At 44.9% G+C, this 144,179-nt stretch overlaps 1 protein-coding gene across 1 annotated transcript; it reads right to left on the bottom strand.

Annotated features, from left to right (window-relative positions):
* Positions 1–28,180: 28,180 nt before the first annotated feature.
* Positions 28,181–92,416, bottom strand: OGN (osteoglycin). The gene is made up of 7 exons (XM_085624884.1): positions 92,278–92,416; positions 91,375–91,641; positions 65,142–65,211; positions 43,739–43,897; positions 41,419–41,621; positions 37,868–37,963; positions 28,181–28,668 (listed from the first exon to the last, which is right to left on the bottom strand). Exons 2-7 carry the CDS (start codon positions 91,546–91,548, stop codon positions 28,498–28,500), a joined length of 873 nt encoding a protein of 290 aa, XP_085481010.1. The 5' UTR covers positions 91,549–91,641; positions 92,278–92,416; the 3' UTR covers positions 28,181–28,497.
* Positions 92,417–144,179: the final 51,763 nt, after the last annotated feature.

Here is a 144,179-nt window from a genome sequence, read left to right on the forward strand (position 1 = left end):
AAAGAACTATTGATGGACAGAATGCAGAACAATGTCATACATTCACCCCAGTAGAGAGATCTGGGCCTAAATCCATCGTTTTTTTGCTCACCATGCCATTCCAGTTTGGACCCAGCCATATGCAAATCAGTCTTGACCCTGTGCCCTATGGGAACAGTCCAGCCCGAACTACCAGGCCAGGTCCTCCCTGGACTGGAAACAAGCATCCTAGGACCGGTTTCGGGGTTTCACCCCTCTTCAGCCAGGATAGCTTGATTCCAGTGGCATGGAGAGCACGGGACTGACGTCTGAGCATACCCGTCCCACTTTTGGTGACTAATTCAAAAAGATCTATTGATGGACAGAATGCAGAACAATGTCATACATTTACCCCAGTACAGAGATCTGGGCCTAAATCCATCGTTTTTTTGCTCACCATGCCATTCCAGTTTGGACCCAGCCATATGCAAATCAGTCTTGACCCTGTGCCCTAGGGGAACAGTCCAGCCCGAACTGCCAGGCCAGGTCCTCCCTGGACTGGAAACAAGCATCCTAGGACCGGTTTCAAGGTTTCACCCCTCTTCAGCCAGGATAGCTTGATTCCAGTGGCATGGGGAGCACGGGACTCACGTCTGAGCATACCCGTCCCACTCGGGGTGACAAATGCAAAAAGAACTATTGATGGACAGAATGCAGAACAATGTCATACATTCACCCCAGTACAGAGATCTGGGCCTAAATCCATTGTTTTTTTGCTCACCATGCCATTCCAGTTTGGACCCAGCCATATGCAAATCAGTCTTGACCCTGTGCCCTATGGGAACAGTCCAGCCCGAACTGCCAGGCCGGGTCCTCCCTGGACTGGAAACAAGCATCCTAGGACCGGTTTCGGGGTGTCACCCCTCTTCAGCCAGGATAGCTTGATTCCAGTGGCATGGAGAGCCTTTGGTATCGGTCTCATGTAAACTTGCCATGATTGGTCTACACCGGTTTGGCATATCTAATTAACCTGTAAGTCCCTTGTACAATGGTATTCCATATACCCAAGGCCTGTACATTATAAAGCTAATACTGGGCCTACTTGCGCCTCCTACAGAAGTAGCCTTTCAAACCTGTCTCAGGCCTCTGCCCCTGCAGGGCCTGCGTGCACAGTTTACTGCCACAGTGACTTACCATTTAAAGTTACTTGCCAAGTCTGGAACTCCCCTTTTACTCCCCTTTTACTATATATAGGTCACCCCTAAGGTAGGCTCTACGTAGCCCTCTGGGCAGGGTGCTGTGTAGGTCAAAGGTACGACATGTGCCTTTGTTGTGTGTCATATCCTGGTAGTGACAAGCAGCCTATTTAGGGTCTCACTGGTGTGAGGCTGCCCTCTTATAGGTTTGCATTGGGAATTCCCTGATATGTGTTTCAGTGATAATTTTTGATCTGAAAGGAGTAGCTTTGTCATGTGTGTTATATTTGGAATAGTGGTGATGAATCCTGCTTATTGGGGAAAGCAACTTTTTTATTACTATATCTGAAATGCCATTTTTTGAAGTGGGCATTTCAGTGAGCTTTGTCTTTTTGTGCTTTGCAGCCTGACTCCAATCAAAGTCTGGTTTAGACTGACAGTGGCCTGTTTTGTGCATTCACTCTAGACGGTCACAAAGGGAGCTGAGGTGTACCCCACATATCCTGATGTGTCTTCCTGGGCTAGAGTGGTGGGGCAAGTTCTCACCTGCACCGGGATAGGGCTGTGGCCGCCTTTAACAATGCTGTCTCCACCCCCTGTAGTGTGTCTGGAACCAAGGCAGGGATTGAATGGAGGTGTTGTGCACTCCTAAAGATTGTATTGAAGTTACCTCCGCATCAAAGACATTATGAGCATAAGCACAGGGGCTCTGGCAACTTGATTTTAGACTTATAACCAGACACTGCTGGCTGCACAGACTGCACATTGCCAGAAGGAACTGTTATGCTGCCAGGTAGAACCGCCATTGGATGGCCTTGCTTGTTGTGCTGACCTGTGGCCTATTGGGCTACAAGACGGACTGCCACTTTGCCACGAGGACTCTGATGTGCTGGCCTTCTGCTTGTTCTCTGCTTTAATGCACCCCAGTTGTTCTCCAGAGGCTGGTTTGTTGCTTCCCTCACCCCTGTTCATTGGGAAGCCTGGGGACTCCCCCCTCTTGTTTCAACTTAGCGCTAGTGAACTCTTAAGTTTGTACCCCGCACAAGCAACTAGCGCATGGAGAGTACTTGATACTTTTCCTTCTGGGCTGAAACCAAGCGCATGAAGAGTGTTCACTTTGCTGTACATTCGAAGTATGAATGCTTTTGGATGCAGACAGCACTCCGTTTTCATCAGCATTCATGTCGCAAGCTGCGTGGCTGGGAAATTGCCTTCTAAGTTGTGCCCCGAGGTGCTGCTGCACCGTTACCATCCCAGGGGGAATCACCGCATTGTCAAGGAGCCTTGCAGATACTGACGCCACAGCAGCCCTCATCACGTGGTTCAGTTCTGGGCTGACATCATTGAAGCTTCCCCCGCGTTGATTAGGCCATCGTGGGAGACCTCAGGGTGGAGTGAGCCTCCCCGTCACTTGACCCTGCACTGGTCCGATGTCTGCGTCCTGCTGTCCCGCAAGGCCTGGCCGGCTGAGAAGTCACCGATGTCAACTCAGTGCAGGTGCATCTCCGGATGAGGTGACAGCGACGCCATTGTGATCAGTGGAGCCGGCACCTAAATAGTCAGAGGAGTGCAGCTGTCGGGCAGGAGGTACTGACTGTAGGCGGCCGCCCTTTAGTTGTCTAGCTGCCATGCCCTGGTTGGGGCAGAGGGCCCAGCGAAGTCCCCCTGCCGAAGTAGGCCTTGGGTCTCTGTTCCCAACCCCTTCCCCCCAGCTTGGAAACATACCTGAGGGCTTTGATTTTCATATCATGGCGGTCCTGGTCTTACCACATCCCTGTTAGGAGCCCAGATGCTTCTGGCCCTATCCGTTGTTTTCAGTGCCACATTACCATAAAGTGTTTATTAGGGGCACAGGAGAGCTGTGCTATATTTTGTTAGGGTGATATGTATGGTATTGATATGTTCTTGGGGATGCTTGGGTAACTCTAAATGTTTTGCATTTCTGGGCCCTGATGTGAGGAATTATGTCATGTTTATGCCTTGCTCTGTTGGGATTACAAGTACTAATGCAGTTTGCCTAGTAAGCACAGTATGTATGATTCTATGTGATTTCCGTAACCTAACTGCTGCATTGTATGCTCTGATGTTATGATGTATGTTGTTTCATGCCTTGCAACAATAGGATAACGAGTATCAATTCAGGATCTGCATATTATGTACAGTGATGATATTTTTATGATGTGTACATGATTTCTGTGGTTTGGTCTCTGTGTTATCTAAAACATATGATATATGTTTATATAATATTTTGTGAAGTCTCTTTTGTGTTGTATTTATTGTGTCACTGGTGTGTGTGTGTGTTTTGCTCAAATGCTTTCACATTGCCTCTGGGAAAAGCCTGACTGCTCTGCCAAACTACCAAAGGGGTGAGCACAAATGATGCACCGAAACCAGTCCCAGGATGCTTGTTTGCAGTCCAGGGAGGACCTGGCTTGGCAGTTCGGGCTGGATTGTTCCCATGAGACACAGGGTCAAGACTAATTTGTACATGGCTGGATCTAAACTGGGGTGGCATGGTAAGTAAAAGAATAATGGAATTAACCCAGATCTATCTACTGTGAATGTTTGATTTACTCTGCATTCCGTCTCTCATCTGTGTGTCTTTTGCCTCCAGATGGGGTAGCACAAAAAGAATGAAGTGGGGTTATGTATAAGATTACTTCTTAGAGGCTGGTGCAAGGGTTTCCTTGTGGAGAGTTGTGTACATCTCAATGAATTAGGAGTTAAAACAAGGAAGGAGAATAGAGCTATGAAAACTGCCAGAACGTAGACAGGGAATTCCCATTGTTTTTAAGTAGTTACTGACTGGACATTGATTTTCAAGAGGTCGGCTCTATTATGTGGGTTTTTTCAGACTACTTTTTTTTTTTTTGATAGGGAATAGACATTTATTCATACGTATAGAATTCAAATTTTAAAACTTGTAAATTGTTCAGTGGAGTTACGATTACAAAAACAAATGGCCTTTTTATATTACAATGTGAATGCTTCGTTTTTCACAGAGTGGCCGCTTCCTTTCAGAAAGTTTTTTTATTTTTTTATTAACCTTTTCGAAATGCAGCCAAAGAACAATTAGGTCACGATACAGCAGCGCCCATCCTCTTGGTCAGCATCAGCATTTAGTTTCCAATGATACATAAAAAATAAACATTATTTCCATACAAAATTTACAATGCACAGTCACTCAATCGGGTATAGTCGTAAATAGTCAATTAAGTACTTCCAATAATCTCTAGGCCTCGACCCTCTAGGAAGCTCCTCCTCATATTTTTTCAGAGTGTCTTTGCAAAATGTTAAATCCTGAATCCATTGCTTAATCGTAGGAGCTTGCCTACTATTCCAACAGAGCGATATTCGTCTTTTGGCCAACAACAGTGCAATCACAGCAAATTTACGCTTTATAGATCTCAATTCAGGCATAATCCCCAGCAAGCATGTCCTTTCTGAACATTCCAGTTCCAAACCCACCATTTCGCCCATCATCTTCGCCACCTTTTCCCAGTAGTCCGCCACTGCAGCACATCTCCAGGCCAGGTGACCAAACTCCGCCCCCTCCGCCCCACAGCGGCAGCAACGTGAATCTTCCCTTAGTCCATACTTGTAAAGTCTGGCCGGTGTGTAATAGGTCTGATGCAAATATGTATAATGCAACATTCTGAGATTACCATTTGGTGTTAACAACTCAGTCAAGGAGCAAGCTTTCTCCCATTCTTCCAACGTCAGTGGGTCAACCAACACATTATTCCATTTTCCCAGAGATTTATGCGTATTTCCCGCTATGTCCTCTTGTAATTTACCGTATAGTCTCGACACCAATTTAGTGGCTTTGGGTGTTGTGATCAAGAGCTGTAAAGCAAGCAATGATGTTGGTTCCTCAGGGAACGAAGGGTAAAGTTTCCTCAGTGCCCCCTGCAATCTGTGATATGTGAATTGAAATAATAACGTTTGGTTACTAATAAATGTAAGCTCGCTCAGTGTCCGAAATGACCCATTGTCAAACAGATCTCCCATTTTGGTTATGCCTACCCTTTTCAGAAGTCCCATCCCCACCTTCTCCTGCGTTACCGACAATTCTGGATGGTATAATAACGGTAATGCTGGCGCATATAACGGCAGCTTGTTTGCTTTTTTCCCCATTACTCGCCACGCCCTGTTCGTAGTATCTATTGTGTTTATATCTCGCTTATGTAACGGAGCTCTAACATGCGTAACAATTGCCTGCAGTGGAATTGGCGCTGCATCCCCCTCCTCTATGGCAGTGTGTGTCAGGAACGGGATTGGGTGGTACCAATAGTGCGCAAATTGCGCTTGCGCGCACAAATAATATAACAGGAAATCCGGCACTCTGAAACCTCCCTGAGCATACGGTAGTGTCAGAGCTCTCAGCTCAATCCTGGCCTGCTTACCTGCCCAAATCAACCGAAGGACCAGTGCCGATATTCTACGAAACACCTCAGCCGGAGGTTGTATCGGAATATTATTAAACAGATACAGTAACTTGGGTAAAACGACCATTTTCACTATAGCCAATCTATCTGCCAGTGATAGTGGCAACTGTATCCATCTGTCTCTTTTGCCCTCCAAAGCTCCAATAGTTCTGCCATAATTAGTGCGGATCACCAGCTCCGGGTTTCTATGATACCAAACTCCCAGATAACGTACCGGGTCCGTTTGCCATTCAATTGGATAGTCCAACTGGTGTCGATGGGTGGCATCCGACAGTGGCACAACCACCGATTTTGCCCAATTAATTTTAATCCCTGAGTTCTGTTCAAACCTAACATACTCCCGCAGTAATGCATTTAAGTTAGTTTCTGGATCCCGCACATACAGCATCATATCATCGGCAAATAACGATATATGCAGCGGTCTCTGTGGAAACTGCAGCGCGTAGTGATGTCTTTGCCGTATTTTACATGCCAATGGCTCCATTGCGAGCGCGAATAGTAAAGGGGACAGCGGGCATCCCTGCCTCGTTCCCCTTTGTATAGTCATCGGTGCAGAGATATATTTGTTAACTCTTATACGTGCCGTCGGAGCCGTGTACAGTAGTTGTATCCATTGCAGAAACCGCAACGGAAACCCCATTCTGCGCAGTACCGTGTGGAGATACGGCCATTCTAGCGAATCAAATGCTTTTGCCGCATCTAGAAGGACCGCGGCTGCCTTAGTCGATGGCTTTAAGTAGTGCGACAGAGCAAACAGTGTTCTTGTGTTGTGTGTTGTGGATCTGGTGGGTATAAAGCCCGACTGGTCCGGTAGTATCAACCGGGTTATTAGCGGCTGAAGCCTCTTAGCCAAGAGTTTGGCAATAACCGTTGCGTAAACATTGATGAGGTACAGAGGTCTGTAGGACTCACAATACTCTGGGTCTTTGTTTGATTTCAATAGCGCAATTATAAGCGCTTCACGTAGCGTGGGTGGCAACAACATTTTGGCATGAGCGTGTCCATACATCTCAACTAAGTGAGGTGCCAATGGGGCAATGAACTCTTTGTAAAATTCGCACGTGAACCCATCCGGGCCTGGCGCTTTCTCATTTGGCAGAGCTTTAACCACCTCCGTCACCTCCTCCACCATGATAGGTTCCGCCAAGTACGCTCTATGTGCGTCAGATAGCCATGCTATCGCTACATCCTCCAGATAGTCCCCAATCTCTTCTACTGATGCTGTCTGTTGTGATTCATACAGTTTCCCATACGTATAACTAAATTCCCTGAGTATATCTTGTGCTCCACATTGCATGTACCCCTTTTCATTGCGCACCCCTCTCACTTTCTGCGGCGCCCTCCCCGTGCAGATTTTAGCTGCTAGATTTTTACCCGGCCTCCCACCTTCACCATAGGCCTTGGCTTCCTGGCGTTTTGATATGTACTTGAGCTCATCTTCTGCAAACGTTTGGTATTCAGATATTATAGTTCTGATGTCTCCCAATATTTTGGCATTTTGTGTACGTTCGTATTCTCGCTCTAACGCGCTAATTTTCTCCTCCCGTCTCACCATCTGCTGTCGTATATCTCTCAGTATGCCTGCACTAGTTCCTATACAAATCCCCCTAATGTTCGCTTTAAACGCTTCCCACAGTAACCTGGGGTCTTCCGTTATGGGCTCGTTTAATTAAAAATACTCCTTAATGGCCGTACTTATTGCTTCTGAATATAATGGGTCAACCAGCGCTCTCGCATTGAATCTCCAACTAAACTGGGGTGGTACATAATGCGGCATTGCAACTGTTAGCTTGACCGGATTATGATCTGATAGCGTCCTGGGCAAATGGCTTACTGACTGTGCCCATAGTAGCACTTCCGCAGATCCTAACCAATAATCTATCCTGGACCAACTATTACTGGCCGCTGGCGTGTGCGTTGCCTCTGTACTCTCTGGGTGTTTCATTCTCCATATATCCGCAAGACCTCTATCAGCCATAATAGTCTGCAATTTCCCCCGGGCCCTTTTATGGGGTTCAGTCGTGATACCCGATCTGTCTAATCTATCCTGCAGCGCTATTTTGAAGTCTACTCCCCATATCAACGGAATATCAGGCAGTTCACTAATTTTACTCCACAATGTATGATAGAGGTCCGGATCATCTACATTTGGACCATATGTGTTAAGCAATGCTACCCTATGCCCCCTCAACCTTCCCTTTATTAGAACAAATCGCCCCACCTCATCCTTTAGTGTATCTTCAACATCAAACTGTACCCCCTTCTTAATCAAAATCATGACCCCTCTTGAATACGAGGAGTACGACGAGCATTGTACTGTCTCCGCCCATTTGCTCCCAATAGACATAGTTGTTGCGGGCTTGAGGTGCGTCTCCTGTAAGAATGCAATATCAATGTGATGACGGTCTAAGTATGCCAATACATGCCTGATTTTCTGTGGGTTGTTCAGCCCTCGTACGTTCCATGTCAATAATGTCAGCTGCTTATTACTAAGTTTACTTTCGCCCATCTTGTATCTGCTGTCCCATACGTCTACGTCAACTAGCTGGCAGCGACTACCGCTGCGTGTGACCTGGATAGTACCCTTCTGAGTATGTTCCCCAATACCACCCTGGGTGTCGTTAACGCATCTTCTGTACCATGACCCACTTAACAATTCCCAACGCCCCCTCATCCCCCCCTCCCACTTCAGCAACCCAACTCTGCCAAAGACAATCCCCATTACAATCCAACATCACAACCTAACTTGGTTTGGGGAGCATCCGCGTGGGGGATCCACCAAGAGCGCACCACTCCATCCAATCTAATGGATGTGGTCGGTTACACATTCGGTATGCATGCGAAATCCAATTTCATAACAGTTTAGTCAGAACAGCAAGCACATAAACCATTACTTGATTCTCTTATGGTGTCTTGTTATACATTGTGCCATATTGGCGCCTTTTCCACCAATCACAACATTTCTCCCTTCATCCAACCTACAGTTCCGCGTGTCCTGAATCTTGCGGGATATCAATCTTGTCTTACCAGGGGAGAGGCACAGGCTACCCGCACCACCCATTCATGTGCTACAGTTCAGTGCTCGTTCTGTCATTGCCATCCTCCCTCAACCTTTACGCCTTTCACATTAATGGCAGTAGCTAGCGCAACCTCCACTACATTTGCATCCGTCCATTTCAGCAGTCCCATACATGTTACCTTCCCTCACTGCATCTTTCAGTCCGAGTCTCTGCCTTGATCCATGCTTTTTTGCTCCTTATGCCTATTAGTTATCCTCTTGACAAAGTCTTGTGCATCCTTAGGCGTTTGGAGAAGCGTCGCTTTTCCTTCATACGTTACCTTCAATCGCGCTGGATAAAGCATGGCGTACTCAATCGCCAACTCTCGTAACTTCTTTTTGACTGGATTGAATTCTTTACGCGCTAGCTGCACTGATACCGTGAAGTCCGGATAGAACTCCAGCTCGTTTCCCTGGTAGCTGACCGTGCGTTTTTCACGTTCCATGCGGAGGATGGTATCACGGTCCCGATAATTCATGACCCGAGCCACTACAGGTCGCGGAGGCATGCCAGGCTTTGGCCTCGGGGCCAGAGTTCTGTGCGCGCGTTCCACCAAGAAGATGGTTGAGAGGGTCTCTGTTCCAAACACGTTCCTGATCAGCTCTTCTACATATGTTTCCATCTTCATTATGTTCGTAGATTCCGGAATACCCGCAATTCGTACGTTATTTCGGCGGGAGCGCGCCTCTAAATCCTCCACCTTGTTTTTAATGACATCCAGCAGCCGTTCCATGTCTGTACATTTTCGGGCCGTGGCATGCGATTCGTCTTCCACCGCTGATATGCGAGTCTCAGCTTCCACCAGTCGCTCCCTGTGTCCATCCAGCTTAGCAGCCATATTGTCAACCCTCAATGTAATGAAGTCCAGCTTACCATGAATATCCTGCAAGCTTTGCTGTATGGCCTGCAGGGCTCCTTCCATACCTACTGGTGTCTCCTGCGCGTCTCCCGACCCCGCCTCAGAAGCTTCCAACACTCCTTTCACGGATTTTTTTGCCTCAAAGTGCAGTTTTGATTGGACTCTATCTTGTTTTCCCATTACGACGTTCTGTGTCACACTCCCGCTTTTACACCCTTCACGTGTATTTCACCTTTTCAGAGTGCGATAACGGACCCCTCACCACCAACGTGCTGCAATACTCAGCGCCGGATCAACGCCACCACGCCCTTCACGCTTCCTCTTCGCTTTACCTCGGCTCCACCAGTGCCCCCAATGTAGTCGTTCTTCACGCTCTTGTCGTCTTCTTACACTCTCATTACAGCGTGCGCATATTCTGCCAACCAGCTTCGCCATTCAGCATGATCAGTTCTTCCCAGATCTGCCCGATACACAAGCCCAGCAGCCCGGCATCCTCAGTATGCAGCTCGTTGCTATGGTCGACCTTTCTCTGGCCGCGCCCCTCCCCCATCGGCGATAACACTGTCGATTGTCGCCCACTCTCGTGTCTATTAGTATCCACGCTCCGAGTGTGCAACTGATCCCATAGCCGGCACAGATCTCAATCACCACTCCAGCCGAGCACATTCGCGCTCACGCTCCCGTTCTTTGTTCACCTTTTGCCGCAATGGCGGGCGTCATTTTGCTTCCGACGCTACCCCCACTGCAGCGCTCTCAGCCTCGATCTTTCTTGGGGCCTCTGTCAGCCATCTGCGCCAGCCATAGGCACCTCACCCAAGGGGCTACCGCTTCAAGTACTCCCAGTAATTCCGCCCTGTCGGTTCGCGCTCGAGGGGCTTATCTCGGAGTGGGAGCCGCGGCGGGCGCCGCTATCTTGCCTTACTCAGATCCAGTACAGCGGGCTGACCGTTCAATTCACTTTCCGACACCTTTCCTCCGTCTCTTCAGTTCACCACAACGTTGCAAAAGCATGCCCAGTCGTTCCGACTGCTTATGATCGCTTTTTCGTTCCGCAAGGATTCCCGCATGCCGCTCATTTGCGCTGTTTCATGGTCCCGACCGGCGGAGCTGTCTTAGCAGGCAGCCATACCGCCGTGCGCCCTCTAGTGCCCCCCTCCTGTCAGCCCTGTTTTTTCAGACTACTTAGTTACATTTATCTGTTTCTGTGGAAGCTGCAAAATAGACAAAGTTACTTGGCTTGCCTATTAGAGGATTGTGCAGGTGTGCACATTTATTTGTCCTACAATGGTAGTATCTTCAGATAATTGTACTATTATTTAGAACACTAACATTCTGGGTTTAATTTTAAGTCTGGCGGTCCTCAGACCAGCAGACTCATTGTGAGGTGGTGGTGGGGGCCTTACAACCGTCACATTATGACCCTAGTGGTCTTGCCGTCCTGGGACCTCTGACACTGCCAGGGAACCACCGTTCCCATCCACAGGCATCAATATGCTGTCCAGCCAAGCATATTACGAGTTTCCTCTCTGCCAGAGTTTTCATGGCAGCAGTGGTCAAAGTGGGGAAAAAAAAGTAGGGGAACTGTGGGTGGGAAATCAGAGGGCAGGAATAACCCGAGGATTGGTCAGTGGGCGGAGTTAGAGGTGTGTCAGAAAGCAAAATATCCCAATTTTTAGTATTTGTTTCCCATTTCACTAATCGGTTACAGCTTATTACCCTATTTAATTTAACCAATGGATACACATGTTTATTTAAGGTTTAATATGTGTTATTGACATTCAAATAGATTCACAAAGTTGAATATGTTTTCAATCACAAAACATACCAAATACACTTAAAAGTGGAATCACAAGCCATTTGTCTCCGAGCCATGGAGTTTCTGTCATCAGCACTTCTCCTCCGTTTTTGAAGGAGAGCATTTCCAACATGAATGGCAAAATATCCTAGTTTGCAAATGTTTTCCACATAATTATGGCTCTGCCATATTTGCCACATAATACGTCATCTGCTGCATAATCTGACGATTTCAACCAATAAATTGCTGCATTTGTATGTTACACTGGAACTACTAAGGAAAAATCTTTGCAGAGACTGTTAGCATTTGTAAACATTTCATAATAATAAAATATCAGAAAATTGACAGTGCCACTAATACCAGTGTAGGTTGTCAGAGCACTTTGTATCATACATATTGATTTCTATCCAAATAAACCCTTTTTTTGCAACAATAGGATAATCAAAGATTTGGGATAAAAACATAAGTCTCTAATTTATACCTTGCAGTTTGCATTCAGCTCTTAGATGACAGTTAATAGCTCACTGTTCTATGTTAAGATTTTGACTTATAAACTATCTCTGACAAAAGCAGTAACCTACTGACCTATTTACATTATGTGCACTTTGTGATCTGCGTGGAACATGTTCTTAGCAGCAGGCATATTAACCCTCTGCACTTTCTTTCCATGAGTCAAAACTTCCCCTAGACAAAACACCATCCCTCTCTACTAAGAACATTAATCACCTGAGTTATCATGAATTTTTTATTGTTGCTGAAAATTGCTGGGGGCCTGGAAGAAGGCAGTAACTGCTTTTAAAACCATGTTATACTTGCAAACTCAACGCCCCCACCCGAAGTCAGCGCCCGGTTCGGTCGCACTGCCCTAGAGCCATCCTACTCAAGGGTCCTGTGACCTCAGTGACAGAGTCACTGTCACACTATGGTGTACTGCTTCATAGGCCTGCCTGCAAGACTGAAGGTGAACTTCAGTATGGATTGGGGTGGACAGGTCTTCAAGGTTAACCCACACTTGCCACCGCTTGGGTCCACCTGCTGGTGCGAAGACACAGGGCTTCCAAGGTCTTGAGGGGCCTTCTAAGGTCTAGCATGAGAATACGCTCCCTCAGGAAAGTGGTCTGGGGGATTGGTCAAGAAGGCTGAGCCTGGTTCCCCAGTTCCAAATTACCATGGTGCTACATCCTCTCCCCCACTGAACACCATACTGCCCCACTGGGGGAAACTTGCACTGCCTTCAACTACAACCCAATTGTGCCCCGCTATAAACACCTGGATACTAAATTTGAAATGCACACTAGACAAGAGCAATATGCTGCCTAAAAAAAATGTAACAACATCCTGGAAAAAGCAAACACTTGTAGGGAGCTAGATTAAGTAAAGCAGGAGAAATGTAAGCAGGAACAACATGGTTACCTTAACGCTTTTACAATCATTATTCAGAAATCAGAGAGTGCTTTTGCCTGAAACATTAAGGCCATGATTACAGGCCCCAGAAGGGACCCGTTTCAATGCCCATCGCTTATATCTTTACAATACGTAAGCAGTATGGTAAAAAGACCACATTCGTGAACACACAGCCGCCATTTTGTTTTCCCATTCACCCATCAAGCAGGTATTTCAGTACCTCCAGGAATGGTGCACTTTCCCACCCAGGGACAACAATGTTGTTCAAAAAGAGACAAGAACATAAAAGTAGTGCTTCACTGGCAAACACTGTAAAGTGGCGCTAATATTTTTGGGTGTGAATAAAACCAATCTGGCCACTTTGCAGCCACTCTGTCTTGCTTTAGTTATTTTTCATATTTTGAATGTTTAATTTCTCTCCATCCCGAGGCTGCACTTCGAAATTGAAAAATGTCAGAAAAAGATGACGTTTCCAGCAAAAATGTTTTTCTTTTTTGGATCCATTTCACAGGGGAACAAATGAACGAAAGGAGGAAAGACAGGGTAATGCCAGTTTCTTGAAGTCATGGTTTTCAGTGAGTGAGGAAGAGCGAGACAGTGAGGAATAAGAGGAATTAAGGGGGAGCGGCAGGGCCGGACTGGCCGTAGCGGGCACCGGGCAATCCCCCGGTGCACCGCACAGGTGGGGGCCGGTTTTGGGCCCCTGGGAGCCGTTTTTGTTACAGGGCCGTTTTTGCAGAATAGCTGCAAAATCGGCCCTGTAACAAAATCGGCCGAAAACCGGCCCTAGCAAAGAGCTAGACGAACACTTTGCCAGGGACGGTTTTGGTTCCCAGTCCGGCCCTGGTGAGCGGCAGAGCAGAAGTGGACACTGTCCTAGTCTTCTCTGGACAAGAAGGAAAAGACAGAGTCCATTTCCTTCTTTGCCTGCCCGCCTGCCCGCCCATCCCCAAACGCTGAGCCTTATCTATAGGCCTTGATGATTTCTGGCGTCCTGGGATGCATGTTTAAAATAAAAAAGTAGGGGAGCTGAACCTAATAATTTAAAGGAGTAGGGGCACGCCGTGCCCTGCCGAACCCGCCCACTTCGACCACTGCATGGTGGTTCCTCTTCAATGATAATCCTGGCGAGAGGAAACAAAGGGGGCCCTACAAGGTCCCCTTGTGTCTTACGCCTTGTGTGCATGCACAGAAGTTCCAAAACGGCATGGACTTTTCAGTCCATGCCATGCTGGAACAGTTTTTGACGTTTCCATTGTCGTGCCTATTTTATAGGTACCACTGTGGAAACGCCAAAGGAATTGCCCGCAAATGACTAAAAAAGTAATTATACGGCGGGCAGTTCTCACGCTGGTTTGGCGGTGCAGTGATGGGGTGGTCCCGCAGCTGCAACATCACACTTGTAATCAGACCCTCTGTGTACACTCATGGGCAAGTATATGTTTATCACTCAAAATAAATTTAGAATTATGAGTTTGTGTTAGACCATAAAAAAAACGTGTTTGCGGATCCTACCTTAGTGTTTTTGCAACCTTTTAACAAGCAACCCCCAACCTGAATGCACATGCACAGATTCACCTCTAACGCAATCTCAATGGATTCTCTTTAAATAGCGTTGGTCTTTAAACAATAAGTATGTAGAAGAAAATCAAATGCATGTGGGATGTTAACTGTATTTTGATTATAATAACAAAATAACATTATTTTCGTTTAATGATGAATGTGTACTCTTTCAATTCGACTGCATCTGAAACGTTTTTGCAAAGTGCTCAGTACTTCCTTTAAAATGCCTGTAGGCTGGGAAGTCTGTTAAAACACATCTGTCCCTTATTAAATATTTTTTACAAGGAATGTTTGGAAATGAAAAAGAGGGCGAACACATGCATCAGCCTTTCTTTCCGCAGCAGCAGAAGTCAAAACTGTACTCTGTGACATTTATTTTGCCAGTTTATATAAGGAAATCCAACATTCTCTGCTAAATAGTGCCTTTCTTTATTTAAATTGGGCTTCTTACACTTCTAAATTGCATAAGAAAAATAATATTATAGTAAAGGCAGTTTTTCACAGCATTTCAAGACGCCTTCGCGTTATAGAGACCTTTCCAAGGGAATAATTAAGTGCTTGACATGAAATTGGCGTTTTGCTTTCATGTTCTTTCCAAAAAGAACATTACAACTTTGGCTTGAACTTTCTCTTCATATTCGGTCAGCAAATCTACTTGCTTGGAACATTCCCGTGAGACCTCGAACCTTTATGTTTCTTTATTCAAGAGGCCATCCAGTGAAGAGAAACAAGAATATTGCTATGTTTGATGAGGTCTGCTGAGTTTTTTAGATCTGCTGTGACATCATTCACCTTATGGTCCCTTTAATGCCTTAGACATCGCCATTCAAATGTAAAACTTCCTGTGTCCTTGCAAGATTGAGCGAAACCGCATGGACGTTTAGTTTTGGGGGCTGTAGTTTGCACTGGTTCTAAAACTGTGGTGCAAATGCATTTTGCCCACTTTTACTGGTTCCCTTTTATGCAAGAAAGCAAACATATCTCCATGTTACATCGAATTTTATGCACCAGGGAAAAATTGGAGAAATTACGTTCTAAAAGCATTTAATGTGGTCTAGGCTGGACCTGAAGAAAACTTTATTGCTCTCTTCCGTGTGAAACCGAATTTGCAAAAAGCATACTCCTAGGCAAATCGTCCAGAAAGACTTTGAAACAACTACTATTCAGTCTTCTCAAAATCAAACTATTTTTTAAACTAACCCAAGCCCGTCTTGTCAATCTGATCTTTACAGTTATGCAGTCTTTAAAATACAGTAAGCTGGCCAGACAATTCCACCATCACGATCGTTATCTTCCTGCCACAAAACACCCACCACTGTCAACTAAACCCATCAAATTACAGAGAAGCACTTTCATGGATTTGGATTTAATAACTCTCACTCAAGAACACATTACTCTGGCAATCACAACTGACTCCAAAGCCAATGTCAACCCCCTTCTGCATTTAGTCATCTCATCCGAAAACCTGCATCTACATTCATAACCCCTGAGGGTGTGCTTCATAAAATCAAAACTCTTTGCATCGTGGTGCATCCAATAACTCATAAACTGCAAAAGAGCTACAGCAAGGAAGAAAAGAAAACAGCTCAAAACTCAAATGTCACACAGGAATGTCTCCACTTCTCTATAGTTAAAAGCAGCTATGAGGAGTGAGCCAACATTCTACGTTTTCAAAGCCATCACGGTCATCATGAAAGCCATTGGCCATTATCTCTGTTCTATCCCAGACACACAAGATACTGCACTCAAACACTTATTTAACAAAGCAAGACTAGATCTGTCACTATCTCTGAAGCATAACGCCAGCTGCTTCTGCCTCCCTCATCCTTCTCTGCAGTATGCTGAAGTGAACCTCCTTAAAACTGCTTCCTCATACTGATCTTTCTAACCACTACATTCACCATATTTCGGAATTCCATGCACCCATCTATGATCAGTAAACCCTTTTATAGTGAAGCACTCTCAGGCATCACTAATTCAATGAATCCCTTGCACAAAGCATCTTTACCAATGCAATAACAACAGAAAAGATCCCCCTGGCATTAAAGAAAAAACAAAGCTCAACCCTGAAGAACTTGCCAGCCACCAACCTATCACAAGCATACTTTGAGAAATGGTCCCATTTGATGTTGTGGTCCCCCCATTGTTTCCTGTCTGATTTTCCTGGGTGTAGGACTCTGTGCAATTTAACACTACTAAACAGTAGTAAAGTACCTGTGTTTTACCCTAAAACATATGCTGTACATTGGAAATCCCACATTTGCCTCTTTAGCTTCCCTACAGGTCCACTGTGCCTAAAACGCACCGAAGGCTTGGAAAGTTGAAACTCATATGAAACCTGTAATAAGTATTTACACCATCAAAATATATGACAAAAATACATCTGCCAGAAGCACCACTGTGCTGTCACTGAGCTGCATTTTAAACGCACTGCAACAATGCAGAGAATAGTACCTTTGCATGTAGGAAAAGTCTCTTTTATATATCCATAAGTAACTACTAAAGTGTGCCTTATAAGCCCACAGGGCAGGGTGCTTATATAAAAGGAAAGGGTACACTATATATTGGGGTTAGTGTGCGCTTACAGGGAAATAAAACATGGGCAACATCAGGCTCATCCAGCTTGCTCAGAACCAACACACACCGCAGGACACACTGGATACCATCTTCACCACCAGCGACAGCATCAACTACAACTGAACTACACCCCTCACATGGACTCACAATTCCCTCCAAATTAACACATCTCAAGTCAATACCACAAGCAGCATCAGCATTCCAAACCACACTGGGGCAAAATAACAGAAGGGGACTGGCTCAGTGCCCATAGCACAGATCAACCCAGACCCACAGACAACCTCAATAAGGACACCAACAACTTTAATAAGTGGATCAAGGACTGCACAAACTATCTGCACCCATGAAACCCAAAAAGCTGAATAAATCAAACAAGCAGGCCAGCGGGTACACAGAAGTATTCCAAGACACCAAACAACACTGTAAACAACTAGATAGGAAATGGAGAGCCAGCCACAACACTTCCAATATAGCCAGCCACAAGGCCACACTCAGACTCTATCTATCCCCAGCAAATAAGAGACACCAGGAAAAAGCGCTAATGGGGCACATCAAAGGAAGCTCCAACAGCTGCAAGCAGATTTTCTTGATTGTCAAGAATCTCACCTCACCATCAGCTTTGTGACAATCTATCCAACTACTTCCAAAGCAAAATTGCAAAGATCTACAGCAACTTCACACATGTACCCTACCCCAGAGAACTCATCGCCAATCTACCCACCACCAACCGAGACACCGACCTGACTGAATCAACAACCCTCGCCAGAAACGACACATCAGCAATCATGTACACAAAGAACTGTCACAGTGGAAACAAATTTGGAAATGTAAGAGAACATTCATCTGTTAGCATTACAAACAAATTTTGCGACAACACCTGTTACTTGCATGTATGCTCATCATTTAATTGATTATCCAAGTTTTCAGTCAAACAGAGGATCAGTAATTCAAATTAAAGCCAAAAACATCACAGTATCAACATTTTCAAATGTATATAGGTGTAAGGTACGTGATAGGTGCGGGATTTTGGGATTAGTGCAGGGCGTTGTGAGGGAGGGAGGTTGTGAAAGATTTAGGAACATCCACAATTCATTGAAGAACCTAACCTGCCAGATAAATGGCCACAAAACTTAAATCAAATAACACAGACTAAGACAGCAGTTGTACATTCACTGACAATCTCCTGTGTTGATTGAAGATAGGAAAAAGTCGACGTTTCGACCCCTGTTAGAGCCAGCAAATTGGTTTGCTTGGGGTTGGGGTCTTCATCAGGACCAGGGAAAGGGCTTACACCTAGGGGCAAGGGTCAGAGATGAAAAAACGTAAGGTGTGTCTATGGAGAACCATTGTAATTAAGAGAGAAACAATTATAAAAATTACCAGCATCAGCAGCAAGCATCAAGCTGGAAAATTGGGAAGGGGCCAGTCAGTGCTCCTGGGAAAAAGGAAAAAGAGACGAGGAATACTAAAACCATACTTAAAAACAACGGGTGTCGATAAAACCTAAGTTACCAGAAATACTCACCCAGGGTGTAGTATTCCAATGTTCGAAAAATGAGACAAGGGAAGGCTTAATGAATCAGCACAGACACTCATCCATTGGTGTCCAAAGCTGGAAAGGAAGGGGGAGGGGGGTTAATAATCTCCCACACTCTGATCCTGTCCGAGAACAAAGCGCATATAAGGTTAATTAACCTGAATATATTACGCGGGAAAAGGGTAACTGCGCGAAACATAATTACATCGCAGCGCATTTCAGGTACGTCAGTATCCTTTAACAAAGCATACAGAAGTGTAGGGAAGGCCATCTGTACAGAATGTGTGGCAAAACTCACTTGTATAATAACAGTACGGAGAAAGCTACTGAGTGCGTAGACTGCAACATACCTCGAGGGCCGCGCCGTGTGAACTGACAGCTAACCCTGGGCATCGTCACATGACTAAACAAATACGGGCCAGTCGCGCGCACAACCAGAATGATTGCGCCTTGATTGGTAGACTTAGGGGTGTGTCCGGTCACGTGTTCGTATGCGAACCGGGCCAGAAGTCTAGTAGCTGCAGGGTTGAAGAGAGAAAGAGGGAGGCGAAACCACAGACGCTGCAGGCAATAACATACCTCGAGGGCCGCGTAAGTCGGTCTGACAGCTAGCCCTGAGCCGCGTCACATGATCATTTATATATCCAACAGACGCGTCCTGATTGGTGGAAGTTAAGGGGTGTGTGATGTTAACTGAGCTGATGTCAGCTCGTCTAAAGCAGGGACCATTTGCTGGTTCTAGGTCCATGACCACAGTATTTAAAAGCAATACATTAAATTATACAGTAGTATGGTAACAGCAATAGATGATACGAAAACAACCAAAACATTGGGTATGATTGATACATCCCTTGTTGACGCTCAAGGAACATACGGAATAACACAGGTGAATGGTATCACTAAAAGGCACAGCAGTTGAGGTGTACACATAAAACCACGGCAAATACCTAATGTAGTGGGGTTCACCATGAATTATACCAGTCAATTGGAACGAGTATATCCCATAATGGCGTAGATGTTTAACCATTATTTATTAAAGATAGTTGGGTGAAGGTTGCGTCAAGTTCATTCAGGCCACAAAGGACAGAGTCAAAACGGTCCATCCACTTACACTCCCTGATGTTAAGGATTGAGCCGAGGTCCCCACCCCTAACACCCAGTGTTATGGCTTCAATTACCAGCCATCTTAACGATTCGGGGGAATGGTTACATGTATTGAAATGGTCAACCATGGGTGCTCCAAGAGTGTTGCATCTAATCCTGCTACAGTGTTGTAGTATCCTGCATTTCACTTTCTGGGTAGTCTGGCCTATATAGATCTTGTTACAGGGGCAGACTATTGCGTAGATGACATTCTTAGTATTACAATTGGTGAGCGTCTTTAAATCCACCGTGCAGTTGTTATGTTGGAACGTCTTTGTTTCAAGGGTCAAATTGCAGGCTTTGCACTGTCCACATTTAACATGGCCCGTGGGGGCCGGAAGATGCCAGAGCGATTCAATTGTTGGTCTAGGCTGTGTTTCCAGGAGTGATTTGACCACATGATCGCGGACATTTTTGCCTTTCTTGAAGGCATGCATTGGGGGTTCGGTGAGCTGGAGTTCTGCTGACACCAAGTGCCAATGTTTATTGACAATTTTGCGGATATCATTGCTCATGGTGTTAAAGGTCGTGACACATATAAGTCTGTTAGGATCATCCATCCGTGCTTTAGGGGTAAGGAGGAGGTCTCTATGATTGTACCAGGCTCTCTTGCGGGCCCTCTTGACAAGCCTCCGAGGGTAGCCGCGTTCAATCAGTCTGAGGATGAGGTCATCGGATTCCGTGAAAAAATCATCTTTTCTGGAACAGTTCCTCCTGATCCTCAGGAACTGTCCGAAAGGAAGGTTATCACGTAGTCCTCTCGGGTGGTGACTTCCGTACCTCAATAAGGTGTTTCTTTCCGTGGTTTTTCGGAACAGGGTTGTGTACAAACAGTCGTCCATAGCCTTGATAGTAATATCAAGGAAATCGATACTGGACTTGTCCTTGGTCATGGTAAACCGAATATCAGCCGATCTATCATTCAACCAAAGGAAAAACTCATCAAGTTCCTGGTCGTTGCCTGTCCAAATCATCAGGACGTCGTCGATGTATCGTTTCCAATACTTGACTCTTTGCCTGAATGGGTTGGTGATATTATTGACAAAGGTCTGTTCAAAGTAGTCCATATACAGAATGGCCAGGTCTGGGGCAAAGCTGGCACCCATCGCCACGCCTTTCGTTTGCATGAAGAACTTTACTCTCAATTGAATGATGGCAATCTACACCTTACCTAAGGTACATTAATCTGGTTGATGGGGTGCCCTTCGATCCGACCACCCAGATTCTTGTGACAATGGACATTGTGTCTTTATACACAAGTATCCCTCAACAACATGCTTTGGAGGTGATTTTGAAATATCTGGAGACAAGAAGCCAACCGGTGCAAGTCCCCTCGGATTTCATCATCAAATTGCTCAACATAGCAATGACGCAGAATTTATTTTTCTTTCAAAATGACTTCTTCATGCAAACGAAAGGCGTGGCGATGGGTGCCAGCTTTGACCAGGATGACTTGCTTAAAGTATCTGTCCTTTATTCCAGTGTGATCAGCCTGATATCACTCCTGGGTCAGTTCAGCCCCCAACAGTGACCTTTGATTCACACTTTACTTCTCTTGGCTTTTTCTGCCTTAACATTTTAGTTCATATCTTTGGTTCCCCTTAAACTATTTTAATTATTTTCATGTGTTTTTGTTCATTGCTTTTTTATCTATATTTCTAAAATTGGTTGGGAATGTTACTGTGCTGTGTTCTTTACTTTAGAACTGTTGGTAGTGCTTGCACCTAGCACGCTCTTCTCTGAGGGTTGATTGGTGCTTGTCCCATAGTTACCAGGAATTGAACAGTTATTCCTGACACTTACCGTTCATCAACAACATCATTAAGTGAACAATCACTATCGAATCAAAATACCAACTTAATGATCCCACAACTATTAAAGAAAATGATGCAACACTGATACAGTAAGTGTCTAAATCATGTATGTCTACCTGTCAGTGGCTCCTTGTCCTGTTTTACCCCTCAACCACCTTAGATATCAAACCCCATCAATTCCGGAACTATGGGCCTGATGTAAAAAGGTATTTTGTGGTTGCAAACTCTCAGATGTCAAAAACAATTATAGGTTTTGCGTCTGCAAAATGCTCTTTGTAATGTCAAAAGCCCTTTACAACTCCTAAATGGGCATTGCAACCCATATTGAATCGCAATTTGAAATTGAGATTTGGTATGAAATTTCAATGTATTTATTTTATGGTTAGTTACTAAAAACCAATGCAGAAAATGCACCAATAAATGTTCTCATATATATTACATATTAAAATAAAAATATTTATAAAAGTCACTGTGAATTGATGTGCTCGTTCTTGCTGGCAAGAGGGTCACTCTAGACATAAAGTACATAATTTGTTTTAAAATTAATCTGGGAAATGCATAATTAAGAACTATAGTGTTACAGGTAGAAGCCAGCTGTTTTACTATATGTGAGTTAGCTTTGTCATCTGAGTTTCTCAACCCAAGTCAAAAACACCTAGACTTCTGTTTCCCCCATCAAAGCATGCAATTACTGATTGCCTGCATGTTCACACTCCTAGTGTTTTAAAACAAGGGTGCAAAAGATGTCAATGCACATTCAGGAATGCTGAACAGATGCAAACGATCTGCGTGACAGGGAGCTTGATTGCAACCTCTGGAGAGGTTATTATTTCCAGCTACAAGCCATTTCGGGCACAGGTCAAGTGTTGGAAAATCTCCCAAACACAAGCTCTGTTTTCATGTTGAAAACTAGCCAGAACCTAAGAAGGTCTGTTGTGCCAGAGTTTTGTGGGAATAAATGGTGATCCATGAGTGTGAGAAAGCATTTTTGTCTTCCAATAGAGACAGATCATGCACGCTTTTATTAAAGTGTTTCTTGAAGACATAAAAAGGCATTGGAAGCCGCCACAGCCCCGTGATGTGTAGGCTCTCTAAGGACGACTGTAGGTAGTCCCAATATGAACTACATCCTAAGTTGTTTGATAGTTCATTCCATAAGGTTTGGCAGAGTGTGTTCTCTGTGGCGTTTCTCAGTTTCTGGCGGAATTTACCAAAAGCTCCTTGTTGGGCATACTTTTGCTTTCCCATTTGGACATTTTATTGGCAACCTCTGGGAAAGTAGGCAGTAGTCTAAGCGACTAGTGTCTGCTCGCTCACCCCGAGGTTTTCCCAAATGCACTTGTTCATTTAAGGAACATTGGCAGATTTAGAATATAAGGTTTATATTTGGAAATGTAAACATAGGGATAGTAATCTGCTGTCCCTTGAGTCACCTCATTCTGTTGCAGCAATTGCAGGGGTTCGAAAATTGCAACGGGAGGTCATTCGGCGACACTCTGCGAATGGTAATTTTGTGACGCAATCTATTACTACAGAGGCCCCTTCACAATATTAGAGTCTGTTTGCAAAAAGTGTGCAACATCCAACAACATTTGTAAATGGAGTCTTAGTACATTAGTCCCAATAATCATCCATCAAACAGATTTGGGTGACAGACCACACTGGTTTTCCTTCTACTTCTACAGCTAACACTAACTCGTTCCAATAAACCCCTTCAAATCCTACTGACTAGTGTTAACTTGAGGAGTTCTAAAATGGTGCTAGCAGTCCTAGTGTGGATCACACACTCAACAGACTGAGCAAAGGTGTAGTATCAGTGCATCTTTTCTTCAGACTTACAGAAGAAGCAAAGCATAGATATAAGGGTGTCATAAACCCCCTACCCCAGCAGCCTCGGTAGGGGCACCCCTGGATTAGCTGTTTCAGAGTTGTGCCATTTTAATCCATTGACATGAGATGCAGATCTCCAAATAGGTAATAAATAAAGCTGCAATAGAACAGCATGAAGGGTGAGGGCTGCTGGACAGCAAAGAAGCGAACCGCAAGAACAGAGAAAGGGAAATAAAAATTATGAAAATAGAAAAGAAAATGAGTTGAAAGAAATACATGGGGTGAGTAAATGCAAGAGAATAAACGTGATTATTAAAAAATAAGACAAAGGATGAAATAAAGAAAAATAAACAATACAATAATGAATTAAATAAATGGAAGGAATGATACAAGAAAGGGAGGATACATGAAAGAAAGATTGGATGAAAGAAAGAACAAAAATCTTCAAGATCAAAAAAGTTCAAAGAAATAAAATTGTTGAAAGCCAGTGATAAAAGAAAGGAAAGATAAAAGAAACAATACAGAGAGTTTAGAGAAAATGAGTAAGGAAAGAAAGGATAAATGTAAGGAATAAATAGAAGTAGTAGGAACTACAAGTGCTGTTCCCGAGGTCCTGTAAGTCTTGGCTTTGTCTGGCTGGACTTCTTCTCACATCTCTGAGAACCTTGTACTTAGATTTTTTGGGATCCAAAGACCTTTGAAGAACGGGACAAACCTGCCAAGCCGATCTGACCAGGGTGTGTTGCCCTGTCAGATTCAGGGTTTTTCCATTCTGGGCTTTTCCGCAGCAGCAACTCTAATTCAGTGGGACCTGGCAGAAAACGTATACTTTCTTCTAGAGCACCTCTTCGGCTACTACCTGCAACTCTCCCAACTGGAAAAATCGGTGTTCCTAAAAAGTAACTAAGTGCAAACAAAGAAATCTTCTATATCCTGTTGGTGATGGACCTTCTTTGGGCTCAAATTTTTAACTTCTCCTGCTCGGACCTTTTCAACCAAAAACCAATAGCTTCACCAGGACCGCATCCACCGGTTATCTGATCTTGTGGAGCCTTCCTGATGTACAGCCTGCTGCCTCACCCTACTGAAGATTTTGGACATCTATTTTTCGCCCCAAGGTAAATCTTCCAACCAAGTCGAACCTGATTTCTGTTTTCGAGCGGGTCTCCATTGCTATTGACTTTAATTTGCGTTTTTGGCACTTAAAGCTTTTTTTGCTATTTTTATTGAAAACTTTACAAATTCATATCTTTCATCATATTACAATTTACTTTATTTTTCTAAATTGGTTTCAGATTTTTCTTGTGTTGTGTTTCGATTTTAATACTGTTTTGGTACTGCATAAATACTTTTTACAATGCCTCTAAATTAGGCTTATCTGCCCTGTGCCATAGGTACCACGGGGTTAAGCACAGGTTAAATTAGAGACTTTAGTGGTTCACCCTGAAAAGGACTGTGTTTGTTGCTCAGGGTGGATAGTTACCCCCCTTGTCTAACAACCTAGGGGCATATTTACAAGGAGTTAATGTCACCAGAATGTCACCTTATCTGACTTTCTGATGGCTTTAACTCCTTCTCCTTATTTACAAGGCAGCGTTAAGTCACTTAACATGGCTTAACGCCACCTTGTAAATAATGCCCCTATTCATGCAGCACTTAGCGTGAAAGGGAGGTGCAATGGGTGTTGCAGTGGGCATTTCACTGCAACGCCCATTGTTTTTTAACTCTGACCCATATTTACAAGGTATGGGGCAGTGCCAAAAATCTTGCAAGGGAATACCCCGTCTTAAGCAGGTGATCTGAAGAGAAATGTTTTATTTCTCCCCGTATTTTGCTCTTTCCACATGTGCTGCATTCTGCAAACTTAGATAGAGCAAATCGCCTGAAAAGATTTTCACCTTTCTGCACATAAACAATTGCCCCGGTAGCACAGGCACTCTAGCAAAATGGCGCTAGAGTGCCTGCGCTGGCGCTAGGCAGATTTTAGTGTCAGAGCTATGGGTAACGCAGGGGTGCGCCGCATTCTTGTGAATACGGCGCATCCCTGCATTTTTAAGCTGTCGGTGCGTGGCATTACCAATTTTGGCGTAACACCACGCTCCGCCAGTTTCTTGTAAATATGCCTCCTAATTTCTTGCATCTAACTTATGTCTACAAAAAACAGTAACTATTACAGAAAGGGGGGGAAGTGCACCACTACTTGCAGTTGTAACAGCCGTCATGTAGAAAGACATGTTTATTTAGGATGAAAAGGCAAACTACAATTCAATCATTTTCCCAAATCCTGCACAAGCTTAATATATGCAATGCCACTGCAAGTCAGCAATCAAGGTAATGCTACACATTTAAGCACGTAACTCACGACATTGTGATTAAAACATACAATGGATAAAAAAAATTGTGAATCATCCAAAAGCTGATGAAAGCTCAATTTGTGCGTTTATGTCCCTACCCCTAAATGTGTCTGTCTATTTTGAAATGATTAAGGCAAACAGCGCATTTCCAGTTGTTTTATTGAAATGTGGAATACTTTAGAAAGATTCATCGAAAACATTCCTTACTGAAGGGCCAATAAACATTCACAGTGAATATGAACGACCAGTCAGAGTTCGTCTATAAGAAAGAAAATATTGGTCTTTTCAATGTCCTTTGGAATTTTGAAATGTGTGAATTACTTTGTCTTATCAGCTTTAAAGCCATGTTCAAATAAGTGATGCAAATTTGTTTTTTACGCACAATACATTTATTTTACAAATCCCCCCTGAGCAGTCAGAGACAACAAACAAGAAAACGCAAAAACAGTCACCAAAGGTAGCAGCTCACCCAGTTTGTGGCCACTACAGCCTGTTGTTACTTGCTTGCCAAACATTCACAGATCTTTACAAGCAAAGGAATGTGTCAATACTGAAAAACTAAATGCTAAGGTTGTGCAAAAATGAATATTTTTACTATCAGTTAATATGAAAATGATGCATAGACCATACACAAAAAGTAATCTGCTATTTTTCTTGCAGTTACTATAAAGATTGATTTATCTGCCCAGCAATAACTTTTGTTTCCATGTTCCGACTTGGGCAATGCTGAATGTCTTTAACATTCCATTTCAGCATACTGTGGGCCACCTCATACACATCTTCGCTGGGTCTGACAATTTTCTTGATTTTTTAGGTAATCCTGCATCTGTAGCAAGTACTTTTGTCAGTGACACTTGCAGCGATGACCAGAGCAAAAATGAAATTTTTACTGGTGACCAATACAAATATAACATTTCAGACTAGTCAGTTGGGAAGCATGATGGTGCATGAATGATGCTAAATTACATGGCACCAGCGAAAAACTTTCGTGATCCAAACCATCCAATCTCACAATAAGCGTTTATATTCTCAGCCATTTCTATGGTGAATTTTTGGCTTTCTTTGAATATTGTGTTTGCGATCTGTGTTGTGACTAATGAGCTCCTATATTTTAGCTTAATCAGATCTTTTCCTAGTCCTTATGTTTAGGACTTTGCTGTGCTATTCCATTCACCCATTGTCAATTTCCTTTGTCGCCTGTAGCGTCTAGAATCAGCATAGAAGAGGCATTGCTTTAAATTATAATAGCTAGAATCTGGTTTAGAGTAATACATTTAAAGTAATTAGATGTCTTTGGTCCTCCTTATATACTTTCTGTGATAGGAGGCAGTAGGAAGTCCACGGAACTGGGCCTGACATGTATTGGGTAGGTGATAGATCCAGCTCTGCCATGTTTTCCTCACACCCACCCCTAAATTTAAGAGCATAGCTGCTCTTAACTGAGGAGATAAGCTGGATTTGCTCCTTTCTGAGTGACTGCACCTAGTCGTCAGCCTGGCCCCCTTCACCTCGGATGCATTCAACCTCATCTTCAGAGTTCCACAAAGATCATCACTCTGCCCCACTCTTTTAACACCTACAGGACCCAACTCACCAGCATCATCCGCACCCATGGAATCAATATCATATCCTATGCCGATGACTCCCAGTTCATACTCTCCCTTTCCAACAGGACGCCAAACACAGTGCCAATTTCTCCACCTACATGACCAAAGTCACCAGATGGATGAAAACCACAAGACTCAGAGACACCTTGCTCTGGGACTCCATCTGGTGCCCTGCCAAACTCAGACCGACATCCTGAAAACCCATGCAATGAACTTCAGAATAGTAATCGACAACCAACTCACTATGACTAAGTGAACGTAGTCTCTGTCTCCTGCTTCCACACACTTAAGGTGTTCAAGAAGGCTCCTCACCAACACTCACAGTACCCATGCAAACCCCTCCTCACCAGAAAGCCATAAATCAATGCTAAGCTGACCAGAACACACCACACTATACAAACTCGGTGGCAAGGCTTGCCCTCAACCTCACATTCCTCACTCAAATCACGCCCCACCTAAAAATACTCCACTGGCTCCCAGTCCACAGATGACCACTCTTCAAACTCCTCATTCACACATACAAAGCCTTGCACAACATTAGCCCCACGTACCTTAACAAAGGCATAAACTTTCACAAACCTACCAGAAATGTCCGCTCTCAGACAGACTCATATTTACCCATACCCACTGTATAAGAAGAACCAGACCCTGCGATTGTGCCTTCTGCTTCACTTCTGGAATGACCTAGCCCTGCACATTAGAGCCTCCTCCTCAATTCTTGAATTCTGCAAGAAACCGAAGACATGACTCTTCACCTATCCCGACCCTGGCTTGGCCCATTCAGCTCCTGTTTCCACACCAAGATACCCTCCTGATGAGTTGTGCACTATACAAATACACATAAGGTTCGAGTGAGATGGTGAGACAGCTACTATCAGACCAGCTGAAGGTGGCTTATTTCACCCTGCCTTTATGCCAAGCTTAAATTGTCAGGACTTGAGGTGAGTGTAAAGTCTAGGAGGGGAGTGGATAATTTGGATAGCCAGGTTCAGGATCCAATAATGAGTAACAAAAAGTAAACATTTAACACTAGAAGTTACATAAAATGTTTAATCTGTGACAATAAAGCACAGCTTTAATACAGATTTGCATAGAGAACTTCATGAAGTCATACAATAAGGTGACAACATAAAAACAGAAATATTTCTTTTTGCTGCTGTTTAGCTTTAAGAAAATAGCATACTGGCTAATTCAGCTCAACTAAATGTGGAAAACTTTGCAGAACATCCATGCAGTTCTTTTTTTCAGAAAAGCTTAATTGTAAAGAATTTTCATTGAAGAGATCATTTCAGGCCTCCTTCATCAAAGGCGCACCTGACTTTTGAAAGGCTATGGTGTTACCTTTCCTATTTATTAAAAGTAGGATCCAGTTGGAAGCATTTTCAAGCAGGTGAAACTGTTAGGATACTTTCCCAAAATGACTGGGTTGCCTTCCATTCTTATCTCATCCATTTTTGTTCTAACGTAGCGTGTATTGTTGGATTTGCAGAATGTGTCATCAGTGATGGATGTGATGTTGTTGAACTGTAAAACAGAAAAATTGATTGTTTAGTCATGCTTGAATTAGTAAGAAAACCACTCACTTGCTGCAATTTAGATGAAGAATTGTACCCCCCACATTTTCAGAAATCACCATCTGGCACTGAAATGCACACCTATGGATTTACGAGAGGGGCGACAGAGTAGACACCTCATTGGCATGAGCTTAGTTGAATTTACTATCAGATTCATATTCTCTGCCTAGTTTATTTGAATGGTTTTCATTGGCCACGTCTCAAAATGCCAGTTAAGAAGCAGTGTAATAGTCATTTTATCATTACAATATGACATACGCCCTGAGTTTAAGTTATCAATCAATCAGGGAATTGTAAGCATGCTACTCACCCTTGAGGGTCTCAAGGCGCTGAGGGGGGGGGGGGGTCCGCAGATCTGTTTAGCCGAAGAGCCAGGTCTTGAGGGTCTTCCTGAAGATGTTCAGGGATTGGGCGCGTCTGATGTCGGCCGGTAGCTCGTTTGAGGTCTTGGCTGCTTCTGCCTGCTGTGGCTCTGTGGATGCGCGGGGTTTCGGCCAGTGTGAGGTTGGAAGATTGGAGGTTTCTTTTGGGTATGTGGAAGTTGATTCTGGCGTTCAGTTATTTGGGTCCGTTGTTGTGTAGGCATTTGTAGGCGGGAGTGAGGATTTTGAAAGTGACTCTTTTCTCCACGGGGAGCCAGTGGAGACTTCGTAGGTATTGGTTGATGTGTTCGTGACGGGGGATGCGGAGGACGAGTATGGCGGCGGTGTTCTGTATTGCCTGGAGTTTGCGGAGTAGGGATTTGTTGATGCCGGCATAGAGTGCGTTTCCATAGTCCAGTCTGCTGGTGATGAGTGCGTGGGTGACTAATTTCCTTGACTCAGGGGGGATCCACTTGAAGGTCTTGCGGAGGATGCGGAGGGTGTTGAAGCAGCTGGAGGTGACGGCGTTGACCTGTCTGTTCATGGTGAGTGATGAGTCGAGTACGATGCCAAGGTTCTTGGTGTGGTCTGAGAAGGTAGGTTGGCTTCCGAGGGCAGTTGGCCACCAGGTGCTGTCCCATGCAGAAGGGGTGGTACAGAGGACGAGGACTTCTGTCTTCTCGGCGTTGAGCTTCAGGCAGCAGTTGGTCATTCAGACTGTGACATCTTGCATTCCTTTCTGGAAGTTGAGTTTGGCAGTGATGGGGGTCTTTGTTGAGGGAGAGGATGAGCTGGGTGTCGTCGGCGTAGGATACGATGTTGAGGCCGTGTTGTCGCACGATTGCTGCGAGGGGGGCCATGTAGATGTTGAAGAGAGTGGGGCTCAGTGATGAATCCTGTGGGAATTCGCAGGTGATTTTTGTGGGGTCGCAGAGGAAGGGGGGGAGTCTGATCCTTTGGCTTCTTCCGGTGAGGAATGATCTAATCCATTCCAGGGCTGTTCCTTGTATGCCTGCGTCATGTAGTCTGGTGACTAGTGTGCAGTGGGAGACGGTGTCGAAGGCCGCTCATAGGTCGAGTAGGATGCGGGCTGCGGAGGGGCCTTGGTCCAGGAGGTTGAGGATGTCATCTGTGGTGGCGAGTAGGGCGGTCTCTGTACTGTGGTTGCTTCGGAATCCGGATTGGGACGGGTCGAGGACGGCGTTCTCTTCAATGAATCATGTCCGTTTCCTGTTGACTATTTTCTCTGCAACTTTGGCTGCGTAGGGGAGGAGTGAGATCGGACAATAGTACTTGAGGTTAGTGGGGTCAGCTGTGGGCTTCTTGAGCAGGGATCTGACTTCTGCTTATGTAGAAAAGGGTTGGATATTTACCACACTGGTAAATACCATTACTCCGGGTCAGGGATTTCTCAAATATGATATGAATGAATGGTATTGTACTGTATTGTACTTTTCAGCGAGTAGCACGCACTCTGGAACCAAAAAAAGGATTAGTGGTGAACTAGTATTGGGAAATATGAGATAAATTTGAGCGGTGGACATGTGAGTCTGTTATTTGGATTGAAAAGGATAGTGGAGTGAACGGATGGATGAATGAATGAACATTCTGTCCTACTTTATTAGTCACGAGAACAGTGTCTTGGCGCTATTGGGAAGTGAACTCCTTTCCAAGTTTTTGACTTGGAAATTAGTCACAGCGTGAAAAAATGAACAAATTCATCATGTGTTTCCTGTTTTCCAGACATTTTACTCCATTCAATTTTCACAGGGTTGACTTGCTAGAATCTAATATGGTAAAATTGTGAGGGTGCGATAACTGTCACACAACATGTAATTACGTTCACTGTGCAAACTCCTCTTTGCACAGGGATCAGAATTTAGCCCTGAACCTGTAATCCAGGCCTATGCTGTGCTCATCCCCTGAGCAGTCTATCTGAAGAAACACATTTAGGAAAGCATCAGATTGATAGGAAATGTATTGTAAGAAGGAAGGAAAGGTACAAGACAAAGGTGGTAAAAGGTTACATAAACAGAACACTTCAGGAATAATCTAGAATAATTAATATTGAAAGGTGTGTTTCTTTACAGAAAGAGGACCTGGCAAATGTATGTCACTGCAGAACCTTTAAAGAAAATATGTTTTTTAAGCAAATAAACACAGCATCTAACAAGTTGAGAAATCTACTAATCTTTGAAAGTGGTAGATGCAAGTTGAACAAACACTGCCAAGTGGCCTGGCCTTTTATTAGTCATAGTGCATACTAAATAAAGTGCGAGCTTGTGTGAGTTTCAAATGCATGGACAAGCGGCAAATGCAGTAGGCGAATGTAGGTGTTTATAGATGCATCAGTGAGGGAGTGCATGGCTGCATTGAAGTATGAATGACTATCTATGTCCATGCAGTCTCCTATTTATTTCTACATTTATTGATTTTCTGACTTTTAGCATTACTTCACTAAATAATCCAGACAACCACACACACACACACAAAATCGCCCTTCAAGAAGCACTTTCATTAAAAAAGCACAACAGGCCTACAATCCTACCAAGCGCAATCTCTATGCCGACAATGGAAATCATACTGAAGAAAGAGAATCTCGGCCATCATTAGATAACCGACTGTGTACTGTTAACCAATAAAAATGATCAGTCAACCTCAGAGACAAGAAAAAAACATTCCAGAATTTGTGTCTTTAAAAGTGACATTTTGTGCCATTATCTGGAATGTAACTTGGTGGCAGACGGTCTAGAATTTCTCCTGAGATTTGACTAGAGTCTCATATGTTTTATTTTTAATATTCTGTTTTTGCATGCCATTTTATTTTCTGTGTGAAATGACACACATTGCATTTAAAATAAAATTCACAAAATGGTATGGAATGGGCCGTACATGAGTAATGAGCCATGCTAAGTCATTAAAACTATGGAAAATGTCAACATAAAAACATGGGATGTTACACCTGGTGAGTAGCTAAGTACGGTAGAATAATGATGATTCAGTTGTGCATGCAACCTGAGACTGCAACAACCTCTGAGTGCAGTAAAAAGATGGATGCTGTGTGGCAAACCTCAGCAAAGTAGAAAAGAGCGAGAGGCAACAGCAACTACCAGGCCTCTACATTAGGGGATACAGCTCAGGTGGGTGGTGTGGGTCTTGTCTGGGATTACACTGACAGTAACTATCATGATGCATCTGCGGCTCATCCTCCCCACACAGACTCCCTGTTTACATGACATTTAGCACCTCTGCCCACACACTGTTTATTTCTTTATATGTGCTATATGGCCTTTGTTTGTTTGTAGAAGGCAAGTGGGTGCCATTTCTCCAGCATCCAGGGATGGACTGATAACAATTTTTATTTTTTTTAATTTATTTAAGTGATCGGTCTGTTAAAAACAAAAACCATTACACCAATGACTTTTAAATAGTACTACTGCATACTTATATAAACACGTAAAATCGTTAGTAAAATTTTTACACGGTTGGTCTACACAACATACTTCTATACATCAATTATTTAAAATTTTGTTTAAAATGTAGATTTAGGAGTTCTTGTCTTTGTAACAGTCTATTGCGATCTACACGGAGTTTCAGACAATTTCCTTTAAATACACATTTAGGGATGGACTGCTTCTTTGGCATTCACATCTCCAAAATGTAAATCTGGGCAATACTCCCGTCGAATGAACGAAAAATGTAAAATACTCTTTAAATAAGCAATGACTGGAAGGGGCTGACCTCAAGCAACCCAATGCTTACTCAAAGCCCCCTGCATTCATATTCATGACAACAAGTGCAGGTTATCTCCAGATCCAAGAAGATGTATATTCATTCATAATTAATTTGAAGTGCAACCAATTCACAGCATGGCATAAAATATAGTACAATGGCCTGATTGCCCCTTTGGATGCCAATGGCCTGATTTAGAGTTTGGTGGGTGGCTACTCTCTCACAAATGAGAAGGATATCCCTTCCGTCTTATCACAAGTGCCATAGGATGTAATGCACGTATAATAAGGTGGACGGGAAACCTGTTATCTTTGTGATGTAGTAACCCATCTGCCAAACTCTACAACAGCCCCAAAGTACCTAAGTTAGAGTTTGGTGGTAATAGAAAATCATTCTGTTTTTAGAGATCATGGTAAATCTATTTAAGAATCCATTAGTAGAATTTTCTTCACCACCCTATTCTTATAGGTCTACCACTGGATTCTCTTCTGGATTTTGTAATTCCCTCAGAAATTGGAAGATTTTCCATTACTGCCCAACTCTAAATCAGATGTGTGCTCACTTCCCTTTAAAACTTTGTATCTATTGTGATCCGTTCTCTGTTTCTATATGCATTGTCTCTTAAGTCTGAATACATAGTGGGGGAACTAGTGGAAATTAGATGTTGGCATGAAACTAAGCTGTTGCTGGTGTTTAGAATTGGTCAAGGTGTACTCTTTTTCCTTTTTGACTGGCTACATCTCTGTCTATGTATTGTGCCAACTACATGGCTCAATTGCAATCCCTGCCACGTAGTGCTTAAATTGTGCCAATGTTTGCTGGTGGAGAGCACTGGCCCTTAGTCAGTCAATAAACTCTTTATTCGATTTAGCAAAGTATATCATAAAAGTATGTACAAATTACACTAGAGGGCACTTACGAGTGCCATACATTACAATTTAAAAAATGGAATGATTCACCCCTGCTAAAATCCACAATACATAAAATCAAACACTATGACTAGATACAAGTTGAAAATATAATAAAGCAGGCCTTACTTGAGTAAAATTCAAAGATAAAAACAGAGGACTTATATACTTAAATCATAAACTACTACATTTGGAGCAAAAAAATCAATATGTAAAGTGTCCAATGCATCAGCCTTTTCATATGTGAAAACTTGAGGTTCTGATGGGTTATGCCAGCCAGCTATAAGCTGGGGAAAAAATTGTAACGAAAATATGACAACAAATATTTGTGAAAAACAGGGATATCAAGTGTTAAATACAGCTCTGAATTACAAGAAGACTTCACCATCGAATATGAGTACTCCGGTGCTCCAGTGGGTGTTGGACCTAGAACCATCTAAGTCCAAAAGGGTTTGTTCCTTGTCCACTCCTAAGTGTCCTTAAACTTTAAAATTCTAACTGTGACTTTCCCCATAGATGCTAACGGGAGCTCGTGGCTGTGTTCTCACACTGCACACGTCCCCCGTGAATCCCCTGTGTCACTACCTTGGGTGGTTCCTTGGGGTCCCAGCAATTCTACAGGCTCTAGGCCTTGTGTCTAGTCAAGTCGTGGTTCTTATACCACTTTCTTAGTATGTGGTTTGGTCCGCCCCTAGGGCCTAACGTGTATTGTGCTAATTTACTGTAATATTTGAAGTGTAACTTATGTGCTTTTGCCTCTAGCCTCATAAAGAGACTAGAGGGGTGTGTTTAGTAATAAATACATATATATTTTTATATATATATATATATATATATATATATATATATCACTTAAAAAACCATAGGTTTCACACATGTTATAGTTAGGTGGACATTTCACTCGTAAAAAAACAATGAAATTCCCCCGTTATAGTTAGTTCAGATAACTATAACTCGCGCGCCCGCAATCCACTGCTCATGACATCACATATTACATCACTCATGACATTGTCAGTGGCATCACTCATGACATCACTGATGACATCATCCTTGTGATAGAGTGGCGGTCGCGCGAATTATAGTTATCTGAACTAACTATAACGGGGGAATTTCATTGTTTTTTTACGAGTGAAATGTCCACCTAACTATAACATGTGTGAAACCTATGGTTTTTTAAGTGAATTTGCAAGGTTTTTTAAATGCTAATTCCTAACTATAACGTGTGTGAAACCTATGGTTTTTTCAGTGAATTTGTACGGTTTTTTAAATGCTAAGTTATGTATGTATTATTATTATTTTTTTTAAGGTTTTTCACCGTGCGCGCACCCCGCGATTTAAAAAAAAAAAAAAATGGTTTTCCACCCTTCAGGGTCCTTTAGGGACCCCCTGACAAAGGCTAGGGGGTCAGGAACTCTCTACCCTGCCCCCTTTTCACGTTGCCACCTCTCTTTTTCACTCTCGCACCCAAAGCAAACAAAATGGCGGCCGACACTTCCTGATTTCGACCGATTCGAACATTGACTGAACCACCAATCAGAATTACGCTCGCGCACGTTAGGGTGCGCGCCTATAGATATTTATGTACTTTTAACTGCAATTTTCTCAGGAAATACTGAACAGATTGACTCCATACATGCAAAAGGCACATGCCTGACCTGAGGACTACCTCTCTGCCAAATTTCAAGTAATCTGTTCAGCCGTTCGGGCTGTACCTTCGACTGAAGGTCCTATGGGAAAATGCATGGGGAAAACGCGTTTTGGGACCCCCCTTTTTTCTCGGCCCCCGCTTGACGAATCACCCCTAGACTTTCAGGGTAGGAGCTGAGCGGAGCGCCCCATCGTTTTGAAAATTTCGCGAGGATTCGTCAACCGGCGCCAAGGTTATTCAAAATAGAATTTTCAGGAAACACGGTCCTAACTATTACTATCTACTGGCGACCGCCAGTAGAATATATATATATATATATATATATATATATATATATATATATATATATATATATATACCTACCTACCTACCTACCTACCTGGTGTGGTCTCCTTTCATTTAGCCACTCAAGAGATTATACACTGGTAAAACAAGCTGCTTTACATTCCTTCAAGACTTAGCCTGAAGGCTGCTCTCCATAGCTACCACTAGGATAGCTTTCAATAAAGGTTGTCTTTAACTTATCATCAATAAGGGGTTGTTTGGACTGGTGCAAGGTGACCACTATAACTAGTGGACAGCATATACCAGGCAAACTTCTCACACTGATCATACTTTTTTCCCTTTTACTATGGGCATTAATGTAAAAAGCCTCTTTGACCCAAGTGGCATCAGATCTGGAGTATATCTAGATCGGAGGAAAGCTCTGGTCTGCCTAATTCAGCCCATGTACCTTTAACATATTCAACCATGGGATAAGGTGACAATACTCCAATAGCTGATTAGGGGTGATGCCCCGAAACCGGTCCCAGGACGCTTGTTTCCGGTCCATGGAGGACCTAGCTTGGTAGTTCGGGCTGGACTGTTCCCATGAGGCACAAGGTCAAGTCTGATTTGCATATGGCTGGGTCTAAACTGGGGTGGCATGGTGAGCAAAAGAACATTAGATTTAACCCAGATCTCTTGACTGGCGGAGAATGTTTAATTTGCTCTGCATTCTGTCCATCATCTGTGTGTCTTTTGCTCTCTCGCCCTAAGTGTTCCAGGTATGCCCAGACATGGGTCCCGGGCTCACTGTGCCACTGGATTCAAGCTAGCCTGGCTGATGAGGGGTGATGCCCTGAAACTGGTCCCAGGATGCTTGTTTCCGGTCAAGTGAGGGAGGACCTGGCTTGGCAGTTCAGGCTGGACTGTTCCCATGAGGCACAGGGTCAAGACTGATTTGCATATGGCTGGGTCTAAACTGGGGTGGCATGGTGAGCAAAATAATGATGGATTTAACCCAGATCTCTTGGCTGGGGGTGAATTTTTGATTTTCTCTGCATTCCGTCCATCATCTGTGTGTTGTTTGCTTTCAATACTCCAAAGTGAGGCAGCCTCTTAAAATCTTTCTGTTAATTTCCAGATCAGATTTAAGCCATACAGATAGCCATAGTAACACAGGGCAGATTTGAATTTAGTCAGAAATAAATCCAACCCCTGGCACTCATTTTGGGTTTGGGTTTTATTTTTCATTATCCGACTTTGGCCCAGAGTGAGATAGAAAAAGGCAGAAAAGTGAGACAGAAGAAGAAAGAGAAAAAAAGAAAAAAGTGACAATGAGAGAATGCAGGGCTAAAAAAAGAATCTAAAAGATTGTGATAAAGACACAGGTAGGGCAAGCTGGTGAAAGAGACAAGAGGTGGTATCAAAACAAGGCTACCATGGTATTCAACAGCGCCTGAGGAGGGCTCTTAAGAGACATTTGGCACCAGTGTTACCCCAAGGATTTTTGGGGCCCAGAGCAAGACATTCTTTGGGGCACCCTGTGCGTAATCACTTCGAATTTTTATTTAAAAAAATATATATTTTATTGGTTTTGTAACAGTTATTGTTTGAAGCACACTTTATTCACATTACAGTGTCGTCTTGTACACATCTACACATCAAGCTTGTTACTTTCCAACTATATGCCCCTTCCACTTCAAATTTTATTACCCACTTTTGTGCAAGTTGTAGCCCGCAGGATACCAATCAAACTTTCATAAATATGTTTTATGCAAAACAGTTGAGATATGTCCTTCTGAAGACCCCAGAAATCCTTACGAAGACACTGGCCAAAGAGAGACCAACATAAAATTAGGCAGAGAAAAGAAGAGAGGTTCAGATATAGTTATGGATAGAGGTGATTTACAAAGAGAGAAAGTTTACTTTCCCAGGGGGTCCCTTGGATGGTGGGAACTTAGGGCAATTGCCCACTTTGCCCATGCCTTAAAACGTTTCTGCCTTGCACTTGTTTTAAATTAAGCACCGCTGCGGTTATGATACAAATTACAGTGATGTCAGGGTGTATTTTAGTCCTCTGTTTCTCAGAGACATGCAAACTTTGAGCTCCTAAAATTCCTAAGACATTCCACTGACTGAGACACAATGAGCCGCATTCGCCTTTGCAACTTCAAACCGCTGTGGATTGCTTTAGAATAGCCTTTGAGAAGTAATCATTACTGTATTACACAGTACCTGGAGGTGAAGAATACGAAGACTCTCAGGCAGGTTAGGTGGCACGCTTTCAAGGGAGTTCTGAGCCATGTAGAGGTAGGACAAATTATTTAGTTTCTGAAAACAAAACATCAAGGAGAAAACAAGTTTATATATATATATCAAAAAACATTCAATGCAAAGTCTTACTTACTTTTTCATCCACTATAGGGCCTGTGGGACTGATTAATAGTAAGACCTTTTAATGATGGCTGGAGACATTAATACGTAATTTCCAACATTACAGAAACAAATAAAATGTACCAGGCAGAGTGTAGCTCAATGGGACAGCAATTTTTCTATTCCGTACACCAATACTCCATAGAATGGTGCAGCATTTTAACATGATCATAGAGTCAAGCTTAGCTGATATAAATAATTTGGAATGGATGTATGACGTTACAACGCATACATTTACATCGCGGTACAATTACAACGCGGTTTTTACAACGCAAGTCGTTACAACGACTTGCGTTGGAGGGCGCTGGACTTAGGAGTAGTATAATTTACTATTCCAACTCCAGTCTACGTACAGTAGGGAAGGTGTTGGATAGTAAATTATACTATTCCTTGTCCTAGAGCGCCATCTAGCGCAAGTCGTTGTAACGACTTGCGTTGTAAAGACCGCGATGTAATGGCATCGCGTTGTAAAAGTTTTGTTGTAAAGGTTGTTTACCATTTGGAATTCTTTTATTTACAGTGATTGCTAAGGCTCGCCCCCATATACTCTTTGTCTGAATGCGGCCCTTATTTCAGAAGAAGCATGGGTGTAAACTAAGGGTTGACAGCGGTAACCACTGCTGCTACTAGGATTATGCATTCTGTAAGAAATTGGGTTATTAGTTGTGCAGGATGTAAGATCTGGGGCAGCGCTGTGACGAGAAGCGTACTGTCGCCCAGGCAGTGTTGTGACCTGGAGGGGCTGTCACCCTGCGTGCATTGTTCGTGCCCCCGTAAGCCAGGTGGGGACATTGAGATGTGTACGACAATGCAGGTCATGACGTGTGGAAGCAAAGCATTGATTCAACCACGCTAACCCAGGAGCACTCAATACCAGCCATTAGACTCAGGAAGACTTCCCGCACAATTGTAGGAGTATCCTGGACCCCTGCTGCCTCACCCAAGATTTCTGCTCCCTGCTGGGCCAGTGACAAGTGCCCAGGCCTGTCAAACTGCAGCTTCAGCAAGAGTGGATAAGACTAATTGCAGCCTCTGAGGGAACTTGCTCTGACTCTGAGAGTGTTATGGCCGTTGGACATTTTGATCGATACCTTCAATTCAGCCCTGTTATCTCTGGGTAAATGTTGCGAAATCAGCAAAAGCCTTAGCGGGATCTCCCATTTTTCTAGTTTGGACCATAGTCCGGTACAATCAAAAGTCTACAAAATAAATACATTTTAGCCACAATGGATCTCTGAACCACATCACAAAGTACAAAACATGGGTCTGTTGTGGTGGATAGGCCACATTTAAATTCTGCCTGTTCGAAGTGATTCAAATATTATTTACTTCACTAATCATTTAGACCCATCAGAACAAATTGAGAACAATCAAAATGGACCATGTACATTAGTGATATAAAATTGTGCCATATAGGATTATCTTACCTACCCTTCTATAGAAAAAATAATTTTGTTTACAACTCCCTTCCAAGATTGGCGGATTATTTAATGCAAGATAAATCAGAAAATGTGTCAACATTGTGCCCAGTCTGTGACTGGGAGTTTTCTCCAGCATGTGTGGGCCATTTTTTGCTATTTTTCTCTCTGGTACCACCATAGTGAATGTAGTGGAGCTTGACAGAAAGAAACAGCTCACATAGCATCAAAGGCCTCGTGTGGACAGGGCAGTTTTTAGCAGATGTCTAATCACCACGCAGTCCTAAAAGTGACCTTAAGACAATAGGTAAGCCCTCATTGCATGATGGGCTTTAGGGAACCACTGGTGCTAAATCCCGTTATGGAATAACTACAAGAAATGAGAGGCTCTTGTTTCATTGCTCTCCTACAGCCAGTGTAAATACAACCTTAATAGTCTGTCATGGGATGTGTAACATGCTAATGAAGCACAACACCTCCACCAGTGCTGTAGTATTCTATTAGATTACAAAATAGTAGTTTATCAGATTACAACATCAGAAGAGAATGGTCTTGACAATGGCAGAGAGGAGATAACTGTGTAGGCCTTGCTTGGACGGCCACTCAGGAGTTTTGGGGATCCCCGAAAAAGTTATATTATTTTAATAGTAGGATAATAGCCTGTTCTCCGGGGAAGAGATGGTGATATTCAAGCATAGTAGTGGTAAAATGGGTTGCTTTGGCCTGTTATTACTATGGGCCCTCACAGAAAGGATTTGATTAATTAATTTCCACAAAGACATACCACCCAGGTGAGAAATTCGATTTTTAATGTAATATGATACCTAGGGCCCGATTACACGTTACATAGATTTAGTACTGGTGATACCGGATGGTGAAAATTACCATTTCTGGATTTATCCCAGCCGGCACCTAAATGTGATTATCAAAATTTGTTGTTCTGGGAATGGGGAAAATTGGGATTCCCAATTCCAGTAATCACCACTTACAACCTGCTGTGCGCAGGTGGTAAATGGGAGCAAGGTGGAGCTTATGCTTGGCTGGGCTGCAGAGGGTATCAGGGCAGGTTGATGGCTGGCAAAGGGGTGCATTGCTTGCTCTCCTTTTGGTGCAGGAGAGGCCGAACGAGGGTCAGGTGATGCTTGTGCCTGCACCTTATGCCTGATTCACATGCAATTTTATCAGAGGGCTTTTTCAGTTGATGAAGTGGGGCCCAATGTTCCTGCATCTGGTAATCTCAAGTGTGGAAAGGTTAGAGCCATTGTGATTGTGCGGAGTGGCATCCTGCCAGAGAGAACTATTCCGCCTGACCTCTAATGTGTCCTGAATTATCTCCAAGTCAATATTAGGGAAATATTAAGAGAAAAAAAATTAAAAGGGTGGTAATTTATACAGGCTCAAGAAGGCAGTCTACCTGGTATAGCAAAGTTCTGCAATGTGTGATATTAGAGAATAATAAGAATAAGGAATAGATTGATAATTATATTAATAGAATTAGTCCTAAAACGCAATTGGCTAAGTTGCTACGTCAAAGGTTACCAAGATCCATTAGCTGCGCATACATTAAACATTGCAAATGCAGAGGTAAGAATTAAATTGACTTGGAGATGAACACTCTAGTCTATGCTGCCTGACACCAAGACTGAGCATGTAAATTGAGGCAGTCTGAAGAAATGAGACAGTTGTCCCAAATAAACATTTAAAAGAAGTGGAAGATATGATTAGAGGTGGTATCCAGCCAGGATTTAGGGCAGTATGTCTGTCACTTGTTTCAATTTGTTGTATTGAATTTGGGAAATATGTTATAACTTTAGTTATCATGATGCAACTGCATTGGAAACTGGAAATTTTTGGAACAGTTAAGCAGAAACAAAGAGAATCAACACAATGCATGACCAAAGTAGTGTTATTTAGTAGTCTGTGGACCAATAATACCTTGAAAGCATTTGCCTTGATGGCTTTGCTTTTAATTCTGTTGTTGTTTGCATTAAATGATGTCAGGTTCACAGGTAATGCTGGAAGTCTTGAAATTTTATTGTCAGCGAGAGACAGCTGCTCTAGTAAATTCAGTTTTGCAAATGCTCCATCTTCAATTTCTTCGATCCTATTTCCAGTCAGATCAATTCTTTTCAGGGTAGCTTTGAAGAGAAGAAGGAGAATGTTAGATTATCTTATGATGTATTTCTCAGCATTCCCATGTGTACAGTATACAAAGTTGCAGCCCAAATCTAGGTCTATGCCATATGTAGAATCCATAAACAACAGATTCAACTAAGGAATGGACTAAAGTTATGTATTAAGGTTTCTAATAAGTCTAACTATGGCAATCGACCACTTTACTATAGTAATATTTATTTGTATGCAATAATGTTTCCTTGTTTGTGTGTGAACACCTTGTTTTGAGAAAAGAGATGCTTGACATTAGACTAGAAAACTGAAGATAGATAATTTTCTTAGAAAACGTTTTGATTCCTTATAATAATGTAGTTTAAGCATAGCGTGCTACAATTTCACCCAAGTGCATTTTTAAAAGTTTCAGGTTACACGCGTGTGTGCACAACATGGGTGCACATCACAATTTCAAGGGTGCAACAGGGTGTCCTTTTGACACCCTTGCACCCTTGAAATTGATACCCGCAAATTGCGCATGTAACTTCCCATTCATTCCTATGGGCCTGTAGGCCCATGGGAATGAATGGGAAGCCATTCCTTAATTGCGATTCGCAATTTGCGAGTCGCAATTAAGGAATGTTTAGGAATCGCTATTTTTATAGCGATTCCTACATGCTTAGGCTTTTGCGAGTCCTTAATTGCGATTCCTTAATAATCGCAATTAAGGACTCGCAAAAGCCTACTTTGATGCATGTGCCCCTATATCTCTAATAAATACATATTGTAAAATATTTGTAAAAGTGTTGGCCCTTCGTCTTAAAGATTTTATGCCTGACTTAGTGGATGTGGAACTGTAGCTTTGTTAAAAATAGGAATATAATGGATAATGGATAAAATAGGAATATAATGGATGGATATGGCAGGGGTGGCCATAGATGCTGAAAATAGGAGCTGGCGAATTTTTCACCTGAATTTTAATAGGTAACATCATAAGGGAAAAATTAATCATTGGACGAAGCATCATTTTAATAATGTCTAAGCGACCCCACCAAGACAATAATGAAGGGAACCAACCTTGTGTTAATTTCACATTTTTGGCAAGAGTACTTCCATATTGAATTGCAGAATGTCAAAATCATGGTATGACACCTCTGCTCCTAGCAACATTCTGACAGTGAATTAATTATTTGCAATTTTTAAAACGTGCATCAAGCTTCACTCGCCCGCCATTTCAGGTTCTCAAAAAGTACGAGTCTAACACCCCAGAAACTGTCTTCTGGCCAGCAGCTGCACCTTCGTGGGTCAGGTCAAGTGCTGTATTTTGTCTGCTATTCTTATTTTTTCATATATTTTAAGATTGTCATCAACAATAAACCACATTCTTGCAGCCTTTAAAATGTAGGGCTTCCGATGGTGCCATGTCCATGCAATATCTACTCCAGTTTACATTAATTAAAGACCTAATTATACAGACCCCATACAATAAAAGACCTAATTATACAGACCCCATCATTATATTAATCCGGATCATATCATCTATTCATTATGTACTTCAACGGCCTCACCACCCACGTCCTCGCTCAGCTCCCAAGTCCATAAAAGTGCCTCCTTCACTTCCACATCCTTAGGGCTATTCATATGTTTTAATTTGACGTGGTCTTTAACACACCCCACATCCTTTAGCATTTATAAAACTTTTCTGTACTGATAAAGAGTGCTTCAACGATCTTGCCTTCTTTGAGAACTTGTAGCAAAAAACGGAAACAAGAACACATTCAAAACCGTACATGGTAATGATTCTTAAGTATATTTGCCTAGCAACATGTTATCCAGTGCTGGCAAATTCCATGCGCTATTTATTGGAACTGTGGTCTTCCCAGAAGGGTGTCTGTAATGTAGATGGTGTTGATACTGAAATCAAAAGGAAAATACCAAAGGAGTATTTGTAACTCAATCACTTCCACGCTGCTAAAAGCAGCTCATGTCACTGGACAAGATGCAAATTCAGCTTCATTCTTTTGAATCAGAAGTCATTTCCTCTCTCAATATTTTGCAACAATGAGGCATTTTCGATTCATTACTAAAAAAATACCCACAGCTGTGGCTGTGAACTAGTAGACTAAGATGGGATATATGCACTTACGAATGTCCGCAAAGTCTTTGGCAGTTATCTTTTTGATCTTGTTGAAGCGTGCATAGAGGTAGGAGGTCTCCTTTGGCAAAGGTGGTATAGCTTCGATTTCTGTTTCTTCACAGTAAACTGAGCCACTTAGACATACACAAAGTAGGCAGGTGGGCAAATCTGAAAGAAAAATGTAAGCGTTAATCAAAGCTAAAGAGAGGACAGTTATCAAGAGTAAAGAAAGTAAAATGATGTCCTCCCAGTTATAACACTTTTTCATGCATTGATTTCACTTGATTAACTCCATTTTTTTATTTACATATTTATATTTATTAAATATATAGCACAGTTCTACCAACTCTTCCAACTTAGTATTAGGGTCCTTTATATTCAAGAAAAACATTGGGCTTTATTTAGGGCGTGGTGGAACAGGCAGAACACTTTAAAGCAGTTGTTATCCCACTCTGCCAAGCTCGCAGTTCTCTTGTCCCATTCATATAATAAATAATAATCCACATTTGTAAAGCACAAACAATCACCCGTAAGGGTCTCTAGGCGCTGGGGGCCGTCGGGAAGATTAAGCAAGCTATTGCCCAGAGTTACTTGGTGCTGGACTAATCTGCCGCCGGCTCTTGGGATTGAACCGTGATCCCCAGATTCCCGAGTCAGTCGCCCTGGCCGCGGCGCCACACCTCTTCCTTCATAGATGTTGTAATCACTGAGTAAACACTACCAGGCCGTAGTTGACTCCCCTGATTGTAACCACTGATCTGGTGGTTCGACTGCCAAGCGACTGGCAGGCCATCATGGTGGATACCATGCCCTACTGAGGGTGGGGTGGCCATCACTCATTTTTCATGCTTGTGTCTGCCGTGTCTCATTCCACAAGGAGATACAGCCTGCACATCAGGGTCATTTGATTTTTGTTCACAGACAATAAGCTCACACTGTTGAGTTTGTTTCCTTAAAACAAAAAGTTTGAAGTGTTTTGAGGGGAGTCTCCCTTACCCAAAGATAGCCATGCCAGTCTGGCAGATCTATCTAAATAAGGTTCACAGTCCACTACCAGGTTCCTCTGCTTCCTTGCAACTTCGGGAAACATTCTGCTAGGGTCTAAATGCTCCCCATTGTTTCCTCTCACAATATCACTGATGAGGTATATCAATAATTGCATTAACTTGGTACACCTCATCTCAAAATGTGTGTCGCTTGTTCCTTCCACCTTATGTCTCCTTTTTCTAGGTGGAAACGTTGACCGGCACCCACACAGGGCATACCGGCAAAACATTAAGATGCCTCACTCTACTCTAGAGGAGACCGTTAGCCCCAGATAGGGGATTAACTGACTTTTGGTCCTGACGAAGTGCCGCCCGAATACTGGGCACCAATGTCACAAAACATGTTGACCACACCATACTAGTGACCATTTTTTGTCTAGCAGCTATCCTGGTACCTGAAGGCTATAAGATAGCATCGCTGTTTTCATTTTGTCCTGTTACCTTGTTTTCATTAAAAAATATCTTAGAGTTATCAGAGCCTATTTTAGTCACTCACAACTCGCGTAACTCACTTAAGTCCCTCACCTGCATTCATCTTTACGGCATCTCCAGATCAAAAGATCTCTGATAAAAAAGCCCACAGGCCCTTCAGGCATTGCAGCGCCGGCCAGACGAGGAGAGCCCAATGATAAAGCATGACATCCTTAAAGGTGTGTGAGGGCACCAAGATCTGACTTTCAGATCTTCTAGTGACACATAACTTAGCCAACTGGCTCTACTATTTGTGTCCAGTTGGCAGTGGAGGAACTACCCTGATTTTGATAACAGATTTACTGATTTCTGGGTGGGGCCAGGGTGTAGGACCTCAATAAATATCTTGCTCTTCCTTTCCCCATTGATTTAGAGACATCACTGAATCATATCATCAATACAAAATCTAAACTGACAGTTAGAAAAGGAAGACACAAGTTGTTTTATAGATAACTCAATGGCAAGTCAGAAGAAACTGGTAGAGAGAAGGAAGAAAGAGAGGTGAAGGTTGGGGGGCGATTACAGAAAACCAAAATATAAAGGAATAATACACACGGAGGAGCAAATGGTTCCAAAGTGTAATTTGCATACTCAAAGTAAAAGCAATTCTGGACTTCAGGAATGAGAAGAAGCGAGGAAATGGAGATAAAAAGGAATGAGTGGAGATAAAAGTCATGTCAGGTACAGAAGAAAGTGCACAGAGTGCATGTTTATTGTTTGAACGAGCTTTAGGGCCTGACTACGAGTTCAGCAGTCCATCAGACCGCTGAAACGTAGTGGCAGTCCCTGGACTACTAGACTGGCGGTCCACCTGCTGTATTTCGAATACGGCAGTGGGACCGCCAGAGGCCCGCCGCAACCTCTGGGGATCATGGATCCCATGGTGGTGGCACGGAGGTGATAGGCTCTATTATGCTGGCGATGCTGCTGTTGCACCGCTTAGTATATTAGGAGTTTTCTCACTGCCACAGCTTTCATGGCGGTGAGGGTGGCCATGAAAACTGTGGTGGTGAGGAAACAAAGGGGGCCCTGCAGGGTCCCTTGTTGCATCTGGGCCATGGTGTGACTGCAGGGGGGCTCATGTTGTGCCCCCCCCTGTTTGCAGACACCCCCTTTCCTGCATGGCATGGACTTTACAGTCCATGCAATGCAGGAACAGGCTTTGGCATTCTCACTGCGGTGTCTTTTTAATTCACACCACCGTGGGAATGCTAAAGGATTGCCTGCCAGACCACGAGATTACTCGTCATCTGGCGGGCAGGCGGTGGTCGAGTTTTGGCTGTCCTGGAATGGGACACTGGTATAGTTGCCCGCTCCAGAACCGCCAATCTTATAATCAGGCCCTTAGTCCAAATACATTTTTAAATAAGTGAATTTTCATTTTTTTATGAAAATTCAAAAAATCTTCTTGACATTGTATAATTTCAGGAAGGGTGTTAGGCTTAGCGAATACTGTTCAATAGAAGGATTGCATGCTTATGATTCTTGGGAAGATCACATGGATCATAGTTCACACGTGTAAGTACAAGGATAACATTTTTGGCTCCAAAACTTTTTTAAGACTATGTGATTTCTTTAGGCTCTTGATAGCATCATCCAGTGGCGTAGCTAGACCTCCGGCCACCTGTGGCAGCCCCTGCACGTGCCACCCCGTGGGGGCGGTATCTGTGGCAGCCATATGAAAGAGCGGGGGTGCTGACGATTCCTATGGTGGCCGACCCCACAACAGCCACAGGTAAGAGCAGGGGGTCGGGGAAAGGCTGCTGACCCAAAAAACTCCTGACCGTTCCCCCTGCCTCCTTTGCTACGCCACTGGCACTATCTGAAATACCAATTAGCCTGATTATAATTTTAGATGAAACACTCTAATTTGAAATGTCACAGAGATGTTTTATGCATTGCTCTGTGGAATTGTATAACAGAAAAGAAATACAATGTAAAAAATATCATAGGACCTGATTTAGATGTTGGCGGTAACGGTCCTGCTGTCGACTTTGCAAATGTAAACCTGCCCGCCCTATTCAGATGTTAGCAGACCCACATATAAAAGACTGAATTTGAACCACCGTCTCTGCCAAGACATATCACTGTGTCGATGATGAAAAAAGGAAACGGGGATGCCGGCAGTCCCGCAGCCAGCTTTCCCGCTGCCCAGACTTAGATGTGCCTTACCGCCAAGAAAAAAGTTGCAGTCCGACCGGCATTCCTTAGTTTGTGGATGGGGTGAAAACTCACCTTTTCACCACTTCCCCACCCATCTTTGACTGGCTATGACTGGCCGGTACCTGCCCTCGCTGCTGCCAGTGTGGGGTACACCTATGGCTAAGGGATTGTGTGTGTGTGTCACTTACCTCCCTTCCATGGCCACTCCCATTGTATGAAGTCCATTGACTCCAGCTGCAGTCTTCTGCCATCAGCGAACCGTCACCAGTACACCGCATGCAGGACTGAAACATCCAAATACGGCGGGCGGGACACCATCGCTTTGACGGTCTTCTCAGGCCCACCGTCGATGCAGCTTGGTGGTAACACTGCCAACAGCTAAATCAGCCCCATAAACTTCTTTTTGGTCTTGTAGAATTTACATTTGCACATGTTATTATTATTATTAATAATACATTTCTAAGGCGCACAGCTACCCAGAGATTTCCCGGCGCCATCGGACCCACGCAAAAAGAAAGAGCTACCCTATTGGTTAAATAACCACGTTTTTAGGTCTTTGCGGAATTTGTAATACATAGTTTCATGTCGGAGTTGTAAGGGAAGTGAATTCCACAGTGAAGGAGCTAAGCACGCAAAAGACCGACCACCCATACGTACTTGTTTGATCCTGGGGACTTGAAACTTTGCCTGAGAAGAGGATCGAAGAAGACGCGTGCGGAGGTAAGGGTGTACCAAGGCACTGAGATAGTGTGACGCTGCACCTGATTTAATCCTATGAATATAGCATAGGGCTTTCAATTTGGTGCGATTCTCCATCCTAAGCCAATGAAGGTCGCGGAGAGAACCTGAGATGGAGGCCTTTCCAGGTAGCTGGCAAAGTAGTTTGGCCGCAGAATTCTGGACTACTTGCAGCTTTCGAACCACTTCCTTGTTGGCTCCTAAATACAGGGCACTGCAAGTCACCAGCTGAAAATTCGGCAAATATGGATAAATTCGAAAATCAGTAACCAGGGGGACCGGGGATCGAACCCGTGGTTCTGTAGTTCGCAAATAAGACTTAAAAACTACCAAAATGGCGGCCGAAAACTATCGAAACTCGGTCTGAACAAACCGGTGTGCCCAGGAGGAAGTTTACAATATTAAAAGAAAAGGGGACAGTGTTATAAACAAATCAGAAATAATAATAGTCACCAGCTTAAAATTCGGCAAACAGGAGGACCCGGGATTGAACCCATGGTCCTGTAGTCCTTAAAGGATTGATGCAAAAAACTACTAAAATGGCGCCGATAGACGGCTACCTTAATTGAATGTTAAATACCAATTTGGCAGGTAATAGGCATCCAATTAAGTATGCCTAGGGGTATTTAAAGCCTGCACAAACGACTGCATTCACCAGTTGCGGTGGAAGCAGGACGTTGTGACTAGCAGGCTCGCCGATTTTTAAAGGTAAGGACCGCTTTGGTGCAAACTAGATGGATAGAAGACTTGAGTAAGCATTGGGCACTCGAATGTATGTAGAGTGAGGGAGAGAATCTTTTCTCCTATGCAGGATTCCAAGAATGAAATCCTAGGAAAGGGGGAAAGTTGTGGTACTCCTTTTCTGAAGACCATAGTCTATCAGCTTGCATTAAGCAAGTGCTCTAGGGAGGGTCATTAAGCAAGTGCTCTAGGGAGGGGCTGCTTGTGACAATCGCTTTTAACACTGTAGCACTGCAAAGCGAACAGGGCACGGTTTCTGTTAGTTACCTCTGATAAAGAAATATTAAAGTACACCTCAGCACTGCTTTAAAACAGCATAAGTGACAATGAGAGTAGAGGACATACTTGTAATTAGCAAATTTGGCAAAATCTGGGGAATGCGATAAGAAGATTCTTCTATGCGAGGATCTAAATAAAACCTCCTCCAATATGACTTTTAATACACAGGTTGGGAGTAAAAGTAAAAACACCCCCAAGAAAACCTACAGTGTGGCTGACAACGCTTAAAGAAAAGAAGACAGCGTTGTCAAGATTCAGGCTGCCACAAGTTATTGCAGGCTCTAACTGGTATGTACTGAACCCCTTTCTAATTTAGAAGGAGTAGGAGATAGGTAGATGTCTAAAGCCATGATCTATGGATAACTGTACACTTAAATTGAACGTCATGTTATTCCGGTACAGGTATCAGGACACCACTTGAAAAGGTGCAGGGAAGGACAGCCTGAACTTAAACATTAGGCGAAAAACCTATTGGTAGGTATATGGATGTATTTGTTGAGAATAAACACCAGTGCCATGACATCATTATTTGAAGTATATAGCATTATCTATGTACCTTACAGGCACAGCTAAACAATTGAATACAGGCGGTGCATATCGAAAGACGTACCTGCTTTAAGACACCATTGAACATGTGTCAACGTGACTTTTTAAAAGTAAGTGCTTTGCTTAACAGCATGAAAATAGGCTAATAGGCTCAAAAAGTATGGTGAAATAACTCCATGCTCTTTTTGTAGAATTCTATGACTCCACTCACTATGATGCAAGTGGTCTAAAATCACATAAGTTGAGAGGTGATAAAGTCGTCCTGAACACCCACAGAAGGACTTCAACCCCTACACTTAAAGTAAGGGCAGACAATATGTATAAGTGACACTAACAGCATAGCCCAGAACTAGAATCAACTCTCCATAGGGAAATGGTATTAATTATATGCATTCTCTTTTTTAGAAAGAAGAACAAAACTTTGGTTTTAAATTCTAGTCCGTCCTGAGGAAGGTGCTACTATTGTAACCTATGCACCGAAACGCGTCGACAGTGGGACTTTTTAAAGCATATGAAATGTATTTGTGTAGTATTTAATTTGCAATTTTGAAAGTACATGATTTGAACTGTGTGTGACTCTGAGATAGATACCGTAATACGGAATTGTTAGATAGCATATATAAGACTGTACCAGAGCACCCAATCAGAGTATATATTGAATGCAATTTTAAAATATGATTTTATTGAACATAAGTGTTTTCCTATGAAAAATAAATTTTGAGAGTAACAAAAAGTATATTCTAGTCTGGAGTAATAATATTTGTCCAGTGTCACAGTCAAAAATCAAAGGTTATTGATCTAAATGTGTAGGCCTCATGGTCACCAACTAAAAGAGTAATACACAGAAAGGAATCTTTTTTGATAAATATCTGACACCCAGTCCTTTCTGGTCCCTAGGAAACTCTCTTTTTTGGGATTTTTTGGGAGTCCACAAACAGCGTCAGCTGCTGATTGATATGTTTTTCTAAGATTAGTTAGATGGTTCCGCCGGATCAGCATTTACTTTTTTTTAGCAGGGGGAGAACCTTGGCATGTTTCCAAGCCGCTGATACTATTGCTTCATGTAGCGATGCATTAAGCAGTTCCCTAATAACATTGAGTATTGGTATTTCCCATTTTTGAAGAATGGGAATGGGGAGAGGGTCCTTGGGAGAGCCAGATTTAAGGCTAGTTAGGATGCGACTAAAAGATGGAATATCTAGAGGCAGCCAGTTTTCCAGCGTCTTGCCAGGTGTTGCAATAGTGGCCTGCATCATTAGAAGAGTGGTACAGCCTGATGTAGAGGCATTGATCTTTAATTGCAGCTCCACATTAGTTGCCGTGGTGTTAAATTCTGTATACATTTTTTCTATTTTATCAATAAAGAACTCTGCCAGATCTTCACATTGCGCTTCAATTAACCCAGGTGGCGTAGGTTGGCAAGTTGCGCCTGACAGCTCTTTCACTACTTTAAATAGGACTTTGGGATTGTTATGAGCCAATGTAATGATATTATTTACGTGCTCAGCACGAGCAGCTTTCCACAGGGCAGAATAATCTTTTTTTGCCAGTTTATAAGTTCGTCTTGATTCTGTTGCATAGTCCTTCCTCCACCGTCTCTCCAAAGCTTTACATTTGGTTTTTACTACTTTTAATTTTTCAGAGAACCAAGGGGCAGGAGGACGATGATTGTTCAATTTTTTGTTAGACGTAGGAAGACATGCATCAATAGATGTCATCAACCAGGTTTGAATAGTGTTAGTATCTGCTATATTGGTTGAAGAGATGGCAGGAATATTATTTATAAGATGCCATAGTCCAGTCTGGACACAATCAAGGCCTTGATAACTGTTCTTTGCGTAGAATTTGGCAACATCCAAATTCTTTTTTTGAGCCATCTTAGGATGGTGAAACAGGTTGAGGGGACCTTAACTGCTTGCTGCCTCATAGATAGTTGGTCATCTATAATTATGCCAAGATTACAGACTGATTGTGACGGTTGGGAGAGATTACCCATTTGAGGCGGCCAATGTTGGGGACCCGAGAGATCTTTGTTTCTTCCGATGATTAGAACTTCAGTTTTCTCCCGTTTAATTTCAACCTGTTGGTATGCATCCAGCTAGCTATCTTTTGCAGTCCTCCCTGGGAGAAGAGGACACATTAGATGCCTCCTTAGTGGACAGGGAGAAGATTAGCTGGGTATCATCTGCATATGAAAATATGGCTAGCCCAGCCTCTTCACCTATTGTGGCCAGGGGGCTAACATAGATCTTGAAGAGTAATGGGCTTAGGATTGATCCCTGTGGCACTCCATACGGGAAGCATGGGCCTTAGAACTTGAGGACGTAGAAAAAAACCTGAAAAGTCCTGCCAGACAGAAAGCTCGACAGCCACTTGAGTGCTGATCAGACAATACCCCGAGAATGTAAAACTTCTAGAAGGGCTGTGTGTGACACAGTGTCGAAAGCAGCACTCAAGTCAAGCAGTATGAGTGCCACAGTTTCTCCCATGTCCAGACGTTTGCGAAGAGTTTCTGTGACACCCAAGAGCATGGATTCTGTAGAGAAGCCAGCTCTAAATCCTGATTGTGATGTGTGAAGGATGTTTTGGGAGTTTATCAAAAAAGATTCCTTTCTGTGTATTACTCTTTTAGTTGGTGACCATGAGGCCTACACATTTAGATCAATAACCTTTGATTTTTGACTGTGACACTGGACAAATATTATTACTCCAGACTAGAATATACTTTTTGTTACTCTCAAAATTTATTTTTCATAGGAAAACACTTATGTTCAATAAAATCATATTTTAAAATTGCATTCAATATATACTCTGATTGGGTGCTCTGGTACAGTCTTATATATGCTATCTAACAATTCCGTATTACGGTATCTATCTCAGAGTCACACACAGTTCAAATCATGTACTTTCAAAATTGCAAATTAAATACTACACAAATACATTTCATATGCTTTAAAAAGTCCCACTGTCGACGCGTTTCGGTGCATAGGTTACAATAGTAGCACCTTCCTCAGGACGGACTAGAATTTAAAACCAAAGTTTTGTTCTTCTTTCTAAAAAAGAGAATGCATATAATTAATACCATTTCCCTATGGAGAGTTGATTCTAGTTCTGGGCTATGCTGTTAGTGTCACTTATACATATTGTCTGCCCTTACTTTAAGTGTAGGGGTTGAAGTCCTTCTGTGGGTGTTCAGGACGACTTTATCACCTCTCAACCTATGTGATTTTAGACCACTTGCATCATAGTGAGTGGAGTCATAGAATTCTACAAAAAGAGCATGGAGTTATTTCACCATACTTTTTGAGCCTATTAGCCTATTTTCATGCTGTTAAGCAAAGCACTTACTTTTAAAAAGTCACGTTGACACATGTTCAATGGTGTCTTAAAGCAGGTACGTCTTTCGATATGCACCGCCTGTATTCAATTGTTTAGCTGTGCCTGTAAGGTACATAGATAATGCTATATACTTCAAATAATGATGTCATGGCACTGGTGTTTATTCTCAACAAATACATCCATATACCTACCAATAGGTTTTTCGCCTAATGTTTAAGTTCAGGCTGTCCTTCCCTGCACCTTTTCAAGTGGTGTCCTGATACCTGTACCGGAATAACATGACGTTCAATTTAAGTGTACAGTTATCCATAGATCATGGCTTTAGACATCTACCTATCTCCTACTCCTTCTAAATTAGAAAGGGGTTCAGTACATACCAGTTAGAGCCTGCAATAACTTGTGGCAGCCTGAATCTTGACAACTCTGTCTTCTTTTCTTTAAGCGTTGTCAGCCACACTGTAGGTTTTCTTGGGGGTGTTTTTACTTTTACTCCCAACCTGTGTATTAAAAGTCATATTGGAGGAGGTTTTATTTAGATCCTCGCATAGAAGAATCTTCTTATCGCATTCCCCAGATTTTGCCAAATTTGCTAATTACAAGTATGTCCTCTACTCTCATTGTCACTTATGCTGTTTTAAAGCAGTGCTGAGGTGTACTTTAATATTTCTTTACCAGAGGTAACTAACAGAAACCGTGCCCTGTTCGCTTTGCAGTGCTACAGCGTTAAAAGCGATTGTCACAAGCAGCCCCTCCCTAGAGCACTTGCTTAATGACCCTCCCTAGAGCACTTGCTTAATGCAAGCTGATAGACTATGGTCTTCAGAAAAGGAGTACCACAACTTTCCCCCTTTCCTAGGATTTCATTCTTGGAATCCTGCATAGGAGAAAAGATTCTCTCCCTCACTCTACATACATTCGAGTGCCCAATGCTTACTCAAGTCTTCTATCCATCTAGTTTGCGCCAAAGCGGTCCTTACCTTTAAAAATCGGCGAGCCTGCTAGTCACAACGTCCTGCTTCCACCGCAACTGGTGAATGCAGTCGTTTGTGCAGGCTTTAAATACCCCTAGGCATACTTAATTGGATGCCTATTACCTGCCAAATTGGTATTTAACATTCAATTAAGGTAGCCGTCTATCGGCGCCATTTTAGTAGTTTTTTGCATCAATCCTTTAAGGACTACAGGACCATGGGTTCAATCCCGGGTCCTCCTGTTTGCCGAATTTTAAGCTGGTGACTATTATTATTTCTGATTTGTTTATAACACTGTCCCCTTTTCTTTTAATATTGTAAACTTCCTCCTGGGCACACCGGTTTGTTCAGACCGAGTTTCGATCGTTTTCGGCCGCCATTTTGGTAGTTTTTAAGTCTTATTTGCGAACTACAGAACCACGGGTTCGATCCCCGGTCCCCCTGGTTACTGATTTTCAAATTTATCCATATTTGCCTAATTTTCAGCTGGTGACTTGTATTATTTCTAATTCATTTATAACAATATCCCATCTTATTTTGATATTGTAAACTTCCTCCTGGGCACACCGGTTTATTCAGACCGAATTTCGATCTTAGAACTTAGAGCCTTAGAACTTGAGGACGTAGAAAAAAACCTGAAAAGTCCTGCCAGACAGAAAGCTTGACAGCCACTTGAGTGCTGATCAGACAATACCCCGAGAATGTAAAACTTCTAGAAGGGCTGTGTGTGACACAGTGTCGAAAGCAGCACTCAAGTCAAGCAGTATGAGTGCCACAGTTTCTCCCATGTCCAGACGTTTGCGAAGAGTTTCTGTGACACCCAAGAGCATGGATTCTGTAGAGAAGCCAGCTCTAAATCCTGATTGTGATGTGTGAAGGATTTTTTGGGAGTCCACAAACAGCGTCAGCTGCTGATTGATATGTTTTTCTAAGATTAGTTAGATGGTTCCGCCGGATCAGCATTTACTTTTTTTAGCAGGGGGAGAACCTTGGCATGTTTCCAAGCCGCTGGTACTATTGCTTCACGTAGCGATGCATTAAGCAGTTCCATAATAACATTGAGTATTGGTATTTCCCATTTTTGAAGAATGGGAATGGGGAGAGGGTCCTTGGGAGAGCCAGATTTAAGGCTAGTTAGGATGCGACTAAAAGATGGAATATCTAGAGGCAGCCAGTTTTCCAGCGTCTTGCCAGGTGTTGCAATAGTGGCCTGCATCATTAGAAGAGTGGTACAGCCTGATGTAGAGACATTGATCTTTAATTGCAGCTCCACATTAGTTGCCGTGGTGTTAAATTCTGTATACATTTTTTCTATTTTATCAATAAAGAACTCTGCCAGATCTTCACATTGCGCTTCAATTAACCCAGGTGGCGTAGGTTGGCAAGTTGCGCCTGACAGCTCTTTCACTACTTTAAATAGGACTTTGGGATTGTTATGAGCCAATGTAATGATGTTATTTACGTGCTCAGCACGAGCAGCTTTCCACAGGGCAGAATAATCTTTTTTGCCAGTTTATAAGTTCGTCTTGATTCTGTTGCATAGTCCTTCCTCCACCGTCTCTCCAAAGCTTTACATTTGGTGTTTACTACTTTTAATTTTTCAGAGAACCAAGGGGCAGGAGGACGATGATTGTTCAATTTTTTGTTAGACGTAGGAAGACATGCATCAATAGATGTCATCAACCAGGTTTGAATAGTGTTAGCATCTGCTATATTGGTTGAAGAGATGGCAGGAATATTATTTATAAGATGTTGATTAAATTGATCTACATCTAGATTCTTCCAGTTTCTAAACCCCGCCTTGGAAGAAGAGGTAGAGGAGTTTTTGCACTGTATCTCCATTTTCACCCTAAAATCAACCAAAAAATGATCTGACCAGAGTATAGGGAGGGCTGCCTGGCATAGGATACTAGCTAAATTGGAAAAAATGGGGTCTCGTAGATATCCTGCCTTATGGGTGGGACCTGAGTTGCGAAGTAGAACATTCATGGCTGCCAAATCAACAGTCAAAGTGGTGCTAATAGTGCATGTAGGGTCATTAAAATGAATGTTTAAGTCTCCTAAGATAGTGAAGTTCGTAGCTTCCAACAACAGAGGGCGATAAGTTCTGGGAGCATTGATGCCCATGGACCTGCCGGTCCCGGAGGTCGATAAATAAGGATCCCAGAGAAGGTAAATTGAGATGTAAGCGAAAGTTTAAAAGAACTGGCTTCACAGCCTTTGAAGGGTAGGTCCTCCCATTTACAGGTGTAGGTATTTTTTAAAAATGAGTGCAATTCCCCCTCCAATTTTATTCATATGATCCATTCTAATGATTGTATAGTTGGGAGGTAGGGCGATCGCCACATCTGGTCCCAAGCTCTCATTTAGCCATGTTTCTTAAGAAAAACCGCATCAGGTTGAGTATTCAGTAGGAGGTCATGGATATCTTCCTTATGTTTGGGAAGTGACCTACAATTTATACTAAAAAAGGTGAATTCCTTTAAGAGAGCTACCTTATTTTTAACCGAAGAGGACATCTGTGTGTTAAGGTTCATGGGGTAAATGAAAGTATCAATATGTTCCCTACTGGGTGGTGTGGTGAGGGAGAAACCACAGAAGTGACAATTAGAAGCAAGACTTCCTGGTTTTAGAGACTTGCATTTCGGTTTTGGCTTAGGGCGCAGGTCATGGAGTCGTTTTTGATAAGAGGTGCAGGGGTTGTGACCCCTGGTTCCGGCCGGGCGCGGACAGGCTCAGACGGGCTTGCCTTTGGCGCGCCACAGGCACTCCCGCTGCGCGAAGCGTCGGCTATTGGAATTTATACTAATTTGTCAGCTAATCTGCTAACAGCAGATCCCCGCCTCCCCTCGCCTCTAGCCCAGAAATGACTGTAACCGCGGGTCCCTCCACAACAACCGGGAAATCCCATGGTGGACCAGGGAGTGTGTGGTGAAATACGGGTGTCAGAGGTGTACAGGTAGGCGCAGTAGTGCAAACAATACAATTTGTGCAGATTAAAACGTAGCAAGTGAAGTTTAAAAGTCTAAAGGGTACGCTAACACAGCCTCTGTAATCAGGCTCTCGCTTCCAGCGCGCGTCCCATGTGACTGTTGCTTTTCCATAGAGTTGCAGTTGGTTTCAGCATTCATTTATTTATATAGGCACTTTTATTTATTATTTTACCTGTTCCTTGCCTTTTTATTCTTGTTACTCAAAACAAAGTTATTTTAGAATGATTTTTGCTAAATATATTCTGTAGAAATATTGTATGTACAGATATTCTTTTTAATGAGCCATATTGCCTATAATTCTTTTTATAATAATAATACAAATGCACCTTTCCTTGGACAAAATTAACTAGCTGTTCTTACACAACTCCTTGTTCAATGGATCTACATTTGGGAGGTCTCTTGCTTGTCAAAGTGTACTATTGTGGGCTGTTGATTCACTGTTGCACAGTATTATACTGTGGTTAATTTATATAGCATGTCGCATCCTTGATGAAATACTGAAACAATTATTGGACTGGTAGCCTGCTTCCCCACAGCCTGTGCTTGGATGGCAGGAATGCTGGATTGCACTGTGGTATTTGTTGACAATGTTTTGTTGTTGTGTGTGATGACCGGGGTGGTTATCTTACTATCAGTCGGGGGAGAGAATTCTTGAGCTTTATGTTATTCTTCTGTCTGTTTGGAAGAGCCTGTGGTATGAATGTGGCCTCCCTGATAAATGTTTTGAAGGTAGATTGAAAGATAATTTCACATGTGATTGTACCTACCATTACTGTTCGGGGAATAGGCTCAGTTATGTTAGGTGGAATGGCATAGAATCATCTGATAATCACATTTTCATTGTATGGGCGATTTATTTATTTTTATTTTAATAGTTTTATATAGCGTGAACGTGACCCTCGTGGGTATCAGAGTGCTTTACATGCAAACCAAGGCACAAACCTATATATCAGTCAAACGTGGTCTGTATGCATATATCAAAGAGAACAACTTTGTTCGAACAGGAAGAAAAAATTTAATCTAATCTAGAAAAAGTGTAGAGCTTTGTGAGACATGCATGCAATTTTCAGCTAAATTCTTGCTTCAAAGGGGAGCAAGTTGAGAAATTTCAGGTCAGGAGAGATGTGATTGTTCCTTTTTGAACCAGTGATGTGTCTTGCAACTGAGTTAAAGGAATCCCTTAACGGGCTGTTGTGGATCTGGGCAGGCGTGAAAGGATTGTGCTTCCATATTCCAATCTACTATTCACAAGGGCTTACACGGCAGACATGAGGTCTTTTTGGGGAGGAAGGATTTTGGTTTTCTTAATATGTTCATCGAGGTTTGCTCCTTTGGTAGTGGCACTAATGTGCTTCTGCTTATTGAGGTTTTAGTTAAGAGTAATTCCTAGTTATCTTGCTGAATCAATAAGTTTTGGTTTGCATTTGAATGCGGTTAATTGATTCACTCATTCATGGACTGTGTGTAGCTGATTCGGATGGGCGATTTGGAAAATTCTGTTTTTTTAGTGTTAAGTTTGAGGTAGTTGTATGACAGCCAATTTTGGGTATTTTGAAGAATAGGATTACGGGCTCGGATTTCTTCAGGAAAGGAGACTTTCAGATATAGTTGGATATCATCAGTATAAATGATAGTGGATGCACATAGGATTTCTGTTAGTGGCTCCATGAATAGGTTAAAGAGGATTTGTGAATGTTTATTTGTTGGAGTGTTCCAACACTATCGGTTTGGGAGCAGTTAAGTCTTCACCTCCTTCCTGAACTTGGATGTTTCTTGTTTTACCCAGAAATCAAACTTTTGCTGTTTGTATAGATAACAAGCGTGCACTGATGCATTTATTCTCATTGGGGTAATGATTTACCAAGGTTCTGTTCTTGAGCAAAGGGATCTATTATGTAAATATCATTGGAGCTTTACTAGCCTAAAGTTTGGGCTGCTGCAGTGGATTTCCAGGGGAACAATATAAAGTGCATTAAGGGCATTGTGTTTGGCAAAAAGAAACTAATGTTGCAATTGGACACTGGTGTGATGCGTTTCGTTGGGCTAAAATGTAGGAGCTGTCTTTGTACTACACTTTGGATCCTGTAGTATTCATAAATGGGCATGCTGGGGAAGTGCAAGTGCCCGTGATTGGTACTACAATGATCCCATAATGCTATGATATGGTCCAGGAAGGACATCAAGAAGAAGTAGGCTAAGGTTATGTGCCAAGACAGTTTCTTTTAATTCATTTAGTTTTCAAAGAGTTTTCCTGCTTTAGAACAATTTTCACTGAATTGAAGGGACCAGGGAGAAGGCAAAAGGTAATTAGAACTTGGAGGGACTTAATTTCAAGGCAATATGCAGTGCTGACAAGGAGGGTTTTAGCTGATACTTCTTGGTGAATGATAAAATGTGGAGGTGGAGAGGGAGGGGTCTCGATAATATGAGTTTTGTCCACAGGGAAAGATTGTTCCCATGAAGGTTTTAGTTCCTTAATGAAAGGCCTGTTTATAATCGGAGTGAGCCTTGAGCTTCTGGTTGGCTTGTATGATTAGAACATGCTATAAAGGTAGCAAGTTTGTGACTTGGCACAACAACGTTTTTTGTCGTTAATTCATAAGAAGTGTTGCACCTTGGAATACAAATAGCAAGTTGTTTGATAAACTCTAACTGAATGTATAGAAGATTCTACTTTGCCTAGACGCTAACTTTTTTTTCTGCATGAGTTGCACAAATTACTCCTGAACAGCTCCAACCACTTTTGCACAGTTCATAATAGAATGCATAAAGGGTAAACCTAGGTGGTTTTGTGCTGATGAAGATATCACTCCTACTTTGTTCAATCTATCTAATCTAATCTGAGAGAAGTATTGATTAAAAGTAGAATACAGTCATCTGTTTACATTTTTGGATTCATAGCATACCCAAAACATACTGTGGCAAACAATGGCTTTCAGGGAGACTTCAAATCATTAATTGAATTAATACCCACTTTTGTGTGCATTCTATTTGTGAAATACCATCATGCTTTTACCATTGTCTGTCATTGCTTATCTGCATCTTGTGTTGGTCTGTGGTAGCAAATGCAAAAAGAACAATTGATGGACAGAATGCAGAACAATGTCATACATTCACCCCAGTACAGAGATCTGGGCCTAAATCCATCGTTTTTTTGCTCACCATGCCAACCCAGTTTAGACCTGGCCATATGCAAATCAGTCTTGACCCTGTGCCTCATGGGAAAAGTCCAGCCCGAACTGCCAAACCAGGTCCTCCCTGGACCGGAAACAAGCATCCTAGGACCGGTTTCGGGGTTTCACCCCTCTTCAGCCGGGATAGCCTGATTCCAGTGGCATGGAGAGCACGGGACTCACGTCTGAGCATACCCGTCCCAATCGGGGTGACAAATACAAAAACAACAGTTGATGGACAGAATGCAGAACAATGTCATACATTCACTCCAGTACAGAGATCTGGGCCCAAATCCATCGTTTATTTGCTCACCATGCCATTCCAGTTTGAACCCAGCCATATGTAAATCAGTCTTGACCCTGTACTTCATGGGAACAGTCCAGCCCAAACTGCCAAGCCAGGTCCTCCCTGGACTGGAAACAAGCATCCTAGGACCGGTTTCGGGGTGTCACCCCTCTTCAGCCAGAATAGCTTGATTCCAGTGGCATGGCGAGCACGAGACCCACGTCTGGGCATACCCGTCCCACTCTGGGTGACAAATGCAAAAACAACAGTTGATGGACAGAATGCCGAACAATGCCATACATTCACCCCAGTACAGAGATCTGGGCCTAAATCCATCTTTTTTTAGCTCACCATGCCATTCCAGTTAGAACCCAGCCATATGCATATCAGTCTTAACTCTGCACCCAGTGGGAACAGTCCAGCCTGAACTGTCAGGCCAGGTCCTACCTGGACTGAAAACAAGCATCCTAGGACCGGTTTTGGGGTTTCACCCCTTATCAGCCAGGATAGCTTGACTCCAGTGGCATGGAGAGCTCGGGACCCACATCTGGGCATACCCGTCCCACTCGGGGTGACAAATGCAAAAAGAACAATTAATGGACAGAATGCAGAACAATGTCATACATTCACCCCAGTACAAAGATCTGGGCCTAAATCCGTCGTTTTTTTTGCTCACCATGCCATTCCAGTTTGAACCCAGCCAAATGCAAATCAATCTTGACCCTGCACCCAATGGGAACAGGCAAAATGTGGAGGTGGATCTCCATAATATGAGTTTTGTCCACAGGGAAAGATTGTTCCCATGAAGGGTTTAGTTCCTTAACGAAAGCCCTGTTTATCATGGGAGTGAGCCTTGAGCTTCCGGTTGGTTTGTATGATTAGAACATGCTATAAAGGTAGCAGGTTTGTGACTTGGCACAGCAACGTTTTTAGTTGTTAATTCATATGAAGTGTTGCACTTTGGAATACAAATAGCAAGTTGTTTGATAAACTCTAACTGAATGTATAGAAGATTCAACTTTGCCTAGACGCTAACTTTTTTTTTCTGCATGAGTTGCACAAATTACTCCTGAAAAGCACCAACCACTTTTGCACAGTTCATAATAGAATGCATAAAGGGTAAACCTAGGTGGTTTTGTGCTGATGAAGATATTACTCCTACTTTGTTCAATCAATCTAATCTGAGAGAAGCATTGATTAAAAGTAGAATGCAGTCATCTGTTTGCATTTTGGATTCATAGCATACCAAAAACATGCTGAGGCAAACAATGGCTTTCAGGGAGTCTTCAAATCATTAATTGAATTAATACCCACTTTTGTGTGCATTCTTTTTGTGAAATACCATCATGCTTTTACCATTGTCTGTCATTGATTATCTGCATCTTGTGTTGATGGCAAGTCTGTGGTAGCAAATGCAAAAAGAACAATTGATGGACAGAATGCAGAACAATGTCATACATTCAGGCTTGTGCATAGATCTGGGCCTAAATCCATAGTTTTTTTGCTCACCATGCCATTCCAGTTTGATCCCAGCTATATGCAAATCAGTCTTGACCCTGCACCCAATGAGAACAGTCCAGCCCGAACTGCCATGCCAGATCCTCCCTGGACTGAAAACAAGCATCCTAGGACCGGTTTTGGGGTTTCACACCTCATCAGCCAGGATAGCTTGACTCCAGTGGCATGGAGAGCTTGGGACCCACGTCTGGGCATACCCGTCCTCCTCGGGGTGACAAATGCAAAAAGAACAATTGCTGGACAGAATGCAGAACAATGTCATACATTCAGGTTTGTGCAGAGATCTGGGCCTAAATCCATCGTTTTTCTGCTCACCATGCCATTCCAGTTTGAACCCAGCTATATGCAAATCAGTCTTGACCCTGCACCCAATGAGAACAGTCCAGCCCGAACTGCCAGGCCAGGTCCTCCCTGGACTGAAAACAAGCATCCTAGGACCAGTTTTGGGGTTTCACCCCTCATCAGCCAGGATAGCTTGATTCCAGTGGCATGGAGAGCACGGGACTCGCGTCTGGGCATACCCGTCCCAATCGGGGTGACAAATTCAAAAACAACAGTTGATGGACAGAATGCAGAACAATGTCATACATTCACCAAAGTACAGAGATCTGGGCCTAAATCCATTGTTTATTTGCTCACCATGCCATTCCAGTTTGAACCCAGCCATATGTAAATCAGTCTTGACCCTGTGCGTCATGGGAACAGTCCAGCCCAAACTGCCAAGCCAGGTCCTCCCTGGACTGGAAACAAGCATCCTAGGACCAGTTTCGGGGTTTCACCCCTCTTCAGCCAGGATAGCTTGATTCCAGTGGCATGGCGAGCACGAGACCCACGTCTGGGCATACCCGTCCCACTCTGGGTGACAAATGCAAAAACAACAGTTGATGGACAGAATGCCGAACAATGCCATACATTCACCCCAGTACAGAGATCTGGGCCTAAATCCATCTTTTTTTAGCTCACCATGCCATTCCAGTTAGAACCCAGCCATATGCAAATCAGTCTTAACTCTGCACCCAATGGGAACAGTCCAGCCTGAACTGCCAAGCCAGGTCCTCCCTGGACTGGAAACAAGCATCCTAGGACCGGTTTCGGGGTTTCATCCCCCTTCAGCCAGAATAGCTTCATTCCAGTGGCATGGCGAGCACGAGACCCACGTCTGGGCATACCCGTCCCACTCGGGGTGACAAATGCAAAAAGAACAATTAATTGACAGAATGCAGAACAATGTCATACATTCACCCCAGTACAAAGATCTGGGCCTAAATCCGTCGTTTCTTTGCTCACCATGCCATTCCAGTTTGAACCCAGCCATATGCAAATCAATATTGACCAATGGGAACAGGTAAAATGTGGAGGTGGATCTCCATAATATGAGTTTTGTCCACAGGGAAAGATTGTTCCCATGAAGGGTTTAGTTCCTTAATGAAAGCCCTGTTTATCATGGGAGTGAGCCTTGAGCTTCCGGTTTGCCTGTATGATTAGAACATGCTATAAAGGTAGCAGGTTTGTGACTTGGCACAGCAACGTTTTTGTTGTTAATTCATATGAAGTGTTGCACTTTGGAATACAAATAGCAAGTTGTTTGATAAACTCTAACTGAATGTATATAAGATTCAACTTTGCCTAGATGCTAACTTTTTTTTCTGCATGAGTTGCACAAATTATTCCTGAACAGCACCAACCACTTTTGCACAGTTCATAATAGAATGCATAAAGGGTAAACCTAGGTGGTTTTGTGCTGATGAAGATATTACTCCTACTTTGTTCAATCAATCTAATCTGAGAGAAGCATTGATTAAAAGTAGAATGCAGTAATCTGTTTGCATTTTTGGATTCATAGCATACCAAAAACATGCTGAGGCAAACAATGGCTTTCAGGGAGTCTTCAAATCATTAATTGAATTAATACCCACTTTTGTGTGCATTCTTTTTGTGAAATACCATCATGCTTTTACCAGTGTCTGTCATTGCTTATCTGCATCTTGTGTTGATGGCAAGTCTGTGGTAGCAAATGCAAAAAGAACAATTGATGGACAGAATGCAGAACAATGTCATACATTCAGGCTTGTGCAGAGATCTGGGCCTAAATCCATAGTATTTTTTGCTCACCATGCCATTCCAGTTTGAACCCAGCTATATGCAAATCAGTCTTGACCCTGCACCCAATGAGAACAGTCCAGCCCGAACTGCCAGGCCAGGTCCTCCCTGGACTGAAAACAAGCATCCTAGGACTGGTTTTGGGGTTTCACCCCTCATCAGCCAGGATAGCTTGACTCCAGTGGCATGGAGAGCTTGGGACCCACGTCTGGGCATACCCGTCCTCCTCGGGGTGACAAATGCAAAAAGAACAATTGATGGACAGAATGCAAAACAATGTCATACATTCACCCCAGTACAGAGATCTGGGCCTAAATCCATCGTTTACTTGCTTACCATGCCATTCCACTTAGAACCTAGCCATATGCAAATCAGTCATGACCCTGCACCCAATGAGAACTGGTAAAATGTGGAGGGGGAGAGGGAGGGATCTCCATAATGAGTTTTGTCCACAGGGAAAGATTGTTCCCATAAAGGTTTTAGTTCCTTAAAGAAAGGCCTGTTTATAATGGGAGTGAGCCTTGAGCTTCCGGTTGGCTTGCATGATTAGAACATGCTATAAAGGTAGCAAGTTTGTGACTTGGCACAGCACCGTTTTTAGTTGTTAATTCATATGAAGTGTTGCACTTTGGAACAAAAATAGCAAGTTATATGATAAACTCTAACTGAATGTATAGACGATTCTACTTTGCCTTGACGCTAACTTTTTTGCTGCATGAGTTGCACAAATTACTCCTGAACAGCACCAACCACTTTTGCACAGTTCATAATGCAATGCATAAAGGGTAAACCTAGGTGGTTTTGTGCTGATGAAGATATTACTCCTACTTTGTTCAATCTATCTAATCTAATTTGAGAGAAGCATTGATTAAAAGTAGAATACAGTCATCTGTTTACATTTTTGGATTCATAGCATACCAAAAACATACTGTGGCAAACAATGGCTTTCAGGGAGTCTTCAAATCGTTAATTGAATTATTACCCACTTTTGTGTGCATTCTTTTTGTGAAATACCATCATGCGTTTACCAATGTCTGTCATTGCTTACCTGCATCTTTTGTTGATGGCAAGTCTGTGGTAGCCTCATCCTTCTGGGGACGAATCAAAGCACCTTTACCCTTACAAAACAAAAAGTTATGCCAAAGTGAAAAGCGGATCTGCAACATAATCAGATATTCCACCTCATAATCAGATGATACTGTGACTGACTCATACATTGTGTGCAACCTGTGCTTTGAGTAAAATATTGTTTGTCTTGGGTGGTTGTTACATTGTATGACCTCCTGGCTCTCTTTTAGGCTAAAAGCTACTTTGTTGAAATATTACTCTCCTAGGCCATTCTCTCATGTATTCTAAGAAGAATTTTTCTCTGCTATTGTTTTTGCTTTGCAATTCATTAATAAGCTAGCATTGGCAAATCCAATAAGTCTCGCTTTGGCAAGAAGTACAATGTTTTTTTTTGTTAACTGGACGCATATACCACAAAGTATCTTACACATTTTTAAAAAAATGATCATCTAATACAGTTTTAGTAAATCAATGCTGGTGCTTCTTAGCAGGCTGGTGTCTTTAGAAGAGGACAGGTTTAGAAACACTTTTTAAAAATTGTAATAGACTTTATGGGAAATATGTGTCTCATTTGTGCAAAGAAAGGGTACTACTGGTTTTGAATTACTGTAACTAAAAGGCATTTTTTAAACACACAAGGATGACTAAGCAAAGATAAAGAATGGAAAGAAATAAGCATTGCCACAGTGAAGTATTTGCCTTTAAGCCATGGTCAGTCACAGTGCAAGACAGAAGGTCAAAGGTAGAAGAGAATAGTGTTATTTAAATTTCTGGGCGCATACAGTTAGCGTGTTTATGAAGGCTTTAGAGGATGTGTTTGAGGGTTCTAAAGAGTAGAAAGGCAAAGAAATAGTGTACATAGTTTATGTTTCTATTGTAGGCGATCAGAAAAAAACATAGTAGTAAAGCGGGTTCTTTAAAATTGAGCAGCAGTAGTGATGCACATTACAAGACCCCAGCTGGTGGAAAACTCCTCGTCAAAGAAAGAAACTGCCTTATCGATTTAAGGAATTAATTTAGTTCCCAGATGGACATTGATATTATGTCAGCTGCAGCTCATTTCATAGTTCTCATGAAGCTGATTTTGCCTCTGGGTCCGAGGAAGGTGATTTTAGGGTTTTTACATTCAGGAGCCCCTTGGAATTATGTGGCTATTGATTTTGCTAAATCATTGCAAATTCCATTTTTCAAGACAAATATCCATGTGGAGCTTATGGCAGTTTGTTGTTCAAGTCTATCTTGAGGTCCAGTGAAGTTTCATATGTACATGATTAGTTTGGTGTGGTTGGGACTCATTTTGCAAAGATTTGTTTTGATTTGACTCCACAGATCACAGCAATCTTGGTTAACTTCTAATTAGGCCACAAGGGCAGTTCATCTGATTGTTATTTGACTAGTTGTATGATTTCATGCAATTCCAGAGAGAGTTGTGATTTTAAAGTGCTTGTAGGACTGGGTATTTCACATAATACTTCGTTATGAAGAATTTAGTGATGTATTCAGTAAGACAAAAATAATTTTTTTACCTCCACACAGATGTTATGTAAGAATGATCTGAAAACTGGTGGAGCATATAGTCAAGTGTATACACCCATTTAAACAGAAATATAATTTCTCAGATAGTATTTAGGTAAACATTTGGCTAATGGCTTTATTAGGCCCTCACAATTTCCTGCTTCTTCTCTATACGTTTTTGTACACAAAAAGGGTGGTGAGTTGAGAATATATGTAGATCGCTGACTCCTTTACTTAATCACAGTCAAGAATCTTTACCCTTTCTCATGAATGTCTCTTCTGCTAGATTAAATTCAAAATGCTAAAGTATCACAAAGTTTGAACTCAAGGGAGTATGCAATCTACTCCATGTCTGAGGGGGTGATGAATGACAAGTGGCATGCCATATTAAGGGCCCGATTATGATAGTGGGCGGCGGACTGCCGCCTGCTATCATGGCCGTCAGGAGACCGCCCAACAAGCAGTCTGTGGTACGACTGCCAAATTAGGATGCGACCACCGTGCTGGCGGTTGGAAAAGTGTTCTTTAACACAATGGTTTGTGCTGTGGCAAAGGAAAAGGGCCACAGCACAAGACGCAGTTAAAAAGAGCACTTTATGTACATCCATGCACCGTGTGGCATGCACCATGTGGTGCATAGCACATGGTGCATGGGAGTGTGTGGGGGCACTACATGTGCCCCTAGGGCCACTTTGCAGCGGCCCATGAGGGTCGGGTGCCCTGTTTGGGGCCCCCAAAATCCCTTAAAGCAGCCTTTTCATTGCGGTCAGACCATCAAGAAAAGGCTGTCTGAAAGCGACAACGTAATTTCTATGGTGGTGCCTTCCTCGGTACCGCCACCATTCAAGGGATATGACAATATATCCACCTTGATATACAGAGCCAACATTAAATTGCGTGCAAAAAGTGTTGATGACTTTTCGAACTCGGTTGTGGTATGAGGTTTTCTTCAGGACAACATAAGGTAAGGGGCACTAAATGTGAAACAAGGATAAAGAAAAGGTCTCATTATTTAGCATATATGAGTCAGAGAACACCATGTACTATTGTGTGTGGTAAACAATTTCCATGAGAGAATATTTTTTTGTTCTTCCCTGTAAGAGTTCGATCTAATAAATCTAACAGAATTTAAAACAGTAATTGTAAAAAAACTCTGGGGTAGATTTTTAAACATCTTGCTCTGGGTTAGCATTACAAAAGTGACGCTAACTAGCACAAAATGTTTTTTACCAATTTACTTTCCAGCGCAAAACTTGTTTTGCATTGGAAACTACCCTACAAGTAATGCAATGCAGTGCGAAGCATTGCTTTGCGTTACTTATCACCAAGGAGACATTACAATGGTGGTACTTGGGCATTCCATGCAACCACCCATGCTTTTTGATGCAAAACCCTATCTGCAAACAATTGTAGACAGGGTTTATCGCCAAAAGTTAATGCCATCTGAAAGGAGGCATTAAAAGGAGAGATGTTTTCATTTCTCCTTTCTTTTCCTTCTTTGCATCCGTGCTGCACTGCGCAGCACACATACAAAGTGGGAAAAGTGTTTGAACTTGTGTGGGCATAGTATTTTGTACAGGAAGGGTCCCCTTCTGGTACAAAACCTATGGCAGACTCAAGCACGCAACTTACAGCTGTAGTGCTAAGATGTGTGCCTGGCGCACTGCAACGGAAATCAGTGCCAGTGTTATGGAGAGGGGAGGGGACCCTGTGTGGTTTTGTTTGTAAAAATTGTATGTCATGTTACTATTCATTATTTCTCTCACTTCCCTGCCTGTCTTGTTTTCCAGCACTTAAACTCCTCTTACGAGCAGGTCAGGCTTACCAAATGTTAAGGATGTGCACTGCTGGAAGAATGTTTGCTCCTCATTAAGATTTGATTGCAGCAATTAAAATACTAATGGTGGGCATTTAATGCATCATCCTGAAGCTCTTTTCTAATAAATTGATTGCTACTGCCTTAACTAAGACGTTTTCTGCTCTTCCTGGTCACAGAGGAAAGGTCTTCTGAGGAATTATTATGCTTACTGCAGGCTATATTACCATTGGCTTGAGTTTAAAAACTGCTGAGGTAGTAAAGAAACTTCATGATCTATGGGAGTCCTTTGGTTGTTTGACAATGTAGGTCACACGATGAGTGAAGGCAATTAGTGCGCATAGGAGATGACCTGCTAAATTTAGGAAGACCTGAAACCAAGGTGTTTGCAGTTTTTTTAAGCTTTTCTTTTCTTCTCCTTGTGTAAGTAAAGCTAATTTCACTATGTTTCAGTTTCACTTGAATAGTTGCTTCAGTAGAATTTGTTTCAATTGAAAACTAGAATACCTAAATATACTATTGCGTTGACACAGCTAGACATGTTGCTGTTAAATGCACCTCAGCAGTGTGAACAGAACTTCTAGCTGAATCTTGGGAATGGCCACAAGGACATATTTTCTGGTTTACCACGGGGTGCAAGTATGACATCAAAGAAAAGTGCTTAGGGATAAGTGCTGCACTTTTACTGCTTTTACAATACAGACTGCCGAAACAGTATAAGTGCATCAAAATTCAGTATGTTCCAGTTTCCAGTGAAACCCCAAATAGTTGGTTTGGTGGGATTTTATTGGTTATAATAGGTTTCAACTGAAGCTCAGAGACCCTAGATATAGTATGATAATGGCATTGAAGGGGACATTTAAAGTATTGAGAGTGGGTCTCCAAGTCTCTGGACTGGCGGAGGTCCCAGTACCCTGCAGTTATGGCATGGAATTTTGCTGAAAGTACTATGGCCAATGCGGCTAGATCACTTCCATAATTAATGTCATTCTAGGCCAATCTTTTATGGGCCATTGGACAGGAACAATTAACAGAGGAAGGCCCGTTCTAAATTGGGAATTCATTCAAACAGATTGAGGGACCTGTGTGGATGAGCCTCCAGCCAAAGGTTTACTTTGGTGGAGCCAGCTGATGCTCTTCAAGAAATCTAGCTGTTCTCCTACCACTAAGTGACTTGGTGGAGCCTTGATTTAGGCAAAGAAGGAACCGCACTGATTTATGGGGAGGCTCACACTCCAATAAACTCTACATGAGGCCTTTAGTCTCAGTTTTGTTATACTGTTGTACTTGCTGAAGTCCTACTTTCACTTATAACCTTATGAAGGACTTTTTTGAGACACCATCATAGAATAGGAGGTTAGGGTGGGATAGAATTTCTAAACATATATTCATGCTAACATGTCTATTTATTTTTGCTTTAGTTCAATTTTATTAAACTGATACGTATTCTGCTCCAGCTTTTGTGGATTGTACCTGCTAGTATTGACATATGTACTGCATTCTTTAACATCATACTTTTATATAAAGAGCAGCACGAGCTTCTACTTCGGTAGTGTAACTGTAAATGTGGAAATTATTGGTAAGAGAACTTCTAAAGTAACTAAAATTACATATGAGGTACCTGCTCTTTTATTTCAGTTGCATGAAATACGTCTGGAAAATGTATCTTAAAGACACCTTCTTTAGACTTTTTTTCATCTCATCAAGATCCTGTCTGCCAAATTAAAAGGTAGGCGGTTCGGATAAGCATGCTATTGGGTCTTCTTCAGTGTTCCATCATTCCAGAATAGTATGTTATGTTATGTGTATTTGTAAAGCGCACTATATATATATATATGTCATGGCGAGGCAGTGGCCTCTTTATATACAATGGGCAGGTTTCGCACCTTGCTGGAGTCTGTACCTGAAATGTTTGAAGAAAGGATTGAAAGTTATATATATATATATATATATATATATATATATATATATATATATATATATATTATCTACTGGCGGTCGCCAGTAGATAGTTATAGTTAGGACCGTGTGTTTCCATAGGAAATCCGAAAATTCTATTTTGAATAACTTTGGCGCCGGTTGACGAATCCTCGCGAAATTTTCAAAACTAATGGGGCGCTCCGCTCAGCTCCTACCCTGAAAGTCTCGGGGTGATTCGTCAAGCGGGGGCTGAGAAGAAAGGGGGGTCCCAAAACGAGTTTTCCCCATGCATTTTCCCATAGGACCTTTAGTCGAAGGTACAGCCCGAACGGCTGAACAGAATTACTTGAAATTTGGCAAAGAGGTAGTCCTCAGGTCAGGCATGTGCCTTTTGCATATATGGAGTCAATCTGGTCAGTATTTCCTGAGAAAATTGCAGTTAAAAGTACATAAATATCTATAGCCGCGCACCCTAACGTGCGCGAGCGTAATTCTGATTGGTGGTTCAGTCAATGTTCGAATCGGTCGAAATCAGGAAGTGTCGGCCGCCATTTTGTTTGTTTTGGGTGCGACAGTGAAAAAGAGAGGTGGCAAACGTGAAAAGGGGGCAGGGTAGAGAGTTCCTGACCCCCTAGCCTTTGTCAGGGGGTCCCTAAAGGACCCCGAAGTGTGAAAAAAAAATTTTTTTGTTTTTTTTTTAATCGCGGGGTGCGCGCACCGTGCGCGCACGGTGCACGCACGGTGAAAAACCTTTAAAAAAAATATAATAATACATACACAACTTAGCATTTAAAAAACGTACAAATTCACTTAAAAAACCATAGGTTTCACACACGTTATAGTTAGGAATTAGCATTTAAAAAACCTTGCAAATTCACTTAAAAAACCATAGGTTTCACACATGTTATAGTTAGGTGGACATTTCACTCGTAAAAAAAACAATGAAATTCCCCCGTTATAGTTAGTTGAGATAACTATAACTCGCGCGACCGCCACTCTATCACAAGGATGATGTCATCAGTGATGTCATGAGTGATGCCACTGACCATGTCATGAGTGATGTAATATGTGACATCATGAGCAGAGGATTGCGGGCGCGCAAGTTATAGTTATCTCAACTAACTATAACGGGGGAATTTCATTGTTTTTTTAAGAGTGAAATGTCCACCTAACCATAACATATGTGAAACCTATGGTTTTTTAAGTGAATTATATATATATATATATATATATTACCTACTGGCAGACGCCAGTAGGTAGTTATAGTTAGGACCTATTTTACATAGGAAATCTGCAACATTCTATTTGGAATAACGTTGGCACCGATTGACGAATCTTCGCGAAATTTTCCAAACTTTTGGCCAGCTCCAGTCCGCTCCTATCCTGAACATTTCACGGCGATTCGTCAAGCGGGGGCCGAGAAAAAAGGGGGGTCCCAAAACACGTTTTCCCCATGCATTTTCCCATAGGACCTGTTGACGCAGCTACAGCCCGAACTGCTGAACGGAATTAAACCAAATTTGGCAAAGAGGTAGTCCTCAGTTCAGACTCATGCCTTTTGCTTAAATGGTGTAAATCCGTTCAGTAGTTCCTGAGAAAATTGAAGTTAAAAAGATAGCTATATCTGGGCGGAGCCTAATCACACATCTCATCGTGAGATCTGATTGGCTGTCAGTACTTCATCTAAGAAGTGTTGACAGCCATCTTGGGACCAATATACATGATAGCACCTCATTAAAAAGCATTGCAGTTAATAGAAGGTTTTAAGACTTTAGTTACATTATAAATCATTTGTTGATGGTACCATACTCATTTTAAGAATTGTGGTGTGTTCCAAGGTGATTTTACCATGTGAAAAAGTCTTCTGCTGTGATATCATGATTATGGCTCCCGGTTTTATGGTATTCATTTTTTTGCCATTTCCGTCTGTATTTATCCATATTTATTTTTGGGCACTTTTTCTGTATTTATCCACATTTATTTTTGCCACAAGCAAAAGACGGCGCTATAGCTAGTATTTTTCCGCATTTATTTAAATTGACAATGCATGATCATTTTCAGTAATATATATAAATAAATGCTGCTGTGTTACAAAAATATTGAAAACACACCTCACTATCCCAGAATAATCGATGTAAACACATTTAGAATTTGAAGGAGTGTTCCTGTGCGCTCTAATGACCTGGCAAAAGAGAGCACAAAAAGCTGAAACACATGCTAGTTCCATATTAAAAAGGAATTACATGAAAACTGTAGTTAAGCACTCTTTTAAAGACATATTGAAGGTCATTAGGGCAAGACTCCAGAACAGAGCTGGCTCTATCAGGGGGCCCATGAAAGATTAAAGTAAGGCAACATTTCAAATTGCTGTTTGACTGCAGGGTAAGTAAGAGGCCACAGGGATGAATGGGCATGCAGAAGATGTTGTGTGGTCTGGAACTAGGGTGCTGACCACGAGCAACTGAGGCCAATGAAAATGATAGAATGGGGAAATACTGTGCCCAAGAAAATTAGTATAACGTTGATGTATAATGGTACCAGTGTTCTCTGTTATTAACATCTTTATTTTCCAATTTCTTTCGATACCAATATAGACAATGCCTCTAAAACAACTCAGCAGTCAAAACATGAATGTATCCCGTGAGGAGTACCAGAGGCGCAACTAGAGTAAAATTTCAGGAGGGGCTAATCAAAATTTCGGGGGGTGGTTCTGATTGTTCCAGAAATTGGCAGAGTGAAGATGCAGGGGCTCTAAAAAGGGGTGAAAGAAAAAAGAAAGCCTTGTTAACAAGCAAATGGTCTTTTAAAGACCTGTGAAGTACTGGGGAGCGGCTGTGTGTGAGCCTGGGAAGCTGTCTCCGCCAGGCTGACTCACACAAAGGTGGGGGGGGGCTGAAGCCCTTTGAACCCAATGCTTGTTGTGTGCTTAGGGAGTACAGTAAAAAGGCGAAATTCCAACATTTCTAAACCGTATGCAAACACCTTTTCCCCTCAGCTAAGTTCTCCATGTATAGCACACTACCTTTGTAAATCAAATAGACATTCTCTGACGAACTGGGGACCCTTCTCGCTCTTTCCATTTCGGCCCACTTCATGAAGGGTGGCATTGCCACACAATGCAACCGAGAGGCCGGAACAGACCAGAATCTGCTCCTGCACCACCAGCAGTCGTCTGACTGATCCTGGCCGGCCTACGCTGCCTCTTACATCGATTATGGCCGCTAGTGATGAAGGAAGCAGGCTGAATGGGGCCTAAGAGAAACCCGCTAGACGAAACCCCCCACCCCCCCAGAACCTGTGGTCGGCCCCTTGCCCAGTGGAGGACGAGTCAGGTGTGCAGGCAGCCCAGTAGCGAGACATCGCAGGAGCTGGGCAGGCCCGAGAGATGAAGAACAGGCCAGGCTGCACTCAGCGCCGGAGGTTAGGCATGTGCACTAAGGAGAGCCTCAAGAGGTAGAAAGCTCTGAGCAGATCGGGCCACGGGGCCCGCCACGCAGAAGGTGAGACGACGAGCCGACTAGACAGCACTGACGGTGTGGTTGGTACAGCGGGTGGGGATGTTGTTAGTGTAGCTGTGGCACGGGGTTGCTCAGCTGTAGTAGTGGTGCAGGCGTTATGGCAGAGGTGGTAAAGAGGATGCTGGAGTGCATGTCTGGTGTGTGGTGTTTGTTTGCTCCCGCCCTCCCCCTTCGACCTCCCAGGGGGCGTGGCAAGATAATTGGATTCGAGCACGGCAGCCAGGCAAAAGTTGCTAGTATTTTGCCGTTTTTACATATAAATACAGACAAAGGAAACATTGTTTTCCGTCTGTGTTTATATGTAAAAATCCGTTTAAACAGAAAACCGGGAGCCCCAATCATGAATCATGTTTGAGAGAAACTATTTTCTCATGCTTTTCCCACAGAGGTTTGGAAGGTGATCTATAAGCTAAACTGAGAGCATATTTTCTGTAAATTCACATTATCTTTCTCAGTCATGTGAGAATGAAGTCTGACATTCTCAGTAAAACATGTACATCCAACAAGGGCGGAGACTGTCAGTTGATTCCTTTGTGTTCTAGTGCAGCTTCCCAGAGTGTTCTAAAGAACAACTAGAGCGCTAACAGTCCTACTTATGACAAACGTATTGCACACCTGAAGCCATCTTGATTGGAATAAAGTGGTAACTTTACCCGGAAAAATTAGGGCACATTCTGAGTAATTTCTCAAATCCTCTTCTATTTCATTAAAATATTCTGACATGCAGACTGAAATATGCACTTTCAATACCAGCAGCAGACTTCCCTGGTGAGCAGTAGCTTTACTACAGTGATCTAATAAGCAACTAGATGTGTGACACATCGGAATGCCTTCTTGATGGAATCAAAGTAAAAAACTGAAAGTATTTCCTACTGAGGAGACTGTAGTAAATGAGGAAATTAGGAAACTACATAACAAATAAGTCTCCCAAGATGGCCACCAGAGACAAAAGAGCCCAAATGTAGCCCAAATATCACCCAGATGTAGCCCAAGTATAGCCCAAAGACAGAATGTCCCAGAGTGTTCTCACGAACAACTAGAGCACTAACAGTCTTCCTTATACAAACGTATGGCACACCTGAAGCCATCTTGACTGGAATAAAGTGGTAACACTTAAAACATTTAATTTACAAAGGAACAAAATGAGGGGGTTCATTTTGCCATAGAATTTATGATTAGTGCTGCAGAAAGAAAAATTAGGGCACATTTTGACTTCTCAAATCCTCTTCTATTTCATAAAAAAATTCTGACATGCAGACTGAAACATGCACTTTGAATACCAGCAGCAGACTTCCCTGGTGAGCAGTAGCTTTACTACAGTGATCTAATGAGCAAGTAGAGTGCTAACATTCAGTATTTATGGCAAATGTGTGACACATTTGAATGCCTTCTTGATGGAACCAAAGTAAAAAAACGGAACGTTTTTCCTACTGAGGAGACTGCAGTAAATGAGGAAATTAGGAAACTTCATAACAAATAAATCCCCCAAGATGGCCACCAGAGACAAAAGAGCCCAAATGTAGCCCAAATATCACCCAGATGTAGCCCAAGTATAGCCCAATGACAGAATGTCCCAGAGTGTTCTAACGAACAACTAGAGCGCTAACAGTCTTACTTATGACAAAAGTATGGCACACCTGAAGCCATCTTGATTGGAATAAAGTGGTAACTTTACCCGGAAAAATTAGGGCACATTCTGAGTGACTTCTCAAATCCTCTTCTATTTCATTAAAATATTCTGACATGCAGACTGAAACATGCACTTTCAATACCAGCAGCAGACTTTCCTGGTGAGCAGTAGCTTTACTACAGTGATCTAATAAGCAACTAGAGTGCTAACATTGTGAATTTATGGCAAATGTGTGACACATCTGAATGCCTTCTTGATGGAATCAAAGTAAAAAACTCAAAGTATTTCCTATTGAGGAGACTATAGGAAATTAGGAAATTAGGAAACTTCATAACAAATAAGTCTTCCAAAATGGCCACCAGAGACAAAAGAGCCCAAATGTAGCCCAAATACCACCCAGATGTAGCCCAAGTATAGCCCAATGACAGAATGTCCCAGAGTGTTCTAACGAACAACTAGAGCGCTAACAGTCTTACTTATACAAAAGTATGGCACACCTGAAGCCATCTTGATTGGAATAAAGTGGTAACACTTAAAACATTTAATTTAAAAAGGAACAAAATGAGGGGGTTCATTTTGCCATAGAATTTATGATTAGTGCTGCAGAAAGAAAAATTAGGGCACATTTTGACTTCTCAAATCCTCTTCTAGTTCATAAAAAAATTCTGACATGCAGACTGAAACATGCACTTTGAATACCAGCAGCAGACTTCCCTGGTGAGCAGTAGCTTTACTACAGTGATCTAATGAGCAACTAGAGTGCTAACATTCAGAATTTATGGCAAATGTGTGACACATCTGAATGCCTTCTTGATGGAACCAAAGTAAAAAACTGAAAGTATTTCCTACTGAGGAGACTGCAGTAAAGGAGGAAATTAGGAAACTTCATAACAAATAAATCTCCCAAGATGGCCACCAGAGACAGAAGAGCCCAAATGTAGCCCAAATATCACCCAGATGTAGCCCAAGTATAGGCCAATGACAGAATGTCCCAGAGTGTTCTTAAGAACAACTAGAGCGCTTACTGTCTTACTTATGACAAATAATATGTCATATCTGAAGCCATCTTGATTGGAATAAACTGGTTACACTTAAAACATTTAATTTAAAAAGGAACACAATGAGGGGGTTCATTTTGCCATAGAAATTATGATTAGTGCTGAAGAAAGAAAAATTAGGGCACATTTTGAGTGACTTCTCAAATCCTCTTCTATTTCATTTAACAATTCTGATATGCAGACTGAAACATGCACTTTTAATACCAGCAGCAGACTTCCGTGGACATGGGGAGATTAAGTGATTTGACCAGAATCACAGAATGTTGAGCTGAAGCAGAAACTCCAACCTGGTTCCCCAGTTGCAAAGTCTGCAGCTCTGGAAGTAACACCACATCCTCTTCCCTAGGTGCAACATTTAATCAAGTGGTCAACTGGATAAAAAAACAAAGATTAGAAATAATTTTAAAGTTCTTTGTCGCTATTTGAAAACTCTGAAAATATGTCCTCATTTTAGTTTTTTAGAGCACTAACCATAATTTTGATGCAAATAAGACCCTCTCATATATGTAATTTCTAAAGGAAATACTCTAGGTATTACAGTTTTGATTACATCAAGATGACGTCAGGCGTTCCACACTTATGTAATAAATATAGAATGTTAGCAATCTAGTTGTTCATTGGGATACTGTTGAGTGGCAGAGGCCAGGGACACGGTCTCTGAAAATTGAAGGCAGGTAGGAGAGTGCAGAGGCAACAATTTGACCACACTGGGCAGGCAGGAAGGGCAGTGGCAGCACAACAGACTATGGAGGGCAGTGGGAAGGGGAGCAGGGGCAACAAACCAACAATACAGGACTGACAAGAGAGACTATGGCAATATAAATATATATATATAATAATATTGTGGGCAGAAGGAAGAGGCAGTGGTAGTACAACCATACATGCCAACAGACCCGTTTCAGCCAGGAAACGTCTAAAGTTTTTAAGCTCAAATGGGCTTTATTTGATCTGTCTCCTGTCTACAATCTCCTCTTTTTCAATGTAACTCAAAGGGGAAAATCAATACCCCAGTTTTTTTTCAAAATCTCCCTCTTACCAAGTTCAAAATGTTCGCAAGTGTGGTACATTGGATCATGGTAGGCAGGAGGAATTGGGGTAGGGACATGGACTCCGATAACAGAGGACAGGAGGGACATGGAGAGGTGCACCAAACTGACCCTACAGGGCAGGCATCAGGGTTTGCAGCAGCACAATACACCACACAGGGCATGCGGGACAGGAGTGCAGCACAACAATCCATAGAAAGCAATAGGGAGGGGACAGGACCATGCACATGGACAACAGAGAACAGAGGGGAAAGAGGCAATGGTAGCTAGCTGACCATAATGGACAGACAGGAGAGAAAGCTGCAGCATAACAGACCATAAAGGGCAGGAGGGACGGATCAGGGGCATTACAATGGGACAGACAAGCCAGGAGGGAGGGAATAGGGGTCTGCACATGGAAACAGAGGGCTGGGGGCAAGGGGGCAGGGCAGGAGCAGCAAGATGACCATGGAGGTCAGGCAGGATGGGCACTAGAAACAAGACACACCATGGAGAGCAACAATGAGGCTATGATGGCATACACACAGACCATGGAGGGAAGGTGGGAGGGGGTCAGGGGCAGCTAGCTTACCACACAGGGAAGGTGGGAGGGGCCATGGCAGCAATGAAGACCATGCATGGCAAGCAGGAGGGTTAGTGGCAGCACAATGGCTATGATGGGCAAGAAGGAGGGTGCAGGGGCATGCACAAAGGACCATGGAGGATAGAAGGGAGGGTCAGGACCTGGGCACAGACAAGTGAGTTCAGGGGAAGGGGCCCCACAACAGACCACGCGGGGCAGGCAGGAGGAGCAGTTGCAGCACAACAGACCAGGGAGGGCAGAAGGGTGTGGCAGTAAAATGGACCATGGAGGACAGGAGGAAGGGGATAGGGGCATGGCATGTGGACAGGCAGGGTGGAGGTGGCAGGGACAGGTTACAGTCATCTGACAATGCTAGGCAGGTGGGAGGGGAGTGGCAGCTCAACAGAACACACAGAGTAGATAGGAGTGGCAGGTCCATGGAACATGGTGGGCAAAAAGGATGGAGCAGGTGCATGCACAAAGACATCAGAGGGCAGGGGGAAGAAGAATAGGGGCAGCAAGCTAAGCACAGAGGCTAAGCAGGAGGTCAATGATGGGCCATAGAATTGGGCAATGGAGGGCAGGAGGAGTGGACTGGTGCATCATGCTAAATGGAGGGCAGTGGCAGCACATCAGACCATGCATGGCAGGAGGGAGGAGGCTAGTCCATGGATTCAGACAACAGAGGATAGGGAGGAGATGGATGGGGCAGCAAGCTAACTGTTCAGAGAAGGTGGGTATTAGGAACTTTATTGTTTTTAAAATGTGTATCTGTGCGAACTACTTAAAATATGAACAAGTATGCAGCATAATCTCACTTTTATTCAGGAAGAAGAGGACGTTTGTGACTGTGACTCCAGGTTCACTTGGCAGAAACACCCCCTGACCCTCCACCCCCCCATCGCAAAATGTAATGCCCGTGAAAAGGGTAGGTGGACGCAGTGTTATATAGAACATAGTCCTGAGAGCACGATTGAAAATGAAAACTTGATATAGTATATGGTATAAACTATGCACAAAAAAGTGTGATATAAGATGAACAGGGGCGTGAAATATAATATGCAATACATTGTGCGCAATTACAGATTCATTGGAGAGCGCGAGATAGCACAGGCACTAGCGCATGCTATGCGATATGCGCCTTGGAGTGTAATATGCACAGGGCAGTGTTGTGTAACCTAACTAGTCTCTAAAGTTGTAATATAAAATATGTGCTGAGGAGTGTAACGTTGCATATGCACTGTGACAAAGATATGGATCCCAGATTGTAATATGTATGGCATAGCGCTGTGCGTTATAACATAGGCATCGAGGAAGGCATGTTAGATGGGGCAATATAACCCGTGCAAAGGCAAGTGTGGCATGACATATTCACGGGGTGGTGTTACAGTGCACATGGGCTAGAGAGTGTCATAGCATACGCAATAGCTGGTGGAATACAACACAGAGGTGTGTGGCACTTGGCGGGCACTGGTGGGTGTAACACAGCATTGGGCTCAGCCAGGAGCACGCTATGACTCTCAAGTGAGGTTTGTCTCCTTTCCAGAGAGTAAAATAAAAAGTATTACACATCCGGCGGTGGATGTGTGTTTTATTAACCGTGAGGGGGGTTTCTTGCATAGATTGGTCGAATTTTTGTCGAATCCCCTTTGAATGGCTTTGTGTGCATGTGTATTAAATGTGCCCGTCAATAGCTACCCATGTTTGTATAAATAAACGACAAGGGTGTCTACTTGGAGACTACCCACCGGCGGGGGCGCCGGGATTAGGCACGGTAGGGCGTCAGACATGTCAGAGCTTCACTAGCGGTGTAAATACATTCCACGTGGATTCATTGTATGCATAGTCGCCTTTTAATGAACATCACGCAAATCGTCATGGTGATAGGTACATACAGTTTGTCCAGCATGTCCTAGGTATTTCTATAAATATATAGTTTTTAAAAATAATAAAAAACAAAGGCCGGCCCCGGGGGATGGGGTCCCCGGGGCCATAAGTGGCCTGAGGAGGGGGGCAACGCAGCCCCCCTCCTAAAGAATAAAAAAAAAAAAGGCCATGACCCCGGGGCCGATTATGGCCTTGGGAGGGCCAAATACATTTTTTTCATCAAAAAAAAAAATTAGGGTGCGGGCCCTGGGGGATGGGGTCCCCAGGGCCAATAAATTAGAAAAAGAAGGGGGACCACACAGCCCTCCTTCTTAAAAAAATAAAATAAATAAAAGACCGGCATCGCGCCGGAGGCCACGCCCCCTCCTTGCAGCACTCTGCAAACGCGCCCCCTGGCCAGTTGTAAGTTGGAGAATTAATTCCCCTTCAATACTGAGGGTCCCTGAGGGCCAACTAGCCCAACAGGTATCTCCAGTATGCGCCAGGGTGCTGCGTTGCAGACAGGTGTTCTGAGGCCACGCCCCTTTTTACACCTCTATGCAACGCAGCTCTGTGGCGCTTACTGGAGGTACCTAGTGGGCTAGTTTGACTCTAGGGACCCTTAGGATTCAAGGGGACTTAATCTCCCAACTAAAAACGGCCACAGGGCGTGTTTACACAGTGGTGAAGGGAGGGCACGGGGCCTGAGTTAATGTGTGCAAACAAGCCCTGTGGCGCGTTTTAAGTTGGGGAAATAATTCCCCTTCAATCCTGAGGGACCCTGGAGGGCCAACAACCCCACCAGGTGCTTCCAGTAAGCGCCACTGCGCTGCGTTGCAGAGAGGTGGTATAGGCCGTGCCCCTTTTTACATCTCTCTACAACGCAGCTTCTGTGGCGCTTACTGGAGGAACCTAGTGGTCTAGTTGGAACCTAGGGACCCTTAGGATTCAAGGGGACTTAATCTCCCAACTTAAGACGGCCACAGGGCATGTTTACACAGTGGGGAAGGGAGGGGACGGGGCCTGAGGTGACATGTGCAAACACGCCCTGTGGCGCGTTTTAAGAGGTCGTTTTAATCCCCTGCCCTATTATATACTAGGGGCTTACAGAGGAGGTCATGCTAATCACAGGGGGACCCCAACGCATAGTGTTCCCTAGTGTATGTAGGTGTTTTCACTGTATTCGGAGTGTCTCTTAACATAGCACTGGCTCTAGGACTGGTTAGTCAGATTCAGTTACCACCAGTATCCGTCTGAAAAAGTTGAGGATACAGGATAATTTTGCAACAAGGCTTCTTTCTGCTCTTCTGTTTGTTCTTTCTGCACGTTATCCTTCTTCCTGCACTTTTCACTATTTGTATGTGTTGAAGACAGCATGTGTGCAGGACTGTATGGGTGGATGCATGTGTGCATGGGTGTGTTAGTGAGTGAATGACTGTCTCAATAGTGTCTTTATGAGTAACTACATATGTTTTAAACTAGTATATGTGACTATTGGTGTATATAAGTGAGTATATGTGAGAGTGAGAGATTGAAAGAGTTCCTGTATGAATAAGTATTTGTTTCTATAAGAGATTGTTTAAAAGACTAAGTATGTGTAAGTTTCTGTAGAAGTAAGTGTGGTGGTGTGTGTATAACTGTTTATGCAAGTAAATGGATGTTTGATTCTTTATTAGCATGAGTGACTATGTGTGTGAGTAACTCTATGGATGAGTGGCGTTGTGTAACAGGATGTATAGGTGTATGAGTACATACGATGAGTGAGTACATGTATGAGTGACTGTATAGGACTGTTGGTGAATGAGTGGATGTGTATGTGGATATTAGAATTACTGAATAGGTTGTTGTAACTATGTCCTTTGTTTTGAAAATTTGAGTTTCTATTTTTGAATGTGTGTATCAAAGGTTATATTAGGGGGAGAGGAGGTCTGCCACTCTATCACAAGGATGATGTCATCAGTGATGTCATTTGAGATGTCATCAGTGATGTCATGAGTGATGTCACTGACCATGTCATGAGTAATATCTGACGTCATCAGCAGTGCATTGCGGGCGCGCGAGTTATAGTTAGCTAAACTAACTATAACGGGGGAATTTCAATGGTTTTGTATGAGTGAAAAGTCCATCTAACTATAATGCCCCTGAAACCTATGGTTTTTTCTGTGAATTTCTAAGGTTTTTTAAATGCTAATTCCTAACTATAATGCCCCTGAAACCTATGGTTTTTTCTGTGAATTTCTAAGGTTTTTTAAATGCTAATTCCTAACTATAATGTGCCTGAAACCTATGGTTTTTTCAGTGAATATATATATATATACCACCAAAACTGCTCCAATGAATGAGCCTCTGACTCTGCAGGGTGGGTCAGTGTTGCGGTACTGGAGCCCCCCGCAAAAAAATAATCAAGCAACACCTCCCTTTTCCAAAAGGAAGGCACACCGACACCTTATGGAAATTGAGAAAAAGGCTTTTAATCCAAGTGGGAAGCTGCACAGGTTAAGAACACCCAATACATTTCTCCTCCTACGAGGCTTGATCACAGGTAGAAGTCTCTGCCATCGACTAGCCGTGTGAATCAACACTGCGGTTTAACCCCTTCGCTGCGGCGCGAATTCCGCCGCAGCGCTGGGGGGGTTTGGGGGGGTTGACGGCGCCGCTGTGCTCATGACGGAACCACACCGTCATAAGTCACGGGTGAGCTGTGCTCATGACGGCGTGGTTCCGTCATGACTCCACCCACTGCGCTAATCGCCCGCACAGGCGGGGAATTAGCGCCGCGTGGGAGGAGCGGCCGCCAACGGCCGCAGCATGACGGAACCACTCCGTCATGAGCACAGCGTACCCGTGGCTCATGACGGAGTGGTTCCGTCATGAGCGGGGAACGGGTTAAGTCATCCTTCAGAGTGCGAATACAAACAGGTGTCTGTTTTTTTTTCAAGTAGACAGCAGCATGGCAAAACTTTATTAGTTCACTCTTGCACAATAGCTACAACACGGTCTTAAAATGGAGATTGTTTGTAAATGCAGTTCGTTTTTAAACCTGTTCCATCTTGCATTATTCTCCCCCACACAGCATTTTTCTACACATTCCACCAGCCAATGGACAACATCCATCTCGCTTCCCTTGCCTGCTCACCTTGTGATTTTCATATAGAATGTCTCTGTATTTTCTCTTTAAGGTGGCTGTGCGGGCCGGGCTCATTGAATGCCATACATCACCAAAACTGCTCCAATGAATGAGCCTCTGACCCTGCAGGGTGGGTCAGTGTTGCGGGACCGGAGCCCCCGCACACAAGCATCCAAATAACACCTCCCTTTTCCAGAAGGAAGGCACACGAACACCTGATGGAAATTGAGAAAAAGGCTTTTAATCCAAGTGGAAAGCTGTACAGGTAAAGAACACGCAACGCGTTTTTCCTCCTACGAGGCTTGATCGCGCGTTGGGTGTTCTTTACCTGTGCAGCTTCCCACTTGGATTAAAAGCCTTTTTCTCAATTTCCATCAGGTGTCAGTGTGTCTTCCTTCTGGAAAAGGGAGGTGTTGAAGTATGGGAATCATAGATATACTGTTCCCACTCCAGTTTATGTAACAGAAGTGAAAGCATAGGCTTTCTTACATTTAACAGGTCAGTAGGAAAAGTATTGGACTTACGAGGGGTAAGATTTCCTATTCCCACTCCAGTCTATGCAAAAGTAGGGAAAGCTTTAGATATCAGAGGGGTTAATTTGGCTATTCCCACTCCAGTCTGCGCAACAGTTGGGAAAGTACTTCACTTCAAACACATTACATATTTGTATAACTCTATTTATTTTGAACAAATATAATACTCTCCATGTGAACATTATTATTTAACTCAAAGACATTATATATATAAAAAAGAAAAGACAATTTAAGAATTTTCATGATCATTAAACATTATAATTATCAGTTTGAAAAATGTTACTTATTTATTACTTAATAACGTCCCATACTGTATCCCCACAAATCTAGCCGCCACAGTTAAAATGTAACTAAAATAAATAAGTATAATGCAATTAACATAGTTGATAATCAATTTACTAATTAATTAACTAAGAATTAATATGTATTTGTTAATTAATTATTACTTAATTAGTGTCCTATCCTATACGCTACAAATCTAACAAACCACAACTAAAATATAGCTAAAAAATATCAATACTACATAATGTACATAATTATCATTTAAATAATTAATAATGAATAACTTATTGATTATTATTATTTAATTAACTTTCCACCCTATATCCCTACAAGCCCAATAGCCCACACATAAAATATAACTAATGTTTATTGTTATTACACAATCTACATAATTAAAATTCAATTAAATAATTTATAATAAACTAATAATTAATTGTTAATTATTACTGCACTTCCCACCCTATCCACCTACAAACCCATCAGCCTGCACGCAATAATTAAATAAAAAATATAATTATTACACAATGTACATAATTAATAATCAATTAAATATGGATTTTACCATCACGCTCAACCCAACTACTTCTCTAACAGGACTCCTCATTTACCGCCCCCCCGGCATCCCAGGCCCCTTCACCTGCTCTCTTTTGGAGCTAGTCACAACTCAGGCCCACTCCTTATCGAACTATTTGATAGTTGGGGATCTGAACATTCACCTAGAAGACCCGGCCGACTCGATAGCCAATGACCTGATTCAAGATCTAGCGGCCTTCGATATCCGTCTATTAAACTCCGGAGCCACCCATATCAAGGGCCACTTATTAGACCCCGTATTTACCAGCTCGCTCTCAATGCTAGCAAAGGAGGCTCTCCCCCTCCCTTGGACAGACCACTTCTTGGTCCCTTTCCAATTACCTGGAACCTTCACGAAAAACCGTACACCCCCTACCTTTAGTAAGGATAGGACCTGGCCCAAACTCTCCATAGACGATTGGGCTCAGACCCTTGAAAAAAACATCCCTGCTCACGCTGAAGATCCAAATACGGCAGACAGAAGATTCAGGGAATGGATCACCGTTTCCCTAGACCTAGTACTCCCTCTCAGAAATAGGGAAAATAAAAACGGCAAACCTGGCTCAGCACCATGGTACTCCGCAGAACTAAGGACACTTCGCAAAAACTGCAAAAAGGCCGAACGACTCTGGAGAAAGACCTGGCAATCTGCCAGCAAAGAAGCCTACCAAGCCACGGTCAAACTTTACAAAGAGGCCATTAAGTCAGCCAAAGCTTCTTACTATAACACACGAATACAAGAAGCATCCAATTCAGCCCGAGAATCCTTTTTAATCGTCAAAGAGCTGACCAAGGTCCCCACCACCTCCCCCTCCAACACCCCCAAAGTTGATAGAAGTAACGAGCTAGCCAACTTCTTCAACGAGAAAATCACCCGCATCCTGGCCTCCCTCCCACCCCCCATCTCCCTCAGCCCCACGGAAAGTAGCACCTCCATCGAGCAGACTGAAAGCATCTGTCGTCCATCGCTTCAGACCTTTCGACCTGTCACCCCCGTAGAGGTTGAGCGAACCTTAGTAAAAATGAAAAGTGGATCCCCTCTGGACCCAGCCCCTATAAGGTTCCTCAAGACCGTAGCATCAGTAATTGTGCCCACCATTACGGACCTTATCAACTGCTCACTCACCCACGGAATCGTTCCCGACAGTTGGAAGAGTGCTGTGGTCAAAGCACTCTTAAAAAAACCCCAGCTAGATCCATCAGACCTGTCCAATTATAGGCCAATATCCCTACTCCCGGGCATTAGCAAAGTCACCGAGAAACTGGTAAACATCCAACTGTCCCAGTTCCTTGAAACAAATAAACTGCTTCGACAATCCCAAACGGGATTTCGCCCAGGCCATGGAACAGACACCGCACTCCTCGCAGTTATTGAAGAGGCAAGGAGCTTACTAGATTCAGGAGGATCAGTGGCAGTGATCCTCCTGGATCTAAGTGCAGCCTTTGACACGGTTAACCACCGTGTCCTTCTGCATAGACTGACAAATGCAGGACTTACCGGGACAGCCATCAAATGGATCGAATCCTTTCTCACAGGACGCACCTTTCAAGTGTGGGACAACAGCCATCATTCATCCATCCTCCCACTCACTAGCGGCGTCCCCCAGGGCTCCTCCCTAAGCCCGACGCTTTTTAATGTCTATATGGCCCCCCTAGAGGATGTGGTAACACCATTCAACATCAAAATGGTGAGCTACGCTGACGACACCCAACTAGTCGTCTCCTTGTCCCAGCTGATTGACCACCCTGAAAATCTAACTAACTGCCTCATAGACATTCACAGCTGGATGACTGCCTCATCACTGAAATTGAATGGGACTAAGACAGAGGTAATGCTACTCGGCAAGCAATGGACAACTATCCCGCCGACAATATGGCCCGATGTGTTCGGAGAAATTCCCCCCCCTAAATCTGAAATCAAGACACTCGGGGTGTGGCTTGAGCCACAGCTTACGATGAAAACCCAGGCAACCAAGACCTCAGGCACATGTTTTGGACTCATGCGCACGACCCGTAAAATCCTGCCATTACTCCCACCTATGTCCAGAAAGCTCCTTATCCAAGGCTTAGTGTTGTCCCGTTTGGACTACAGCAATCTGGTCTATCTGGGAGCCCCCGAGGCGACCATCACGAAACTCCAGCGGACTCAGAACGCGGCAGCACGCCTGATTACCAACACCCCCTCCAGAATATCCGCCAAGCCAGCCCTCAAAACCCTGCATTGGCTCCCTGTGCGCCAAAGGGTGCACTTTAAGGCAATGTGTACAACACACAAGCTTTACAACGGATCTGGTCCAGCGATCCTAAGTAAAATGATCACACCTTATACAGCAACCAGATCACTACGATCTCAAAAGGAGAATCTAGTCTGCATCCCCAGATTCAAAAAAGCCCGCACAGGAGGTCGACAATTCTCCGTTCAGGCAGCTAAGGGCTGGAATGCACTGCCTCGCGCCCTCAGACTGGAATCCAACTACCTTGCTTTCCGCAAAAATCTTAAGACCCATCTGTTTCCCAAATAACACCCTTCTGTCACCTCCCCTCTCAATAGGAATTCAAGTTTTATAGCGCGGGGATGCCCATGGGTCACCAGGCGCTTTAGAAATCGCTAAAATAAAATAAAAATAAATAATAAATTAATTGTTGATTAATTATCACTTAATTAACTTCCCATCCTATACCTCTACAAACCCGGCAGCCCACACCTAATACATAACGAAACAAATATAATGATCACACAATTTACATAATTAATAATCAATTAAGTAATTAATAATAAAGTAGTGATTAAGTGTTAAAAAATTATTACCTCATGAATGTTCCACTCTACACCCCTACAAACGTAGAAACCCACTAAGCCACTATAATTTACTATTAGCTAATGAATTCAAAATTATAAATCATTTAAAATTGCAAACTATATATAAAAATACTATTAACAATTACACAAACAACAAATAAAATTATATTTATGAACTAAAACACATTATGATAATTAAAAAACAATATTGTTTACTACTATATTATTGAAAATGATATTAACAACAACGATATTCTTGGCAACGATATTACCTGAAACAATTGATACACTTGACAATGATATTTTCGCATCACAATATATTTGTATTACGCTATTTGTTTCAGATATATCTGTATGCCGATATTTGTAACTCGATATGTTGTCCAAATACCGAAAAAATGATGTTGAGTGGGAGGTCCTTCCAGGCTATAGAGCAATGTAAGAAAAGTCCTGCCCTACTGCTTTGGTTCTGTGTATGCGTGGGATATGTGCTAGTGGGAGTCCTGCAGAGAGGACGTGTCTAGGTGATTGGTAGATAGAGAATCAATTAGGGGTACTCACCAAGGACAGTGGCAGAGTGAGGGATATACCTAGCCATCTGAAATACATTAAAGGTCATTATTGTTCCCTTCCCTATGTCTCAGTGAATCTCTGGGAGTTTCTGGACGCTTGTGTTTCTCTGAGTACTGAAAAAGGGAGTAGTGTGGCATTATTCCCGCTTGTATGGGTGTGGTATAGCTACATGGGAATGAAATCAAAGGGAGTGTGTGGATCTTGGGGTAAAAACCCCAAAAGATGCCTGGTAGGCCTGTGTTGTAACACGTATTAGCTCTCTCATGTATTATAAGGAGATGCTTCCATGGCTATCAGTGGTGTAGTATTTGGGTAGAAGTGGTGCTTCTGTACAAATTCAAATTGGTGGACAAATGTCGAATCTCCACATGCAATAGAAAGTAGAACATTCATTTCAGCTTTTGTGAAATTTTTGGTAGAGACTTCTTTGATTTTCTAGGACTGTCGATCTTGGCTTTCCTGTGAAGCAAATGTTCACTCAATAGCTGAACCTGAATATTCAGTCTGGGTTTTTTATTGCTAAGCTTTTCGTCTTGTCTAAAACCATTCTTCTGACAGCCTCACAGACTTGATAATATGTACACATTTGAGAATATCAATCAATGAATCACTTATAATGTTGTACCTATTATGATCCATACAACTTTTTACTCTTAGTAGATAGACACTGTGGATTCAAAGAAAAATCCCAGAACCCTAGGAGCCTGGGCAATGAAATTGGATGGGAGTAATGAGACTGGGAAGCAAAGGGCATGGAGAAAGGACCTAGGGCACTCAAATGACCCAGAAGACTCTATCCAGACTTTAGGAGATCAACCCCCAACAGAACATATAAACCCACATACAAAGAGTGAGCTCAATCAAATGGAATGTCCTTCTCTCTCCAAACCTAAGAGTAGAGCTTTTCATAAGACTAGAACCACTGAAATTAATTCACTACTCTGGCTGGATCTCTCAAACCTCCTCACAAAGTTTTTATCAGAGCACACATGCTTGCTATCCTTCAGAGGTGGAACAGGAACCAGTAGGCAAATAGGCAAATGTCTTGGGTTAGGAGGATGTTCACGTGATCCAAACTGCCACTGCGAATCAACTCACGGATATAATCCATGACACATTTCACATCTAGTTTGATTAGGTGGAAAGCTTTAAGCTTGCACACATGTTTTATTTTTGAAAAATGATGGGTCTACTTTATGCTGAACAACGTTTAATTAATTTGAAAATGGTCTCATCATCAGTAGATCGAAGAGTTATTTAGTTAATACAAATTAATAATTCATTTTCAGTTGCCTATCTGCTTGAAGGCACATGTTCATTATTCTTAAATACCAGGTTGAAACTCACAGTCATCTTGAGTTAACTTAATGACGAAATGAATATACACTGCAGAGGTAACCTGGGTACCACGCGGGCAATCGCCTCCAGTGATTCAGGCTCCATGCTGTATTTGTCATTGGTTATAAACATACAAGAAATGTATACGATTGTACAATGAAACAGATGACTACTAGCTAACTGTATTGTCATGAGAGCTGTTAATGTAAGTGATAACCAAAAATATGCAATAAAGAGATTCAAACAAAAAAAATGAAGAAATGAATATACACCATGTGAAAGCAATGTCCAATGTGCACTTGAACCAGTAGCTTCTGTTTCCAGCAGATCTACAAGTATTACATACTCTTGGGGATTGATTTAGAACATGGTGGGCCCACTGGCCTGACATATCAGTGGAGGCTAAAGCCTCTACTCCCCTGGAGGAGGACTGCCCATCGTATTTAGAACCCCCATGCCCCCAAGGCAGGTGGGAATCTTGCTGCATTCAGTGGAGCCACCACTTCAGCAGTTTCATTATAGACTGTGAAGTTTTGCTGAGTAATTACTCTTTTTGATGCCAAAATGGGAGTTTATTGTTGAATAGAAAATTATCAATTACCTTGATGTCCAGGAAGTTTTTCCTTGTGCAGGTGGTTTTCTTGCCCTGGACCACCATGCCTCCCATGCCGGTCTTGGCCAGGGAAAGTTAATGATGGGTGTCTGTCTCTAATTATTGCAGGTGACCATTACTAAGACCTGATGACCCTTTTGTGGGAGTCCATCTGGTCAGATGTTTCTGACAGGAGAGCCAGTCAAGGCTTCTCCATTGGAATCTCAGAACTTCCCTCAACTCTAAATAGCACAAGAGAACCACAAGTTTATCTGGTCTGGAACAGTGCCAATGTATAGTGGTGCTCCCACTCCACCAAATTCTCAATAGTCCCAAGTGTCTTTTAGCATCTCCCTTCCACGTACTAAAAATTCAGTGCAACAAATGGCCATAGAGACGTACTGATATGATACCTGTCTTGCTTTGTAGAATAAATACAGTTCTTTTGCATGTAAACACAAGGACCCAGTAGCACTTAAATAAGATTGTGGTAGAGTTCCCTTTTTTGGTTCACATTCTCCAAATTTCCCTGCAACTTGCACTGTATGCTTACATCTGGTCCTACTCCCTTCTATAGCTTGCTAAAATCATATTCATCTATCAAGGAGTAGCCACTTTGGCTCTAAATTTCCCACCCTCCCTTCTTTGTCCTCATTTGATTGATAGGGGATTGAGTGGTTGGGGTTGATTTGGGGTCGGGTCAGAGAAGAGCAGAAAAAGTGCATTGCTTGTTGTGGAAAAGAAGTAAATTGTAAATAGGATGATTTAAAGCAACATTGATATTTTTCATTCATCTAATATATTTAAAAATGTAAACATGAAACGATTTTTGGTAAACTAATTTAGCCATAATGCAAGCACTCATATTTTACTTTAAGCATATGTGTAAAATAGAAGTGACTCAAAATAGGTCATGCAAGTTGTGCACACATACTCGAACTGTGTGTACTGTAGGCAAAGTATCGGCATTCTACACACCATTTGAAAACACATTGTAGTGGTAAAGAAGGTGTTGCCAGGGGAGTGTCAGATGAAGAAATTCCCACACCTTTCTAAGTCTCTAACTTGCACTCAGATGTTTCATGGGTAAGCGATGAAGCAAGCGTGGGAAAGTGCACCAGACATTTAATTCTCACTGACATGCCTAATACAAATCTTCAGAAAAAGACATACAAGTACAATAGAAAAAAAAAACATTTTACCCGAAATTCCCAATTTACTTTAATGCACACAAGTAGGCTTAGGAAAATAGACGAAAATGTCAAATGTAGGTGAATACCTTTCAAGTGTGCACATACTTAGTGACATGCGATCTTTAAGGATACATGGCAACGTATTTGAATATCTAAGACATTATTAAAAAATGCACATGCATTTGGATTAATTTTCCCTGGATGTAGTTTACGATTGGTTCCCTTGAGCTGAGTTCTTAATTCCATGGACACAGAACAAAAATTAAATTACCTTTTTTGAAATTGCTCCGTGTGACTGGCCTTCAAAGTTTGATTTAAATAGTTGTCCTTCCAAAATGTCTGTGTCATAGTCAAATGTGTTGATCGATTCCTGTTGGTTCGGAGGCGCCAAATTCACCAGGCGCGCGCACAGCAACACAAAAAGCGCGGACTTCGGGCTCTTCATAGTCGCAGACCCACAGATGGACCTTCCTGTGCTGGTCGATGTGCTGAATGGCAACCGGTGAAGCGTAGACGTTCGAAAAATGTTTCTCTTTGACTGAAAAAAAAAAAAGTGTAATTAATCAACACAATATTTAGAGCCTGCAGGACTAGTTGCCAAGTTGTTCTACAACACTCGAAGCATGCACTAAGTTAACCCTTAGCGCTGTTTGATTGAAAGCAGGCGTGACTCAGTCAACACTTTTGGGAATATGAATGTGTGGGGCACATTCGTGTACTTGTCCAACCGATACCATGGTGAGCACAAAAGAAAGTTGTAAGAAACCTTACATAACAATTTATATGCAAGAGGTCTATTATTTATTTTTTCCAAATAATCTGTAACATATGGAGCAAATTTCATTTTTTGCTAGACTGCCTGGCTCAAATACTGCTTATCTAAACAGTTCGTGCAAGTAAAATGTGGTTTACTGCCAAGAGAATACAGCAGGGCTATGGATTACGATATATTATGGCATAGAGTACAGCACACGGGGGACTGATTAGTTTTATGTTTAGTCGTGTATTGACTTTTAGTGGAAAAGTAACATTTGCTTCGAAGTTCTACACAAAAACTAACAGGATTTTTTTTTAAATTTCAAGAGAAAAAAAACACATAGGTTCATTGCCTGATAGTAGCCCAACTCGAGTTCTTTAAAACATTAGCACCATTTCAAATAAATAAATAACCTACCGTATCAGACGGCCCCAGTTAGCCTTTTTTTCAGCTAAATAGAATTTCCTATCAACAGGGACTCCAAAATGGTCTTTTTCCCGGATGCTGTGAGAATGACTTCTGCCGAGAGCTCGACAAAGTTAAAGGGACTTTTCATTAGTTTGGAGAGGGGCTGTACCAGCATTCCTTCCCCGGGGCCTGAAGTAATATTCCAGAACAGAGAACAAAACTCAGGAGGCAGCTGGTAATTGGCCATTCCCTCTAATGTACATGAAAGACAACATCACCTCAATAGTCACGTGGTGTGGTCTGCTTGAACTCAGCATCTGTAATGCATGTTCTTAATCGTAGTTATTCAAATGAGCCTTTTGAAGTTTTTCTTTTCCTGAGGCATGTGCTTAATATTTCGGTTGTGTGCAAAACAGCTTTACTATGCTTTGGCAAAAGAGAACGCCACAAACATGCATTCGCACGCATTTCTAATGAAAGAAAATCCCAGAAAATACATATGAAATGGCCATAATGTATTTGCGTATCTTTCTTTTAAATACTTCACACCAACACGTCAACCACGCACAATCAACCAACTGCAACTACCTGTCTACGACTACACAGTTGGACGTGATTTGGATATGCCCGTGTTTTATTAGACGACTGTGCCAGGCGTTTTTATCTCTTTGTCCAAATTCTTCTCCGTAATTGCTGCATCTGGGAGATGTGTACTTTCCTCACATAGCCAAAAGTTTAAATTGTTGTCAGCCTTAAAGCTGCAGCACAACAGATGTGAAGCTGGTTCTCTAGCCCTGCACTGGCCAGAAGCATAAAGCACTGAACGGCCCTAGAGGACCTTCAGAGAGGATTTGCATAGAAGGCCCTGAAGAAGGCTGAAAGACCCATGTCAGCTACCACAGGCAGACTTGCAAATAGACCAGATTCAGGCGGGAGGTTCCCGATTTTTGAAGCAAACGGCTTTATTTAGGTGTCGTGCCACTACCTAAAATTGCCTCTGCCTCAATACAAGCTAATGGTGAAAATACATTTCCCCATTTTCATAATCTACCACTTCCCAGTTTGAAAATGTTGGCAAGCTTGCATAAAGACCATTCAGGTGGTAGTGAACGTTTAGAAAACCAACACCATTGAAACATCAGAGGAGCGGAGGAGGCCTACGCTGAGTTTGCGGAGTTCTACAACACGGAACTCTGCGAAGTGCCGAAAAAACTCAGCCGTGCTCCACGGAGTTCCGCAAGTGGCAGAGTGTGGTAAGTCCCAGTGCTCGTGCTGATCTTTAGCAGCAGGAGTTTGTCCTGCACTGTAAAATCAGTACAAATGGCACCATGTGCAGAGCAAGAAGGCGCTGCTTCTATCTGCTGCTCTAGTAGATATTCTACTCGAGCTGCAGCGTTCTCAAAGCGAGCGGCGGGTTTCTCAATGTGAGCAGTAGCGACCTGCCGTGACCGCCAGCGTTGAGAAATCTCGCCAGGAGGTGGTCTAGCATATGATTTTCCTCGCTCGCTCTTGCGACTGTAACGTTGGCGAGCCACACAAGTGATAAAACTCCACTCCGCACCACTTCACTGACTTTTTCAGAACTCTGCGCTCTCGCAAAACTCTGTGAACTCCGATAGCGGAACGCAGTTCACTGACCACCCCTAAAAAATGTACATCTCTGGAAAAGCTAAAAAGTCCCACTTTGACAATTTGCAAGCAACCTATTAACTTTGCTATACTTCCAAGGTAAAGCACACAAGCGCGCTCTCAACAAAAGTATAAAGGACAACGCAAACAGTCTCCAGTGCTAAACAGCTAGTGAAACAAAAAAGATGTTCCATAACTTACGCAGTGGAAGGATAGATCTTATGCAATAAAAAACAAGGGTGCAGGACAAACACAGAATAGAGAGGGAAAACATCCAATGAAAAACAGTCTACTAAGATTGACAAAACATCCATCTAATTATGAAATGAAGTCCACTCAGTGATGTGTACAATGTTGTCTCTGACAGCCAGTTGACACTGATTGTTTAAAATCCCAAAGAGTCTCCGATTGAAAAAAGATAAAAGTACATTGTAGTTGCCCTCCTGCATTAGTAGAAATGTATTGGGGCAAAAGGGGAGCTGCACATACCACATACTTGCTTTATTGTGTGAAAAAGGCTGCTTTATTGAATACAGGTGCACATCACAACATAAATCCAGGCCTTCACATTACAAAACTAAACCTCATTACACAAAAAGTCACCTACGCTCACTTACGCCGCCATTCCTAAGATTTCCACCCCCTTATATCATTATCTTGCAAATGTGTACCTTCTGCTCTGTTATTGAACAGGCGACCTTTAACTCCGTTAACCTTTTAACCTACGTCTCTTAACTCTTAAATATTCTAAATCTTAACTATCTAGTTCTTGTTACATCCAGTTGTGACTTTAGTGCCACCCCATTTTCCTGATTCATCAACGTTCATAACAATAATCTTTTTTTTTTTTTTTTTTTTTATAAAGACCTTTATTGTGCAAAAGAGTGGTCACACTGCGTCACGCCAACAACCCGGAGGCAGGCCGCAATATCAACAAAGGTTAACAATTGAGGTGTACCAGATTAGGAGACGTAAACAATGTAATATCCCAACATTAATGGCGATACACACCCTCAACCCTGGTGAGGAGTACCAAGGTGTAACCAGTGTAGAGTGGATTGGTCTTACATTTTTGGGTTTCGTGTACTAGAAACGAATCCTAGGCTCACGGTCTCATCCAGGCACTCCGGCGAGTACTAGGACCGCAGCACATGAAAGAGGTACTGAACAGGTAAATCGTCCACTACCACCTTTTCACCCAACCCCCCGCAACAATCGGAGGGAAACAGCAAACTTCGGTGCAGAGCTATTACAAAAAGACAAAAAAAACCAACAGACATCTCATCTCGCATACGCAGGGGCTCACGTACAAGGGCCCGTCCGTCATAGAGGGACGACTACAAGCAGTATCGGTGGCTGCAGGAGGATCGCAGGGCAGCGGCCATGGGGCGGGGGCGGGGGAGGGGGGGGGGGGAGGGAACGCAGCAGGACAAAACGGCAGGGCGCCTGGACGGGAAGGGGGGCAACACGTCAAACCCGATAGGATGCAGCAGGCAGGGGATCCGGCAAGAGCAAGACATTCCACAGCCCTCAAACACATCCACCAAGCATGTATCCATCCATCCCAACACAATGCTCACAGGGCACAAAGGTTCACCCCATGTCGTCCGAAACACCCGTCCCAGGGGAGTCCACAGAGGTATCCGTACCCGCCCGCTCTCTAGTCCACTGCAGGAACGGTTCCCAGATGTCATTGGGCCTAGACGCGGTGGGCATCGTCTCCCAGTAGTTCGTGAGTTGTGTCTGACCATATGTAACGTCTCGAACCCATGCGGCGAACGTGGGCAAGGCTCCACGGCCCCAGTGTATCGCCACCTGGCGTTTAGCGTAAAGCAGCAGCATCGCGTGCAGTTTCCTGTCAACGGGTTCGGTGTCTTTAACGTACCCCAGGAGCCCCAAAAGCGGAGTGGGTTCATCTGACCTGTGTAAAATGTGATTGATGGCCTCAAAGATGCTCGACCAGTACTCATCCAGCCTTGGGCAGCTCCACGCCACATGGAGAAAGGACGCGTCAGCACCACCACACTTCCAGCATGAAGCGTCAGTGCGGATTCCCATGCGGTGTAGCAACACTGGTGTGCGATAGTACCGGTGTAAGAATTTGAAGTGGACCAGCCGTAGCCTATAGTTCGGTGACAGCGCCGTGAGCTGCTTACAGCAGTATTCCCACATGTCATCTGACAGGGCACCGTCCAGGTCTGCGGCCCAGGCCTGTTTGGCCACAGGCACAGTGAGCGGGGCCTGCTCCTGCATGCAGTTGTACAGCCTTGATACCAGTTTCGCGGGGGAGGGTCGTGACAGCAAGTTCTGCAGGGCATCCAGTTGTGGGGGTTCCTCGGGGAATTGAGGCCACATCTTCTTGCAGGACTCCCGGAGAGAGTGATACAGAAGCGCGTCCGAGAACGAGGTAGGCTGACCGTCCTCCCGGACACCCAACGCTCCAAACGTCCCATCAGGGTAGATGTCTGCGAAAGTAGCCACCCGTTTCCCCTGGAGCGTGATGGTATCTCCCCTGGCGCAAAGGCAGGGCAGCATCGGGTTGCTTCGCAGCGGAATGGCCGGCGCATAGAGCAAGGGAAGGCCCGCCCTCCGGCGCAACTCCTTCCATGACCAGCGGATCATTTCAACGGTGTCCACCTCCTTCGAGGGGCGGGAAACCCTGCCATACAACGCCACCCGAAGTGGCAGCGGGGCAACCGCGGCCAATTCCACCGCTACATGCGGCTGGTAGGGGGTGGGGAATACCCAGAAGTGCAAAAATTGAGCCTGAGCGCACAGCGAGTAGAGCTTCAGGTCAGGCGCCCCGAGGCCCCCCTGTCGCAGCGGGAGTGTGAGCAAAGCCCAAGAGGTCCTTGCCTGCCGCCCAGCCCACACCAGAGATACAAGTAAGGAGCGGACTCGTGCATGGAAGCATGCTGTCATGGGCAGCGGAAGATTAACGAACAGATATAGGAATTTCGGGAGAACTACCATTTTCGCCAGTGCAACCCTCGCAACCAGGGACAGGGGAAGTTTGTTCCAGGCCTCCACTCTCCGCTCCAGCCAGTCGACCGCTCTGCCGAAGTTAAGAGACCATAGTTCCTGCGTGTCCCGACTAATCCAAATACCTAAGTATTTGACCGCGTCGGTCTCCCAACGTAGGGGGTAGTCCGAAGGAGGTTGAGCTGTCTCGCCAGTTAGAGGGAACGCGACTGACTTGGACCAATTTATAGACACGCCCGCCAGACCCTCGAAACGTACAAATTCTCGGAGCAGTGGATTCAAATTCTCTGCGGGGCTTGAGACATACAGAGTGACGTCATCTGCATAAAGAGAGATCAGCAGACTACGAGAGCTGAAGCTTATCCCTCTTGCCGTGTGGTGTTGGCGTATTCTGGCCGCCAGTGGCTCCATCGCAATAGCAAAGAGGAGGGGCGACAGTGGGCACCCCTGTCTCGTCCCCCTGGAGATGGGAAAGGGCTCGGACACCAGGCCATTTACTCGCACTCGAGCTCGAGGTCTGTCATATAGCAATTGGATGAGAGTAACAAAGTTACGACTGAAGCCCATCCTGCTCAAGACACGAAACAGGTACGGCCACTCCAACGAATCGAAGGCCTTAGTCGCGTCTAAAAACACGACTGCAGCCTGGACAGAGGGGTGGAGATAATGTAGGATGGAGAAAAGTGTTCTGAGGTTGTGCGAGGTGGCACGGCCAGGAATGAATCCTGACTGGTCCGGGAGAGCGATGATCGGCAGCAGCGGCTGCAACTTGTCTGCAATGACTTTGGCGAAAATTTTAGCGTCCACATTTATGAGAGAAAGGGGACGATAGGAGTCCAAATATGATTCGTCTTTGTCGGGTTTTAATAGGGTGACTATGAGCGCCTCGCGCATGGAGTCCGGGAGGGCACCCAGCTCCAGCGCCTCCACGAATACGGAGTGCAATTTCGGGGCCAGTTCTTCAGCATATGTCTTGTAAAACATTGTGGTTAGGCCATCTGGGCCGGGAGCTTTATTAGCTGGCATGCTCTTGATAACCTGAGCTATGTCTTGGGCCGAGACAGGCAGGTCCATGTATTGTCTATGGTTGTCATTGAACCAGACAAGGGCGATAGAGTCAAGAAAACCGTCCAGGGAAGGCGGAGCAGCAGAGTGCTTGGACGTGTAAAGGGAAGCATAAAAATCGGCAAAGGCCTTCAGCACCGCCTCTTGGCCCATGACCTGTGTCCCCTCACTATTCCTGATGGTGTGTATATAATGCGCCTGAGCCTGAGGAGCGATCAGTCTAGCTAGTGTCCTGCTCGGCCTGTCGCCTTCCCCATATCTGCGGGCTTCGGCCTGTTTCCCTAAAAACTTCACCTCCCTCTGTGCCTCCTCGTTGAAGTCCAACAGTTTTGCTTTAATACTTCCTGCAATAGCTAACGTCGGGTCTCGGCAGAAAGCCAAGTCCAGCTCCTTGAGTTCTTGCTCTAGCTTAGCCAGTGTCCGACGTATGGTATGTAGCACCCCTGCCTGCCGAGCTATGCACTGGCCCCGTATCACCGCCTTAAAAGCGTCCCACACCACGGCCTCAGAGGAGGCCGAACCCTCGTTTTCGGCAAAGTACTTGACAATGTCATCTCTGATTTCTTCCGTGAACACCTGATCCGTAAGGGCGTGGGCCGGCAACCGCCATGAAAACGCCCTGGGGGCCACGTTGGGCACACGCAGCTCTAGCATGCAGGGGGCGTGGTCCGAGAGCGACCTGGCCTGAATGTCAACCTCCCCCACCCATGTAGCCACCTCAGGAGATAGCAGCCAAAAGTCTAGGCGGGACCAAGCGTCATGATGACACGTAATACAGGTCCCCATTCTCTCCCCAGGGTGCCGAAGTCTCCACACATCAGTCAGTCTCCCCTCCTCCATCACATCTAGCAACGCCTGTCTCGCCTTCGCATGCGTAGGTCTACTAGCACCCCTTCTGTCCCAATCATCGTCCAACACAACATTGAAATCCCCCCCCACCACTATCAGGCTACAATCGAGCAACACTATTTGCGCCCAAACATTGCGAAAAAAATCAGGGTCGTCTACATTTGGGCCATAGATAGCGGCCAGAACCAGCGGCCTGCCCTGCAAGGAGCCATGCACCAGTACATAACGACCCTCCTTATCCAGTACACAATGATGCTCTCTCCAATCCAACCCTTTCCGTATGAGGACAGCCACCCCCCGGGCATAGTTAGAGTAGATAGCTGAATATACATGCGACCACCTGTGGTGTTTCAGCCTGGGCGATGGGATCGAGTTGATGTGAGATTCCTGCAGCAAGCAAATGTCTACATTGTGTCTGTTCAACATGTTATGCATCAATCTGGCTTTTTTATAGTCCCCAAGGCCACGAATGTTCCAAGTCCACAGTTTAACTCCCCCCATGTCTATAGCACATCCAGGGCGACCAGGCCGCCACCCCGCTCCCTCCCCCCACACCGACAGGCCCAGGCCGCCGCACACCCCCGCGCAGCACAGTCATGAGAATATAGATTGCAACTCGCTCCACCAGCACCGGTAACCGAACATTCAACATCCCCCCCCCACCCCCCACCCACGCCAACCCCCCAATCAGGTTGCGCTAGAATCCCATATGTGCTCTGAATCGCACTTGAGTTATACAAGAACAAAAACAACGGGAGATTCCCCATGGGGCGAGGTGCTCCTAGCTGACACCCCTGAATACACAGGGTGGCTGCACACTGAAGGTAATACGCGACACCCGAGGGGGCCCAGCAGCATGGAACAAACGGTACCTTAGTTGTTTGCCGTCCAGTACGCCTCAGACCTGTGACACCGACAACAACCAAGGCCCTCCCAACCTGAATAGGCCAGCTCCAGCAGTTCCAGTAGTGCCCTCCATTTCACCTCTTGAGGGAACCAAACAAGCCAGCGAGTGTCAGCTTTAGCTGAAAGGGGCAACACAGACCCCATTACCCTCAGTCCCTCAATCGTTGTCGCTTGTGCGGGCCGCTTCCTCCTCCAACCTCGGCGATTTGCGTCTGGCGCCAGGGCCACTGACATGTTTAGCAAACTTCAAGGCTGACTTAGCGTCGGTGAAGAAGTGGGCAGTTTGTTCATGGAAGATCTTCAATTTGGCTGGGTATAGCAAGGAGTATTGGACTCCGGCCTGCATCAAGAGTTTCTTCGCAGGTATGAACTCCTTTCTGGCAGCCTGGACGAGGGGGGTGAAATCAGGGTAAAATGAGATATGATTCCCTTTATGGATGATCTTGCCTTTTTCACGGGCCATCTGCAGGATGCGGTCCCTGTCCTGGAAATTGAGCAGCTTGGCTAATATAGGGCGTGGGGTGGCGCCTGGTGGCGGTCTCTTGCCCAGTGTCCTGTGCGCCCTCTCCACCGTAAATACCTGGGACAGGTCCGGGTCAAACAGCTCGTGTAGGAGATCAGTCACGAAGACCTCCATCTTTCCGGTGTTGTCCGTCTCCGGAATGCCCGTGATTCTAACGTTGGACCTCCCGGAGCGCGCTTCTAGATCGTCCGCCTTAGCCCGCATGGATTCCAGTTCGCGCTCAATATTGGTTATGTGATTTTTCGCCTGCTGCTGAAACTCGGCACATTCAGTATGCCTGTTTTCTAGGCAGTCTAGCCTCGTTTCGTGTACGTCCACTTTGGACTTGACCGCCTCTAGCTGTGTGGCCATAGCATCCAACTTTGCGTCGATACTCTTCAGGCTAGATCTAACCTCCATCATTAAAGCGCCAAAATCAATCTCAGCGGCAGGGCTCTTGGGAGGAGACGACGCGGCTCCCGTTTCCGCTGTGTGTTGCTTGGCCTTCTGCTTATGGTCAAAAGTCAGTTTGGGCTGCTTTGCATCCTTCGTGCCCCCCATCTCTGACACGCGTGGAGCACGGGGTGCAGGCTGTGGTAGGGAGCGCTCCCCGGCGCACCGCGTATGTTTGTAGGGCCGACAGGCACAGTGTGAGTCGTTGCAGGAGGGAACTGGGGGGTCAGCAGCCCCAATCCACGGTGGGCTGCTCAGTGTCCTGCTGTGACCCCACCAAGGTCCCCCCACGATCTCCGGGCGGAGGATAGAGCACGGGAAAGGCTCCGGCAGGATCAGGCTGAGGTAGTTAATACGGTTCCGTGCCCGGGAGCGGAGCTCCTGGTAGCAGGGCAAGATCGACACCCGTACGCCAAACGGCGATCCGCAGGGGCTCAGGGGTACGCCAAGCAGGGGGTTCACGCAGGGTGGGCTGTAGTGCGCCACGGGTCCACAGCTTCTCGTCTATCGACCCAGTAGCCCCGCAAAATGGCGGCGTCACGCTTCCGCCCAAGCCCCGACCCTCCCCCGAGCCGTTACCTCCGTCTAATGGTCGCTCCGCTCCCCTCCTCCGTTCACAATGGTCTCCGCGTGGTGGCCGCTGGCAGCTCCCAGCCCCGCGCCAAGAGCGCCAGAGTGGTCCCACCTCCGCCGATCTCCGTAGGCCCAGTAATCCCCGAGGCTCGGGCAGGTGTCACCGCCGTCTCAGGCTCCTCAGCGGCAGGCGGGCCTTGGTACCCGGGCCGGCGTCACCCGCGGCCGCCAGATCTCGGCGCCCAGCCGCTCGCGAGCTGCAAGGATTCAGTTGATCGTGCCTCCGGACTGCCGCAACAATTACACACGGAAGCCGGGCCCCTCGGTAGCGTTGTGTAGGATATTGAAGGATTTATTCATGTGCAGCCGGCGGAGCTCACTCAAAGAGCGGCCATCTCGCTGCTCGGTTAGCCACGCCCCCTCATAACAATAATCTTAATCTAGAACCATGCTAGTTTAGCTGCCAACCGCCTTGCACCTGCCTCAAGCGACAACAATATACAACACCCTAGCCCTGCTCACCTGTTATCTAAGCCTAGGTAAAGCACTACGCTACGCTCGCATAGTTTGCGAAGTTTGTGCTACTTCGCACTACGCGAATTGCACGTAGCACAGTGCAAACACGTGTAGCGTAGTGCAGCGGTCATTTTTTTGCTTGCTCGCGGTCCTCAACGTCAAGTTGGCGACCGCGAGCATACAAAATGACATCCCGGCGAGACTTTTTCCTCGTTCGCGATCAGCAACATCAAGTTGCCGATCGCGAGCGTGGAAAATAAACCTCCCGGCGAGCTTCTCAACGCGGGGAGGTCAGGTTTCTCATTGCGAGTGGTCGTGTATGTTCACGACCGCTCGCGATGAGAAACTACCAGCCCGCGTTGAGAAAGCTGCAGCTTGAGTAGAAATCTACTCGAGCGGCAGAAAACGACCACTTGCACTGTGCAAGATGCAGTTTGCACTGATTGCACAGTGCGGACAAGCATCCGGCACTGTGCAATCAGTGCGAACAGCATCTTGCACAGTGCACTACGCAGTTTGCGAAGCTACGTGTAGCTCGCGTAGTGCAAAGTGCACTTTGCGTAGTTACGCGTAGCGCTACTTTGCAAACTACGCCCAGGGTTACTGTCATCAGCGCAAGTTAGCCTAAGAACAGGAAAAACCCAGCAACATGACCCCAGAAAGCCAAAAGAGACAGGAAACAGCGGGAAGGGAAAATATTTCCTCCACGATTTGGCCACCGTGTCACCTTCCGGAAATGGTGACGGTTACTTAAAATGTCTGCATTTATATTGGATTGAAACTATACTACATGTAGTCAAAACGTAGCCCATAAGGGGCCTGGGCTGTTCCATTCTGCCAATAATCCTGGGGGGCACAACTCCCTGCGGTTGGCTGTCCCCCCAAAGACCAATTGGGTGAAAGGGGAGGAGCACACACTGTGTGAAAAAGGCCGCTTTTTTGAAGACAGGTGCACATCATAACATAAACCTAGGCCTTCGCTTAAAAAAAACGAAACCTCACTATACAATAAGTCACCTGCAGTAATTAACACCCCCAACTCCTAAGAATTCCGCCCCATACATCTTTCTCTTATATATGTCTAACTCCTACCCTGTTATTGAACAGTTGGCCTTTAACTCTGTTAATCTTTTAACCTACCTCCCTTAATATCTAACTGTCTAAGTATTCAAAATCTTAACGCTCAATTTCTTGTTTCATCCATTTGTAACTTTATTGACACAGCCCATTGTCCTGATTCACCACTGTTCACAACAATAATCTCAATCTAGGACCGTGCCAATTTAACTGCCAACCGCCATTCAGAACAGGCCTTCTCATACATTCCTAACCCCCCCAGGTCTCACTGCTTCACCTACGCACATTCAATACTCTCTCTATCACTTCCTTTAATTGCAACATGTATAACTCCATTCCGTAGTGAGACAAGTGAACCCTGCCCCCCTAAAGAATTCAGCAGAATCATATTTTAAATCAGGATGTTCAAAATGACCAAAACCTTCATCCCTGCAAAACACCTGCATGTCCCTGTTGATTTTTCGCCTGGCCTTATTAATGACGGAATGCTTATTCATCCCCTCTAATGTCTCCTAGGCATGAATTTCCAATCATAGGGTGAAACATCCAAACTATTGCTTTTTGATTTCCATCAAATCCTACTTCATCTCCTTTAGCAACGCTAGAACCTTGCACACCACCATGTCATTCTCTCCCAAGTGAAGCACCAGTACATCTAGAAATCTATACCTTCTCAGCAGCATGTTTAAACATTGAAACAGCTCTCCTAATTTCATACCACCTTTTACATGCCAGGTGACGTTAAACAAACTTTCCGCAAGGCCAAGGTTAGCACCTTGACCTTTTTGTAGTTCATACCTTTACACACATTTAATAAAGGATTGTCCTATGATGCAACTAGACAGATCAACTGCCTGTGGACCCACAACTGCACCTGAAAAGAAGAATATGTGTGAGGTACAACTGAAATGTGTCATATAATCAATAACCCCCCCTTTCCCAACCTCACATACTGGCAAAAGTACTCGGAAGACCATTGACCAAGCTGAATGAGCCTACCTCCAATCAGCCCCTCTGTGCAGCCTCCGTGACTATAGCAATCCTGAAAGAATGGGTCCATACTCCCCCGGGGCTTCCCCTAGGCCCAGTAATGTCTTAAGCGAAACCCAAAGAAGCTGTATTGCAGACACCCGCGTCCCATTAGCATGACGAAAAATTGCTTCCTGACCGTCCTCACTAATCATCCTCAGATTTGTGCCCCAAATCACCAGACACATGCCCTGGACTGGGGAAGCAGTTAGCACCACTATCCTACCCTTGGCTTTTTGATCTGTCTTAGATTGCCAGAGGTGCAACTCTATCTTACCCTCCGCACCCCCAATATCTGCCCAGTCCAACCCATAAACCCCTTTCCTCCACAACAGTTCTGACACCAGGAAAGCACCAAAAACATCCATGACATTAGCATTGAACAGAAAATTGTCTCTTCCATCCTGTTGCATATTGTTAGCAGTGCCTTTAATAGGTTGTCAAAAAGATGCTTTGACAATGGCCTCCGTATTAGGGGCCGCTGACCCCTTTCCCTGCCAATCCCTCCAGCATCCTCCTTCCCAGTTACCTAGCCGATGGCCCATAGCCTCAAAGAAACTTGCCCATAAATGCAATACCCGCCAACTTCCCTGCTATCGTGATCCTAGATAAGCCGTTCTCAACCATTTTCAGTATTAACTGCACTACATCCTCTTTTCTACTCCAAACCTCAGACCTCTGTCTGGCACCATCAGATATTAACTCCTCCCAAGCCTATGTGTAAGACCTCCTGGTAGATTTTGCCAAAGACCCTACCACCAACTGAAACATCCTCTTTCACCTATGGTCCACATGTCCGCCGGCATAGGTGTCTTGACCAACCCTGGGCGTAGTGGGCGTAGTGGGGCTACGTGGAGCATCGCGTAGTGTGGCCAAATCTACGCACACTCGCGCGCTCCGCGTAGCCCCACCACGCGCCTCCCGCCTCCCACCCGTCCTCATTTTAAAATAAGTTAAAGTATTATAAAAGTAAGTAAAATGCCTTACCTGTGGTGCGGCGTCCCGGGGCTCCCTCTTCCTGCTTGACGGCAACTTCTTCTCACAAATGCGCATGCGCGGGTCCGTGCATGCGCATTTGTGAGAAGAAGTTGCCGTCAAGCAGGAAGAGGGAGCCCCGAAACGCCGCACCGCAGGTAAGGCATTTTCTCTTACTCTTAAATTCTTTAAATTATTTTAAAATGAGGGCGGGAGTGCGGGCGGGCGGGCGGTGGGGGGCGGGCAGCTCTGCTTCTCCGTGGCATGTGCGTAGCGCTGCCTGCTACGCCTACTTCGTAAACCACGAAGCAGGCAGCGCTACGTACACTCCGTGGGCGGAGCGGAGCACTACACCCGGGCTTAGTCTTGACCTTGTCTGCCTCCATGGCCAGCTCATGGAACCTCTCCCACTGTGAAAGAGACAGAGCATCTGCAATGTCATTGTCCACCACCAGCACATGTCTAGCTTTGAAAGAAAAATAATGTCTTAAATAACCCATCACAAACACTTTCAGAAACTTGAGTACCTGCGCTTCCCTTGTTTACAATATGCACTACAGCCATGTTGTCAATTCTGGACTAAACATTCCTTTGCGCTAAATCCCCACCCCAGAGCATCACCCCTACCACCAGTGGAAATAATTCAAGAAACGCGATGCTCCTTCCCACATACTTCCATTTTGTGGGCCACTACTCAGCACGCCACCTGCCCTGCCAATGCAAGTCGCATCGGAAGCCCCCGGCTGCGTCAGAATATATCTGCACATCCCAGCCACAATCTGTTGGGCCCCCATTGGTATCAATGAAATTGTCTAAAATTCTGTGCCACATACGTAAGTCCTCCTTTACATCTGCTGACAATCGCATGTTGAGATGAGGCAGCAACAGCCCAGTTAGGGACATGCCCATCCGCCTGCAAAAAGTCCTCCCCGTTCTCACTACTCGACATGCAAAATTCAAGTGGTGTAGCAGGAACTGCACCTTCCTGAAGGTCACCTTGGACTTTGCTAGCCTGGAGTCTAACAGAAAATCTATATGCCTTTGATTGTCTTCCTGGATGCGTGCCTCCATGGACTCCCGAGTCCAATTCGATACTCACAAAGGAGATTAGTAATGCTTGGCACCACTGTCTTTTCTAGAGTCTGTGGCACCCTGTGGTCATTAACAAGCTCTTGGAAACCTGCCAACTGTTGTAGGCATCCCACAGAACCAGGCTGACCCACAAAAAAGAAGTCATCAAGGTAATGTGTCACAGTTCCTTTCCCCATGTGCCATGTGAAAACCAACTGTAAAAAGGAACTGAAGCTCTCAAACAAGGCACAAGAGATGGAACACCCAATGGGTAATGGTTTGTCCATGTACTAGTGCAGGTCAAACTGTATATCCAGCAATTGAAAGTCACCTGGGTGTACAGGTAAAAGCCAGAAGGCCAATTTGATGTCACACTTTGCTATCTGGACCCCTGTCCCACCTGTTCCACCAGTGCCATGGACATGTCCACCGAGGAATACGAGACCGATGTTACCTCCTGCGATATGAAATTATTGATGGCTGTCCCCTTCGGCCATGACAAGTGCTACATGAGCCAAAATTATCCTTTCTCTGTTTTTTAGGACCACACTGATAAGTGAGACTATCAAGTCTGGCATTGGCCAGTCACTAAATGGCCCACCATGTGCCCCTCTTTAACCTCTTTTTGGAGCTTCGTTCGTACCACCTGTTTATGTGTCTGCGTCAACTTCAAATTCTCTGCCCACCTCCGTGTCCTTGGACCCTTGTACCCCAGCCTGAAACCCTTCCGAAACCCTCGCTCAACAACTCAGTAATACCCTGGCGGGTATTGTGCCAACCGGAAATCTAAGTGCTCCAAATCAATTGGTGTATGAACCCTTGTCCATGTTGCCATGTGTCCCCTGCCCCCCAAATCTGTCTGGTTACCCCACTGTCCTTTCGACCTCTGGTGTTGTATCACCTGTCCTGTGTGCTACCCTTGGCCACTACCTCCTGCCAATAGCATTGCATGGGGGCGTGCCTACCTGTGCATTTTGAGCACTTATGCCGACATTTACAGTACTCCAGCGTCCATAAGCCTTTGTTAAAATCCCAGCATGTCCCAAGTGCTCCTGCTTGCGTCTTAGCCACTGGCTCACCCCTCTTTGGGTGGTACGGGGCTGAAAGGGAGTATATATCAATGAAAGGCCACTCACCGTAAAAACTGCTATGCCGAATTTCGATGCACACATTGTCTGCTGGCATAAGTCATTGTCTATCTCCCACTATTTTGCCTAGGGTGCCATGCCGATTGTGTCGAGCCTGACTTGTCCTCAGAAAGCAGTGCCTCCGTTCCAACCCTGGCATCTTTGACATACAAACCTTTTCACTAATACAAGTCCCCCAGGCCCTATGCCTCCTGTTTCAACCTTGACTGACTCCTTCTCCTCCTTTTGAGCCCCAGAACACCTAGCGCCCTTACCTGGCGGCAAGGTCGACCTCCGCTCTAGATCCAGCCACCTAACCAGTTGCGAGGGGGCATGACCACCAACAGCCCTGCAATGTTCTCTCTGATCATCATGGCACTCCTGTAAAACACTAGGGACAGCCAGATTTTCTGTCCCCCCCCCACATGCACCGCTTTGCCACCACCTGTGCTCCTCTTCCACAGGGGCATCATCATCTACCACTTCACATTCTTCCGGGATCCATTCATCGTAATCCAACTGATATTGTGCCTCATCCAGTGCCCCCTGCCCTGTGGGCCTCCAACCTGCTTGTCTGCACCACCATCTGTAGTTTTTGCAAGCACCTCTGACCAGGCGTGCAATGCCCATTGGGGTCAAAGGCCTTCAGCACCCCCCGTTGTGTGTGTCAGCCCAGTTGAGACAGTTTCCCGGGCTGGCGACAGTCTTATTGGAGACCATTTACTTGCTTACGAGGCTTTGTTGTGTTTTCACCCCTTCTTAGAGCCCCTGCATCTCCACTCTGCATATTGCTGGAAGAATCAGCCCCCTCCCCCAAATTTTTTGTAGCCCCTTCTGAAATTTGGTTCTAGTTGCGCCTCTGTCTCTGACCATGCCGAAGGATGCCAGGGGGGCGTAATATGCTCCCATCTGTTTTTGTTCCGTTCTGCTCCCCTTCACTTCAGGGGCCATGGTTGATGCACTGCTGAGGCCACACTGGACCTTCCTGTGGCAGTGTTGTAGCTGCCCCCAAACTGTCATCCGACTGGCCACCCGAACCTTCTCTCTTCTCTTCTTCTTGAAGGCCATTGAGACGCAAACAGCTCTCCTGAGTTCGCCTGATCACAGTGATGAGGAGCATGCAATAAAAAAGGGAGGTCCGGCGTGCTGGGGTCATAACCTTATCTGCCTTCTCATCACCTTGCTCAGGCATCCAAAGCCAGCGCCCACTATTGCTCTGTCCTTTCTTGCCCCAGGTGCTCATCACCGTCCCACAGCGCCTGCCGCCCGACCACGGAGCTTGTCACCACCCTGGTCCTTCTCATCACCGCAGAGTGTCCACCCAGCCTCACTGGGGCCGTGTCCTGCTCCTTACCCCTATGCACATACACCCTCTGTGGTGGCTTGGCCTCCATTCCCCCAAAAAGCCCCACCCCACACCAGGAACCCCCTTCCTCTTTGTCTTGTTCCTCCTCATCGCTCCACTCCAACACTGCCACCACCAATGCCGTTGCAGGGCCCACCACGTGATCCTAAGGAACTTCCCCGTCCCACCATGTGCCCAACCCACCTTGCCACAGGAGTGAACCCCCACCCACCCCTTCAAACCAGCCTGACCTCACCAGCTGTTCCGGAACCTCTGAAGCCTGAAACCCCGCCACCGGGCCATCCTCACTTAGCCTCTCCCCCGGCTCTGTTCACCGCCCGGGGGCTTTACTAAGTCTGAGGCTGTTGTTCCTGCTGCCTCAGTCTGAGCCTGCGACGGGGCCTCAGCTGGTGCAGCTAGCACTGCATGTGCCCCACACTCCCGGCGGTTACAAATTGGAGCATGGGCTGCCATGCCGCACTCCTCCTACTGCGCACACCACGCGCTGACTGGGCTCTGCTCTCCTGACTGTAGAGTGGCCCTGTATGCCCACCTTTGTCTGCATGGCCTTGGGCCGGTGACTGCGCAGTATCGAAAATGCCAAGACTGGGGGGGGGGGGGGGGGGCGTGGCTAGCAGCCGTCAGCAATGGCCGCACACTAGCGCGGCTCTGAAGCCCTCGCCGCAGATCTGAAATCCATCCTGCATGTAATCTGGAGAAACTACCCCCGTACTGTGGGGACCACGGCCCCCATCCCCCAGGGTGATCAATAGCGTGCAATCCCCGGCTTAGAGAAACGACAGGCAGGGGAGAAATCTCGAAGCAGCCAGAGCTCTGGAAAACATGGCGATGGACCCTCGTCCTACAGACGGAAGCTGTGGGAAGTGGCGGTGTGTGGGAGCTATCAGAACCACCAGCAAAGCCATCTGGAGAAACTGACGGAGCCTGGGTGGCGCATAGCAGACTAATGCGCGTACTGGGCTCGGACACCCTGAGATCACCTTCGCAGGAGGGGCGAGCTCAGCCTACCAGGCTCATAGGAGGCGGGCCAGCTTGTGGTATCAACAGAGACCCCGGCGTACGGGGCCTCGCAGGGCAACACTACTGGCAGCGAGACAAAAAAGAAGACAAAACGGAGCAAGATTTCGGAGGTGAGTGACGACTGCGGAGCTCTAGATCCCAGGCTTGGTCCCAGTGGGTCCTAGGTGCAGTGGGTAGCCAAGACGAGAATACAGAGCATGGAAAGGGCGGAGGGCCCGGAGCACTGTCGGCGAAGGGCACCGCCTGGGAGGACTGAGGACACCGATCATTGGCGTAGCGCATGCAATCCGAAGAGGGGCTGCCGGTTCGGTGTGAGGAGGGCGGCTGCATACCCCTGCAGAGCAGAAAGCAGCCCAGCGCCCTAACCAACAGTAGACCTGCGCAGGTGGAAATAGAGGGCATAGGTAATGGTCAACTGCATGGAAACGGCCATCTTCCATTGATCCTGGGAACTGCTCTGGGACCCACAGTGCGGTTTATAGCTGCGGAGAGGTCTACGGGCAACTCTATCCCTCAAAGACGAAGAAGCATCCCTGGGATCGCCAGAACCCAATTTCTTCCCCTACTACGAGGGGAGCTGAGAGGAGGCCCGAGGTGTTACATTGAGGCCACAGGAATCAATAAGAGGACAGGAATCAATAAGAGGACGGTATGCACACCTGCTGCGTACACTACCGTGCCCTTCACCCTCCCATTTAATCAGTGGGGGTCAGAAGACCAGGAAACCCAACAGGCTGCTGGAGGGCAGGACCCCCCTGTGTAGGCAGGGAGGAAAACTGGGTCTGATCCCTGGCTGCTTGGGCCTCATTGCTCCACTGAAGATTGACAATGGCAGGGGGGGAAAGGGTCTAAAACAACGGTACAAAATAACTGGCCAAATTTGTCTGGGCAAATGCTGGAGAAGAGCAGGACGTCCCACATCTGGAGTTCCAAGACAAGACGCAAACCCCCCAAGCGCAGCAGGACTTAATGCTTCAAGATAACATGACCGCAATCACGAGTGTGCGAACTTCCCTCGAAACTCGCCTCGACACAGTGACCATTGAGGTCTCCCTCTTCAGGGCTTACCTTGGGAAGATGGCGGCAAGAGTAAAAGAAGTGGAAGACACCACAACGGAACTTAATAAAGACACTACCCTGCTCCACAACAAGTGGTCCAACCACAAGAAAAGCAGACCAAAGTGGAGGAGCAACTTGATGAATATGAAGGCAGGTCGCGCAGAAACAACGTTTGTATCCTTTGGGTTCAGGAGCCCTCTGAGGGCCCTGCAGTGGATCTATTTGTGGAGGACTTAATCCTGAAACATCTGCAACCGGAGAGACTATCGAACTACTTTTTTATTGAACATGCTCATCGAGTTCTAGGGGGAGGCCTAAGCCGGGAGCTCCCCCACGGCCGATCATAGCTAGAATCTCTACCTAAAGAGACCATGACGTCATCCTGCACGTGCCAGCCCACCAGTCAAACTGGATTATAGTGTAGTTTCATTTTTCCCAGACTTTACCAAAGAAGTTCAGAATTAACAACGCAGCTTTCTAGCGGTTAAGTGGGCGTTGCGAGAGAAAGAGGGGAAATATGCCATGCTTTTTCCAGCAAAACTTTGAGTAGAATCGGACACCAAGGTATGGTTTTTCTCCTCCCCTGAGGATGCGTGGGACTGGCTGGGGGGCTTTTTTTTTTTTTGATCGCGGGCAATAGTTTAATCAGGTCTGAAAAACATGAGGTCAGGGTGGAGGTGCCTAAGAACTGCCTCATAGGTTCAGCATGAAAGTGAAAAGCGGCTCGAAAGCAACCAGAATCATTGAGTAAACATGAGCATTAGGCCTGGTCAGTCAAATATAAAGACAACTGGATTGCTTTGACTTATTGGGATTGCAATAGTTACACTAATTGTAAATGGCAGCATGTAAATCACAGTCAGTCTTGGGCTGACATGTTTAAGTAGTTTAAATATTTCAATCAAATCGAAATTCACCTTTATATCCAAAGGAACGGGATATTAAAGCTCATGAGGACACACCTCATTATTTCTATCCATTCAATAATATGTATACGGGTCGCTGGGTTTTATAGTTGTTGGGCAATTTGCCGAATCACTCCTCCTGCAAGGATATGCTGCCCATAAATGTAAGCAGAGTGAAGTTGGCCCAAACGGCTGTCGGAATATCCTTCCAACTTTGGCCCTCATCCTCTGAGGGTGTGCTCAGGAGTCTAAAAGAGACAACCAGTAATAAACAGCCTATGCAGCAACACAGGAAACAAACGGCATTGTTTTGAAATGTCGATACATCAGGCCAGCGTGAAAAGCACCATCAAGAAAGCTGGACAAACAAATACAATCAATCAATCAATCAATCAATCAATCAATCAATCAATCAGGGGGCTTATAAAGTGCCCTACTCGCCCATGAGGGTCTCAAGGTGCTGAGGGGGCAGTTCCAGATCAGTCAAAGAGCCAGGTCTAGAGGCCCTTCCTGAACGTGTGATGGGTCGGGGTGCATCTGATGTTCACAGGGAGCTCGTTCCAGGTCTTGGCTGTGATGTAGAAGAAAGCTCTACTGCCTGTTCTGTGTCTGAGGGACTTCTGCCAGGGCGAGGTCAGCGGAGCGGAGATTCCTCTTGGGTACGTGGAAGGAGACTCTCTCGCTGAGGTATTTGTGTCTGATGTTGTTGAGGGATTTGTAGGTGTGGGTGAGGAGCTTCAAAGTGACCCTCTTCTCGAAGGGGAGCCAGTGGAGGTCTCGTAGGTGTTGGGTCATGTGCTCGTGACATGGAGTTCCGAGTCTGGCTGCAGCGTTCTGGATGGTTTGGAGTTTGTGTAGAAGAGTTCTGTTGATACCGGCATATAGGGCGTTGCCGTAGTCCAGTCTGCTAGTGATGAGAGCGTGGGGATCCATTTGAAGGTCTTGCGGAGGATGCGCAGGCAGTTGAAACTGGTGGAAGCGACGGCGTTGATCTTGCGGTTCATGGAGAGGGAGGAGTCGAGGATGATGCCGAGGTTTTGTGCGTGGTCTGTGGGGGTGGGTGGCTTCCCGAGGGTGAAGGGCCACCAGGTGTTGTCCCATGCGGAGGTGCAGGGGCCGAGGATGAGGACCTCGGTTTGCTCCATCAACATCTCCTTCGAGACAGCGACCTTCCCGGAGAGCTGGAAGCACGCAGAGATCAACGCCTTAATAAAGAAACCCAAGGCGGACCCAAGAACTTCCGACCCAACTCCCTGCTCCCGTTCCCGGCGAAGGTTATCAAAAAGACCGTCAACAAACAACTGACCAGCTTCCTCGAAGAGAACAACATCCTGGACCCATCCCAGTCAGGGTTCCGCAGCAACCACAGCACCAAAACTGCCCTCATCGCCGCCACCGACGACATCAGGATCATGCTCGACAATGGAGAAACTGCAGCCCTGATCCTCCTGGACATGTCAGCCGCCTTCAACACAGTCTGCCACCGCACACTAAGAGAACGCCTCCACGACGCCGGAATCCGAGAGAAGGCCCTGGACTGGACCACCTCCTTCCTCTCCGGAAGATCCCAGAGCGTCTGCCTGCCCTCCTTCCTCTCCAAAGCCACCGAGATCATCTGCGGCGTACCTCAAGGCTCATCTCTCAGCCCAACGTTATTCAATGTCTACATGGCACCACTCACCCACGTCGCCCTACTGCATGACCTAAACATCATCTCCTATGCCGACGACACCCAGCTGATCCTCTCGCTCACCAAGGACCCCCTCACCGCCAAAGCCAACCTCCACGAAGGAATGAAGGCCGTCGCCGACTGGATGAGGAACAGCTGACTGAAGCTGAACTCGGACAAGACGGAGGTCCTCATCCTTGGCTCCACCCCCCGGTCTGGGAGGACTCCTGGTGGCCGACGGCACTAGGAGCACCCCCTACTCCCACCAACCACGCACGAAACCTAGGGATCATCCTTGACTCCACACTCTCCATGACAAAGCAGGTCAACGCCTTCTCCTCCTCCTGCTTCAACACCCTCCACATGCTTCACAGGATCTTCAAGTAGATCCCCACCGAAACTAGAAGGACTGTCACCCAGGCCCTCATCAGCAGCAGACTAGACTACGGCAATGCACTTTACGCAGGAGCCCCGACCAAACTCCTGAAATGACTCCAACGTATACAGAACGCCTCCGCTCGCCTGATCCTGGACATCCCCCGCCGCAGCCACATCACACCCCTCCTGAAAGACCTACACTGGCTCCCCATCAACAAGAGGCTATCCTTCAAGCTCCTCACCCATGCACACAAGGCACTCCACGACACCGGACCAGCATACCTCAACAGATGACTCACTCTACACCCCCGCCCGCCAGCTCCGCTCCGCAGACCATGCCCTCGCCACCATCCCCCGCATCCAAAGAATGACCGCCGGCGGCAGATCATTCTCCCACCTCGCCGCCAAGACATGTAACACCCTCCCCATCTGCCTACGGCAGACCGAAGACCTTCTATCTTTCAGGAGACTCCTCAAGACCTGGCTCTTCGAACAGTAGCAGCATCCCCCCAGCGCCTTGAGACCCTCACGGGTATGTAGTCCACTTTACAAATGCTATGATTGATTGATTGATTGATTGAGATGAGCTTCAGGCAACTGTCTTTCATCCAAGCTGCGACGTCCTTCATTCCTTCGTGGAAGCAGAGTCTGGTGTCTTTGGGGTTTTTCGTGAGTGAGAGGATGAGCTGGGTGTCGTCAGCGTAGGATACTATGCTGAGCCTATGCTGTCAGACGATGGCGGTGAGGGGGGCCATGTAGATGTTAAAGGACGTTGGGCTGAGCGATGATTCTTGGGGTACTCCGCAGTTGATGTCAGTGGGTTTGGAGAGGAAGGGAGGGAGTCTGATCCTCTGGGTTCTGCTAGAGAGGAAGGATTGTATCCTGACGAGGGCGGTTCCTTGTATCCCTGCGTCCTGAAGTCTGGCTGCGAGCATGCTATGAGAGACGGTGTCGAAGGCTGCGGACAGGTCTAGGAGGATGAGGGCTGCGGTGTGTCGCTGGTCGAGTAGTAAGTGGATGTCATCAGTGGCGGCGAGGAGGGCGGTCTCGGTGCTGTGGTTGCTGCGGAATCTAGATTGTGAGGCGTTGATGATGTTGTTCTCTTCAATGAAGGCGGTCAACTGGGCGTTTATGAGTGACTTTGGCCGCAATGGGGAGGAGAGAGATGGGCCGGTAGTTTTTCAGGTCTGTTGGATCGGCCGTTGGCTTCTTGAGGAGGGGTTTAACCTCCTCCTGCTTCCAGTCATCTGGGAAGGTGGCGGATCTGAAGGAGACGTTGATGGTCTGTCCTAGTTCGGGTGCGATGGCAGCGGCGGCCTTGTGGAATATGTGCGGTGGGCAGGGTGGTGTCCAGCGTCTGTTCGTTGAAGTTGTTGTAGAGGGCCTGGATCTTCAGATGGAAGTAGGAGCTGAGCTTGTCGCAGAGTTCCTGGGAGGGTGTGACGGCCGAGGCTTCGCTGGGGGGTTTTGTGAACTGCTGTATGTTGTTGAACAGTTCCTTGGTGTTGGCCTCTTATGGGCACTCCTGTGGTTGTTCTGTGCTTCAGTGGTTTTCTGGTTTTTCCAGGTTTTATCTAGGCATCTGCTGGAGCGCCTAGCTTCTTGGAGTTCTGTGGTGTAACAGGCTGCCTTCAGAGGGCATTGTTTGGCAGGGTGGTGAAGGAGTGCAAGCTTGTCAGCGCAGCAGGAGATCCAGCGGTGAAGTTCTATTGCTGCGCAGTTGGTGACGGTCGTGGCACTGGGGGGGTCTTGGAGGAGGGTGCTGTTGAGGTGTTCCTCTGTAACCTTGCTCCAGTTCCTTCGTGGCGGGCTCTGGGCAGGCTTGGGTGCTGTGGTGGTGTTGAAGGTGAAGTGGACGCAGTAGTGGTCTGTCCAGTGGGGCTGGGTGGTGTGGCTGAATTGGATGTTTGTTCCTCCTTCGAAAATGGGGTCGAGGGTATGTCCAGCTCTGTGAGTGGGCGTGTTGACCAGCTGCGGTTGGCGAGGTGGAAGTTAAGGTCTCCGAGTAGAATGTAGTCCATGGAGGTGATGGCATGGGGTGCGGCGAGCTCGGCGATGGTGGTCGTGGACTGGGTACGAGGTCCCGGGGGTCTGTAGATGAGGGTACCTCGCAGAGTAGTCCTGGGGCTGGTCTGGATCTGGAAGTGGAGGTGTTCTGTGTTGGAAAAGGGGTCGCTTGTGCTGGAGGTGAAATCCAGTATTTGTAAAGCACAAACAGCTACCCGAAGGCATCCCGGCGCTGGGGGCCATTGGGAAGATTAAGCAAGCTTTTGCCCAGAGTCACATGGTGCTGGGCTGACCTGCCACCGGTGCCAGGGATCGAACCGTGAGCCCCAGATTCCAGCATCCGCGAGAGTCGGAGGGAGGTCTTGTGTGCGATGGCGAGTCCTCCTCCTGGGCGGTGGGATTGGTCTTTTCTCTGGATCTTGTAGCCGTCGTGGATGGCGGTGGTGATGTCGGGGCCAGAGGTGGTGTTAGTCCAAGTTTCCATGAAGGAGGCGACGTCGGGCAAGAGGGTGTTGATCAGGTCCCAGATCTCTACAGCGTGTTGGTGCAGGGAGCGTACGTTGAGTAGGATGCATGTCAGGGTTTCGGCGGTGAGTGCATCGGGCAGGCCTTCGGCGGTGGGGGCTTTGTTGATGGTGAAGGATCTATGGCAGGGTCTGCACGAGAACTGCCCATGAGTGGTGTTTGACGATGATCTATCGCAGTCGGTACGTCTTCCGGGATTGAGTGCGTGGAGAGTGTCGGAGTCATATCGGAGGGGCCTGGGAGGACCAGTGTCCCTGGCGCTGGCCACGGTCGGGTCGCAGACAGGCGCAGACAGGCGCAGACAGACTTGCCTGAGGTGCACTTTCGGCGTGCCAGTGGCATGCCCGCTGAGGGCGTCATGCATTATTTAGGGGAGGGGAGGGACGCTCAGCTGGGAGGCGGGAAATGGGCGAGGGCCGGGGACGCGGGTCAGCAGCGGCTTGAGTCAGGGAAAAGGGAACGGCGAGTGGGGGGAGAGGGGCAGGGGTACAGTGAAAGTCCAGTGAAGTGCAAGAAGAGTAAGGGCAAAACAAAATACAACAGAATACAAACAGTGAAAGCGCAAGAAGAGTAAGGGCAAAAAGAAAATACAACAGAATACAAGCAATACAGGTACAAATACTGCGATGCGTTTGTGATACCACAGTGAAAGTGAAAGTGCAAGAAGAGTAAGGGCAAAACAAAATACAACAGTATACAAGCACTGCAGGTACAAATACCGCGTTGCGTGCACGATACCACAAAATGAAATGAAAATGCAGATACAATACTGCGATGCGGCAGGCGGTCAAAGAGCAGCCTCGAACACCCAGGCAGAGTGGGCTCAGAAGCGGTGACGGAGCGTGTGGAGCTGCTGGGGAGAGAGCAGGTATGTGACTGAGGTCAAGGTCTTACTTAACAAGAATGGCCAGTGCTTATCCAACAGTAAGGTCTGGATGAAAAACCAAATTACTAAACAGCGGCCACACCACCTCCTGCCCCTGGAATATCCAAGAAAACCTCTGTGTGAGATGCCCTAAGGAAGCAGAAGTCTGTAAATGTGAACATGATCCATGTAGATGATGGACTTTAGTGACTAAGAGCCACACTTCAATGCTCCCCATGGTTCTTATCAAACAATAAAATGCCAGGTTGTGCTAGAAGACTCAAAGATTCTTTACCAACTCAGACATAATCATTGTTTAAATCCTGCCATGCACCGTGCACATCCACTCTGCAAGTTGATAAGGCTTTTGACTGGTAGGCGTACCCCTTCCAAGTCAGTGTGTATATTGCAGGAAATGAGTTTATGCGCTCCAGCTCTCAAAATCCACTGCTGATCCAAGGAAAAAACGGACCAACTAATTTGAAGAATATATAGCCACGTGAAAATAAAAGAAACTTTTCTAGTTATTAAATTCAGATATCATCTTGATTGTTTTCATCTGGGTGTTCTATGTTATCTGCATTTACAGAACACATTGCATCAACGTTGAATGAGCGTCTTCCTTTTCTGATTTTCCACACCTCAACAACTGAATGTTTTTGTATAGTGGACGGACACAGGGTTCTCCTGCGAGTGGGTTTTCCAGCTAAGCAGAGAAGAGAGGGGTGCTCGCAATTCTTATTGCCTGGTGATGAAAATTTGAAGGTGGGTTTTGGTGTTGGCGAATTGTTTTCTTTTAGGGCTGGTGTGTTTAACTTTCTTCTCCTCATCCTCTGGTTCGTGTTTTGAACCGTGCGAGTTTCCTTCTCTGAACCAAACTCATTTATCCAGCTTAGACCTAAAACTCCATAGTGCTAATATCAGCAACACTTCCCATCCCGCATGCAGCAATATTATTTGGAAATAAACCACACAACACCATATTTGTGGAGAAAATTGCTGCAGGTTTATTTGCATAACAAATATTCCAACATGGTAGGTTATCTTACGGGCGATACAAGACCAGGCAACCCCTCCAGCGCCTGCCCGCCTGATGAGCCAAATTACACAGTGGCTGTCGCCAATTGGTGCTTACCAATTTTGGGGGAGGGGCTACCCCCTCCCACCGGTAGACTGCCATTCCACCCCCTTACTCACGCCCCCGAAGAAGCAGAGCGTTCCAAGCAACCCCCGGTTGCTCAGGTCCACAACCGCCCGTGGGACTAACGGGGCACCGTCGCTCCTCCAGGGTACAATGCGAGGAAATCCCTGGGGATATTTGGCCTTTGCACCCTGTTGTGCTCCTGCAGAGGGTACCCCTCTGTACCTTACAGCGTCTGGATCGCCCTGTATCTCCGCCACAGCTCTGGGTGTGGCCACTGACACAACCAGGGCCCCCCACCACAGCCGGCATTCCTACCTACATCCTGCTGCTTCCAGGGTCTCCCCTAGGTCCAGCAAAAATAAGTCCATGCCCACTCTGGACAGGTGTACCCCATCTTCCTCAAAACATCCTGTGGACTTTGCATGAAGTAGCCCATGTCTGATAAAACCAAACAACCTTTGCTCAGTGAATTTACGCATAGCACTGTTAACCTTCCTGCGCGAGACCTCTACAGCCTCCCTGACCGAGCTCCTTGCCACACTAGGCGAGGGGCTATTTCAGACCACCACGGTTCACATGTCCCCAACTGATTGCTTAGCTTGCACATCATGTCATTCATTTCTTGCAGGAGTACCTTCCTCCCCAGAAGACTCCCACCGCCCCACCTGCATAATTCATTCTGCGGGACATGCCTGTCCTGAATACGCAGCCCCTATCTGAAATGAATGGCTGCAGAACCGCTTGCCCAGCCCTATGTTGCCTGACAACTTCAAGCAAATCTGCATTATGTGCTCCACGAAGAACTTTGTGACTGGTTTTCCATCTGCGTGCATGACAAGATACCCTAACGCAGCCGGGCGCAGGACCAGGTAGGTGGCGACCAGTGCCACTGGACAATACCTAGCCTCTCCAAGTCTTTGCATCCAGACCACTCTCCCTTCCCCCGCCTGGTCTGTTTTTGACCGCCTTACTAAGATTTTGAGTGAGTCCTCCAAGTGTAATGCATCCTTCCCATTCAGTGCCACCCCCGATGTGTCATGCTTGGACCTAGCCACTAACTCCCCAATCCTAAAGGCCCCAATGAAAGCCAGGCTAAAGGTGGCTGCAAAGAGGGCCGCTTCAGACGCTGAATGGGTAGCCTTGGTCACCCAGTTCAGCATCCCCTGCAGAGTCTTGAAGTCGATGGGGGACCTGTTGTCTTGAACCCGCGGCTCGATCCTAGCCCAGCCTTTGGGTGCCACCCTGATCAGAAAGGATTTAGTGGGATCGTTCTGGCCCCTCAACCTAGCGTGGTGACTGATAGCTGACAGGTGGCCAGAAATCCAGGAGTGGCTCTTCCCATTATCATTGGACCATACTATGAAAGTCTGTACCCTGAGCTCCAATGGTGACCTCACCTCTTTCCAGGCTCCCACCACAGCACAAAACTTGGCCACACAAGCCCTATAGCGCTCACTGGTCCTGGGTGCTAGGGACAGCTCGCCCAGCCCCCTCAATCGCTATAACACTTCAGAAGGAACCAGAGGTGCAGACCCTGACTGGTGTGGTCTCCAAGCCAGGGGAGGTGCTGTTCATGGTAGTCAGGGGGAGGCTTGTTTTTTTGCTGCATCCATGGATAGTTCAGCTGTCTTGCCTGCCGTTGCCGGTGGGCCGCCGCTCCTGCTTTGAGTGGCAAGACACCGCTGGGTGTGGCCCCCCACATTTGCTACAGGCGTACAAGAACCTGCACGTTTTTCTCCAGGTCCATGAACCGGTGTTGAAAAGGCGACAAGTCCCCGGGGGCGACCTTCTGAAGCCTCCCCTCTGGCTCCACCTGCTCGCTCCTCGAAAAGGCGGCTTGAAGCCGCGTGTGCTTGACTGAAAGGAACCCTTGCCTGTGTAGGGCCCAACATGCACTTTGGGCAGCAGAACTACGCTCTGCAGTGTGCCGGATCTCATATGGTCCATCCATAGCTGAACCTCTTTCTAGTCCCACCCCATCTCGGGGCACCTGGACATTTTCTGCCAAAAGTCCCGGTCGTAGTGCAACCAACCCAGCCCCCCCCCCACTTCTGGGCTTCGTTGTGGATCAACCTGGAGTGTTGCACCAAACCTTGACCTAACTCTGGGAACTTTTCCATAATTACCGAGGACAAGATAGAGAAAGCCTCGAGCCACTTATCGATGGTCTTTTCGGGCCATGTCTGATAATTTACCTTCTTGTCCTCATCTTTTCCCCAACCCTTGTGGCGTCCAGGCCCTCCTGTCCTAGCAGAAACAGGGAAAAAATGTCTATGAATTTGCTCTTCCAGATTACTTCCTTGACTGCGTGCGGCATCTCCCAAGATAGAGAGGGGCGTCGTGACAGCAGCAGGACGTTGGTGACAGGACGGGGGGTGCTGGCAGTGTGTTCAGCTGCGGGGGGGAACAGATATGGGCAGCGGGGTTGTTGGAGGAGGAACTGTCGGTGGGCCCCCCAGGATGACCAGGGAACTGGCGGTTACTGCACTGGTGGCAAGGGGCACCCCTCCCTTAGTGGCCCCTTGCTTGCTGCTGATTTAGGGCTGGTTGTGTTGGTGGGAGGGCTGGCGAGCCCTGTTGCATTGGTATCCCCCCTGACGCTCCTGCTGACTTGTTTCCCTGGTGTGCCCACACACTAGCAGCCGCCAATGCCCCTCCCTCCCCCGTGTTTGTGCTGATGCCCCGGTGCGGGGAGCTAATCCTTAGCACACCTGCTCTGATTTCTGCCATAAAGGTCCTCATTGTGTCCATGAGCTTACACAAGTCCTCCCTTGTGGCGTAGTTACCAGGGGCCAATTGCTGTCCAGCGGGGTTGCCGGCCCCAGTGCCGGGGGGGAGGTCAACAGGGAAGCGGCTACGGGGGGTAGCCACCGCTCTAATCCTGGGAGGCAGCGGATCTGCCTGGAAGTCCTTAATGGTTGGTCTGCGCACTCGCTTGGACCTAGCGGGGCCTGCCTCTGTGCTGGGCTCCTGCTCTGGGGTGGGGACCTCGCTGGCGATACCGGAGTCCTCAGGATCATTAGCCTTCAAGAGTTCCATGGCCCATGCCAATCCCTTGGTCTTAGCCATCTGGATGAAGGCTGTCAATTGAGCGTCCTTCGAGGTGCCTGGTTGAGTTTCCTCCACCTGGGACCACTGCGAGAATAGGTGGGGATTGGGAGACCGGGAGGGGGGTGCACTCACCGCTATCAATGCAGCAGCTCCGGGAACTCGTCTCAACGTCGTCAAGGACAGCGGCAAAGAGGCCGCCAGGTGGGCTCTTATATCTCCTCCCCGCCCATGCCTGCCAGCGGGGGTAGGCCTCGTGCGTGGCGGAGCACACCATGCGGTGGAGGGTAGCGGCCTGGCAGGGGGCACCTGCGTGACATACTCTGCCCTCCCCGGAAGCGAGCACCCCCCCAAGGCCCGGGCCTGTGCCCCACAAAAAGCATGGATTCCCAGCGGGGGGGGGAGCGAGAATGGCACCAGCTGCCCCCCCACCCTGGCGAAATACGCCATTCGGTCCCCGGGCCTATGCCACATGCGCCCAGATACTCCCCCGGTCCAGGACTCTTCCCTCACTTCCACGGGATCCCAGGTACCCCACGTGGGCCAGGGCCTTGGCTGCCAGCGCCCATGGACACCTCGAGCCCGGGGGGCAGCGTGGCCCTCTGGGAGACGGGCCGTAGGGCCTAGGGCACCTCTAATGTGTGGGCAGGGGCCCCCAAAGCCCCGCTGGCTAGGGTCCCACCTCACCCTCCCAAGGAGGGGGGAGCACCTCTACATCCACCACCCGAGTTCCCCAAGAGCTGTGCCAACCCCCCCCACCAGGCAGACCGTAGCCGGGCCATCCTGCCCTGGGTACTACCCCAGGGGATGGGGAGACCGGGAGGGGAATGCACTCCCCGCTATCAATGCAGCAGCTCCGGGAAACTCGTCTCAACTGCGTCAAGGACAGCGGCAAAGAGGCTGCCAGGTGGGTGGGTAGAAGCCCTTATACCTCATCCCCGCCCACCCCCTACTGGAGTGACGCTGCACTCGGACCCCTCAAGGGGGGGATCTAACACACTAGCCTGTCTTGTGTGCCCTCATGTGGCACTAATGCGGCCACCCTCTTAGGCGGGTCCCTTTGTGGACCACAGACAGCCCACAGTGCTTCTACGCAGTCGCGTGCTTCGTCTAACTGTTCTTTCATTTGTAGCCACACTCTGAAAGGTCTCCTCAAAAACATTATCTGGATATAAACAGAAACAATGTTCCTTTTACTGTTCTTTGGAGACATTTTAGTTTTTCCTTCTGTTTTATCTGTGGTTTTAATTAGGAACATGTAATCTAGGCTATAACCTTAACTACCACTGGCTGCAACAGTGGCATCGGTTATTGAGCAAATGAACTAGACAAAAGCATGATTGCGGAAAAGGAGGTCTTTAAATCTAGAGGATGTCCTAGGAAGTGGAATAGAAAATGGAGCAAATGGAACACATTTCAAGGGGACTTGTGTGTCTCTCCGACTACAGAGATGGAGATGACAATACATGGTGGGTATACTCTTGACGCGAGTGACTGAATCGCCATTAATTGTTCTGTATTCATTTACCTGATGTAACAAAACTGAAATGTATGAAAACAAAAGTTTGTGACTATTGGATGCTTTGAAACTAATACAAATATTTGCAAAAAAAAGAAAAAGAAAATTCCAGGACCACTTCAGCCACTCCGCTTGCTGCCATACGCGCCGGGCGTGTCGCGACATGCACACCCCGCACTAGAAGTTCCATGCGACCTGCTGCTGCAAGCAGTCGCCTGGCTTCCTTTACACATGCATCCTCCATATCACTAATTCGAAAATAATCTGCAAGGTCACTCTGCAGGAAACTCCTTTTGTTTTCTCTCGTGAAAATAAAACACAGCGGGCATCTTTGGTGGTATTGTATGAGCTGGCGTTCGGCAGAATCTGAAACAATATGCAGACTTGAGGGCTTCATTTCAAGTCTCGTCCTAATGAGTCTGTACCAGAATCAGGAGTAAATGTTGCGTAGAAAAAAAACACACATCCGGTAATTTTCCCCATCACATTTCCTCAGGAAACACCTCAGGAAACACCTGGAAAAACGTGAAATGTGAAAACTGCTTGGAGAGAAATGAAATACACAGTGATCGGTGCACACACCTCCGATTCTGCATATTTTGCCTCATTTTCAGCAGAAAAGCCTGGCCTAGTACAGCACTCAGCAACTACTATACCTTGCGGTATTGGTATTTACCAGGTACGAGTCTCTCAAAAAATCATGTGACTCAAAATGAGGCCTTTGGTAGCTACTTGTCCCTGAAGGGCCCGAAAACGGTGACTGTTTTGGCTTAGGAGTGGTACAGGCAAATTACATTTCAGTTCACCAAAAAAAGGAGCTGCTAGCCTAAATTTCTAAATAGGGAACTATTAACACTATCCCAGTAGCTTGCAGAAAGCAACTTTTATCAATACAAGTACGTTTGTCGTGTCCTTACATTTAATTTGGTTAATGTCAGGACAATCGCAGATTAGCTCTTGAAAACCATTTCTGGCCATAAGGCACTATACCAATGGCAACTGGGAGACACACATTTTGAACCATTAATATGTAGTGAGCTCCTCTCGGCGCCCTTGGACCCAGTGGTAGTGAATTCTGATGCTCTTATCAAAGAGCCTCAAAGTCAATATTAGAGGTTGGACCACAACTTTCCACTGGATACTTTTTTGATATGACTAATGACTAAGCAGCAGATTGTTGCTTCTAACATAATAAGTCCTAGACAAGCATGAATTTAACTATGTTAAGTGTTGAATTAATACATTGAATACTGAGATTGCCTTTTCGTATGATACCCCTTGTTCAACCTTCATATGAGAGGCTAGCAATTAAAAGAGGCATGTTCAGGGACATTGAAGCATTAAACTCGGGGAGTGTGTATTATATGAGAATATATCGTCCCTGAATATGGTCCTGTGCATGCTAGTCCTGGTGGGAGAGAAACATCAACACAATATTTGCTGCTGTCTGTGTATTATGAAATGTTTTGATGAAATTAGGAAACAGATTTAAACAACAGTGCTATGAGAATAGGGTGGGCCTGGTCCCTGATCTGTTTGCCAGGGACAGTATAGCCAATTTAGCATTGATGGTGCATCATGGAGCTGATGCTTCGGCAACCAGCCTTGTGGTAATCATGCGTCATAGTGTCCGGCGACTGTGCTGTGCCCCAGGTCCTCTCCTTGATATGTATAATAATTTACAAGCCCAAATCATAGTTTTCTGCGTAAGGGTCTTTGCTGTCTTCCAAGAAACCCTGATTTGTTTACTTTAAGAGGTTGTGCTAGAAACCCTGATGGGCCACAAATTAGCACCAACCATTCGTAGGCACTGACAGAAGTATATTTTTGGACATCAGCATTTGCCACAGAAAACTAAAATGTATTTTATTTTGAGGTGTTGACCCAGGTCTCTGACTGCTGTCCAGCAGCGGATCTACCACTTGCCCGATTCCAGGAAACACGCAGGAGCACCAGGCGGGTGGGTCCAAAAATCTTGCTTCTTGGTTTGGCGTCCATCAGTTCCTACTCCTCCCAGAAACATTTCCAATATCTCAACAGCTGTAAATCTTATGCATCTACTGTACCTATGCGAGGGTGTTGGGTACATCTCCACTACGTTGCCATAGCATTACATTGCTTTTTGTACACTGACCTACCACTATATCACCTCCACTACATTGCCTGACATTACACTGTTCATGGTAAGTTATTTAAAATTGATTATGGGTATGGGTTAAGTAAATGAAAATAGGGTAATTGTTAGTTAAATAAAACCGGAGGAGTTCAGGAAGATCTCTCTCCATTGATCATGTTGTAACAGAAAAAGTAGTAGAAGCAATTTATTAGGATGTCAGTGCAGAGACAGATGATGTATTAGCAAAAAAATGGATTATTCAAGGAGAAATGAAGTTAAGAGATGTAGAGCTTTAATGTTTAAGACAAAGGTTTTTAAAAACAGCAAACAATGTTGTAACTAGATTAAATAGGTACATTTTGGAAATGGCCATCTTTTGCATGGTGTACCCTCAAATATTTGCTTTGACTGTTTTTCCTGGCTGTATAACTCTGTTAACTCTACACCTGCTAGCGAGAGGTAAGGTTCCTGTGCTCCCCGTTTCAATATGATGACATTTTCATACCCCTGATTGGTATATGCAACCTACCCATAAGTCCCTAGCATATAATACCAAGTGTTAACAGGGCCTATGAGTTAGATGCTACAAATGGACTGCAGCACCCATTTTGCCACCCACTGCAGTGGAAGTGCAAACATGACTGAAGGCCTACCAATTGTAGCCTAACTGCAGTTTTAAACTTCAATTTTGACCTGTCAAAATGTTGTAATGGTGAAAACCGTCCTTTAGAATATTAATAATTCACCCATATGTAGACCTTATTGCCCATAAGGCAGGGTGTACAATATTTAAAAGTAGGTCATGTAAAAGTTTAATGTTACAGATGTCCTTATAGTGAAAAAGCCCCAAAAGCTATGTGCACTTTAGCAAAACTGTCATTTCCATAGGAAAGGATGTGGATGCAATTGTAACTTTAATAATGATATATTCGGCTAGGAAACAGCTACAAATGTAATTCTTGGGCTTTTTGAAATATTTCTTAAAAGCTCAATTCATTAGTGAAGTCACATATTTTGAAAAAGGTACTTTTAGAAAGTTACCTTTTTCTACCTAAGTGTCTGGATTTGCATTACCTCTGTCACCTGGAAGCCAAATAGATCCCTTGATGAGGTGTGAATTTGCTACCAGAGCAGGAACAGAGGCATTGAATGTAGGGAGGTGTTGTGCCTTCTTGACAGGTTGGCCTGAGAGCTGGATCCAGGAACTTGATACAATTCAAAGATACCTCCACTGTCTTAAGCAAATGTTACCTGATACCAGGCCTACCCCCTTCCTTTGTCCCCCCCAGAGGAAGGGATGCTATTCCCATAGCCACTCCTCTGGTATGAGCACAGCAGCTCTGCACAGGGAACGAAAGGTTCTGCCTTCTTGGTTTTGGTTAGAGAGGTGCACTGTTGGATTGTTTGCAGTAGGGCACACAGGAAATAGTGCAAACCTGAGTAGGGGTACCCTTGGGAACTTTTCCTCCATTGGCTAGGAAGTGGTCAGGACTATCCCCAGCCACAAGGCAAGGCAAGGCAATGCCATGTGGCATCCCCAGTACCCTCCTCAGAACACTTTCTGGACTTTATAAAGGAACAGAAGAGGACTGGACATGCTGTCTGTGACTGGGAAAGATCCTAGATGACTGTACCTTATTTCCCTCTTGTACCCAGGACACAGAAGTGGACTCCAAGGGTTATAAGGCTGACTTCCTTTTCAAGCTACAGGGACACAACAAGCTTCAAGACGGTTTTTCTACAACTGCCCAGCTAAGCAGCTCCAACCGGACCTGCCCTGGACACTGCTGCTGGCCTTTGCTGGAGTAAGTCTTGTCTCCAAAGCCCTTGACCCTTTGCTGGTATCAGAGTGCTCTCCTCCTATCATCTCCTGAAAGCGCAAACGTAGAAACTTTGTGGCTTCAAGAACCTCCAGGGGACCACGACCAACCTGACAAGCCGATCTGACCAAGTTTTGTTTCTGCTGGGCAAAAGATTCAGGATGCTGCCGCTAGGAGTTTTTCCACAGCAGCAAATCTGATACAGCAGGACCTTGCAGAGAAGGGGTCCGGCTTTGTACTGTCTTGTTCCGCTGGAAGAATCCAAGCTACAGAAAGTGACTAAGTCTGGAGATAGAAATCTTCACTGGGCAAGGATGCCAAAAGTATGCAGCAGGCGAAGGAACTTCTTTAAGTGCAAAATTTAAATTTTGTAGCTTTCACAACAGAAGTCAACAGCTTCACCCAGACCTCATCCTGCGTCTATGTCTTGTCCTGCTGCAGATTTCTGAATTCCATTTTAAATACTAAGGGCCTGATTATGGGTTCTCATAAAACTCATGTTTATGCATGGGCCAGAATTATGCGTTTGAAAGTATTTAATGTATTTATCAGAATGCTTTAAATAACTCTACCTTCATGAAGTCTCAGCAGCTCAAATGTGCCAAAATTCCCCTGTGGTATCGTTATTTATCAGGCATGATAAGTAGCACCTTAGCTTGTAATCAGGCTCTAAGTCCAAAGGTAAAATTCAGACCGGGTCGAGCCTGGTTTCTATATCGGACCGGCTCATTGCCATAGCTACTAGGGGCCGAGCCCTGGTAAATCTAGTGGCTTTAGCAATTCTCCCTAACATGGATTATGGGTATTAGTTGAGGTGGAAACCTACCCCCTTCAACTAACACACCAATTTCATACATGAACCATTAGAAAAGGGAGAAGCAGAAACCAAAAGATAAAAAATATGTTCAATCTTTCCCATTGAAGGTCAATGGAGTCAAATATTAAGGGAGAAAGGAGTAAATGTTAGTGTAATATCTGGGTTTTACCATGGGTGTTGGAATGTTTTGTGTTCAGTAATATTGATGACAGTCTTCTTTATTCTAACGGTTATATCGGAATGATACTGTTTAAATTTGGTCAGTTGTGGCCAACTCACTCATCTTTGAGTGGATGGCTCGCTGTACCTTCCGGAGATGAAATACACAACACTACCTGTGTCATCATTCTTGTTGACTTTTTTGTTCATGGGACACAACAGTTAGTCTATGAAAAAAGGAAAAACATCAGAACAATGGGGCATGCAGTGGAGCCTGATGCTAGAGATGATTGGCCCACAGATGAAGGTGGGCTGCCTGAGAAGGAGATAGTTGATGGTGATGAATTTTGCCTTCAAACATAAATCTCTGGTATAGATCAACAGTTAGCCAGTGGGATGAGTGTTCAGGAAATGTCCAAATAGGCTTACATTGTTTGGGATACATTTGTGTTAAAGAGGAGAAACATGAAGAAGAAAGCTCCGGAAAATAACTTTTTAGTGGCCAATGTGAAATGTGAAAACGACTGATTGTCTAGGAACCTTCTTATAATTAGATCTGCTTTGCAGATTCTCTAGAGGCTAGATAGGATCCACGGTGGGTCCCAAAAGGGGTGAAGCTGAATTGGGCCTCACCGAATCTGACCATGGATGTGGATGCCAAGATTGAAAGGCCTTTGGGAAATTTCAGTTTTCTCTGAAAAAAATAGAGAAGTTATTCTTTCCTGAAAGTTAATTTTCTTGTCAGATTGGTTGTTGTGGATTGTTCAGTACTCTGATGGTTCCCCAAATCATACAAAGTTGTTATCAGCTCTAATTATATGACTTAGCAGTGCTTGGGGGGTAGTAGTAGCTCTCCCTAGAGAAATCAGAAAACCTTGTCCACAGTGAGATAAACTACTCAAATACCAAAGAATATGACTATCCATTCATTTGGTGTTGAGTCTTTATGTCACAGGTATTACATCATGATTGTGTACATCTGGAGTCTCTTTGCATTGAAGCTAAGATTTCTTGCCTTTGTATGGCTGGCCCTTTACAACACAGGTCTTTTCTAAATAATTCAAATGTATGAAAATCTTTATGTATATATATTCACAACTTTATACATAAATATATATTTACTGAAAAAATCAAGGGGTAGACTCCCCGGAACAAATTTTTTGAGCCGGCCCCATGTGATGGAGTCCCCAGGGCCTTTCTAATCTTGCGTAGGGGGTAGTGGTGTTTTAACTGATATTCTCAACTAAATAGAACGTCCCTTTAACCTTCATTTTTTCAGTGAATCTCTCATTTTGTTTTTTAAACTAAAGTATGATAATATTTCAGGGCTTAACTTTTGTTTATTTCAGTGAATTTCTATTTTTGTTTTGCGTAAAGTCAGATGCCCACTACCATGCAACCCTGTGCTGCCACCCAACCCCCTTTTTTAAATATATAATTATAAAATGCAGGCCTATTTGCTTTATCAGGAGTTGAGGACATCAGCATACATAAAGCAGACCTGTAGAATTTGATAAAAAGTCACCAATAATTATAATCAAATGGGTATTTTATAAATGCACAGATTGAAATGTTTAATGATATTTATTATCAAAAATTATTTTAGACAAAACCTTTTTTTTAATGACCATAAAAATGTCTTGGCGCCTTTTTTTCACATTTTTCAGGCTACAAAATGCAATGATAGAACCAACCATAAGGGTTCTCTGCACTCCAGCTGAAGATCATACAGCTCCAGTGCTTCAAACATTATGGTAAGCTCTTCTGGGGAACTTATTATATATATATTTAATGTTACTGAGGGGCTGATGCCCTCCCTGCAACCCTCCACAACATTAAAAAAAAGTGCCTGGTAGTGTCCACTCCCTGCTCCTTTCAGCAGCCCCTGCCAGTTCCCCAGCCAGAATCTATCCTGAGTCGCGGCGGGAGACGGCCACTATTTTACAGTGGGTGCCCTGGTGCCACCTGGGGTACCCACAACATGCTCAGTAATGGGAGCTGTGGGGGGGGCAATGTTCATCCGGGGTGCTAGCAGGAGCAGGGTCTGCTTTTGCTCCCACCTGGGAGGGTGCAGGTTTTTTTATTGCTCCCGGTGTGTTCCCTGCCAGGGAGTATGTGGGCAGGGACTTATGTTTATATTACCTGCTCACACTCTCTTGGACAGGTTGCAAGTCGGTGTCATGGGGAATGGGTTCCCTGAGACACTGCTTCTCTTCGGGCCCCAGATGGCTCTTATGGCCTGATGCACGCCCCCTCCCCAAAATTACTAAGTTGGCCATGGGGATGGGGTCCCTGGGTCCTTTCAGTTATTTAGGGAGGGGGGCTGCATGACCCCTCCCTCATACATGAACCTGGCCCAGGGATGGGGACCCTGGGGCCTTCTATAGGCTTGGGGAGGGTGGTTGCATTCCCCCTTCCCAAATCTATTACTTGTGCCGACAACCTGGACTGATTTGGAGTTATATTTTTTATGGCACTGTAGATCCATGGATCTTCTGTGGATTCGCTGTACCGATAAAAACTAAAACACATTTGCCCCCCCACCAGGCCTAGATGGTCAAGGTATCCCTATTCTGCCCCTTAAATGTTTTTTTGCAGGACTGGGTACTGAGTCATAAAATGGCTGATGCTTTATTTTTGTTGATGTGGTGGAAACCAATCAGATCTTTAGATCTGTCAGGTCAGAGGCTACTCAGCGGTGTAAAATATACATACATTTTGAACCTTAAATTCTCAAAAACTACTAAACAGATTTACACCAAATCACAAACAGTAAACTTTCTGGGTAAAATCTAGCTTTCTGCAAAAGTTGGTGTACTTCAGTTAAGCCGTTTTTGGGGTATTGCTGTTCAATTTCCCTATGGAAAAATGAATGGGGAATTGCATTTTGGAACCCCCCTTTCATCTTACTTCCATTTGAAAGATCACCCCAAAACTTTCCATTTTCCATGAAGGAGCTGAAGTGTATGAACTTTAGATTTGGAAAGTTTCATGAAGATTCATCAAACGCTGTCAACCTATTAGCAAAACAATAAATCCATTTCATTGGTAACTAGGTCCTAACTATAACTACACAGTGGCGAACAACATATGTGTGAATACATATACATATATATATATATAACTGAAAAAACTAATTTGTGATGTCATCAGTGATATAATCAATGATGTTATTTAACATGTCGAGTGATGTACTGTATAAGGTCATAATAAGTGCATAGCAGTAGCGCAAAATACTGTTATCTCACTGATCTCCTTTCAATACATTACTATAATGTTACATTAACTCTTGTTTTTTCAGTGAATTTCTAAGGTTCTTTTTTAGCATAAGCTAAGATCTTATTACCATACCTAACCATAATGTCACTGTACGCTTTGTCAATACATTTCTGAGATTTGTTAGAGAAGATTAGTTTACCATACCCGACTACAACGTATTTTTTAACCTTTTGTTTTTCTGTTAAATCTCTAGTTTTTTTTCACACATTCTTCCAACACCTCCTTTTTGCACAGCTTTCATGCATTCGAAGCAGGGGGTATGCACAGGTCCAGCCCCTACTGGTGGCCAATCCACTGCAGCCTGTGGTCTGCTGTCCCTGCTCCTCTTCGGCTTGCCCTCTGTCCTCCATCTGCAAGGCCCTGCCCCCACCGCCTACCCTCCATTGTCAGCATGCTTCCCCTGCCTCCTCCCACCTTACCTTACTTCTCTGTCTGCATGACCCTGGCCTAGCAGCCGTCCTTGGTCAGCTTTATGCTTCTGCCCACCTGTCCTCTGTGTGCCTGGCCCCTGTCCATTCTTGCCTGCACCCCCGTGGGATAATGTGCTGCCCCCTTATGGCCTGCCCTCTGTGGTAGGTTTGCTATCCTCCAATTCCCCCATGCCGACATGTGAAAGCCCCTGCCCCTCAAGGTCTATTGTGTTGACCCTACTCATGCTGGCCTGCTCACCTGGATCAGATTGCTGCCCCTGTCCCCCTTCTGCCTACCATACATTCACCATCTGCGTGCCCCTGCCCCATCATGCCAGCCATCTCGGGACAGCTTGCTGACCCTGCTTGCCTTCCCTATGTGGTCAGCTTGCTGCCTCTGATTCGGCCCTTTATTCTTCATGTGTGTGCCACTGTCCCCTCACTACTATCCTCCATTGTCCTTGTTGCTGCCCCTTCCTATGCAGGACTTTCCCTGTGGTCAGCTTTCTGCACCTGCACCCCATTTTCCTACCCTCATTTGTCCGAGTATGTACCCCGCCCCTTCCTCCTGCCCTGAATTGTTTTTTATTCTGGCACTTACCCTCCTGCTTGCTCTCTGTACTTAACTTGCTTCTCCTACCCACCTCCTCTCTCCCCTCTGTTGTCGGAGTCCATGCTCTTGACCCCTCCCTCTAGCCCTGCAAGGTCTGATGTGCTGCCATTGACCCTCGAGCTTGCCCTCTGTGGTTAGTTTGCTGTCCCTACCCCCTTCGGCTGCACTTCATTGCCTGCGTTCATGCTGCTGCCCCTACCCAAATATCCAGCACTGCGTGGTCCGTTGTATTGCCACTGCCCCTCCTGCCTGCCCTGTGTTATTTGGTTGCTTTCTCTGCCTTGTTCCCCCTGCCCTCTGTTGTCTGTGTGTGTGCCCCTGCCCCCTCCTTCCTGCCCTCAACGGTCCATTGGGCTGCCCCTGCCTAATCTACCTGCCGTGCAAGGTTAGTAGTGCTGTCACTGCCCCTCCTGCCTGCCCACCATGGTCAGCTTGCTGCCCCTGCCCCTCCCTCTTGCTTTCCATTGTCCGAGTCCATGCCCATATTAAAACTCCATGATCCATTATTTTGTCACTCCCTTGTACCCTACATGGTACATTGTGCTGCCACTGCCCCTTCTCCCTGATTTACGTGGTTAGCTTGCTGCCCCGTCCCCATCAACCTACCCTCTGTTGTTTGAGTCCAGCCCCTTCCCACTCCATTCTACCCTCAGTGGTCTTTTGTGCATGCCCCTGCCCCGTCACTCTTGCCCACCATGGTTCATTGTGCTGCCACTAACACTTTGACCTGCTCTGCATAGCCAGCTTTAATTTTGGAGACTTTTTTGTTATCAGGCTCCCTCATTTCTTCATATATTGCAGTATTCTCTGTAGCAAATGCTTTCAGTTATACAGCTCTGATTACAAGAAAGTGGTGTTCTGGTGTGCCAAACATTTGTCATTCTAGATGTCTAATGGAGAGAACACTGTGGTAAATTTGCAGCTAATCACCTGAGAATTAACTGGCAGGCTGTAGTTGGAGTTGAATGTACATTGTACTTTACATGCCAGAATGTTTTACTGAAGCGAATGAGGAAACTATTTGAGCACTCGTAGAAAATGTATCCTAATTTTGCTTTCTAAAGCTCTAACCAAAATTCTATGACAAAATGAACGCCCTCATTTTGTTAATTTCTAAACTAAATGTTTTAGGTTTTACAGCTTTGATTCAATTGGTAAAGTGAATTTAATAAAATACATAATTGTATTAGTATAATGTAATTAACATAATACATTTGAGATACTTCGAACTGTTTTAATTTTCAAATAAATAATTTAGGCTACAATTCACAATGGTTGTTGCAGTCAGCAGCCATCTTCCTTTGCACGTAGCCTACTCTGTCCTTTCCCGTCATGCACTCAGCAGGCAATAGGAACAATGTCATTTCACAAGTAAAACATGATGGTTCATTCTGAAGCTTTGTTTCATGCTGTGTTAGCAAAGTGAATGCTTTCCCAAAGTCTCGCCTGGTTATGTTTTTTCGAACCTGTTGGGACCGCAATGTATTTTTTTATTAGAATGTTACCTTGATTGTGAAAGAATTTATACTGACCATAACGTGTCACAACAGCACTCTGGTATGAGAACTTCATTACATTAACCCCTTCGCTGTGGCGCGAATTCTGCCGCGGCGCTGGGGGGGTGAGGGGTGAGCGCGGCGCCGCCATGCTCATGACGGAACCACGCCGTCATGAGTCACGGGTGAGCTGTGCTCATGACGGCGTGGTTCCGTCACGACTCCGCCCACTCTGTATTTCGCCCGCACAGGCGGGGAATCAGTGCCGCGTGGGAGGAGCGGCCGCAGCATGACGGAACCACGCCGTCATGAGCACACGCCGCCCGTGGCTCATGACGGCGTGGTTCCGTCATGAGCACGCAAGGGGTTAATCTGTGAGAGAGTGATGACAAATGTGGTTTCAAACTGTATTGTTCTTTCTGTAATATGATTGGTTGGGGATGTTGGGTCTTTGCACGTTCACACCAAAATGTATAAGGCTCATGTATATTTCACCCTGAAAATCGGTCTTACCTATAGGGTTTTTTGCTCATTCTCCACTGATGTATTAACAGGCGACACTCTGGTGGTCTGATATCTGAACTATTTAATGGGCTGCAATATTCTATGTTCTGCTTTTTAATGATGATTTGCATTTTATTCTGTGCTTCATGCTTTTATATGACAAATTACTAATAACTGACTCTTTGGGCCTTATTATGACTTTGGAGGTGTGGGAGCAGGGCTGCTACAATGCCGCCTGCTCCCACACTGCCAAAGCCAAAACTGTGCGCCCACTAGATTAGACTTTTTAAGTGAGAGGCCTGCAGTTCTTTGGCGTTCCCATGGCAGCGCCTTTGAAATAGGCACCACATAGGGAACGTCAAAGCATGTTGTGTATTTCATTCCGTGTAGGGACATGGGCAAGTATGCAGACAGGGGGGCACACTATGTGCCAACTGCTTGCACCCCATTGTGCAGAGGCAAGCCCACTTTGTTTCCTCACTGCCACACTTTTCATGGTAGTCGCACCGTCACGAAAACCGCGGCAGTGAGGAAACTCCAAATATGCTTGGCAGTGCCACAGCGGCTGTGCCAACATATTAGGGACCTCAGACCGCTGTACCACTGTAAGGGATCGTGAATCCCTGGTGGCAGCAGCGGTCCTGTGGCAGTCCAACAGCCACAGTCCAAATGAGGTGAGCGACCCACCAATCTGGCGGTCCATTGGACTGCCGAACTTGTAATAAGGCCCATAGCCATGTATTTGCTTTCGTTAATGATTTCAACTTTTAATAAACCTTCATGGTTTTCACTAAAATATTGTTAGTTTTGATTATGAGGCCTAATGTGATTTACATTTAATTTTTAAATGTTATGCTATATTAAATTTACTTGTTAACCAAGTCCAGTTGGGAAGCAACAAAATCCTTACGGGATTAACACTGTTTGCAGTTCATCAGTAGTGTTTAAGATTGGAGACCAGGGAAAAAGTGCTATCGCAAAATCAAGATGGCTTTAGGTGTGCCACAGTTTTGTCATGAATAAGAATGTAAATCCTCTAGATGTTAATTAGAAAACTGTGGGAGGCTATATTAAAACACTGGGGAATCAACTGACAGGCTGCCGCTTCTCTTGGAAGTACGTTTTACTTAGTGTATCAGACATTATTCCTATATGGCTGAGGACGATAGTTAGAATTTACTGAAAATATACTCTCATTTAAACATCTGGAGAACCTTCCATAACCTCTATGAGAAAAGCGTGGTAGAAAACAGGTTTACTCTCAAATATGGTTCATCAAATCCTAGCAGAGGATCAGTACTTTACACAGGTGAAAATCACCTTTTTACACATGCTTTGGCAACAGACCTTTACGTTTAAGCCACAGTGTAATAATGAAAGATGTCTCGTAGACAGGCTGCTTAGAACAAGTTGTAGGTTTATTTAATACATTACAAAGTCCATGTAAAGTTCAAGTAAAGCCTCTGTTAAGTCCATATATAAGCCCTGTAAAGCCCCACCAGGAGCAGCCTCCCTGCTGCTCAGCCCATCTCTACCAACTGCCAACTCCTCCAGTCCCACACACTCAACATTCCAAGTGACATCACTCATGGCTGAGCAGCAAGGGACAGAATATTAATAAGGAAGATGCACCACAACAACAATAGGTTATAACACACAGCCTATTTGAAACATATGTGTGCAACTCACATTTGTTGCGCTCAGTCTCTACGTTGTTTAAATGGAGTAAAGTTTGTACTTGAAACTTTACTGGTAGCTAATATATGTACCATGTAACTTTTATCACTGTTTCTATTTCGTACACTTCTACATATAGTCAATCTATGCTGTAAATGTCTGTGGGCAATTTACTACCTTTTTTAAATGTCATTGATCTAGTCACAGATAGAGTAATTTGAGGAGCAGTAGCTTTGATGCCATCAGTAATGTTATCAATGATGTTAATTTCAATGTCATCACTGATTTCATTTAGCATGTCATGAGTGATGTAATATGTGATGGCAGCAAGCATGTTATAGTTCGCTCACTAAATTATAGCTGGTGAATTTTTGTTTTGTTTTGGAAACCTAACTGTAACATCACATTTAAGCTTTGTTGTTTTTTTCAGTGAATTTCTATGGGTTTTTCTTAGTTTTTTTAAATTTAGGCTGTGATCTAATTACTATACCTAACTATAATGTAATTTTAATGTTTGAATTTTAATTAAATTTCTGAGTTTTTTTAACATTAACTATCTTAATGCCATACCTAACTACGACGTCACTTTAACCTTTGGATTTTTGATATGGGAAGGGTATGCTCCACAGAGTACTCAGAGGACTCTGAAGCCTCTGGTAACATATTAAAGCGGTGGGGTGAGCGAAGAGCCCCACTTCATCACAAAACACATTTACATTCAGGAACAATACAAAATAAGAGCACTCGCATGCATTCAATTACATAGAAGATAAAATAAAAACACTTACCTGGGCTGCGTCCTTTGTGTTCTTGCAGTATGTGGCTCCGACGGGCAACAGTGGAAGCGAAAACTTCCCTAACCAATCCAGACGCTGTTCTCATGTTGCATGAGAGAAGCACCTGCATCTGGTGGAGCTGGCTGTCTAGACACTCCTTTAGGCCTGTGTTTGGTTTGTGTAGGAAAGCTGGGTGGAGATCTCCAAAATGCGCATGTCACTTTGGTCAGACTAAGAGAACCGGACAACCTGACTTGCGCATTTTTGCAGTGTCATGCCAGCCACATCACCAGTCCTCCGCGTGGCAGAGGACACACCCCTCCTTTATCCCGGCTCCTGGGCTGGCTGATGGCTGCAGCGCGCTTTGTGAATAATAAAATGGCAATGAACTAATTTCATTGCTATTTTATTGTTGACATTGCTTTAGCACATCTCTCAGTGGTCTGGGGGGGGGGGGTGACACTCCCCCACCCTCACAAAGAAACTGCTGCTGAGAGGACTTCTGCCCAAACCAGAGTTGGTGTGCCTGACAGGCTGCTTACCAGAGGTGAAGGGAAAACACCTGAGTCCACCCCTTGATGCAAGAGTATGGTACCTGTCCTTAAGCCTTCAGAAGCCAGCTTGCCTGCTGAGACAGGAAAGGAGCCTGTACAACTTGCAGCAGAATTGACTGTTCTAAAGAACCAAGGGGCTTATTTACAAGCCCCTTGGACCGCCCGTACATCAGTTTTTCCCATGTTAAAAGTGACGCACCAGCAACGCAAGGGGTTGTAAATAAGCCCCCAAGATTCAGCGTTATCCCGGTGTGGTGGAGCTACAGAAATGGAGGCTGCGGAAAATGGAGAGAGATCTGTATGCCCTGGTTTGTTCAGCCCCAAACTCTCCAGTGTGATTGTTGGTGGAAATCATGAAGTTTCTGCGTGACCTGAGCTTCTGTGCTCAGTCTATAAGTTGAAGCATAGCATGAGCTCAATGTGTGCCTGAGTTGTGAATTCACAGTGTGGCCTGATGCTGCTGCATCTGCATCATGCTGTAGTGTGACCCAGAGCTGCTGTGCGACCCAAGACCTTGGTGCGCCTGAAGCTGTGGTTCACCATTTAAATAGGGAGGACTACGCAATGACTTACCATTTGCTTGAGACCACCTGTGTGTGGGCCCCACAAATATGGCCCAAACAGTCCAAGCTGGGCCGCATCGAGCACTCACCAGCGTGAGATGATCTAGCACTCCCCTGAGCAGTCACCCTTGACTGCAGCCACATCACCCAGATGCAACCACTGAGAAGGTCTAGAGGCACTCTAGGCACACATTCAGCCCGGAACAGGATGAGCGAGTGAGCATAAGAGAAGCGAGGCAGGCACCCAAAAAGCTCAGGCCTGTCCATGACCTCAAAGATACTCACTGGGTGCGAATCAGTCACTGAGTTAAAAAGACTGTATGCTAATACAAGAGTATACGGGTACTGAGGAGGTCCCTCGGACATCAGAGGCAAACAATATCAACCCCCACGGTTGAGGCCCAGTACCTAATGCTTGCCCTGTGCCCCCACACCACTCAGAAATGCTTAGCAGAAAAACTACTCTTGGATAAATAAGAGTACTCGTCTAAAAATAGCAATTTGAGTTATAATAAATAAAACATTGCAAAGTATTTTCTGAGGAAGACATTGCAGTGTCTTCATCTGGATGCCATTTGACTTCTGTACTGCCTCTGGACATGTGTTTACCCTTATTAAGAAGCAGTTGCTTATGCCAAGATTTCAATACAAGAGTGATCCAAGGTCGCTATCAATATGTGAGCTTATGTGAGGTTGCATCCCAAAGTGTTTTAGGAGATTTCAAGAAGTTCTAAATATGCTGACCTGCGATCTATGATTGTATGCAATATCCTTAAATTGGTCAGTTTAATATAAAACCTACTGTATCTGGAAATTATTTCTAAATCAGGGAAGAATATCGTTTCTGTTGGTGTGTCCTCCCCATCGCAGAATGCAAAATAGGCATGAGACCTTTACCGATGCATTCAATGTCAAATGTATTGTGTTCTAACACATCTGTCTCCGTGAGTTGAAACTGTACATCTGTATACTAAAAGAGTATATTTCCCACCAAGAGGTAAAAAAATGTCCTTCAAATGGGAACGTTGACACCTTTACACATTTTTTAATGTACCCTCTAGTCCTACTGACATCTCTTTAGACAGCAAACACATAGGAAACGCACTCATCAGTTGTGTTTTCCAGTCTCCAACATTGTGTCATTAACTCGCTGCTGGAATGGCATTTGTGAGTCATCACTCAGGAAATGTCACTTTCCTTTTCACATAAGTGTTTGTCTTCGAAGGCAGATCTAACATATTAAAGATCCAGGCTCCAATTTGAAGTAGTAGATTTATTCAGTAAACCCAGCAGAAGTGAGGAGGACAGTCTGGACACTCCTCTTCCAGCGTTGGTCAGTCTGCAAGTGATCTCACTGGATTCCATAGTTACAGAATGTACTAATTGGAACCCAATGAGGTCACATTGCTACAAGAACACAAACACAACACTTCCCCTTTCTCACACAATTTTCAATACTTGTATAACAATAAAGTCTAAATAAAACTTTGTGAATAAATTTGCATATGATAACACGCTCATTCACGAAGTACAAATATGTGTGATGTAATCCTTTAAATACAGAGGTTTAACACAAACTCGACCAGCTCTGGTCACATCATAATTATTTTCAGGAATGGTACACTCTTTGGACGAGGCGCTTGTGTCAACACTCTCTTCCCCTTCTATAGCAGAAGAAGACAGTTCAGGATCACACGAATGTACATTGTGGGTGGAATTTTCTGTAGTGCAAGGAGAGGAATCAAATTCAGAGGGACAATCCTCAATCCAATCATATTCAATGGGACGACTACTAGTCCCATTTATGCAAGCAAGATCAAAATCACCTCTGAATTTTGCAATCCTGCTAGCATGCCACACCTTCCCATCGCTTAACAATGCAGCATTGCATAAAACTTTAATGACCTTTAAAGGAGTCGAAAATTTGCTTTCACCTGTACGTACCAGCCTTCCTTTTCTTACTTTAACAATATCATCCACGCAAAGCTGTACTTTTTTTACATTATGCGTGCGATCAAAGAATGGAACCCAATGAGGTCACATTGCTACAAAAACACAAACACAAAAGCAGATAGTCAGTTAAAGAATTACATTTTGATGTGCTTTGTCAAGAGACAATCCAGTTTATAGGGTGTCTATCATCAATTCCATCACTCTATAAACTCTAAGAAATTGTAAAACTCATAGTATTGATCAACAGGAACGAGAATTTAGATCTTACCAGTACTTAACAGCTCTCCGAAATACTGGCCCTGCTCAATGTCCATGAAAATGGCAGATGTTCAAGGTCCAGACTGTCAAAAAAGAAGTCTGATTTTTTTTTCTCCAAAAATATAATATTCTTCTGTGAATCACAACGTCAACCGGACAGAATTTTCGCTAACATGGTTGATTACAGCAAGCTTGTTAAGCAATGACATTATCCACAAGTAGTTTTTTGTATGGTTAATGATTTATTCTTTTAAAAAGTACAAACATATAAATAGGCGGAATTCTTGAGAACATAACGTGTATTTGTAAAGCGCACCTGCACCCAAACGGGGCCTCTTGGCGCTGAATAACAGATGTTTATTGTTACCCAACTCAATGCTACTCATTTTATTGACCTCAGAAATGATGAGAGGCTGAGTGGACACGCTGGGATTTGAACCTGTGACCATAAGGTCGAACACATAACCCTGGAGCGAATGCAATATTCCGCTAACGCTTAGTGACTAGACCCGGCTGAGATCAGGTGAGCAGATGTTGAAAAAAATAGCAATAACACGTAAACATTTCATCTGGGCAAGCTAATGTGCGTTTTTTGGGAAACAACGGTTATATCGCGGTGTTTACACCGCAATACCTTTACAACGCGGGTTTTACAACGCAAGTCATTACAATGACTTGCGCTGGATGGTGCTCTAACCTAAGGAATAGTATGATTTACTATTCCAACACCTTCCCTACTGTACGTAGACTGGAGTTGGAATAGTAAATCATACTATTCCTAAGTCCAACTCCCTCCAGCGCAAGTCGTTGTAACGACTTGCATTGTAATACCTGCGTTGTAAAGGTATCGCGGTGTAAACAAAGCGATGTAACATCGTATATTCGTGTTTTTTACCTTAGGAGATAAAAACTGAAAGCAGCTCAGTGTCAGAAATGAGCAACTCCATGTGGGCAACGTTGGTGTGAGCAGGAGAACATCGCTCAGGCTGGCATTTTATGTTTACACTAAGGCATTCATTTCAATTCCACGTGGCAAACTTGGCAAATATCCTTCCGAACTCCAGTTGTCATTTTAAGGGCCAACTCAGACGAGTAGGACGCTTGAAACAGTGTGTTGCCATTAATACACTTGAGTGTTCCTTTGACAATAAACATTTGGCTTAAGTGGCGGGCAAGGCTATTAAAAATTTAATGTTTGTGCAGCATGTTCAATGTCTGCTCCTTAACCTCCATTTCATTGAAACAAGTTATGGGTAATAACCTTCAAGTCTCTTACCATCATTCATACTCTGACTTTTGCTTGAATAAGTTGTCCAAAATCTTTTCCATGATTCAGGACAATTCAGCAGAGGTCTTAAAACTGTCTCTACACATTTTTCCTACAGCCCTAGTATGTTGTGTCCCATCCTGCTTTCACTGGTGGCCTTCATCTGCTGCCTTGACCCAGGGTGGGACTCATCAGAGGCCAGTAATCCCCTTTCGGCGTTACAAAGTCTGTGCTAACTCTGCGGAGCAGTTGTTTGTCTGGTTGAAACTTCTATGAGAAGTGAGGAATGTCCTGAGAAATGGGGTCTGATATTTCCAATTTGACCAATTATTCACGTTTTAAGAGGTGACTCTTCCTCCACCCCTGAAATTACTGGTACCCCTGTGTAGTAACTCCTTGTTATTATTATGATGTTCCCTTTTACCTAGTTCCTAGCTGCTCAGCCAGTGTGTGTGTGTTCTGTGTGGAATGTTGGTGTGATGGACATGATTGGAATGCTTGGGTGCCTGGTGTGAGTGTTGACAGCTGTAAGATGGCCTGAGAAGCAGGCAGACTGCTCCTGGCGGGGCTTCTGCCACTGTTCTTATGGAGTTAATAAATTAATTAAAAGACTCTACTTGGCTACGTCTACTTCTTCACATCTACGCATGGAACCTACTTGTTACACCCTGGCTTTGGCAACTCGAGAGAAGTGGGAAGGTAGACAATGCACATCGAAATCAAGGGACCTTCTAATGAAACCCTGTGTTGCTGTGCTTCATCTATTTTTGTATGGATTTATTGTCCACGATTTTAATTGTAAAACCTATCTACATGCCTCTCTATCCTCAAATTATGGCGACAAAGCCTACTTCTATGTATTGCGCCTCCCTGCACTTTTGGCCTAGATGTACACCTTGTCAATGCCCCAATAAATATGAAATAAATAAACACCAGTCTCCTGTTTTTATAGTTAACAAGTTAGGGCCTAATGTAGACCCCGGAGGTTGTCATGCTAGCCCATCAGGTCGTTGGCCCTGATCCTCTGCCCTCGAAGGAGACCGACTGCCCCATATTAGAGAATGCTGACCAGTTAGATGGAAATACTTTAGGCTGAGCAAGATGATAAGCAGATACCATATTTTTTCAGCCCACTCGCCATACATTTTTGATTTACACAAACTCCCACAGTGTCAATTTGTTTGTGTAAAACAAAAATATCGATGGCCCTAAAATTCAGGGACGTTCTTCCTGCGCGGGGGTGGGGGGATTGTATCTTTTTCCTGCCCAAGTCCATTGTGCTCTGCATGGTGAACTTTGGCAGAGAAAACCAGTACTGCCACCCTGTCCTAATTAAGGAAGGAAAACCATCACTTTGACATAGCGGCCCAGTGGTGGATAGGCCTCCAGGGCAGGTAATTTCAGTGAGGCTCCATATTTAGAACCCTGTAGTTTTCCTACCGTAAAATGGAACTGGAGAAGCAGACGGGGCATCTGCCAAAAATTGGCAGATGCCCTGCATCCACCAATTTCTAAAGAAAAGCCTTAGCCACTAAATTGCAAATCCTCCCAAAAGAAGCCTTTCCTTAGATGACCAATTATTCCCAGCCCCTCAGAACCTTTTTGTTTTGCTAATAGTTTGCAGTGGTTTCAAGATTGACGTCTTCAGGTAACCTTATGCTCCACACACAAGGCAGTGCATTCAATACTCAGAACTGATTGTCGATTATCAAAACCTCCTGCTCTTGCATGTAATCGAGACTCAATTTTATTTTTAATATTTACAAAATGAATGGAAATAGAAGATATGTGCTTTATTCCTTATTCAAGCTTTGCTCATGCTGAGAAAGTTCCCTTCAAACAGGAAAATTAAAGATTGTTTTTATTCCCTAGCAAATAATCTCAGTTCAGGAGGAAATTATAGAGCAGTAGATTTTAATGATAAGAACATCCAACCTGCATTTTTGGAAAACACTGTAAATTTCTAAAGTTTTGTTTTTATTTAAATATTTTAACAACACATACAAAAGTCGTTTTCCCTAAATTTATGTTAAACAGGTAATGCTTTGTGGAACTATGGGCCTGAATATGAGTTAAGCGGTCTGACCAACAGAACACACTGCAGTCGCTAGAAGACCGTAGTGCCGGCAGTCTTAACTAAGATCACAGTATTATGAGTTTACCACGGGACCCACGGTGTGGCTGTGGCAGTCTTGTGGCTGTAGGCAATTGTTTTCTATATATATCGATGCCTGCGCATGTTTCGAATGTACACAATCCCTTGTTTTTTTCCAACTTGGAGCTGGCGATCCCACCTTTGCGGTTGGCTCGTCGGAAAGCCAACTCGTAATTCGGACAGCGGTGAAACTCCTCTGTACCACCCTATGGCAGCTGCTTTTCCCAGGCCGGAACCCCAGCAGTCGGCGGTGTGCTCGTAGTTTCAGTGGTTCAGTCGCAGTCTTTGCAAAGGTCTTTGCCCATCTCGAAATACCACGGTCAGACCGCCGAGCTTGCAGCAGTCGGACCTCGATCGGAGGTATTGCGGTCCATGGACTCCCAAACCTCGTAATAAGGCCCTTAGTGTTGTGGCCTGTGGAAGGCCCCTGCATTTGTGATCTTAAAAAACTAATAAAATGGTTGCAAAACAGCTGATATTATTTTTTATTTTTTTATTTTGACTCACTTCATTTAGTTGGGTAAAACTTCCATGAGAAATGGCCACTTTCTTAGCCGCAAGTGTTGTAACTAAAAAATATGAAATGGGAAATTATTGTACTGTTGATACCCTTTGCAAACAAACGTAAGGATGCTAAAGGTTCTATTTTAAAAGCTATGAACTGCAAAAAGAAGTAAATGTTTATCTTTTTCTTTTTAATTGCAAGAGTTGTTTTATTCTGTAAACTTAAATTGATTATAGAATGGAATTTGTGAGGCATTAATTTGTGTTTCCTCAAGTCCGGTACACTATTCATGGTAATGTGTGCTTTATAACTTTGGTTATTTAATTTTTTACAGTATAACAATGTAAATTGCAGTCAATACATGGAAATAAATGCATACACATGAGATACAGATACGGTCCGTGTAGGAAAAGGTGTTTGTAAGTGTTAATTAGTATGTGATTTATTGTAGTGTGTTTGATTGTATATGTTTATCATTTTTTTATTCACCTTTTTAGGCAGATAATTTATTAGTTATGCAATTGTTAAAACTTTTATTTTTATTTGAAGTAATGTAAACATCAATAAATAATGGTTCTATACTTTTTTTAGTAGCGGATGTTGGGTTTTTAGGGGAAAAGGGTGGGGAGATTTTATTTTAAGGTACATTTTCTTTTAATAATGTCAATTAAAAAAATTGGGTGTTTTATAAAGCACGAACATAACCTAAGGGTATCAGGGCGCTGGCCTT

The sequence above is a fragment of the Triturus cristatus genome, chromosome 9, assembly GCF_964204655.1.
Source record: "Triturus cristatus chromosome 9, aTriCri1.1, whole genome shotgun sequence".
NCBI lineage: Eukaryota > Metazoa > Chordata > Amphibia > Caudata > Salamandridae > Triturus > Triturus cristatus.

Bases quoted from the DNA above. Each gene is read 5' to 3' on its own strand.
- OGN (XM_085624884.1), bottom strand. From the start codon at position 91,548: ATGAAGAGCCCGAAGTCCGCGCTTTTTGTGTTGCTGTGCGCGCGCCTG. The intron at 41,622-43,738 runs GTAAGTGCATAT...TTCTCTTCAAAG, and splicing joins CAAAGACTTTGCGGACATTC to CTACCCTGAAAAGAATTGAT. The intron at 28,669-37,867 runs GTACTGTGTAAT...TCTGTTTTACAG, and splicing joins TTCGTATTCTTCACCTCCAG to TTCAACAACATCACATCCAT.